The sequence below is a fragment of the Acomys minous genome, assembly GCF_964271855.1.
Source record: "Acomys minous genome assembly, chromosome: 12".
Taxonomy (NCBI): domain Eukaryota; kingdom Metazoa; phylum Chordata; class Mammalia; order Rodentia; family Muridae; genus Acomys; species Acomys minous.
The window spans coordinates 39,876,863-40,000,846 of NC_140493.1; the positions used below are offsets into that span (position 1 = coordinate 39,876,863).

The 123,984-nt window shown below is 43.9% G+C and overlaps 1 protein-coding gene and 1 long non-coding RNA gene across 2 annotated transcripts; both read right to left on the bottom strand.

Moving 5' to 3' along the window:
• Nucleotides 1-35,323: 35,323 nt before the first annotated feature.
• Nucleotides 35,324-40,184, bottom strand: LOC311578561. Its single transcript, XR_014772897.1, has 3 exons — nt 40,099-40,184; nt 38,498-38,703; nt 35,324-35,439 (listed from the first exon to the last, which is right to left on the bottom strand). It is a non-coding gene; the product is annotated as an uncharacterized lncRNA (long non-coding RNA).
• A 27,978-nt stretch (nt 40,185-68,162) lies between these two features.
• Nucleotides 68,163-110,270, bottom strand: TMEM65 (transmembrane protein 65). The gene is made up of 7 exons (XM_084750706.1): nt 109,526-110,270; nt 83,194-83,238; nt 80,232-80,299; nt 75,940-75,994; nt 75,150-75,192; nt 73,068-73,173; nt 68,163-70,993 (listed from the first exon to the last, which is right to left on the bottom strand). Exons 1-7 carry the CDS (start codon nt 109,809-109,811, stop codon nt 70,892-70,894), a joined length of 705 nt encoding a protein of 234 aa, XP_084606832.1. The 5' UTR covers nt 109,812-110,270; the 3' UTR covers nt 68,163-70,891.
• Nucleotides 110,271-123,984: the final 13,714 nt, after the last annotated feature.

Genomic DNA, 123,984 nt, shown 5'->3' on the forward strand with positions numbered 1-123,984 from the left:
TGTTGTGAATCGTGTGACCACACAAACAGGAGATTGTTCCAGATCATCTCAGTGCATCCAGGGTTAGCAACAGTGTCCTTACATGTGGACGAGGGAGATGGAGCTGTGATGAAATCATCAAATAGATGCAGTGATGCCGCCTTTGATGGGGGTGGAGGTCAGGTCCCACTAAAGGAAACTCCATTTCCCCAAATTCTGTCCGTTAGGCAAAAGCCAGCATTCCAAGGAATATGTAAAGCTGGTTCCTCTCTACCAAAGGAACCACTTCCCTTGTCACTGTCAGGAGGGACACATGGCTATCTGTGGCGTCTATTAGCATACCCAAGTGCACGCTGGCCTCCAGGCTCCCTTGCTGTCACAGGTACTTACTTCATACCTCAGAGTCTATGCTGGAGTCCTTGCTCTTCTCACCTCCCCCCCCCCCTGAATTTCCTCTAGCTCAGGAACTTCCCTCCTGCCAGCTCTTTATTTCTTCTTAAAACTCTGCTTTTTCAGCTATTCTATCTCTTTATCTTCTCTTGGTCCTCTCTCTGTCTTCCTCTCTTCCCTCCCCTTACTCCTGCCTCTCCCTTGGCCAGGCCCAGTCAGCTGCTCATGTTCAGTCTACTACTTTCTGTCTGTCTGTGTTCTGGACTCTTCCAGACACCCCTGGCTGTTCTTCCTCATATCTATTGAAATATATAAAAATATAGAGGGAGTGAAGAAAGTGAGTGGGGGAAGAGGGGCTTCCCCAGACACTGGAAAAGGAAGAGAAATCTAGGCAGAGAGAGAGAGAGATTGAGAGAGAGAGAGAGAGAGAGAGAGAGAGAGAGAGAGAGAGAGAGAGAGCGCACAGTGACAAGTCAGTCCATTATGTCTTGTACGCATCTGAAGAGCACACACCTGGTGGCAGCAGGTGAACATCAGGTTGCTAGGCAACCTAGGAGAGGGCTAGCAGGATTGCCTATATGCTAACAACATCTACAATGAAAACCTTCTCCTTAAGCATACCATGGAGCGGTCAAGTCAGTTTCTCCAGAAGCTGGTGATGCCGAGAAGCTCCCCTGGAAACTCCACAAGAAACACTGTCTGGCCAACACTTGGATTTTATCCCAGTGATATCAATGATGTTCTGTTAAACTATAGAACTGTGCAAAAAATTAATTTGTATCATCTTAAGCCAAGTTTGTTAACAGCCTGCTATGGCGGCAACAGGGAACTAATATGGTGGGCTATTCTGATTCTGAACTTGACTTTTGAGCTGTGAATGTGGGCTCCAATGCACCAAATTGGTTTGACTTTGCTAGGCATACTGAAGGCAAAAATAACACTGGTGGTGAGCATGGCTTTGGATTACTTTGTTTGAGCTTCCCAAAATTATTTCTCTGGTCATCTAAACATCCACCAAGATGAGGTGATACTTAAAAAGAAAAGATGCCCCCTAGATGGTTCAGCATAGCTTAAGCAGCTCTGTCAACTCTCCCAGCCACTTGCCACACATTCCTGTGCATTAAGATGATGTTGGGAGGCTCTTGGAAGTTACATGAAGCCTCATGGGACAACCATGCCATGGACACACAGACCTCAGTGTCTTAGGCAAACAATAGCCCTTGGCTTGTTCCTGGTCCATAGGAGAAGCTTAGAATTGGGTCATGAAAGTTCTTGCTAAGATATCATTTGGGGAGGAAGATCCCACTGACACTCAAGAACATGCCTTAGGTGTCAGGACTCTCTGATGCTTCTTAACAGGGTTTAAGTGCATAGGTTCTACCATTCAGCATGTCATAAATGTGATAAACTAAATTAAAATCCCTTCAGATGGTGAGATGGGGTGGCCAAGTCTCCTATGTGCTAAGTCACGGCCAAGGAACATAACCTTGCAATAAAGCAGTGAGCATGACTATCTCTTGTGTCTTGTAGGTCAAGGCAAACTGCTTCATGATCAGTCTTTTTTAAAATGGGGATAGATTAGCATGCATTTTTTCACTCAGTAGCTACCCCCAAGGGACCATAGTCTGTGCTGATCTGTTACCATACGTAAGTCGCACCTTGAATCCATGCACTAGAGACTGCTCCCCTATTAAGCTTGTGATAGTCTGCGCCAAAATGGTGATAGAAGTCGAGCCATCCTTGTGTATTTCACAGGCTCTGATGATGCCACAGACCCCTGCAGTCCATATTCCATTATATACTGCAGTACTGAGGAAATAACAGAGCCTAAGTTCAAGCCCCAGTGAGTCAACCTTCAGTAAACACTGAATTGATTGGCCCACTGTACTATTTTATGTTCCTGGGGATTGCCAATAACCTCAAAGCCAATGTCAAAGCCCTGAAACCTGGGGAGAATTTTTTTCCTCTCAGATTAAGATGACCCTTGTAAGCAATTTGCTGCAGGGCCCTTTCAGAAAGGGAAAGTAAAGGCTTTCTTAAATATTTACAATAGTGTTCACAGGCTCTTCTTCGGGGGCACCTAACCTCCTAATTATCCAAAGAGCTGTAGGTTCTCAAGCTCTGAGAGCTGTTTGTTCCCTTGTGTGGTATATGCTGTCTCCTTGGAAAGGGAGCTTTTATTTCAGTTTCACAAATCAAATAGTTTCCTAATAGTGTGTGGTGGCACATGCCTTTTATCCTAGCACTTGCAAGGTACAGGCAGGCAGATCTTTGAGTTTGAAGCTGACCTGTTCTACACCGCCAGTTCTGGGACAGCCAGCGTACACAGAGACCTTCTCTGTGTGTAAAAAAAAAAAAAAGTCAATCAAAGTAGTCTCTTAGTCACTTGTCTGTCTGTTGGACCCAGGGGCCTCTATGATCAGAGTCATCACCAAAGACAAGCTCCTTGGGGCCACCACTGTGACAAAGGCGCATACTCTGTTTACCACAGTCATTTCCTCCAGTGGTTAAGTGGAGCTCGAGATCCAGACTACTCAAGTCCTCAAAGACTTCAAGAGGAGCAATCCATTTCAGGACTTCCTATCTCTGCCCCTACTCTTTACAGATGTCACTCAAGTGACCCTGGTTTTCAATTCTTTCTTTGCCATGTTATTCAAGACTTAATGGACAGGGTCCTCTTTGGTTCACCTGGAGAATGGTTAGGGCACAGTTCCCTTTCAAACACTAACTGTACTCCGAGCATCTGTATGTCTATAAGTTCAATTTTCCTCTCAGTTGTGCCATGAGATTTCTACCGTCTGCACTTTGTTTTCCGTGACCGTCTTTGAGATGGGTTTCAGCCAGCCACCTAACTGCCCAGCTAGTATCAGCTCACAGCACACTGGCCATACTTAGGTCCTCCTTCGGTTCCTAGCAAGTGGGCTGTGTTTGCTACGCAGTCTACTTTAAAGAATACAATCAATGCTTTCCGACATTTAAGCAAAATATTCAAGCTCAGAAACTTAACTGTCTGGCTTCCTAAGCTAAGTGTTTCTGGCCGGTTTGCTGTCACTGCTGTCACTGCTGCCACTGCTGTCCCAGGAAGCATGCCACTGGGAATGCTTCTGCTCTGCTTCTGTGGGTCAAGGGGAAACCCTGGGATAGTCATTCAACATGCAAGAGCTTCAGCAGTCTCACTTGTGCTAAGCAGAAGCCAAAATAACTGCTTTCTAAAGATCTTTCCAATTGTTACAATACAGACATGCACCCTGATTTACCTGCATGCAGCCAGATTCTCCTGCATACAGCCAGATTCTCCTGCAGGCAACCTGATTCTCCTGCACACAGCCTGATTCCCCTGCATGCAGCCAGATTCTCCTGCATACAGCCAGATTCTCCTGTATACAGCCAGATTCTCCTGCATGCAGCCAGATTCTCCTGCATGCAGCCCGATTCCCCTGCATGCATCCAGATTCTCCTGCATGCAGCCAGCTTCTCCTGCATGCCACATCCTAATAAGCTGTTTTCCTTCAGCCTGTTACTTTGTTGGGATCTTAATATTCAGTATCTTAGCTAGTGAGCCATTTCCAACATTACACACACTATATTTGTCAATATTTAAGCACAGACATACCAGAACTTCCTGCTTCCTAGGAAGTTAGTCCAGAGAACAGTTTTTGTTTGTTTGTTTGTTTTATTTTCTTTTTTTTCCTTTTTCTTTCTTTTTGGCTTGTTTTTTGTTTGCTTGTTTGTTTTGTTGTTGTTGCTTTTTGTTTTTTGACACTACTCCATGTAGTCTTGGCTGTCCTGGACTCACTCACTTTGTAGACCACGCTGGCCTCGAACTCATATAGAGCCATCTGCTTCTTCCTCCCTGAGTGCTAGGATTAATGGCGCTACCATGCCCAGCTGAGAACAATACTTTTATCAAAAGGTGGAAACTATAGAAAGCAATTATAAACACTAAGGTCCTATATTAATATTTTCCAGTACTTTGAGTATCCATTATATATTTATGTTACTGGTTACTAAACACTTCATCTATTTTACACTATAAGGTTCTGACGATAACATATCTCTGTATCACCGATGGGGAAACTGAGGCACAGAGCAGTTATGCTGCCTTCCCAAAGATTAACACTGGAGTGGATGTTTCAGCCAGTCCACTTGACTCCAAACCTGAAATCACCATACCCTGTGATACAGGAAGTTTGACCATCTTTTGTTTGCACTAATTACTCAGGGTTCCACTATCTTCTACTGCCCGTACTGCATCGGTTTCTTCTTGACCAGCCTCAACTAACGACTTGTCAACCGCATAACTGACCTTTTCCCAGGCACTTACCATATCTCACTTATCTCCGTCCCCTTCTCTTCCAGACCTCGATACGAGCAGGTGTGCGATATACGCGAGGTGCTCAGCATTTAACAAGCGTCCTCTGTGGGGAATGTGTTGCTAAGGCGCTCTGATGAGGGGAGCGCTTATAAGCATCATCTCCAAAGACAAACCAGCACCTGTCACGCTGTGCATCCTGACATCACCAGCAGAACCGTCTCCTTCGCCCCCCCTGCCCCCCCCCCCCCCGTCTCTGTTCCAACTTAAACAGTAAAGCTTGAGCTTCCAGAGTGGCTGACAGGTTTGAAGCTGCTGCTACTGTGGGGGCTGTGGGTGTAGGAAGCCTAGGAGGGCGGAGTGAGAGTGGCCCTTAGCTTTCCCAGCTATGGGCCTGCATCTCAGTGGATGAATCCAGCACAGGTGCGTGGATTGTGGGCCCTGAAAGTTCATTATGTCGGCTCTGGAGCCCTTCTCATTCCAATCCAGGCTTCCCCAGATTCTAAGAAGTTCTGGACCGCTGAGAGGAACACAGGAGAGGAGAAGTGGGTCCTTGGCTTCACGACTACACCCTTTCTATGCAGAGACTGGCTGCTTTGTCCTCTGCGGGGCTCTGTTTGGTCCAAGTAGCATAGAACAGCAAAGTGCAATTGGGCTTTGTGTTGGCTCTGCAGACAGCACAGTATAAGGATATAATGTATTCATTTTTCCTCCAGAGAAATGAATAAATATTTACTCACACCAGCCAAGGCACTAATGACAGACAAAAGCGGCGATTCTACCAGATTTCATTTTGGAGAACTGACGCATTTACTTAGGTCACTTAGTATGGGTAAAGGTTCCTTTCAGGGATGTGGGTGACTCAAGGCAGTTGCATTACTGAAAAACCCACCCCAGCATGGGTAATGACTCAAGAAAGCTGTAACCCTGAAGCTCTGTGTATGACTGGCAGGTGGACAGGCTGATTAAAGGGTCTTTCCCCACAGGTCCTTAATGCTTACATAACCTTGGGGGGACGGGGTCTTGTGGATCTTTAAGCCTCTGGTGCTTCCTGGAGCATATAAGGCTGCTTATTTCCCGAGTTTTAACCTCCCTCCCAGATGGGATGTTTCTATTGAGAGGAAATTCTACACAGCCAGGCGGAATCTGGGACAGGGCATGGGGGGTCTGTCTTGCATTTAGAAGCAGAGCCTGCTTCCACCAAGAATTCCAGCACTGGCTTTCCCTGGCCTACGGGCTGTGCTGAATCATGGTTTGCCTGGAGATGCAGTCTCCAAGGCCTCCACGTCTGCTGGCCCAGAATCAGACTGTGCTTCTTCTTACTTCAGAGTCCCCACTGAAGAGGATGTTTTCTATCTGGACAATTTCATATGCCTCGGGTTGAGAGCTGAGAAGAACCTCAACATCCCAACGTTGTATAGTATCATGTGCTATACATGTTATTGCATGTTATAGGATCAATATGATTTTCAAGTTGTCACCCGTTCCTGTGAAAGTTCTAGAACCTCTCACATGGTACTTCAGTTTTGCTCTGTCCTACTGACCAAATTGGCTTTTGGAGGGTATAAGCTGGGCTGTATCCCTCCTTTGCTTACTGTGTTTAAAGTTAAACCCCATGTTGCAATATCCTATGAAATCCCAGCCTGCCTCAGGTCTCCCTCTCTGGCTTCATCTCCTATCTCTCATCCTGTTTACACGGCTCCCCATTAATCAGCCTTCCTATCACCTCTGAAACACACTTAGGCACTCCGACCTGAGCTTTTGCTTTCTTGCCCTTCCTCTGCCTAGAACACGGTTGCCCCCATTTTTTTTTTTACAACGTCTGGCGTCTCATCTTTCAAGCACATGTCGCTGTCTCCATGGCTTCCTTGATCCCTTCACTTAACCAGCTCTCTGTCATCCATTGCAGGCTTCACCCCGAATCTCAGATCGCTTTCCTTCCTAGTGTTCACCACCACCTGAAATGACTGTGTAGCAGGTTTCTTTGTTGGTTGGTCAGTTTACAATGTAGGCTCATTTGTCTTCTGGGAGGCCAAGGCCCTTTCTCCAGTGCCCAGCACAGGAGCTAGTCTTAACCTTGATCTGTAGCTAAAGATGATCAAACACAGAGCTTCACGCACACTAGGCTAGACAAGCATCTACCAGCTGAACAACGCATCCAGCCTTAGCAAGTGTCCAGTAATTTCATGTTACAAATGCATTGTATATGGCCAATGTGTAATAGGAAAAATGTGTAACCAGAAAAAAATAAATGCCACGAGGAAGTAAGTAACAAGCTCTGTTTATGGCGTGGACAGGCAGCATGGGGAAGCCTTGAAGCCAGTCTGAGTCTTAAAGTGTGATGCTCTCAAGCCAGGTAAATGGGATGGGGATGGATACATGGTGCTGCCACCAAAGCCATGTGTGTAAAGTGCTGTGAGAACAGAGTAAGGGCCCTAGGAAGCCTCCAACAGGAAATGGCACTTGAGTTGAGGCTTCAGGGCTGACAAAGAGTGCACTGGGCAAAGACAAGAGGCACTTCGGCATCACAAACATTCCAGGCCAACAGCTGTAGGAGAGAGAAATGGGAAGAGGAGGCTGTAGGGAGGGAGCTGGCAGGACTAGATCGTCCAGAACCTGACTTGACTGCAAAGGATAGTTTATTTCCTAAGAAAAACATGTAGAAAATAAACATAAACACAACACTGAAAATTTTTCTGGTACACGGAGAGCCTGAAGAGATCTAAATGGAACACACATCACATATCCATGGGCATAGCATATACGTGTGCAGAGCATATACGTGTGCATCCAGAGCACTGGTTTAAAGGGTTTAGGCTTCATGGATGACCAGATTGCTCAGGTGAGAAAGTTCATTCTAAGGCTAACATGTGACCTCGAACTGTCTCTTGTGGACCCCTTAATTTCCAGTCTGCTGTAACTGATATTCCATAGCATGTAATGAAAACTGCCAGTCATTGCATCTTGCTGTGGATGTTAGTAAACACTTATTCTTGGTTTCCATCTCCACTTCTTTCCAGACTAGAGAGAAACATCTGGTGGATATGCCTCAAACTATAAACCACACGGTGAACCTGGCTGCACTAAAAGCCATGAGATGGGCGAGGTTGTGCAAAAGAGCACCTGTGAGCATCCTGAGAGCCACGTTGCTGTTCCTCATTATCCTCCACCAATGCTTTCATGTCCACTGTGGGCCTCTACTTCCCATGGCCTTCCCACCACACGAGTGTGGAGTTATCTTCATACTCACCAAATGCTCACACTCACTCTAAAGAAATGTTTTCTCTATGGCCACTGCCAGTTGACCCTCCAATGGACAGAGGACTGCTACTTTGATAGTATTTAGGCTTAGAGCTCCTTTACCTACATAAAATAACACAGGAAAGTATTTCTTAGATTTTTCACACCCAATTGTACAAATTGTATCTCATCCAGATATTTATAACACATCCTTTTTATATACATGAGGGTCATATTGGGCTTTTTAAAAAATTATGGTGTTAGTTTATTGTGAATAGTTTAGGAAAAGCGCTGACCATGGAATCTCAGTTCTGCCATTTATCAGTCCCGTTTGGTGGGTAAAATGACTGAGTGACTTCCATGCCCTCTATAGAAAAGACAGAGAAGTTAAGTTTTCATTCCAAGGTTATTTTGAAGTCTGGGTTAAATAACTTGTGTGAAATAGCCAGAATGCGAAAATACTCAGCAAATAGTAGCACTACACTTCTGGCATTTTGTCCCTTGTCAGTACCCTTAGCCATGGCCTAAAGCTATGACCTTTCAATACTCAGAATAAGAATTAAAGGTTGTCTGTCAACCTGTTTCTTCCACATCTAATACAAGTTCCTCATCCTTAGAAAATAATTGCAAACATGTAGGCTCCCCTGGAGCCCAGGCCTGATGCTGCTGGACTCATGGAAGCAAAGCTCTGAAATCTCACGAGGTGTCCGATTGTCCCCAAGGGCATAAACCGAGCTTGGTGTGAAAGCAACTGCTACTTGGCCCTTCCTGTGACCTCGGGTTAGCTACCAGAATTTAGTTTACAGACCTTAGCCGATGCATACGATTAAGGTAAACGGAGCCTCCAGAAACGAAATGCAAACTGCATCTGAGCCCAGCACCTTCTCACGGAAGCTACCAAGATGCCCTGCAAAATGTTGGGCTCTCTCTGCCAGCTGCTGCTCTGGCCCACTTTTCTCTGCCTATTCCTCCCAGGGAAATCGGGTGCCCTTTGGAGCTAGGTTAGAGATTATTGACGGCTCACAAAAGGAAGGCTCAGAAATACCCTCAGTTCCTCCCATAGCTGCATAGCCCAGGCTGGAAGTCTCAGCTGCCCCTCCTACAGCGATGCCTGTCCAATGAAACTTCCGTGCATTGATTACGCATTAGCATGCCCAGTGTGGCGCTTGGCAAAGGGGCGTGTTCAATAAGCACTAGCTTTTATTAACGCACTTATTATGTCACTATTAACAAGTGGCTGCTCTGCCCATCTCAGCCCGTCAAAGGCAAGTGTACTTCCTGAGCGCACTGCGACATTGCTACCGACTGGATGGCTTCCCACTGTGACGGTCCCCCCTGCCCCACCCCCCTTGGACAGTCTCAGAGGCCAGGAGACTAAAGTCATATATCAACATTGGCCTCTCTTCCTCCAAAAGCTCCCCGAGGAATCACCCTCATTGCCTGGTAACTGTTGATGCTCCTTGGCGTCCTTTGGGATGTAGCATCAGTACTCGACCCCACGCCTCTGACTCACTTCTACCCCTTCCATATCTATCTGCCCTTTCTTCTACCTTAAATCCCTGTCTCCCAAGATCCTTAGTGCAATCACATCTGTCGCCATATATTTGCTCCATTGCCATTAGGGTAATATTCTCTGGGTCCAAGGATGTGGGCATGGTCCATGAATTTGGATCCCACCATTCTCCTTTGAGAAGTTTAGTATGGAAAACAGAAATGTGATAACTAATCCTGCCTGTCACCTTGATGAGGTCTGAAATCAAGTATGAGACACACCTCTGCTCAGATCGGTGAAGGCGTTTACTGAAGGGGAAAGGCCCGACCTTGGGGTCAGAGTGATGGTACTATCCAATGGGTGGCCCCGACATGAAGAGGTCCAGGAAAGGGAGCAGTTTACCTGTTTTCCTGCAACCACTTCTCTAGGGGGTACTCTGTAGCTGCCGCCGCCATCTTCCATGGCATCAGGGTCCAGCTTCTTTGGCATTCTAGCACGAACTGAACACCAGCAGCTCTCCAAGAATGTTCCGCTCCTTCAGTGCCAGACTGATAATGGCTGAAGCATCCAGCTTCATGGACTGAGCAGATACTTGGTGCTCAGCCTCCTCAGCTTGCAGGCAGCTACTGTTGGACCACCCAGCCCCTGTTGTATAGGGTGAAAGTCCATACCTCAACCTGGAGTATCTACTTTATATGTATATGTATGTGTATATGTATATGTATGTGTATGTGTATATGTATATGTATGTGAATATGTGTGTGTTTGTGTATCTACTTTCTACGTATATGTGTGGTGTGGTGTATGTGTATGTGTGTGTGTACACATTGTGTCAGTTGCACTCTTTTAGACAACCCTGCCTAACATAGGGATTTTTGTTTATTCTTACTCATGGATCTTAAGTCCTGACAGCAAACCTGTCTTTGATCTTTCTTCCAAGCGCCGTTTGTGGTTCATCCCGCCAGAGCTCAGCAGACAGAGTCCCCAGGGTCACCATATTTTTGGTACCATGTTACATTCTCAGCCTGAGAGTGAGCTTGAGAGTTGGGCTGATGGAATTGAATAGGTCATAATGGCAAGAAAGATGCACTTAGAGGAAAGTAACTCTCAGGAGAGGAGAGTTTCAAATGCTGGCTCATCTGGAGCCATTATATGTAGTTGTGGGAGTGCAACAGAGAGGCCTACCCTTGGGCCATTTGGTCAAATGTTACGGACTCTTTGTGAACTAAACCAATATTAACATTGCCTTTAAGGACTTCGATACCTCCATAAACTATAGAAATAAAACTATTATTATCCATTCCTGGTCACTAGGAAGCCAAGAAGCCATATCACATAATTTGCAAGTAGTGTGTGGAATGCCAGGTCAACAATGTGTTGGGTACAGAGAACATCACACTTGTGTACAGTGGCAGCTTTGGGGAAATTTACACAGGAAGTTAGAAGAAAAGACTCGTCCAGGTCAGAGGCCTCTGCAGTTCGAAACCATGAGCTGGTGGGAGTAGAGAGGAGAGAGCCTGTGTTTCCTCACATTTGATCAACCCTGATACCTGCTCTTTAAGTATCTTTTCTTTTTATGGAGAGATAAGATGAGAGTTAGCTTAAGAACTCACCCAAAGCCATCTGCGCCTTAAACCCTGGAGCCTGAGGCGGTACAAGGACTTCACAGATGCGAGAGGATCTAGGGCCTGAAATGACCACCTGGCTGTGCGGAACTATCCACGTGGCTGGAGGAGGGGGAGGGGCAGGGGAAGCGGGAGGAAGGACGGGGAGGAAAAGGAGGGATGGGGGAGGAGGAGAGAGAGCTTGGCCAGAAGAGGAGTCAGTGTCACGGCTGAAACAGGGACTGGAAGGCATGGCCATAAGCTGAGGAAGGCTAGCAGCTAGGAGAAGCGTGGAGTGTGAAGGAACAGACAAGAAACAGACCCCGCCCCCCACTGCCCCTTGGAGCCACGGGAAGGATCCAGTCCTAACACATATTGATGCTAACAGTGAGCACATTTCAAGCCTCCAAAACTGTAAAAGAAAAAAAAAAAAAAAAAAAAAAAAAAAAAAAGAAAGAGTAAAAAAGGAAGGAAAGAAAGAAGAAAAAGAAAGAAAGAAAATTCTAATGTTCTGGGGCTCCCCTCTTTGTGGATCCGTGTCCCAGCAGCATTAGGAAGCTAATGTAAGGGTTAGGCTTGTGTATGCAGTGATGACAATTTTATTAATGGCCCCTGCCATTCTGAAATGGGCATTGTATCCGCTCACTCTTTAATTCTGAGTCTAACCTTGAGAGGTAAATACTACAGTTGGGGGAATGAGAGCTGCAGCGGTTAATTAGCTTTCCTGTAATTTAACAGCGAGTGTAGGGCTGAGAGTTACTCCCCAGCCCAGTTTCCCCAAGATCCAGGAGGGTGCAGGCTCAATATGAACAGGGGTACTGTGTTCTGGTTTTCTTTATTATTTCTTTTTTACTTCGTCCTCTCTTCCTTCAAGAGATGGGGTCTCTTCAAGCTTCTCCATGGGCCTCAAACAATCCTTCTGCCTTAGCACCCTGAGTTCCTAGTCCTAGAGGCAAACCTATCCTAACACTTACATTTCTCAGTCAACTGGGTTTAAGTCACTTTCGGTTCATGAAGGCACAACTTTAGAAATACACAACTCATTCAGGAAACAACCAACACCCATCCATGATATTTAATAAAAGCAAAAGCATTTCCAGGTGTGGTGGCACACGCCTTTAAGCCCAGCACTCAGGAAGTGGCAAGAGGCAGGCAGAGCTCTGTGAGTTCAAGGCCAGCCTGATCTATGTAACAAGTTCCAGGACAGCCAGGACTACAGAGAGAGACTGTCTCAAAAAGCCAAAACAACAACAACAACAACTTAAAAAAATAATAAAATAAAATCTTTAAAAATGTACCAAAAAGTTATAAATATATCCAAGGACAGTACCATATTCCCTTCAAAGACTTACTACAGTATTGCTTTAGCAGACCCACTCAGGGATGATTCAATTTTCTTGACCAACAGTTCACAAAATTTTGGTCTTGGGATTTCCTTATACCATTAAAATTTTGTGGAGGTCTTATAGTGTTTTTGTATATATATATATATATATATATATATATATATCTGACATACCATATCAGAAGCAAAACAACGTTCAAAATATTAATTTAATTTATCTAAAGCAACAATGGAAATTACTGTAACCTATTAGTGTTAGTAATATGTTCTGAAATTACATATGTACTTCCCAGTACATGACATCTAGGCGAGAAGTGTAACATTACTTTATGCTTTTTGCAAATTTCTAAAATGTTGGGTTCAACAGAAGACAGCTGGCTTTTGAGGGGGTGTTTGTTGTTTTTTTTGTTTTTTCAAGACAGGGTTTCTCTGTGTGGCCCTGGCTTTCCAATCCTCACTTTGTAGACTAGGCTAGCCTTGAACTCACAGAGATCCACCTGCCTCTGCCTGACTGAGTTCTAGGATCACAGGTGTGCCACCTCGCCCATCTGACAACTAGCTTTTTGTATTTGCTTCTGACCTCACCCAGTATGGTATTCACATTTGGGTACAGTGTGTGAGGAAAAAATCTTTCCTCCTTCAGATATAGTTTGGAAGGGGTGGTTATTAACAGCTTTTCCAGAGAAGGATTGATTTTCTTTGATACTGCATCTAACTGGGCAAGTACTAGTTCCTTCATATCAGCATGAAATCTAAACTTGTTTACACTCAGAGAATGAACTTTTTGATCTCTGTTACACTGTGGTCCTTTGATCCATCTCACACTTCAGATGAACTTTTGCTCACAGATAGATTTTTATGCCATCATCTTAGTGATCATTCAGAAAATAGTCATTCATTTAGTTCTGCAGGTCCTTCCTACTTTAGCAGCAGTCCCCTCACACAACAAAGACAGTCAAATCTTTTTAAACCTTCTGTAAGACCCAATCATAGATACCACTTCCAGGGTACCTACCCCAAATAATCAAAGTCAGCTTAATATAGAGATACCTCCATGCATACATGCCAAGTTACATATCCAGACCAGGCTCTCATCAATAGCTAAATGGTTAAAGAAAATATGATGTGTGTATGTGTGGGGTCTGTGTGGGTACCTGTGTGGTGTGTGTGTGTGACTGTGTGTGTGTCTGTGTGTGTGTCTGTGTGTGTGTGTCCATAGACCAATAGACCAACAGAAAAAGAGGGAGCTTAGTTTTACTCGTCTGTAAAAAAATACAAAATGATTTTTTTCTTTGCAGGAAAATGGCTGGAACTGGAGGCCATTGTGCTAAGTGAAATAAGCCACCCTCACAAAGATAAGCAACCTTATGCTTTCCTCCTAGTATGAGGGAGATGAGATGGGGAGGTTGGCTGTGAAATAAAAAAAGGGGGCTACTAGGGATGTGGAAAGGTCAGAGAAAGGAGGCAATGAGGTAAGAAAGCTTGTAGAGGGGTCGGTGTCAATTGTTATAGGCATAAGTAGGAATGGCACCGTGGCACTCTTTTATGTGACTAATATATATTAGCTTGAAATATTTACCATTTAATATAGCAATTAAGTTTAATTATTGAAAGATAAAGAAAATTCTTTTAGAAGACAGAAAAATGTCCCATTTGTAAACACACCCATTAGTCTCAGAAATGTGTTCCTATCAAGAGGCTGTCTAGACTCAGTGACAGATAAAAGAGTTTCCAGGTTGTAATTTTCCCTCGAAATTGCAGGTTTTGTCATTACAACAAACGCTGTCGGTAAGTTTCCTTGAAGTAACAGCATCACTTCACCTCTGAGAGGCTGTCTGCCAAATACTGGAGCCTGAGTAACCACAATGTGTCAGTCATTCTCTTAAAGTAAAAATACTGTTCCCTGAGACCGCCAGCCAGTGCAGCCATGACTCACTCAGGCCACACCACAGCTAGCCAGCGCAGCCATGACATGGGACACACACACACACAGCTAACCAGTGCAGCCATGACATGGGACACACACACACAGCTAGCCAGTGCAGCCATGGCATGGGCCACACACACACAGCTAACCAGTGCAGCCATGACATGGGACACACACACACAGCTAGCCAGTGCAGCCATGACATGGGACATGGACATACACACACACACACACACACACACACACACACACACACACACACCTAGCCAGTGCAGCCATGGCATGGGCCACATACACACAGCTAGCCAGTGCAGCCATGACATGGGACATGGACATACACACACACACACACACACACACACACACACACACACCCCTAGCCAGCGCAGCCATGACATGGGACACACACACACACACACACAGTTGACCAGTGCAGCCATGACATGGGACACACACACACACATACACACACACACACACACACATACACACACACACAGCTAGCCAGTGCAGCCGTGACTCACTCACTCAGGCCAGTGTAGTCATGACTCAAGCCACACACGCAGTGGCTGCACTCCACAACTGTTGTGCTTGCTGTACAGCAAAAGGAAGTATTTTGTGACCTGATGTTCTTCATTTCATCATATTTTGAAACGTCACAAAGAGGTCAAAGGTCAAATTTTAATAAAATTCATACTTTTTTTTTCCTTTAAAGGCAAACACTATTTTTGAAGAGCTTCTTACTACATAGTTTAGAGAGATACATAAGAAAGTAAAAATATTCTCCTCCCCTCATGCTAGGAGAAATTCATATTCTTTTGTCTGTTTGTTGAGAGTGTTGTGTTTTGGTTGGTGGGTGGGTCTGTTGTTCTTTGAGTGTTTTTCTGTTCTGTTTTGACTTGAGTTTGATTTGGCTTGGTTTTTTGAGACAAAGTCTCTCTGGGTAGCTCTGGCTGTCCTGGATCTTGCTTTGTAGACTAGGCTGGCCTGGAACTCACAGAGATCCACCTGCCTCTGCTTCCCAAGTCCTGGGATTAAAGGTGAGTGCCACCATGCCTGGCGACTAAGGACTTTCTTAAGTGAAAGGGGCGTTAACTTTGTGGTGAGGGCACGAGCCACCAGGCAGGCTGGCACCACTGACTTGCTTTGTGCTGAGATGACAATGGTTTCACTTGTGCTACTTTCCCCTTTGCAGTGTTAACCTGGAAAAATAAGAAAATTAAATTCTGTTGCTGTGAGGACAAAATTAAATTAAAATCCAGGTGACTTTAAACCAACAGCCAATAACTACGCTCTCTCTCTCTCTCTCTCTCTCTCTCTCTCTCTCTCTCTCTCTCTCTCTCTCTCTCTTTCTTAAAGAGATTTATTTATTTGTACAGTATTCTACCTGCATGCCAGAGAGCACCAGATCGCATTATAGATGGTTATGAGCCACCACGTGGTTGCTGGGAATTGAACTCAGGACCTTTGGAAAAACAGCCAGTGCTCTTAACCTCTGAGCCATCTCTCTAGTCCCCATAACTGGTCTCTTAAAAAAAAAATAAGGTTAACCTCAACTTCCAGTTACCATGTACCCACTAAGATTGCAGTGAGGAACTATTGTGGGTTGGGGATCCACTTGGGAAATCGTGAGCATCCACCAGACACTGGCCACACATCCCATGTTACCTTAACTGGGAAAACAGAGGGGAAGAGCCACCCCACCCAGGTTGCCACAGCACCCTCATGCATCACAAAACTTTTCTAGGCAGAGGCTTTTTTTAAAAAAGCTTCCTTTCTGTGGGGTTGTTTCTCTCTCCTCCCAATTAATTCTTCCTGCCATTTCTTCCTGCCATCTACCACTAGGCACATGAGCAGTGATAGTTGGGGAGGGGGGGGGCCTAGGGGGGCAGCCATTTGGTGACTATTTATAACCCTTCCAGAACTCATTACTTTTTCATTTCAAGATGACTGGTTTCCCTGTAAAAGCTAATTATGGAAGTTCATAGAAACAACATTTCAAAAGGTAGCTTGGGAACAGAGTGACTTGATAAATAATTGTTTTCTCTTGCTCTGAGCTCTTCAGGCATGTAGAAGCCTTTACCCCACAATCCTCATCACTGATTAGTGGCTCTTAAGAATGAGACAACCGGGGAGGAAGGGATGAGAGAGATTTGCATCGGGACGGAAGATTCTTGGCATGTTAATCTAAAGTCCCAGTGAGGCTGGCAGCATGGTGGCAGAGCCCACGGGGATGTGTTGGAAAGATCTAAAGAGAGTCCGAAATGAATCCACGGAAGAGACTGTTCCAGCTTTGGTATAAAGTTGAAATTGATACAATTTCACCACAGTGAAAATAGGTAAACACAGTCAGCCTCCCCAGCGGCCTGAGCATCAAAAGCCACCAAGATGGCCTCCTTTGGGACCTTGAAATGGGAATCAAATCTATATAAATGGGACAGAAAGTTCCCCCCAAAGAAAGCCATGTAGCCAGTCTCGGCACAAATTATATCCCCGTTCATCCCTTGACAAGTTTTCTTGTTTTAACTTTAAGCTGAGCTTTTTAAAAATATAGAATTGAGAATAAAACGGCAATTATTGGTGTCTAAGATTTTCCAGTTTTTTTTTTTTTGAGGGAGACGAAAATCACATAAGGATTATGAAGTCAATAAGAACATGGCACTTTCACTCTCTGTGTGACATTAGAAAAGTTGTTTCAAGTTTCTAAGCCTCGATTTCCCCCTAGGAAACTAGGGATGGCCCTAGTACCTCTCCCACACACATGCCAGTCTGACAGAGGACACCATCCATTCCCAGACATCAGCATCTTCAGTCTCTGTCCCTTTACGTACCTTGGCCTACTGTGGTGGTTGCAATGAAAATGGCCATAGAATCAGGCATTGGCATTACTAGATGTGTGGCCTTGCCTGAGTAGGTGTGACTTTGTTGGAAGAAGTGTGTCATGGGGGGTGGAGGGTGGCATTCAGATGCTCAAGCCACACCTAGTATCTCACTCTCTTCCTGATGCCTGCCAGTCCAGATGTAGAACTCTCAGTTTCCTCTCCAGAACCACGTCCACCTGCATGACACCATGTTTCCCTTCATGATGACAACGGAGTGAACTGTAAGCCAGCCCCAGTTGAATGTTTTCCTTTATAAGAGGTGCCATGGTCATGGTGTCTCTTCACAGCATAGAAACTCTAGCTAAGATGCCTCTCCTCAGGGACAATAGCAAAATACACACAAGGAAGCGCACATGCAACAGGTGTGTCATTGATGCTTATGTTGCCATGACCAAAATACCTGAGAGAAACAATCTATGGTTTGTTTCCCGATCAAAGTTCCATACGGTATAGTCCGTCGTGGTAGGGAAGGCGGGATGGCAGGAAGGGTTGCATCTGTGGTATTGGCAGCATCAGGCTTAGCTGCTCTCCTGGAGTCCACCAGGAAGCAGTAAGCGCAGGACCAGGACCAGGAGGAGGCTTACAACCCACAGCTTCCCATTCCAGGCCTCCATCTCCAAGGTCTGGTTTTGATTGGCAGCTGCCTGCTGCAAGGATCTCAGCGATGATGACGACTGGGCTTTTCAGAGCCTCACCTGATTGGAATAAAAAGTCAACTGAGAAGGAAGGCCAGGGCACTCGGGGACAGATGGCGTCGTTGGCATGCCCCACAGACAAGGTCTGGAGCACCTTCTGGCCTTTCTATCTATTGATTAAATGTGCCTTCTTTAGTGGCTCCTCTTTGGTTGTTCAGACAAATTAACACCACACACACACACACACACACACACACACACACAGAGAGAGAGAGAGAGAGTGAGAGAGAGAGAGAGAGAGAGAGAGAGAGAAGCATGTGCAGTGAGAAAATTAAAGTGGAGACAATGAATTAAGGTAATAAGTTTCTAAGTCAAAAGTGCATACCTTCAATGATGTGAAGACTTCTTGCTAAGCCCCCGGCCTCAGTATGTCTGAGTCCTGGGACAAATGTACGCACAGCCCTCTAGCAATGCTTTCTACTGACATGACTAAAGTGGGAGGCAATGAGAGAAAAAGGAAAGCTCCAATTTGCCCACGTGGTTCTAATGCATCTTTGTGGGTTCCAAGTCATCCTCACTCTCCTCCGTGTCATCTTCTCCTCTCAGCATCTAGCCAGGCTTCCCTAGGGCAACTTCAGGCCCAGGGCCAGCGTAGGCGCACCGGGCTCGCATAGGCATCTTCACCACCTCCTGCCATTGCACAGGAACTCGGCCTCCGTGTTGCATGACTTATGCATGTCCCTCACGCATCCTCAATAGCGCTCCATAGAGAATGGGTTGCGTGATCAAGCAAGAAGCAGAAGGTTCTGGGTTCTTTTAAAAGATTGGATTTTTTTAAGCCATCAGCATTTTAACAGCTTCTAATGCTACTTTCCAAATGTCACTTCCCCGTCACTGTGGGGTGGAGTTCTGTTTCATGACAATATTTTCATCTTAGCTCATATCGATTGCCAAAGCATCTTCCTCAACCAGTCTCCTCCGGCAGCCATTTGACAACCCTCCTAATGCCCATGGCTTTCCCGTTGTTATAGGCACAGCACTTGGTAGGGGGAAAAAAAGGTAAAGGTTTGAAGTGATTGTATCTGTGTGGTTAGCACACTCATAGGATGAAATCTTGGCTTTAGAGTCCTAACTGAGAAAAGATCCTGGCCCCCTGCTTGCTTTTTAACTCTGGCTTTAATCGCATTATTAGCTCTCCCAGGTCTGTTTTCTCTTCTACGGAAATAAGAGGATAACCCCTATGCTCCTTTGTTTCTGTAAAAAAAAAAAATGTATAGAAAGCATTTTCTCTAGTAGTTTTTAAGCACTTAATAATGTTCCAAATATATGTATATGCGCATACACACACACACCTAAATACACATATTGAGTAGCTGTGTATATGTGTAGGTTTCCCATTAGGTACCATTATTTGGGAATACTGTGTCTTATCCTCAGAAACTAGGAATATATATACATACATACACACATACACAATGAAAAACTAGATGGGTGGATGGATGAATGCACGGACAGATAGATGCCAGAAGAGAAGGGCCAGTGGAGGGGGAAAATGGACATGGAAACCATGACTCTGAAGCAGGTGTGTCAAGGGCATGCCCGCAGAGAGATCACTCAAAACTTCTGCAGCCTTCGGTTCTGCCAGGTTTTTGTCCTTGGTTCCTTGGGGTTTGATCTTCAGCTTTAGCAGAACTGTGTTCTTCCAGTCCTTCCCGAGAATATAGCACAATAACAGCTTTGCGAGGCAAACATCCTGGCGATTAGTGCCCCCCACCCTCACAGACAGGGAGGCACAGCTGGCTGTCCATCATGTAGCCCAACATCACTGAAGAGCTCATCAGCCATGGGGAAAGCTGCTTTTCCAATCCAGCAAGACCACTGAGACTGCAGTGTGGCATTTTGAAATACCCATACTGCTTCCACAAGGGAGATAAAGATTCTGATTCTGGGGTGGGTATTTTTCTCAGCCATCTTTTGGTGCAGAGAAGAAGACATACATTGACTTTACAACCAGACATCTGAGCTTGAAGCAGAGCTCTACCTCTGACTATGCCTGCAGGCAAGTTACTTTATCTCTGATTTATAATTTTGCAATAGGGGCTGGAGAGATGGCTCAATGGTTAAGAGCACCGCCTGCTCTTCCATAGGTCCTGAGTTCAATTCCCAGAAACTACATGGTGGCTCACAACCATCTATAATATGATCTGATCGCCTCTTCTGGCCTTCAGGTGTACATGCAGGTAGAACACTGTATACATAATAATAAAAATTTTGCAATAATAATAATAAAACTTGGATAATGTCCTATTTTTGCCCTTACTTGAGATGATGCAAAACCTCACTATTTTCTCTTCGGACACTGAAAAACACTAAGCCTAAACTTAAAAGCCAAGGCTTCAGGGATGAACCGCCTGGGTTTAAGTTCCAGCTTTGCCACTTACTGGTTGCGTGATCTTGGGCAAATTGCTTAGCTTCTCCACTTGTCAGTATGCTCTCCTGTAAAATCTTGCTGCTAATGAACAAAAGTACCTTCTTCACAGTGTTATTTTATGATTAAAGAGTTAGCATGTGTAACACACTTAGGACACCTAACTGTATGTAGTGGGTGTTATCATTTTCAATAAACTTTCATTTGGGAAGCAAGGACAGAAATACTTTAGCAAGAGAAACAGTGATGGCCTCATCCAAGTGAGAGGCAAACGGAGAAGCGAACATGCCTTTGACTTTCTCTTTTTTTTTTTTAAGATTTATTTATTTACCATTGTGCCTACAGTGCTCCGCCCCACATATACACCTGCCTGCCAGAAGAGAGCGTCAGAACACATTGTAGATGGATGTGAGCCACCATATGGTTGCTGGGAATTGAACTCAGGACCTCTGGAAGAGCAGTCAGTACTCTTAACCTCTGAGCCATCTCTCCAGCCCCATATGCCTTTGACTTTCATCTCTCCCTTACTGATTAAGACTGTCCCAGCACTTGGTCACTCATGAATTAAAAACAAATCAACTAACAAGAGAAAAATAAAACCTCTAAGGAGCCCTTTGGGTCTGAGCTGTGACCAGGTGTGAGGTCCCACAGCACACAGAGGACGGACATGGCAGGTAAGGCCATTTATTCTGCTCTACTCATACAGGGCTGGGTGAAACTGGCTGAGCTGAGCTCTATGGAAAGGTGAGCAGACAGACCTGAGACTGCCAATAGACGGCAGGTGGGAGGGCTCTCAACTGCAGCCAAGAACTGTTAGATGTGTGTGCTTACACAGGAAACCCATCTCAGGGTTGTTGAGTGTTTTTATTTGATATGTTGCTTTGTTTTGTTTCTTACAGATGCCAACTGAGTGAGTGCTCTTCCAGTGAGGACAGCCCCTCTAACATGCCGCTACAAATTTTGAATGTGTCTAATAATTTCAAAATTAAAGAGCTTCTCTAAGCCTCCCCTTTTCCCCCTCCCCGCTAAGCATACTCACAAGGAGCTCGCCTGGAATTTGCTTCAGTGCACCAAGCACTCATAAACCCCGAAGGGCCAAAATGTGATGACTCAGGAACTGGTCCCAGCCTGTCTAGTTCGGTGCTCACTGGAACGCAAAGGGAGATGGTGCCAGTGAACTTGGAGCAAGACCAATGTAGCCTGAGCCAGATCAACCTATGTGTGCACGTGCGCACGCTCCGTTTGCTCATTGTCCTTGAGTTCTGTAGCCATCAAAGCAAAGTATTATGTTAGAAAATAGGAAGAGTGGAGGACAGAAACAGCAGCCTTTCCGGTCGCTCCAGACTCTGCTGCAAGGTACAGAGTCTACACAAACACATTCTCCAGAATTTTACAGGAAGAATTCTGAGTTAAGAAAACAGAGAAAAACCTGGGGGCTTAGCTGGTTTTACCGCCTGCCACTCAACCCAAAACAGCCACTGGCTGCATCGTTCTTATCCCCCCGGGCTTGATCCTCTCATAATATCCATCACAGCTTGATAATTGTTTATTCATTGCTAAAGTGTGTCCTCCCCCATAAGAAGCCAAGGACTTTATTCAAGTTCTTTCCCAGCTTGTCGGTTGCGCATGTCATTTGCATTTGGTAAATATTTGCTGAATAGATAAGTGAGCAGAGGTTCTCACAGCTCACGGCAGGCCACACCTAAGAACAACTCTGCGACCACATCTGAAGACCCTAGTGCCCACAGAGGAAAATGCTAAGGGCCTCCATTTGCCTAATGCTGGGCAGTTTCCATAGCACAAGGCTTGTATGACATGATATGCTCCTCGTAGACAGTACTATTGTTTCAGTTTTACAGGCGAGGAAAAACCAAACCCTAGAGACATCCAAGGACATCCTCAAGATCACATGACTGGTGAAAAAAAGAGGCACTAAAACTCAAGGCGCAAAGCCCAACGTTGGTATTTGGCCCATGCTTGAGAAACGCTTTGAAGGGAAATAGCGCCCTTAATATCCAAAGTCTTGCTAATTTGAGTGCCGGCCACACCTAAGAGCATCCACCAGTGTCTCGCTCTAGGGAGGACTTGGCCAGTGAGTAGTGCTTGGGTTGGAAGCCAGTCGAAGCTGCAGGAATCAGCTCTATATGACAAGCCTCAGCTCCTCCCATCAGGAACCTGTCTCTCAAGCACATGTCTGCGGCAGTGATAGGGCCACAGGGGTGTTAAGTTTAACATTCCAACAGATGCCTGGCCGCTTGGGTCCTGTCTTCCTTGTTTAGAAACCTGATTGTGAAAGACCCTTAGCTTTCCCACTCCCCTTGTTTCCAACTCATACTGGTGCCTCAGTTTTGCCAAATCTGGCCCTCCCTTCAGAACCGGATAGTGAGCATCGTTGCATAACTTGAACTCACCTATGGGAAAAGCCACTCTTTATATTCAGCCTACAGTTAAGTTGTATAGGTTCAGTTTAAACACCGTAAGGTTGGGAATAGCTAGAAAAGCTCAGAGTTGCTTGTTTGGCAGAGGATAGAGCAAGGCTGGTAGATTTGGAGGGTCCTCAGCAAAAGGGCCAGAAGGTACTAACTTATCAGCTCCATCTCCCTGTCAGATTATTTACACTGACCAGCAAAGAATGCCAGGGGACACAGCACCTCAGGTCACAACTCAGGAAAACAAGCGAATTTAATGTCGAGGATCCTACCTTATTTGTGAAGGAAATGAGCTCACTCTTGGGCTGGTGAGCTGAGGGGTGAAGCTTCAGATCTACAGACAATAGTTTCCCCTGCCTCCTGTCTCAGTGTTCTCGGCCTTTGCTTGACCATTATGGCACCTGGAAATCTTGACTATGGCGTCTTCACCATCATCTCCACCAGAAAGGAGAGAGCTTTCTCTCTTCCCAACACCAGCTCATCTCACTCCCACATCCCAAGGAGCAATGGCCTCTCGTGAGGACTTTCCCCTTCCTAGAAGTATCCAGTCAGTTCCCAGCTCGTGTAGACATAGTCAAACTAGTGTGGCACCTCACCAACTGCCAAAGCCATGAGCCGGAAGTATGGCTGTGGTTCCACCCAGCACCATGAGGGCCATGCAGTGTCATCAGGTAACTGTTGACTTAGACTGACCGCATTCAGTTAGGAGCTTTGATACTTGTTATCAAAGACACTCCGATCCATTCCATCCCCCACTTAGTATTTGCATGATAGAGCTGCATTGTGTGGGGGTTCCATTCAGAGAAGGGGCACTCTCGGAAGCTCAGCAGAAAGTTGGAAAACGTGTAAGAAACAAGATGCTCTATACCCAGGAACAGAAACGGTCGCTAGGGGGGAAGACAAGACTCTGGTGGAGGACTGGCTGTCTGCACGTTGCAGGGACTCCCGTGATGCACCTCTGGTGAGTGGTCACCCATGCTAGGGTAGGCGCTATGGAAGTGCAGCTGCTCAAGTCACCCATGCTTCTGGAAGTAGCCCCAGCAAACCCACTGGACTGGCATAAAATGGTTTCTTTTGGTCCATGTTGCACTGTCTCTCTGGGATAAACAGAAATGGTCTCTCCAGGAAAGGTCACCCAACATTGTCATGAGGGTGAAGGTGTACCTGGCTACCAGTGTGAGAGCACTAGAAAGGGTGAGACACTGCGACTGTGATTGTCAACTGTACGCCTACTGGCACTTAGGGTTTTTGAGTCAGTCCTTTGCTGACTTGCTCTCAGAGATGAAGAACTGGGTTGTTCAGCTTTGGGTGGGTCAGCCTTCGCACAGTGCTGAGCCAGACATCCTCCCAATGCTGACCGGGAGGAAGGAGTCAAGCCCTATCTCAGGGCTGTGTGGAGGAAGAATGTCTTGTACACAGTTGGGTTAAAGCAGACCCTGGCTTTAGGGCCAGCAGACGATAGAAATAGAAGGAGGCAAGTGCTCTGAGAAAGTCTTCCAGCACTCCACATAGCAGGAGAGAAGCCATTTATACCTCCCCATGCACAGAAAGTGATCAATGACTCATCTCAGAGGACACAGGCTTTCTTTACCAGGGTGCAATGCATCTGCATTAGGGAGATTAAAGATCGCTCCTTGTCAACTTAATGAGGGTGGTGTTAGAAGGCCTGGAATACCAAGGCAGAGATGGAAGCTGACACCTGCATCCCAGCCCCGGCTCTGGCACCCACCACCTCTGTGACCTTGGGAAAGCTGCTTGGTTCTCTGGCTCTGTGACCTTGTCTATCCATGGAGATAATGATTTTCACTCCACCAGTCACAGTTGAGTGTCAAGTGAGATGCTGCCATGTGCACTGCTGTGCATGTTGTGGCAGACAGACAGGAAGTAGACAGGACAATGACCAGAAATCTGTCCCTTCTCTTCTCTTCCCTTCCTTGGAGAATTAGTATATCTGGGTACCTTTTGTTGTTATTTATTTTATTAGGGGTGATAATAATTACATATTTATCCCTTCCCTTTTCTCCCTTCAACACCCCCCATATACTCCTCCTTGTTCTCTTCCAGACTTATGACCTCTTTTTAATTATTGCATGCATGTATATGTGTGTATATATGTATGCATGTTCTTAAATACATGCGTAGAATTCGTTCAGTCTGTATCATGTTACTTGTATGTGTTTATTAATCTGGCATAATCTCTGACTACATCCTAAATATTTCTCCTTACCCACAGATAACCCTCACCCATTTTTAAGGAAACTTCCCACTGCAACAGACAGACAGAGACCATTACAGAAAACTATAGCCAAGCAAGAAGCCCAGCCCCAAAGGATACATCTACAGAAGAACTCCCGTACCTAAGGCTTAGGCATCACTGAGGAAGAGTGGGAGAACAGATTGTAAGAGCCAGAGGATCAGGGAGTTTGCTGTGAGACGGTGTCTCCTAGGAATGCCAAAAGAAACACCCATAAAGCCTTACCAAGATGATCATCTAAACGTGAGCTGAGCAAAAACAACGATATCAGACATGCTAACACGGTCAGGGGGAAGGGAGCAGCTCGTGAGGCCTGAACCCTACACAAAGAACTACAGAAGACTGAAGGATTCTGAGATGGGAAGAAACAGTCTTCTCCAGGGAAGTGCTCAGCACAGAGCTTTGAACGGCTTGTCAGCTGTCCACGCCATTCCATGCCAGGTGTCCTCAAAATTCTCTGAATTGAACCATAGAGACTTCAAACATAACAAAATTTGGGGGTCCTGCTTTGTAAAGTTTACATGCATGTTGTCTGTGCCATAATTCCAGTTTTAAATATACCAATTTAACTACAACAGGATCACGCATGACTTTTAAAAATGTAAAAATAGGTGTGTTGTCACAAGGAGCAGTAGGTACTTGGTCTGGAACTATCTAATTAGTTCCCTAAATTTGGAATCTTCTTTGGATTTTTATTTTTTGCTGAAGTTGCCACATTTGTGTTTATTTTCATGTCAGTGGCCCCACCTGAAGTGGTTCCTAGAAGGGATCCTGGTCTGTGTTTTGCATTTCCTAGTTGAATATTTAACACATAGGCATGGCTAGATAAATCCTTTTGCTTCAGGGCCTGACGATCAAACCCAGGGTCTTGCTGGTATTATTCTACTGAGCTACATCCACAACCCCATCAAATCTTTTGAAAGTATGGTTGGTTGGGGGCTTGGGGGGGGGTTGTAGCTCAATTGGAAGAGTGCTTGCCTAGCACACACAAAGCCCTGGATTCAGCCCTGGATTCAATCCCCAGCACCATATAAGCCGAGCAAGGTAGTGCATGCCTGTAATTCCATGACTCCAGAGGTGGAGTCAGGAGGACCAGATGTTCAAGGTCATCCCCAGCTTCATGGAGAGTTTGAGGCCATAGGATACAAAAGACCCTGTGTCAAAAATAAAACAAAGCTAAAGTATAGTTAGAGATGAGCTGCTCTTCCTACCTAAAGCCTCTAATCAATTATAACAAATCAACTCAGCTCTACTCCAATCAATACACGAGGGACACACCGCAGTTTGCTATGACTCTAGATAAATGATGTTGCACCCTGTAAGCACCAAGAAAGTGTCTTTCCCCATCAACAGTTCATCATCAATAACATGGGCTCATGAGAGAAGTCAGGACCTAGGTAGTTCTGAAGTAGATTCTGCTGCCTTCCTTTCCTACACATCTCAAGACACCGTTCCAGGGACGCCACTGTCTAACAATAACAATAATAGCATCATGGCTGTTACTCGTGTGCTGACTGCTTCCCACAGACTGTAACAGCTGCTTTCTGTGAGGCATTTGGGTCTCTCTGACATCGAGAACGAGAGTTGGATGTGTTCTCTTGTCCACTGTGACAGCTGTCCGCAGCCAGTCGGCTAATGAGCCCAAGTTCAAATCCTCAAGGTCAGACTCCAAAGCTAAGAATCTCTGCTCCCACACTCAAGCTCTCGTAGGAAGTGGGATCCAGGATGCCACTGCCAAAGGCCTCACTGCCTACTGCAGGTTTCTGACCCAAAGCCCCTCTGCTTAGCCAGGAGGACCTTATTGTTCACTGACATAATTTCTGCTCCTCTTAGCTGCTCAGGAAATGCTTGACATCCAGATGTGTGTCACCATCTCTGCACACCTAGTATCTCCGGTCTTCCAGACTTAAAATGTCATCTTCCAGAAAATCTTTTGTGACCGCCTACAGCACCACAGTTGAACCCTCTCTACAACTAGCAGGTCTCCTGTCTTGGTGGCTGGAGTATTTTCTCCACATTCCTATTACACTTTACACTTCATCCATGGCATTGAAGTCAGGAACATAGAGGTCCCTGTGTCTCTGGGATGCCTAGAGACAGCATCTACATAGCATCCACATGTCAGGTACCAGGTCTTCCCTCCCTCAACACTCAGCCTAGGAAACTGTGGGATAGAGGCCTGTCTGCCCTGCATCCTCATGATGCAGGTGGCTTTGTCTACCATACAAGTGACGGACTCTCTTCCTGGTTCTTCTCACACCCCTGAATTTAATTGATGTAGTGGGCCTCTGTGGGGCTCACCAGTGAAGCACGAAATGTAGCCACATGCTGTTGAGAGCCACCCCATCAATCAAGAACTAAAGAACAACAAAAAATGCTTCCCAAGACCAAAATGTATAATTGCCAGATTAATCATCATCTGGGCCTAGTTGTCAGTAGATCCCACAGCAACGCTCCCCTCACCTCCTACCTGCTCACAGGGCTCAATGAACTCTCAAAGAAAAAGGCCTGAAGCTGAATCCAAGGGCCTTTGGAACTCAGGATGTACCCTGAAGGACTGAGGGGTTTATGGATGCTTCAACTCAGCTGACGCTTCTGAGGCGTCTACTACATAGCAGATGCTCTGTTAGGCACTGCAACTGCAGATGGGACAGAAGTCCTCTGTTAGAGAGTTGAGCATATGCATGGGCTCAGAAAGAGATGGACAGAAACAAGACGGACAGCTTTAGCGTGATCATATACTCTTAGGAGATGCCGCTGTCCTTGGCTGGTATTCAGCCATACCTGAGAAACAGGTATGATTACATAAGGAGGTGGCAAGATACTATTTGAATAGCGGCTGGTCAACTGATGCTTCCTCCTTAATCACTCTATGGGTAAAAATTCTCCTTCACGCCGTGCTAGTGGGATAGAAAGAATAAGAAACCCTAGCTGAGCCCAGGAAATGCCCCTCGTGTCTCAAACACTCAAAACAGACCTACCATTATCTTAGTTAAGGTTTCTATTGCTCTGATGAAACACCATAACCAAAAAGCAAGCTGGGGAGAAATGGGTTGATTTGGCTTACACTTCCACATTGCTATTCAGCACTGAAGGAAGTCTGGACAGGAACCGAAACAGGGCAGGAACCTGGAGGCAGGAGCTGGTGCAGAGGCCATGGATGGGTGCGGGTCACTGGCTTGGTCAGCCTGTTTTCTTTTCTTATAAAACCCAGGCCTACCAGCCCAGAGATGGCGCCACTCATCATGAGCTGGACCCTCCCACACTGAAGGCACTTCCTCACCTGGGGCTCCTTTGTCTCTGATGACTCTAGCTTGTGTCAATTTGACACACAAAACCAGCTGTATCACCGCTAGATCTTTAACAAGGACTCGAAATCAACACATCACAGAAGTATTTGCACATTGATGTTTACTATAGCGCTATTCACACTAGCTGCTATGGAACCAGTCTGGGTGTCCAACAGGGGAATGCAATAAAATTACTTTCTAAATATTCCTGAATGATTTCAATGTCAGTTGACACTCCAACATAGATGAAGAGCTTCAGGCAATGAACTGCTAAGGGATGGAGAATTAGACAGTTTCAGAGAGGAGCCCCCTGATTGGTTATTCAATCCCTAGTGGTCAATCCTAGAAGCATGCATGTTCAGGCAAGACTGAAGGGGCACATCAGGTTGCATTTATGTTTATTCTGTACCCATATATTCATGGGTACAGAAGAGGTCATGAATTTTAGTGTAAGGGGTGGGGGACAAGGGAGAGGTAGCAAGGAAAGGAGGGAGTGGGAAGTGATGTAATAGTATGTTAATTAAAATTAAAAATTTTAAACTAATAGTTAGATCCTCCCATCAAAACGTGGTTTATATACACAAGGCCTGTTTTTTCAGCCATAAATAAGGCTTGCAGGAAAGTGAGTGCAGTTAGAAGTGATCAATCATATTAGGCAGATTAAGCCAGTTTCAGAAAGACAAATATCCTGTTTTCTCTCACATAAACTCAGGTATGAACATATGACATGAAACTGTCCAGGAGACAAAGGGGATTGGATGAGGAGGACGGGGGAGGGGAGTGAGGCTGGCGTGCATGAAGGAGTCTGCTCAGCATGCAATGTACACTTGAGCGAAAATTCTAAAAGCAAGACTAGTAAAAGCAATGCTCCCGGTGAAATGGTTGCTTTTAGAACCGCTTCCCCTGAGCCTTCAAAAGTTTCTACAGTCTCAGTTCCCCGATTCCTGAGTGAAAAGGCTCATCTCTGCCTCCCGAGTCCTCGTGGGGAGCAGATGAGGTGACTCACAAAGTTAGTCAGTGCTCACTGGGGGCTATGATGTGCCTGCCCTGTTCCAGCCGTTGGCATCACGGCAGTAAGCAAAACAGACTGTTAAAGCCCCCCTCCTCCTGGAGGGCGGACAAAGGCGATGGATATCAAGGTAATAAAATATGTAGGAAAGCAGATGGCGTTTCATGTGAACAAAGCATTTGACACAGGATAGGACCTGAAATAAGTTCCCTGCGTTTATATTAGTGGAGAACCCAACCCCTTCAAAGCCATTCTCATTCTGCACGAAAGGAAGAAAGGAGTCTCTGTTCCCATAATGCTCTACCAGAAGAAAATCGGGAGACCACGCATGCGTTCTCAACCAACACCATGGCAAAGTAAACAGCGCTTAGGAGAGCAATGGTGGGAATGACTTTCCCTTACAACTCCATCTCTGATGTACTTTCTCATTGAACTCAACGGTCCAAACAGCTCCAAGACTTCCTTGCCTGGGGGGGTGAAATTATGTTGACATATAACATAGATAACTTAGGTGCGGGTCCTTGACCTTGGGACCGGGACAGTCATGACCACTGGAACGAAAGCTGGAACACAGACCTTGGAACCACACCACCAGATTCTAAGCCCGCAACTGAAAAAACAAAGAGCTGCCCAGACTTGTCCCATATATTTTTCTGTGAAAATCCTCACCCCATGGAAAGAAGGCTGTGTGACCATGAACATACAGCAAGGAGGGAGGTGGCACTCCAAAGCTATGGCCAGCAGCATCCCAAGAGCCATGGGAGAAGGATGTGGCAGGGATCCATTGGCAAATTTGCTGCAGTGAGAGAGCTTCCTATGGTAGAGACAGTTTCTGATACCCTTAGGCCCAAGAACCAACATCAGTGTGGGCGTAATGCACATGTCCTGATAACGTCCTCCTGTCCCGCACATCACTCCACCCTGCTCCAGGCCCTTCCAGGCTGCCCTCTGTTGTCCACTCCTGGTACCCCTTGTCCTCCAGCTTCTGGAGGGCAACACCAACAGTGATGCGTGGTGGAATTATGGAGTTCCCATGGAGACAGCTCAAGGGCCTCTTTTGGCACTGTTCTTTTCTGTGGCTTGTCAGGCCTAGAAACAGTGACAGGTGCTGGCTGGCACAGCGCTCTGAGTGGTGTCAGTAGCCTTTGGCTGATCAAAAAAAAAATTCCCTATCTTACACTTCAAAACAACTAATTTATTAAACATTCATCAAAATAATAAGAAACTCCGGGGCTGTGACTGACAGAGACAGTGACTAACAATGGTGGCAGAATGAACTCAAATGGACTCATATGTCCAAATGTATTTTCCTGTTCACACATCATATCATTATAATCCAAATGAAAGATCCAAAATCTGATTATTAAAATAACCTGGAGGACACTTTAAACAAACATGTGTAGGTTCATCCCGGAGACATCTAGAGACAGCTGAGGCTCCAGGTAAATGCTGGACCAGATGACACTAACTTCTAACTGAGGTGCCTCCTTTGGACTCCCTGGCTTTCTCAGAAACTAAGACTTTTGTTGCCCCTGTTGACTCATGGGTAGTTCCCAAAAGAACTGAGCCTGGGGAGAGGGAACCTCACCTCTAATGGCATTCCTCTCTTTCCTTGGGAGAAGGGTAGAGAGAAGAGATCAAGAACTTTATCTCATCATTGAGTGGCCACTGCCGACGAAATGAGGCCATAGGACCTTTCTGTTGCTTTAAGTAAAGCACTCTAACCCAAAGTAACACGGAGATGGGAGGGGTTGTTTGGCTTATACTTCGGCTCACAATCTATCATAGGGGGAAACTGGGACAGGAACTCAAAGCAGGAACCATGGAGTGACGCTGCTTGCTGATCCACTCACAGGCTCATGCTTAACCAGCTTTCTTATATAACTCAGGACCACTTGCCTAGGGATGGTGCTGCCCATGGTGGGCTGGGTCCTACCGAGTTAATTAATAATCATGGTAACTACTCATAGACAAGCCCACAAGGCAATGTGATCTAGGCAAGGGCTTGATGGAGGTTTGCCTCTCAGATAATTCTAGGCTGTGCCAAGTTGCCAATTAAAGGAAACACAGCCGTTCATCACTTACAAAGCATTTTTGGTGGACTAAGCACTTCTCTAAGTACTTCACACATACACAGTAGTTTAATTACCACAGTGACCCATGAGAACAATGCTATAAAAATGGATTTTACTAACAATAAAGACAGGATACAAAAAGGATAGGTAGATGGCCTAATGTGCCAGAGTGCCATTTTTTTTTTTTAAAGTCAGCACAGAAGGTCTTGGGAGTACCTCACAATTGCCTAGCACGGGGACCATGGCCATCAGCAAAGTCTTGAGGGACACTGAGGAAGTTTGCCTCTGTTGTGAGAGCAATGGCAACTCAGGGGAGAATTTAAGGAATAGCGGTGGAGGTGGGAAGATGGGCAGAGGGCTTGCGTGCCAGGGCGCCTGGCGGATTCCTTCATTCGGCTGCAGATGGAGAGTGGTGGGACAAGGCAGTGATGACGCCGATGTCTTTCTCTGCTCTCCACTGATAACGCAGCCCGCCAAGGGTCTCATTCTTAGACGACCAAGGTAAGCCAGCTAACCACAGCCAGCCTCGCTCTCCACACCTGTAAATAAATAATCACGTACGCTGCCTTTTCCACTGCCATGATTCACTGTGGCAGATGCGACAGCCACAGATCTACGGACTGCGAGGTAGACGCTGTGACCTGTGGCCGCGGTGACTACTTTTTGATCCTACTGCGTAATTCCTTGAACTAACTTGTCTCCCTCTCTGCCCCTTACGCCTCCGCTTTCCTCAAGTCCATCCCTCTGGGAAAGGGTTGACTAGTACAATGTAGACAAATTAACAGCTCCCCTAACGTTTGTCTCCACCTCCTTATCTGCAAATCCGCCATCCTTATTCTAACGCAAATTTATCTTCTTGCCTTGGCCCTCACTTTGCTTAAGCTTCATTAGCATATATTGCTCACCGGAGCCAGGGGTTTCCAGGCTTCTGGCCTTTGCTCATATGACCCCTCCGCCTGGAATTACTTCCTCACTTCCGCCTCTCTCTCCCTCTCTCCCTCTCTTTCACTTTCTCCACCACCCCCGCACCTTCTTCTTCCCCCCCTCTCTTTCTGCCCTTCTCCCTCCCCCTCCCTCCTCTCTCTCTCTCTCTCTCTCTCTCTCTCTCTCTTTCTCTCTCCCCCTCTCCTTCCCTCCTTCCCTCCCCCCTCTCTCTTTCTCCCTCCTTCCCTTCCTCACCCCTCCTCAGTCTAAGGGCATTTTCATGTAAGCATAAAAAAACAATGTAATTTCTTTTACTAGAATAGAAACACCTCCAACCTCAAGGGCCCAATACTGAGTCAGCTTTCCCCATTCTTACAAGTCAAATGCTTCCGTTCATCCCTCTAGGGGGCTCGTGACACTTGATTCCTACCACTTGGCATTTAATACATTTCCCATGCACCGCTTTTCCCCTGGATATGAATTTCCCCTTCCGCCTTCGCTGCCAACATGAAAAGGTCAGAACACCGTGTAGCTAGTGCTAGCACAGTTTCTCAGTAACGTTTATACGATTATGGTCTGGGTTGTCAACATGGGGCTATCCTGGATTCTGAGTATCAAGTAGAAGTATAAACGGGGTGCTTTCTAAAGGTTCCTTAAGAGGGCTGGAGAGATGGCTCGGTGACTGCTCTTCCCAGAGGACCCGGGTTCAATTCCCAGCACCCACATGGTGGCTCACAACTGTCTGTAACTCCAAGCTCTGACACCCTCACACAGACATACAAGGTAGGCAAAACAGAAATGCATATGAATTAAAAATAAATAATTTTTTTACAGTTCCTTAAGATTCATCTATTTATCTTATTAGACATGAGGCATAAGACAAGTGGTCCAGAAACATTATGGTAAAATTTAAATGTCTCCTCTTAAAGTTTAAGAATTTAACTAAATTAATTTGAACCAAAAGTACCCCAGGAACCATCTGTATTAGTACCCCTGTTGAAAACAAGACCATAGTTTTGGGGGCTGGAAAGCTGGCTCGGTGGTGCTGTTCTGCCATAGGATATGAGTCCTATTCTCACACCCACATCTGGCAGCTCACAACTGCCTGTAACTCCAGCTCCCCAGGGATCAGGTGTTTATGACCTCTGCAGGCACCTACCCTCATGTGCACATACCCACATATAGATACACATGTAGATATAATTAAGTATAAAACAAATCTTTTTGTAAAGACTGTAGCTTCAACTCAGTGCTGTATGATACAGATCTTGTGACAGTCCCTAGCCCCTTCCTCCTACGGTGGCCATGATAAGCCTTGGCAGTAGGATTCAGAAGACATCCCAGGGCATGCCAGCCTGCACAGATTTCTGTCAAATCCTGCATTCGGGTGGCAGCCCCTCTGCCCACTTTACTTCTCCCGGGGAAGAGTGAGAACTTTCAACTCTTGTAAACTTGGAATCTTTTTTCCTCTTTGTCCAAATGAGTCATTTAAAAAAATAAAAGAGGAAGGAAAGCCATGTGTCACTTTTGGGATTAGTCACACATTTGAGCAGCACAAAAGGAGAGTTAGTGAGTGTCCACCCCAACGCCTCTCAGAATATGCAATATAGTGAGTGAGGGGCTCCTCAAGCAGTGTGTGTCACCTTGAAGGGTTAACATCAGCGCCAGGTGCTCTGGGTAGAGCTTGTCCTGGAGAGATGTGAGGAGATCAGGATTGTCACTGCATGAATATGGCCGAAATTACAGAAAAATGCCCCACTCAGCTCCCAACTCTGAACCCCAGCAAAGATTTTTTTCAGCGTGGTGTAAGATTCTTACCGGGAGATTCTATTCTGGGAAACAACCAAGTTAGAGGCAGAGGCCAGTTCGATGCAGATGGGAGAGGAAGTTTATCTGTCCACCTGCACCCAAGGGAGAGGCTACCCAAGTAACAAGAGCACTGAGTTCTTACACTTTTCTTCAAGACAGAATTGTAACAATCCTATTGGCTATCTAACATGACCTTTAATTCTATTGGGTAGTTTTCAAACTATGTCTCAGCCCAGAGGTGTTCAGGGTCAGAGGGGAACTTGCTGTTTTAACTGTCTCGGGGTTGGGGTGAGTGGGGTAAGTTCCTGTTTGTGCAGGCTAGGACTGTCAGTTCTGCAGGGTGGAATTTTTCAGGGCCTGTCTACCCTTTTTGACCCTGCTTTAAAACGGAGTTGGGTTGGATCTCTCAGTGGCACTGCCGCTGTGGGGAGAGCGGCTAAAGTTTTACTCTGGTCCTTTGTAGAATGAGACCCAGGATGCTAAGTGAGGTGGCCCTGACTGGCATCATGCTTGCTTAGCCTCCATTGCCTTCCTGAAGCCTCACATCTCAGGCTAACAAGAGTGAGCGTGACTAGGGTTGGAGATTTAGCTCATTGGTAGAGCACTTGCCTAGTAAGCCCAAAGCCCAGGGATTGATCCTAGCTGGGAGCAGGTGTGTGTGTGTGTGTGTGTGTGTGTATGTGTGTGTGGGGTGTGTGTGTGTGTGTGTGTGTGTGTGTGTGTGGTGTGGTGTGTGTGTGTGTGATGTGTGTGTGTGGTATGTGTGTGTGTGTGTGTGTGATGTGTGTGTGTGGTATGTGTGTGTGTGGTGTGTGTGTGTGTGTATGTGTGGTGTGTGTGTGTGTGTGTGGTGTGTGTGTGTGTGATGTGTGTGTGTGGTATGTGTGTGTATGATGTGTGTGTGTGGTATGTGTGTGTGTGTGTGTGTGTGTGGTGTGGTGTGTGTGTGGTGTGTGTGTGTGTGTGTGTGGTGGTAGTGGTGGTGTGTGTGTGTGTGTGTATGTGTGTGTGTGGTGTGTGGTGGTGGTGGTGGTTGTGTGTGTGAGAGAGAGAGAGAGAGAGAGAGAGAGAGAGAGAGAGAGAGAGAGAGACAGTGAAGTGTCACAGCTGTAAGTAGTTAGTTTAAGATGGGCCACTGGCAGAGCAAGGCCTCAAACCCAAGCCTACCGATTCTTTCTTTCAGAAACCTTCTGACTGGAGTGACATCTAGGTCCTTTATCTTTCCAGAAGGGGAGACCAAAGTAGGACCCAGGTTCCACTTCCCGCTTCTTCCACAAGGTCAAGGAATGTGGTCTCGGGGGTGCATACAAGAGGGACAGTTTTGCAAGAGCCACGCCACCTTCAAGTTATGGTGCTGGATCTAGAACACTGAAGAGCTGGCTCTCCACTCTCTTCCAACTGAGCTCAGGGGTTGCCTGTGAGAGAACAGAAAGAACTCTCTCTCAAAGGCAGCAGAAAGGCTGCCCGCCCCACACTGTAAAGCCACCGAGGCTTTCTCCTGACTGGACAAAAATGGCTTTTCTCTGGCTCCCTTTCTCCTGCGGCTCCTTGATAGCCAGGGTCATGTTCCTCCTTAAAACCTGTCCCGACCTGCCCAGCTCTCCAGTCCTGAAAGACTGCAGGACATTTTAGCACAGGACAGATCTGAGCAGTGACCAGATGACCCGAAACCACAGACAGCATCATGCCAGCCTCCCTGTCAAAGGTATTCCTAGGGTCACCAACCAGGCTCCTGGCTACCCAGAACTTGCCTCCTCTTTTGTCCTCAATAGCCGGCTAGCATCTGTGCCCAGTTTATGCCTCCTGAGAAGTGAGCTTGCAAAATCTTGCCAACCTCAAGGGGAGGGGGGGGGGAATCTTTGTTTAAACTGAGGCCCAGGCATCCTAGGGGACTTAATGGAGACACTTTCAACTGAGATAAAGTGGGAGGTGTTTCTTTCCTTCTGCCCATTTGCTTGTTTGTTTTCTCCTCTATCCATGGCTTCTGGGCATGAGTCATCAGGCTGGTGAGAGGAAACATCTGCCAGGTTGTCAACAGAAAAGACAGGCTTGTAACAAGTTTAAAGGAGAAGCCTGCAAAACCGCTTATGCTCTGACTCCAGGGTGTGCTGCCCTCCAGCAAAGGTGGATACTTTAGTGTATGTCAGATCCCTTAAGAAGAGACTGAGGTCTACATGCTGGGTTTACAGGCAGCACCACCCACCCCCACCCCCACCCCCACCCCCACCGTTCCCCTAGTTTGGAACCCTAAGGAGAGTGGCAGGGAATGGCCTGTCTGAGTTTGCTCCCTAGAGGGCTTTTGTCCCTCTACAGGTCTAACCCTGCAGCAGCCACCTCACCTGCCTGCCTCTACCAACAACAGTGCAAGTGTGGGGGTGCTCTCGACCTTGATCTCCTCGCACTTGGATCTAGAAGGTGCTCACAGCTGCGCTAGTGCTCAAGGAGCATTAGGGTGGCTCGTGGGTATCAGTTCTGGAGCCATCCTGAGAAGTAGGATTGCCAGCCTCTCCACAGATGCAGCACAGAAGCACGGGCTAAGTAAGAACCCTCAGTCACTGAGTGACAGGTGGAACTGCCCCTCCATCTTACACCGCCCCCCCCCCCCCCCCCGCTTAGCTCGCAATGCCCCCAGAGTCATCCTACTGACCGTCCAGCCTCCCTCCATCTTACCCCCGCTTAGCTCGCAATGCCCCCAGAGTCATCCTACTGACCGTCCAGCCTCCCTCCATCTTACCCCCGCTTAGCTCGCAATGCCCCCAGAGTCATCCTACTGACCGTCTCTTCTCTCCTCTTCTCCTCCATCCTTCTCCTCCTCTTCCTCCTCCTTCTCAGGACTCTAGTAAGCCCAAGGACAGCTCTGTTGTCCGTCCGTGCCTTTCTCCCTCATTCTCTTTGCCTTACTTAAAAACCCTTTCTCCACCGTTGAGTGGTGAGTGATGTCTAACTTTCATACAAACTCTGGGGCCCCATTTCTGACCACGTCCCCTTGATAGGGAGGCCTGGTGGCACTCAGAGGAAGGATAACAGGTCACCAAGAAGAGACCTGATACCCTAAGAGCATATATAGGGGGAGGAGGTCCCCCTCAGTCACAGCCATAGGAGAGGGGAGTAGGAGAGAAGCAGGACGGAGGGAGGAATAGGAGGATACAAGGGATGGGCTAACAATTGAGATGTAATATGAGTAAATTAATAAAAAAAATTTTTTTAACCCTTAGATCACATTCCTAAAGCTAGCCCCCAAGGTCTAGTCCTTTATTTGGCCACTTGCTCCCCCTGAGGCTGACTACCAAGGTCCAGCTATCTATCAAAGGATTCAAGTCCAGCAATCATGAGCCCCCTGTGGCTGCCCTAATTAACATGCCTAATCAAAATTAAGCACCTCATGCTAACATGGGGTTTCTTCTTTCCCCTTTATAAACTGCCGCTGCCACATAGGTCTCCTGTCCATCCAGAGGCAGTGTTTTGTCCTTCCAGGACAAATACCCCTTCCCCTCTCTTTGCTCCCTTCCCCTCCTCCCTTATTTCCTATGGCCTGTGTTTGTCTCTTGTTCCCTGCCTTTTGCCCCCCTGAGGCGAATACATCTCCTTTGTTCTGAGAACTTAGTCTAGGGGGTACTGAACTGATCTTGATCCTTACCCTCCACTCCCCCTCCCCACCCCCTACCTACCCCACCCCCCACCCCCCACCACCCCTGTCCTACCTGAGACAGTCTCCTGTATCCTATCCTCACCTCCAACTTGCTTTGTACCTGATGACAGCTTTGAATTTCTGATCCTCCTGTCTCCATCTCCCAAGCACCGGATTACAGGCAGGCGCCACTACGCTCAGTCTATGTCATGCTGGGAATCAAACGCAGGGCTTCATGCACACTACACAAGCACTCTACCAACGGACTCCCATCCCATCTCTCTTTAAACTGGCCTTTAAATGTGTTCCCAAGGGCAAACGGCAGTGCCTCTGGGTGGCATAGGAGGAGCCCCCTTGGATCCTGGAAGGTACTGCACTCCTGATGTGGCTTTTCTGCTACTGACGGGCCCTTTGGAAGTATTTGTGGGGGAGGGGTCATTCTATTATCCTTCTCTTACATGTGCAAAGTCGCCATGGGCACAGTTCAGTTGGTCCCCTGAGCAATAGGAAAGATGGTAACGGGCACCCTGGCCCCAGCTTCCTCTTTTCTGAGAAGATGCTGAATCACAATAAAAGCACAGTGATTCAGATGTCATGCCGAGACGGGGAAGGTCGCAGAAAAGCAGTCATCTTACGATTCCTTAGGGGCACTTCTCCTTGAGCACCTGTCTTAGCTGTGACACCCTGCTAACAAATCATGGGCCACAGAACTGGGGGTTTCACTAGCAAAGGCCTATCAGGTCAGCCTCCCTGGCATAGGCTGGGCTCTGGGCGTACATTGGCTTATCACACAAAACTGAAGCCCAAAGACCCATGAGGAGCAGAAAGCCATTTGATTCACAAACCTGGACTTGAGAGGCCAGAATTTCCCTTTGGGTCTCAAATTAACATTCACACCAGAAAGCCCTGGGGTCTTGTTGGAACAGCTTGCCAGGCTCCCCATCCTGATGTTGACATCTGTATGTTTGAGGTATTATGATGCTGCCCAGTGATGAACTTGCTGCTGGTCCAAGACAGAGTCTGAAAACACCTTCAAAGCACAGCTTCAGTGCTTTGGTAGAAAGAGAAAGTGCTTAGAGACAACATCTAAGGGTGTTGTTAGGTATCCCCACCCACTAATATCTCCAGCACGTAGTCAGACAGACAGACAGACACAGAGGCGGGGAGTTGCTAGCACACCACTCACTGAGCAGTAGAGTGGTGTGGGGACTTAAGATCTGCTCTTTGGAGATGACTCGAGGCCTCTGCTCTGCTGAAAGCCAGTCCCACCTGGGCAAACACTAAAGCAGTGGTTCTCAAGCTGTGGGTCACCAGGCGATGCATTTCAGATATTTTATATTACGATTCATAACAGTAGCAAAATTACAGTTATGAGGTAGCGACAAAATAATTTTCTGGTTGGGACGGGGTCACCACAACATGAGGCACTGTATTAAAGGGCTGCAGCATTAGGAAGGTTGAGGACCACAGCACTAAAGCATGTTTTCAATTTAACACAAATGAGGCCTCCTGTGACCTCAGAAAGCCGGTCCTCTGCTGTTTGGTTTCCTAGCAACCTAAACATTAAGGGACATGGGTGCACACAAATGGTTCCAGGAGGTCAACCCCTGATGGCTGTCCCTCACCAGGTGTTGAAAGGGCTCTTTATGTCTTAGAAAAGTGTTAGCCACTGCACCAGAAAGGTTTGTGACCCCATCCACAGCCATCTACAAAACCACAGGCAAATGACGGCTTTGTCCCCAGCGCAGTGAGAACTGCAAGAGCCCACAGTTAGCTGTGTAACTAAGCCACTGGCAGAAACACCAGCTCAGCATGTATAATCAGAAATAAAGCCAGTGTTTTAGACTTTACGGTTTGGAAAATAATGCCATTTTTATAGGCCTATAGCGTCAAGTGATTGCCACCTGTCTGGTCATGAAAGATGGATCAAACGGCAACAACTGTGACCCAGTGTGGATCTCCAGTGATGGTGACATTTGATGTTTGGAGAAGAAATGAAAATGCAAGGTTTACAGTCAGGCAGGAGTTCAAGGCCCAAGCTGGCTGTTTACCAGTGACCTTGGGCATATCTTCCCACGTCCAATCCGTCACCAGGGCTGATGAGTTAGCACCGAGAGAGGCATTTGCCCAGACCTGACAACCTGGGTTCAATTCCTGGGTCCCAGGAATTGGGGGGTGGGGGCGGGGAAGAACCAACTCCTGAGAATTGCCCTCTGACCTCCAGCTTTGTGCCATGACACACATACTCAGGCATTCACGTATCCTATCAGTGCTGTTCCTGCAGAGAGCCTTGACTTATTATACGACCCACCTGCCCGCTTCATACATTTCATCCCCATCCATCCTCGGGGACTCGCTGGCCACTGGCCTCAATAACTGCCACTCCTCCCTCAGGGACAACAGGCTGCCTTCCATCTTAAGACGTTTTACTTAGTGTTCCCGTTACCTGAAACACAGCCCCATGTCTCTGCATGGCCAGAAGCTTCCTTGCCATTCACCACATCCGAGCTGCCAACGGTAGATTACAGTAACAACTTCATCACTGCATACCTGCTTCTAACACTACCACCCAAAACTCCGTTCTCCTAACTGTCACTCTCAAACAAGACAATGACAGTGTTTTGATGCCTAAGATGTCGGGGTGCACACTTATAAGTTTGCATTATTTTTAGAAGACAATGTTTGGGTTGGTTTTTTTTTTTGATCGTCCTATATCACCATCTGTGTTTATTATATTTTTATTCTGTATGATGAAATATAAATTTATCATCAAAGTTTGAAAGGGTGTGCTAAAAATAATTAACAGGGGCTAATGACCCAGAGACTCACAGGAGCCCTCATCATCCGTCTCCTAGACTGGGATGTGAGTCCTCTGCGTGCAAGGGACTTGTGTCCCTGTATCTGTAGCAGCCGTTTCTGGCACACAGGAGGTGCTCAGTAAACTTTCAGGTCCCAATCACTTTTGCTATGGAAATGAGTGTGATAACCATGACTCAGAGTAAATGAGAAACTGATCACAAATGTGTCATCAAAGCCTCATTAAAATGGTAATTTCGTTTCTGCTGTTTCCATGGAGACCATAGGTGAGACCATAATCCCTAAAACTCAACTTCAGACCTGGGATGATGAATGGTCTAGTACTTTTTCTTTAAAATAACAATTTTTTAAAATTTCATGTGTGTGTGCGTGCCTATGTGTGGGCATGTGTCACAGTGTATGTGTGGAGATCATGGAGCAATTTGGTAGGAGCCGGTTCCTTCCTTCCATCCTGGGGATCACAGGAATGAAGCTCAGGTCTTCAGCCTTAGTGGCTGCACTTCACACTCTCAGCCATTCTGCTGGCCCCTACTGCAGTGTTTCTGGAGCCCAGCTGAACCTGAGAATCACCTGAGTATGAGTGAAATCTCCTGGGGTTGGCCTCAGGCCAGTCCACAGCATTTAAAGTTTCCTGTGGAGTCCTGATGCACACAAAGGGTTAATGTCCCTGGATTAAATGAACCTACACTATCATTTTTCTTATCACTGTGGCCAAACACCTGACAAAAGGAATGTAAGGAAGGACATTATTTGGTTCATAATTTAAGAGGTAAATAGAGCTGAAGAGATCAGCAGTTAAGAGGATAAACTGAGCCAGGCGTGGTGGCGCACGCCTTTAATCCCAGCACTCAGGAGGCAAAGGCTGGTGAATTGCTATGAGTTTGAGGCCAGCCTGGTCTACAAAGCAAGTCCAGGACAGCCAAGGCTACACAGAGAAACCCTGTCTCGAAAAACCAAACCAAACCAAACCAAAACAAAACAAAACAAAACAAAAGAACACAAACTGTAGAGGACCTGGGTTTGCTTCCCAGCTCCCACGTCGGGCGGCTCACAACCAACTGCAACGCTCACTCCAGAGGGTCTGAGGCTATCTGTCTTCTGGCCTCCACAGGTGCCTTCACTCACATCTACTCCTGTGCGACAAAACTTCCTGGGGAGACACTGCACACACATCTACTCACCCTGGAAGAAAACACACGACAGACTAATGTCCAACTTGGTGAATCAATGAGTATTTTTTTAATGGGGTTATTTAAAGGAATATGGGGGAGGGGGTCACTTACAGAAGCAGAAGTGACTCAAAGACAGCTGCCTCACCAGGGCATGGGTGACAGCTCACAGAGGGTAGGAAACAAAGAGTACTGCCCAGCCTGCAGACAGCTCAGCAGGTTGGAGCGTATCCTTTCCAAGCGACTCTATTCCTAAACCTCTTCCAGGCAGCTCAACTGGTTTCTGCTTCTTCCAGGCAGCTGGTCTGGTCTCAGACTCTTCTTTGCAGCTTGGCTCTTTTAGTCTATTAGGAACCTTCAGCTTTTATTGCCTACTCTGGCAAGGAGAGGCCTAGTGAATCTGGTCAGTTGCAGGGACTTCCTGGTGCTATTTTGAATTGTTTGCCTCCCTGCCCAAGGAGCCTCCCTGAATGTTTTAGTGCAGAAGAAACTTATACAACATGTATATACACATACGCATGCACATAAACACACACACACACACACACACACACACACACACACACAATTTAATTATTTTTAAAGGTATATGGTCCATTATAGTGAAGAAGGAGACACAGGACTGAGAGACAGCTGGTCATATTCAATCTTCAGTCAGAAGCAGAGAGCAGACAGGGCTGGTTAGAAAACCTCAAGCCCTCCCCCCGTGACATATTTCCTCTAGTGAGTCTCCACCTCCTGATGATTCTACAGCCTTCCAAAACAGTTTTCTTACAGGAGCTGCTGCCCTCCGGAACACTGAGCCCGAAGAACAAGAGCGGCTGCTTGGTGATCGTTCTTGAGTTTGTTTAGAAACGAGCAAAACATCTTTTGGAAACAGACAGAAATCCTGAGCTCCTCGGCCATCCATCAGCCCCAGGCAGGTGGAAGGAAATCATTTACTTCGCACTGAAAAAGCTGCACATCCGAATGAAAGCCACCTCCTGAACCTCTTACCCAACGTCCTCTGTCTCAGTCTTTTGAGTGATGCAATTGTACCAGTGAAACTGAATAGAACCAGGCAAGAGGCTCCAATTACTCCTGGCTTCCATCAGCACCCCCAATGGAGCCTGAGGCTTCACTTAAGTACAGCCTTCCTTCTCCTCCAGAGTCCATCCCCAAAGAGAACACTCAGATTTGGCTAGCTTGGCTGCTGGGATTCCAACCATTAGACAACATTCCCCAGGGACAACAGCTCTGGAGGTGGCCCCCGAGTGGGTTAGAATCTCCTCATAAGTCTTAAGGGGGGAAAAAGTTGGGCTAGGTGTGCAACCCCATAGTGCCCCTACATGCAATTAAGCAGTGCAGTAACTGGGCATTTCTACCATCACTTCACACAGGTGAGAAGGACCAGAAAGAAAAGGCATTGAACACAGCAAACTCTTTCAATGTGTATCACTGATGACATATTTTTGCTTAGAAGGTAGCCTTTAAAGAGACGACTGAGTAAGCATGGAAGGCAGAGGCAGAGGTAGGCAGATCTTTATGTGTTGGAGGCCAGCCTGGTTTACCAAGAAAGTCCAGAACAGCCAAGGCTACACAGAGAAGCCCTGTTTTGGAAGAGAGAGAGAGAGAGAGAGAGAGAGAGAGAGAGGGGAAAGAGAAGAGAAGAGAAGAGAAGAGAAAGAGAAGAGGAGAGGAGAGGAGAGAAGAGAGAAGAGGAGAGAGAAGAGAGAAGAGAGAGGAGCGGGGAAGGAGGTGTGGGACTGAGTCAAAACAAGTTCCTTAGAGTTGGGGGGTGGATGTGGGGTGGTGGAATCAGCATCAAGCTAATTGTTTCTCCATCTTACTTTGAGGCAGAGTCTCTCACTGAATGCTAATCTCACCAGTTGGCTAGAGCAAACCCCCAAGGATTCTCCTATCTCTGCTTCCCCTGCACTTGGATTAGAGCCAACTTTATTTTTAAGCATGGGTGCTTGAGCATCTAGTGCTTTACCCGCTGTAGCCACTGAGCCATCTCCCCAGTGCCGGACCAACCCTGGTGTTTTTATGAGAAGAACAAGGTTTTGCTATTTAAGCTTCCTCCGATCTATAGTGCAGCCCAATGACTAGTCCTGTCCAGTCTGATCTAGATGGTCACTCTCCACTTCAGACAAACCACGGGACACATTTATGGGGAAGTTTGGGGGGAATTATCTGCCTTTGAGGTGACACTGAACATAGCAGGGAAGGAAGACCACAGCAGTGAGGAGAGTTCATATCTTCCCACGCCTCACTCTGCCAGAAACACTGCCGGTCCCTGAGACAGAAAAAGAGCATCCTTCATCCCAGCTCCCTTCCATCCCGCACATCTGCATCCAGACCCCTCCCTGGGTCTCTCCGCTCATGAATGTGTACTGGAAAACCCACAAAAGAGATTTGGCTCTAGGCTTAGGAGCTGCTATGTTTTTCACCTGAGGCACTGCGGACCTTCGTATCTAGACAACGCTGTTAGCTTTGTCTGTGCTAAAGGCCCCTATGCATCCCATGCTGCACAAACACCCTGGTGAGAGGGAGACAACTGGATAGACCACAACAAGAACAGCCCCACCCCAGGGTTGTACGGCGCACACACTGCCCAGCTGGACAAAGCAGTTCCTGCAGAAACCATGTCATGTACAAATCACCTCCTTCCCTTGGCTTCATGCCAAGCCACTAAAATGCCTTTTAGATGTACGACTGATTCCTTGACATTTCCAGATGAAGTTTTGTTCTGCCCAGCTGGGGGGAAAAATTTAAATATGGAGAGAAAAAGATGTTACTAGATATTATATAATTACTGCAGGTCCTCAGCTGATGCTATACCCACTCTGGGTGCTTGGAATGGCAAAGCTGAATAAAAATGACCGGCCTTACACCTTGGTCTCTGAAATGGAATCTTGCCACAAGATTTTATCATCCTTGCTTCAGTCCAGTGTCTGAGCGTTACCTTGTAATTATCTTTTATTTAAATTTTTTAGATAGTATATTCTGATTATATTCTTTCACCTCCCCCAACTTATACTAAGAGGAATGAACACAAAGCCTCACCTCCAACCAGGATGCTCTCTGCAAATGATACCTGCAGCTCTCTTTCGGGCTACATGGGGCACTGAGTGGAAGCAATGGTTCTGGAGAGCAAGCCCAGAACCGCTGTTAACTGTTTTAAGCCTCTTCAAAACGCAATCCCCCCAAACCCATGTCAAACCCAGGCATGGTGGCGTGTGCTTGTAATCCCACACTGGGCAGCACATAGGAGGATTCCCCAGGGCTCACTAGCCAGTCAACCCAGAGAAATCAGTGAGCTCCAGGCAAAACCAAAAACAAAACAAAGCCAAGACAGATGTCTAAAGAGTATCACTCAAGGTTGACCTCTGGCCTACACACACACACACACACACACACACACACACACACACACACACACACACACACACTTCTGGCTTTCTATTTAAGCCTCTACCAAGACCAAACTCATAAGAACAGCTGACTTGTGGGATCTGGGATCCTAAGTTCCATATTTTAGAAGCTATGAGATGCCTTGAAGGGCTTCTGGCAACATTAAAGGAAAGAAAATACTTTCAAGTATGGTGCATACAGCAAGTGCTCACTGTAAAATTTATAGAATTGAATCCTGGGCACACTGATGCTTGTTCCTGGATGCCACAGCTGTCCTGCCCTGAAAGTCAGCAGTCTCTGATGATGGCGTCGTCTTATTCATCTTCTGTGCTGGGTTAGCGGACACCTACCTGCTCCAGGAAGTCGCTCTTGATTTCCAAGCCAAATGAGACCATACACATGGAAACACAGCCACGATGTGGTCTTATGCAAAAGCATTGTTTGATTCTCTGTTGCCTAGGGAACAAAATCTAATCTCAGGGAGAACAGCGAGGTCATTCATGTTGGATCTTTGCCTCCAACCCTATCCCAAACGCACCTCTCTTTTGTGTTTCAGCCTCATGCATCTACTGTGGTTTCCACCGTAAGGCAAGCTCCCTCGTGTACTTCCTGCTCCTGGGAAGAGTAGCACCAAAATGAAGGTGGCTAAAGTAACTTGCACTTGGGACTCTGGGACATGAATCATTTCATATCCAAGGACTATATGTGCTTCTACTGAGCAGCAGCCTGGAGTTAGTGAAAAAGGCACCCAGCCCGAGGTCAGTGTGAAACTCCAGGACTCTGCAGTCACTCTGTGCGGGATACAAGGTGACCGTGTGGTGCTAAGACACAGTCAGAACTGACCCATTCCTGGCTTGTCACTCATCACTGGTCTCCCTCAGTCATGTCTGGGTTCCTTCATCTAGGGGCGAAGAATGGTAATAACACACCCAGGATATCGTGACGAGGGTTCCAGCCTTAGTGGGTGCTCAGTGAATGCCTACTATTAGACTCTGGGAGCAATGGTCACTTTGAAACACCACTAGATCCAGCAAACTTTCAGGGTGAGTTTTCTGCATTGCCTGGGAGACTAGTCTTGGATGCCTCTCTGGCTCAACATTGCAGGGTCAAAGTTCTGTCCTCCGCTCTCACCTTTCCCCTCTGAGCTTTAGTGGAAATTGTTGAGTTGATTGGCACTTCCTTGGAGGTCATATTTTGCTCTTGGGAAATGCGTTTAAGAATTCCTCTGCTGCCGCCTCGATCTTTGGGTGCTTGTTGTATTCTGTGTGGATCTTGGATGAGAAGATCAAGAGTCCAGAAGCAAGGGGACCTGGTGTGTAAGCATGGGCCTAGTACGAGTGTGTGGTTGGTGTTGGCTCAGGGGATCCCCTGAACCTCACTGTTCCTCAGACTCCTCATCTGCAGGATGGGGCCAGCTACCTCAAAAAAAAAAAATGGGCCAGTGGGAAGCAAAGCGGTTTAGGAACCTATGAAGCATGATTCAGGTCGAAGGTGCTTGATTGTGCCTCTTTTTCCTCTTGGCCTACTTTTTTAAAAATAATTATTTGAACAACTCATATTTTTATATTTTTTAAAGATTTATTTATTTATTATTATATATACATTGCTCTGCCCACATATACCTGCACACCAGAAGAAGGCATCAGATCACATTATAGATGGTTGCGAGCCACCATGTGGTTGCTGGGGAATTGAACTCAGGACCTCTGGAAGAGCAGACAGTGCTCTTAACGTCTGAGCCATTTCTCCAGCCCCTCTCTTGGCCTACTTTACTACAAGTTAAAAATGTCTGTTTCTGCATTCCAAAATGTACAAACAACTGGAAAGCACTTTTTTTTTTTTGTAACTCATTTGGTTGCGAAACCTGACCTGAACTCCCAAGAGTCTATTAACAGGACTGCCAACGGTTATATTCATATTCACGTTTTGATGAAGAAAAAATATGTGCCTGAGTGGCCGTCTGTCTCATCTACCCTGTGGATGTAGGTGATGTGCGACATCGTCTGTCCTGGGACACCTCTAGCCCACCAGTTCTGCTTCAGGCTTCACGGGCTTACCCTCTCTGAGTGTATCCCAAGCTGTTCACATCCGGCCCCACGGGTACAATCTTTACCATCATCCTGTTCCCTAGGTGTTACTGTATGGCCCATACATTTTTCACTGAGTCAGTTTTTAGATTTTGCTCAAATGAATTGTTTGGTTAAAGTATAATATGATAAGTACCTAATTATATGTAGAATATTGGTGTATGTGAAAACCCAGCCGCCCTATGTGCCACTGTCGAACGTACCCCCATGAGTTTAGTAACGGGGTGTGACACCACTGAGATCTGGATGCATCCCTGGCGATCTCCGTGACCATAAACAGTAGCACAGTTCCACTAACAGAAAACTGTATGCAACCATATCAGATGCAAGCTTCTGTTTAAAAGCCACAGAGAGCTCCGCATAGATGGAAGGTGCATCCCTGCTTTGGACCAGCCCACTAGTCCTATAGACTTGTGTTTGAGCATTTGGTCCCTAGGTAGTGTCACTGTTCTGGACGGCTATGGAAGCCTTGGGAGGTTGAGCCTAGCTGGAGGAACCTGGACACTGGAGGCGAGCCTTAAGGTTTATAGTCCAGCTCCACTTCCCATTCTGTGGAGATGAGGAATCCCAGCACCAGGCTCCCGGGGCCGTGACTTCCCCTCTGTGATGGACTTTATCCCCTCAGAACCTTTCTCCCTCAACTTGCCTTGCCAGGTATACAGTCATAATGACAAGAAAAGTAACTAATCCATGGTACATTCCTTCACAGCCATTTGCATCAGTTCCCGACTTCACAGACAGCGTGAGTATTCCTAGTGTAATTTTAATATAGGATTTCAGTGCTGTGCAGGTCGAGTGTTTGCCCTACAGTCCGATAAATCACAGGCAGATGCAAGAGTGAATCCAGCCCCTGCCGTGCCCAGGGCTCTCTGCCACAGCAAGCTGCCGTCGTAAGTGCTCAGGCCCCTGCTTCGTTGCTTCTGCCACTGTCCATCTGTGGCTTTTAATTCCAGAGTTACAGCTGGGAACCTGGATATTTCACAAAAATCAGCATGCTTTCAAAAATAAAACACCATCTTGTTTCCCAGCTGTTGTCATTGCCAGTTTTCCGGGACACCAAAGGCTCTTTGGTGACAGCGTGGTGGCGTGGTAGCGGGGGTCTCTCAAGGGTTTCCTGAGGTTCTGCAAATCTTTAAAGTAGACTGAGAAGAGTCTTCAATTGTCTTAAGCATTTTCCCCAAGTTAGGAGAATGGGAATTAATCTGTTCTAAGCCCACCCATAGCACCACAATTCAGCCCTTTATGGGCACTAAGGATGACGACAACACTACAATTGCAGGAGAAACGGAGACTTGTCTGAATCAGTAAAGGAAACGGTGGTGGTCAGTTTTGACGGTCAGCGTGACAGCATTTGGAATCTATGACTTAGAGGGGAAGGGTCTGGGAGGGCATTTCCAGCAGAGATCAACTGGGGGATGAAGACTCTGGCTAGCATGGGTGGCACCTTCCTATACAGAGGGTCTATGGGAAAGCAGTGCTGCCTGCTGCCTGCCTTCACTGCCTGCTGGGAGAGCGGCTGGTGGAGGTGTCTCAGAAAGACATCTGAGAGGCTGATGAGGTGGCTCAGCAGGGTGGCTCAGCTGATTCCCAGAATCAACAAAAGAGTGGAAGCAAAGAACTGACTCCACAAAGTTGTCTTCTGATCTCCATATGCCTGCTTTGCCTGATGCAGCTATACATGCACACACATACACACACACACACACACACACAGAGAGAGAGAGAGAGAGAGAGAGAGAGAGAGAGAGAGAGAGAGAGAGAGAGAAAGAGAGAGAGAGACATAGACATGTATGCACACACACATTCACATGCACATGCTCGGGCGTGCGCATACACACACACACACACACACACACACACACACCACATGCACATACACATATTAATAAGTTTTTAAAAATTTTTAAAGAGGTCCAAGGAAAAAGCTTTGTTGCTTGCCTGCCTGCCTTCACTTCTTGTTGATGGGTGCATCTATCGCCGTTGCTGCTGCTGCTGCCACCATCAGACTCTAGTTTCTCTAAGCCTTCTAACTGATACAGAAACCAAGACTCTCCAGGAACCTTCGAGGCCTTCAGCGTCTGATTGGGACTGCTGAGAAATCCAGCTTCACGCACTGAGCAGTTATTCGGTGTTCAACCTCTCCAGCTTACACACATGCTCTGTGGGCCCACCCAGCACACATCCTATCAGGCAGTCTGGTACATCCCCCACCACACACGTGTTCTGTGGTTCTCTCTTTTAGAGAACACTGCCTAATACAGAAAGAGACAGCTCACTTTTATTTTCTCCACTCTTTTCTTTTCTTTTTAAATCAGAGTTGATCATTTTTGTTCTTATACTGTGGCCCTGGCACTATTATAAAGAAGTCTAAAGGCCTTGTAAGATGGTAGATTCCCAGAACCCACATAAGGGTTGTCTTACTTAGGGGTTCTATTACTGTGGTGAAACACCAAGACCAAAAACAACTAGAGAAGAAAAGAGTGGTTTTGGCTTACATTTCCACACCATAGTCCATCATTGGAGAAAGCCAAAACAGGAACTCAAACAGGACAGGACCCGGGAGACAGAAGCTGGTGCAGAGGCCATGGAGGGGTGCTTCTCACTGGCTTGCTCCCCATGACTTGCTCAGTCTGCTTTCTTATAGAACCCAGAACCACCGGTCCAAGGGATGGCAAAGAGGCTAGGCCCTCTCCCCATCAAACACTACACTAAGAGAATGCCCTACAGGCCTGCTCACCGCTGGAGTATAAGAAGGCACCTTTCCAACTGGTACTCCCTACTCACCAGTGACTCTAGTCCGGGTCGACTTGTCAGCCTTCAGGAGCCGGTCCTCTCTTCGTGTGGGTCCTCATCTGCTCCCCAGGAATGAAAACTTATCTCTGAGGTTTCCTTGCTCCCTGCTCACTCTAGTCTCTCCCTCTGATCACTAAACCTAGTTTTTCAGACATTCAAATGTCTCTTGGGTATGGATAATAAATATTACAAAGTGTCACATGCCATTTTACTTTATTAAAAAGACTGATTCTGGCCAGGTGGTGGTGGTGCATGCCTTTAATCCCAGCACTTGGAAGGCAGAGGTAGGTGGATCGCTGTGAGTTCGAGGCCAGCCTGGTTTACAAAGTCCAGGACAGCAAAGGCTACACAGTCAGAAAGGTCTTCCACAAGGAGAAGTTGTGCCTGTGTGTTTTACACCTGAACATGTAGGTGAGTGATGCTCAAAGGTTAGTGATGGATTGGCGAAACGGGGAACACAAGCAGAAAGACAATACGAAAAAAATCATCAATAAGAGAATTAGGTCAATCAGAATTTCACCTCAGATGGGAAGGCCAATCTGTCCCTACCCCTCCCTGAGGAACTAGTGACAGTTAACAGCGGCATGGAGAAAAGGTGGAACACCTGTTTTATTATTATTTTATTTGTATGTATTGTGTATGTGCAATAGCATGCACACACACAAGTGCCATAACACACACACAGAGCTCACAGGATAAGATGCGAGAGTCAGTTCTTCCCTGCTGTCTTGTTGTCTGTGGCATTAAACTCAGGCTGTCAGACTTGGCAGCAAAGGCCTTTACCAACTCAGTCATCTTACCAGCCCCTAAGGTTGGCACTTTCTTCAGTGATGTAGTCACTGAAGTTGCCCGGGCTCCAGTAAGTAACCTCTTACCTATGCCCCTGCAGCAACCTTAACCTAAACTCATGGGATGAACACACACACACACACACACACACACACACACACACACACACACACACACACACACACATGCACTCACAAGCACACACACGAACACATACACACCAAAGTAGCAGGAAGGCTTGGTGGAAAAGAACAGTTTCTTCAGGAATCGGGATGAGAGAGTAATGGAAGGTAAATATGACTAAAATTCATTGCATGGGTTATAAAACTGGCAATGAATTAAAAAAAAAACAGTGTGAGAGTTGGCTGATCTGAGGAGCTGTGGCAGTTCTCTGGGTGACTGGAAGGTGGGGAACAGGAGGGAGCTGGGGTGACAGAAGGGGCATGTCTCAGCTGTGCAAACTTACTCTCCTTCCTTCAGGAAGATTCGTGAACAAATTTCTCAATTCCACTATGCCTTGATGTGGGTTTTTTTTTTAATCTCTCTCTCTCTCTCTTCCTGATCCCACTGCAAATCCCAAACAGATACTAAAAATAGCCGGCTTAATGAGCCTGCTCCATTTCCGCTGGGGAATCTGCCTCTCGGGCTGTGATATATGTCCAGGCTGTGATTGAGTTTAGTCAGTTAATCTCAACCAAACCAGACAGGTGTTTTACATACACACACACACACACACACACACACACACACACGTCTTATTCTCCAGAAGTGGTGTTGTAACTGTGTTTGTGATCTACTCCACTGTTGAGTCGATGTATTATTCACTTAGCTGTCATTATATAAGGAACCATCCCCAGACCCGATGGTTGAGTGCATCCATTTGCATTCTCTCTCTCTGTGAGAATCAACCTTAACTGCACCAGGCTTCTGTCAGGCCAGTGGCTGGTGGGCTATGCTGTTTCCCTCAACTTATCATTAGCGGATTCCTCATGAGCTGGCTTGGAACAGGACTCCTGTCCCGATGCTGGGAGGTAGGGCTTTTTACAGACCTCGTCACAAGATTCTTCCAGCAACACACTTACTTTTATGGCTTAGTATCATAGTTATTGTTGAGTGAGAGAGAGACTTAACTTTGGGCCTCACACCTGCTAGGGAGGCACCTACCTATAAACTATATTCTCAACCTTTCTTTTCATTTTCTGTCTTCAGACAGGGTCTTGCTAAGTTCCTGTGTAGGCACGATCTTCCTGCCTCAGCCTTCTGAGAAGCTGGCCTGGCAGTTGTTACCTTTCGAGCAGCAGCTAAGAATTCTCAAAACACCAGAGTAGAAGCCCCCAGTGCCTCTTAAGACCTTAACTGACATGGTGCTCCTTCTGATGCATTCCCCCCAGGAACTGTGAACCTAGATGACTGATTGCCCCAGTGGGGTGGGGGGGGGAATACTTCAAGGTCCATGTGTTAGGCCATCAATAAACCAAGCTGTAGTAGTTGGCTTCCGGGCATCTAATGACCCCCAGCTCTCCACATATGAAATGTCCTTAGCCTCCAAAGGCCTGGGAGAGCTGCATCCTTTTCTGCAAGAGTCTCGGGCTCAGGGTTCAGACCTTGTCATTTAACAAGTCCCGGTATAGATAGGATGTCTAAAGCAGCAAACTGTTCCACCCTGTGCAGCAGTGGGGCAGCACAAGACGAGCGTGGACACTCCCGTCCAGAAGGATGACTGGGGTGGGGCCACTAGTCAGTCAGGGAAGTTCTTGCCTTGCAAGCAGACTAGCCCTGAGTTATATTCTGAAGATACACATAAAAATGCCAGGTGTGATGGTACATGCTTTTATTTCCAGAGCTGGAAAGGTAAAGACAGGCAGGTCTCTGGGGCTCCTGGTCATCCATCATAACACCTGCTTGGCAAATTCCATGCCAATAAGAGACCCTGTCTAAAAAAAAAAAAAAAAAAAAAAGGAACAGCTTGTGAAGAATGACATCCTAGATCATCCTTAGTATGCACATGCACACACACACACACACACACACACACACACACACACACACACACAGCATGTAGTGCTTGCTGAAAGACAGCCATTTTGAAATCTAGCCTAGTGCCCCATGCCATCAGCTCTAGAAACAGCTGTGGTCCCCGAGGGTGGTTCTCCACTGTTCCTGGCACCGGCTTCCAACCATTCCTTCTTATAGGAAAACAAACGAACTACTTCTATAACTAAATAGCTTTCCCACCCTCGTTCCTGCCTTTTGAGCCTCGAGACATCTTTACATTTTTTTTTAATTGTCTTCCCCTTTTAGTCCAACTCTGGTTCTCTGTTGTTACTGCTGTTTGTGGGACTAGGCATTAAACCAGGGCTTCATGTGTGCCAGGCATACGCTCTGCCATGGAGCTATGTCCTCAACACTCTTTACTTTTTATTTTTCAGACAAGGTCTTGCTAAGTTTTGCCTGCTGGCTTCATCTTTCTCTGCAGCCCAGACAGACCTTGAGCACGTGATCTCCCTCCAGCCTCCCAAGAAGCTGGGGGTTACAGGCGTGTGCCACGAGGCCCTGTTCTGATTTGCTGATGTGGTTTTTGCTCTGCAGAAGCATGTGGGACCATTACACTTGTTGAGGATCCATTCTACTAGGGATAAAGCCAGCAGACTTCATTCGCAATAAGCTTCTCCATGTGCAGAGCTCTGCGTTCGCTCTGCGGGAAGGCGCTCTTGTATTCTTGGAAGCGCATGCGCCTAGAGGCACTACCAAGGTCCACTGGGAAGCATCTCACAGTCCTGACTTGATGTTAATTCAGAAGCAATCTCATTTTCTGTGGCTTTGGATTAGAGACACACACACACACACACACACACACACACACACACACACACACTTGGGAACTCTGTAGATTGGAATGATAGGCCGTTTTATTCACTAAATCAGCAAGACCCAAGTTGGAAAGCTTTTCTGCTCTGACGCTTTCATTTTCCATCTTTCTCTCCGTGTCTTATTTTATGTAGCTAAACGCAGTCTGTTGGCACTTGCAACATTCTGTCTGGAAACAGTTTCTTAGGTCCCGAAATTCGTTGGACATCTTTTCTGTCTTCCACAGTCAACATTTGCCAAACTTCCAACCACTACAGCCATAGGTTGTCGCTCCCCTAGACTCTAATATCACTTCCCCATAGCAGTTTGAGCCTTCACTGGGGGTCCCCTGGGGCCCCTCCAGGTCCACCCACTAGCCAATTCCAGAGCCAAGAGCATGGGTTTTATGTGTTTGCTATGGCAGTAGCCTATATCCAACTCCTGACTTGTGTCTTGGTTAGCTATTGTGTTGTAACAAATTCAGTGGTATAAAATGGTGTGTGTATGTGTGTGTGTGTGTGTGTGTGTGTGTGTGTTTTACCCTGGTTGACCACGGAGGGGAATCAGGCTCAGACTGAGAGAATCAACAACAGTTGCAGTGAATGACCCACGAAAACACAAGCTCCAAGACATTTCCTCTCAACCTCTCTGAATAATCTAGTTTCACACAAGAAAGATGTGGCTGAAAGATTTTTCATGAGTGAAGGTTCCTTTTCACCCCTGCGGGTGTTTAGTGCTGTTGTGAATTTACTATGGTTATCCCAGTGAAAAGCCCATTGCTCTGCAACGTCTCACAAAAAATAAATGTGAGAGGCTATAATCGTTTGCAGTCAAGTGAAATGGCTCAGCGGGGACCAAACGGCCAGTCAACAGAAGACCCAGGACTTTGCTCTGAGCATCCTTCCAAAGACAGCAAGTACAGTCGTTCCAAGGACTTTATCAGCTTTTCTGAAGACACCAGGAAATACTGGGGACACGCAAATCACCACACTTCTAGTGGAGCTGTGTAAGGATCACAATGGCACCAATAACTTTAAACTGTGTTTGATCTGGGCCCCTTTGGGTGGCACTTAACTTTCCCCAAAGACCTGTTGGATAAACTGAGATTTCAATACTTAAAACAATTGAATCATACAATAAGGCCCTAAAGAGACTAAAAAAAAAAACCAGAAAATAAAATGGAATGCTCTTTCTTCTTACCTTAAAACTACTCACCATGTCCTATGTTTTTTTTTTTCAAACATTTATTACAAATTTGAAAGAAAAAGAAGACTAGGAGTTACTACCACTGTGAATTGGGTATCTAGTGTGCCTGTTTTGTACCTGTGTGAGAGGTGTGTCACTGCAGTTTTATACCAGATGGTTTCCTAGAACTCAGAAAGCTTGGTCTCATATATAGGTTTTACACCCACAGACCAGCCTAGAACCACAGCTCCGCAAAAGACAAGTGTTATTGACGTGGTTTCAGAAAGTGTCCTATGTAACAGCCCGGTGCTGGGTTACTTAGCAACAATAACTCCCATCCCAGATGGAGAGGAGGGGCTTCTGAGGACCACTGAAGAGGGATCAACAGCACACCATCCATTTCTAACGGGTCTATACTTCTCTAGGCAAGTGTGGAGGTTTGAATGAGAATGGCCCTTTAGGCTCATAGGTTTGCATGCCTACTCTCCCGTTGATGAACTGTTTGGGAGTGTCTGTCTGTCTGTCTGTCTGTCTGTCTGTCTGTCTGTCTCTATCTATCTATCTATCTCTTTCTCGCTTCAGATCAGGATGCAAAGCTCTCATCTACTGCTCCAGTGTCATGCCAGCCGCCATGCTTCCTGCCACAGACTGACTCTCTGAAACTCTAAGCAATTCCCCCAATTAAATGCCTTCCTTTATAATTTGCCTTGAACGTGGTATTTTTTTTTTTTCTCACAGCAATAGAACAGTAATTAAGAGGCCAGGCCTTCCAAACTTTGAATTTTATGCTGACACTAACTTTTTAAACCACGAATTTTTCTTTGCAGAGGCAAAGTGTTTTCTATGGAGATTATTAAATAACCATTTTCTCTGCGGATGGACAGATTCCAGAGCTCCCAGCAAGCGCCCAACTCCTTCTCAACTAGAGGGATGATCTATCATGTGACAGCACCATAAATACCAAGGACAGAAGTGAACTAGCTAAGAATACGTTTGCACTCGGGAACACAGGGCTAGCACGAACCACACAGAAGTGTGCTAGTGTCCCACAGGACCAGGGGGACTAACAGTCATTAAAACTGATGTCTTGAGCTGGGTAGTGATGGTGTACACCTTTAAACCCAGCACTTGGGAGGCGGAGACAGGCAGATCTCTGAGGTCGGAGGCCAGCCTGGTCTACAAAGTGACTTCTTGCCCTTGGAAATTGCTCTCTCTATCTCGATTTCACTAAATTGGAATAATTCAAGAGTTGTATTTAATAGATTATTTGACATTAAGTCTTGGCGCAAAGAGTACAGATTAATACAAATCAAATCAGATGACTTCCTTGCCTGGTATGTTAAGTTATGCGAGAGAGAATGTAATTTATCCTAAGATCTTGATTGCAGCATTGGGGACTGTATGCGGCACACAGAATATACAACTGTAGGGCTTGCAGAGGATTGAAAGGCTGCCCAGGCTCTGAGATCACATGCTCCTGGAGACAGTTCTGTTGAAAACACACACACACACACACACACACACACACACACACACACGCACACGCACACGCACACTCCACTCCTTGTTGGACACTGAACCCATATAGGTAAGAGTGAGTGCAGAAATTATCTGTTGTGAACAGCACTGGGAGTTCTTTCATTCTGCAGAGACAAAGACAGGCTAAGCCTCAGTTACACTACTTATTCGTATTTGAGTGGGAAGGACATTGCAGGCAGGTGTCATCATGGAGCGTGAAGGTAGCCAGCATCCAGCCCAGAGCCTGTTGACACAACATGCCGAGGCTCAGGCTGCACGTGAGCGGGCGGTGTGCTAACGGCAGAGGCGCGCACTGAGACAGGAGGGCTAAACCATCCAGGAGAGTCTGGCCCATCTCCTCTATAACAGCCTTCTCAAGATCCAAGCTCAGAGAGGGAGAGGGACTTGGGGAAAATGAGTTAAGATGATTTTACCCTTGAGCATCAACTGTCCTCCTAAAGCGGCTCATTTTTTTACACAGAGAAATACAACTCACACAAGCATGGCACTGCTGACCTCTAGAATATTCACCTGTGAACTAAAAAGCCCCAGGTTACCCACCATGCTCATGCTAGTACCCTGAAAAAAAAAAAAGAGGAGGAGGGAGGGGAGGGAAGGAGAGAGGGAGAGGGAGGTGAAGAAGACAGGAAGAGGAGGAGGAAGAAGGGGAAAAGGACAAAAGGGAGCCTCCTGTATGAGTCGGGAGAGTTGTACATAAGTAGCTTTGTAGCCACTTAAACTGCAACTCCACAATTCTCTTATCAGGGTTTGTGCTGCCCTCGCCTATTGGCTGAGAGATATCACTAAGTTCTGAAGGCTCACTGATGACTGCTCTTTCTTTTGGCTGTCATGGTGATGTTTAATGCTTTGAAAGGTTTCTTCTCTTCCCTGTCACTCAGAGGCACTTTCAGCTTGAGGTCCTTTCCCCTCACCTTTGCTTCTCTTGTCAGGCAGGAGGAAAATCACCACTTACCTCATGTCGTGGAGTTCTGTCGTTGCACAGGGTGAAAAGGAAAGCTAGTGCCGACTCCTACCTACAAGCACTCACATGGTTTCATCTTGGTACTGCTGGTTGCGGAAGACACATGGTGTTTTGCAGTGGAGGGCTGTGCTCTCACAAATGTTCAGTAGCAGCCGTAGCCTCAACCCACTAGACAGCAGTAGTACCTCCATCCCAAGATACGACAACCAAAACTGTGCAGACATTGTCGAACGGCCCCCTCAGAGGGAGCAAAACTATCCCTGCTTCCTGGAGATCAGTGTGTCATCAGGGATCAACTCAAAGAGACACATTGAATAAAACAAAACTTTGGCTGGGCGGTGGTGTCGGCGCACGCCTTTAATCCCAGCACGCAGGAGGCAGAGGCAGGCGGATTGCTGTGAGTTCAAGGCCAGCCTGAAGTACCAAGCAAGTTCAGAAGAGCCAAGGCTACACAGAGAAACTCTGTCTTGAAAAACAAACAAACAAAACAAAACAAAATCTCTTCACAAAGAACCCTCTAGAGTTGGCAGGTCTTTTGGGGGGACTTCTCTGAACATTTAAGGTAGAAGTATCAGAGACAACAGGGGAGATGGGAAAGGGGGAGGGGGACAGAGACTGACTCAGGTGTCTCTGTGTCCAACAGATAATATGGCCCACGGCTTGACTTCGGCATCAAGTAAAGACCTACAAACTGGTTGGCTAATTTTCCTAAAGAACCTCCTTTTGTGACTGGAATCCTCAAGGCCTTTATGAGTTGCAATGGGTTGAGATTTAGAGAGAGAGGCAGGTGCACTAATACAGATAAACTCACGGGCACAAATACTCTGTCTCTCAGGAAGGATGTTCTGTTGGTTTCAACATCCCTGTGGAGTTGCTGTTAGAGCAGTCTAGGCTGGAACAATTCTGTTGAAATTTCTAGACTTCAGTGACCAGGACAGCCAAGCAGTTGCCAGGTTGAGGAATTTTGTTTCTCCTGCAGCCTTAATTTCACTTGTCTTTGGAGCCTGCTCAGAGTGAACTAAAACTGAAGATTAGACGTCAGGAGTAAAGGGAGCAATTACAGGTCTGAAGAGCGTTCTAGGCCAGGTGTGGTGACATGTGCCTATAATCACAGCAATTATAAGGTGGAGGCAGGAGGGTTGGGAATTCAAGGCCAGTCTCAGTCACGAAGTGAGTTCACTCAAGGCCACCCTGGGATGCATGGACCTCTGTCTTAAAAGAACAACAAGAGAGAGAGAGAGAGAGAGAGAGAGAGAGAGAGAGAGAGAGAGAGAGAGAGAGAGAGAACTATCTTGGCCCCAGCATGGTGGTACATGGCTATAATAGCAGCATTTGGAAGGCAGAGGTAGAGGGGAACCAAAAACAAGTTAAAGGACACTGTAGGCAAACCCTGACTCAAAAAAGAAATAAAGTTTTTTAAAAAATGTCAGTTGAAGTCAGTGGCAAAAAAGCAGTTTATAAAATCCAGCACACATTTATGATTAAAAACAAACTTCCTTACCAGATAGAAATTCTGTTACGCTAAAAAGAAGTATCTATTTAAAAAAAAAAGCAAACAAACAAAACTATGGCAATACATTGCAGTGAAATACTGAATTTTTCTACTCTGAGATCCTCCTGCTCGGCACAGCTCGCATTGTGTTGATGAGCTCAACCAAAATGCTAAGCCAAGGAAAGTGGCTCCACATGGGAGCAATAAAATGTGTTCGCAATTCATCATCTATTTTGAATAACTATGTAAATATAAGTAACTTGAGCAAAGTCCTTGCCTACAAGGCTGATAAAAAACAAAAATTCAGAAGCTATAAACAAAAATTAAATGCTATTTATATATGACAAGAACAATATCTAGACAGAAAATACCTAGACAAAACAATAGATGCCTAGTTTTCTACACATACACAGAAACTATGAACTACTATTGGACTCAAGATGGAGGGTGAACTGTGCACACAGAGTAGAAGACTTGATGTTGGAAATGCATCGTATCTCCCCAAACTGAGTTGGGAAACGACGCAACTGAGAAAAAGTATCAGTATGCTTTTCTTGATTTGTTGGGTTTCACTTATCACCAGGCAAGCTGGTATCTGCAAGTTGCCTTTACTGTATACAGAAACACAAGGGGGCAACTGGGGCACCAACAATGTCAAAAGAATTATTTGGCAAAATATAGCTAAGCCAACTAGGGGGAAGAACAGAAAATCCCGGGGTCCGGATGTGTATTATATCCATTTTCTACTTCTCCCATAACTATTACACATCACAAGTGCATTAAGTCATGGGTTGCAGGTCAGAAGTCTTGTGGGCCTGGCTAGTCTCTTGGCATCGGGTCTCACAAGGACAAAACCAATATGAAAGAGGAATTGTCACTTTCTGGACTTCCAGAGGGGAGCCCATTTCCTTGCTCATGTAGGTAGCTGGGGGATATAGGATGGTGTTCCCTGTTCCCTTGCTCACTCTCAGACTCTGGAGGTGAACCAAATTCTTTGGATCACGATCTCTTTTGTCCATCCTCAAGGCCAGAGATGGTCCTGGAGTCTTCTGTGCTGCAGGTCACTCCTCTTTTTCAAGAGCATCTCTTTCACTTCAATACTGGGCAATCTATCATTTGCTCCACATTCTTAAATCCTCGTGCAAAACCATGCTATATGCACGGTTCCAAGTACCAGGGATCAGACACGGCATCTTCTGCGTGTGTGTAGAAAGGTTTGGTTTTCCTCTCATTCTATTTTCTGATAATTACCTTCAGAACCCTCCTTCTGATGGCTTCTCCATCCTAGCCTGTGAAACTTTCTGCTTTGCTTTCCTTTTCATCTTAAACAGCCTCCCTTTCCCAGCATTCCCAATGGGAAACCACTGATGTCTCTATCGTAAATCCTCTTGGATTCTGTCCTCTTGCAGCAGGCTTTTAAAACTACAAAGCCCAAATTACCAAGTGGACTTGAAAGCCTCTAGGCTCAAGGTAGCTATAGAAGCTAGCTTACCTCATAGACGCCCACTCATCTTAAGAGTCTTCCCTCTGCCATTTTCCTCAGATAGCAGAGCCCTAGCCTTCACACAGCTTCTCTGCTACACAGTTGGGATGGATTTTTGCTGGGTGGTGATCATTGCTAGAGCTGGTGACCACTGCATTCCTACTCTTCCTCTGCCTGAATGGAAACTGTTGGTGCACGCTGGGTGTGTTAGACTAGGTGGTTTTCACGTATAGGTTGTCTCGTACCAAGGGGCCACTTAAAGACAGGACAGGATGCTGCTGTTCCTGATAAACACAGTCACTACTCAGAAACTTGAGCCTTCTCCCTGATGAGTCTTCACACTTAGGGGACAGGTGAGGCATGAGTATGTGGTAGCCATAGTAACAGACTGTGACAGACAGCCATCTCCTCAGAGGTCTTTCTTATTTCTTGCTAAGTACTTGGCCATCCAGAAAGGAGGCATTTGCAAGCTTCTAGATGGAAATTTGAGAGATGTGTCATGTGGTGATTTAAGTCACTTTAAGCTGCTTACCTTTTTTTTTTTTTTTTAAATTCCTTCCTCCTGCACAGAGTCTGGACATAACTGCTGGGGCGCAACCAGCTGTTTTAGATGATGCATTGACTTTAAGGATAAAAGGTATACTGGAAACAACAGGAATCTAGGTCTCTGACCACTTCCCAAGCGTAACCCCTTTACCAGCTCTGCACAACATGCGGTGGTGATGTTATACAGGACATAGGTTTCTGTCTCGTTTCTGCCATTGTTTTCCTGGGGATTCCTAACGCAATCGGGACAGTTCAATCCACAGACCTCAAAGTGGAGGTGTGACCTAAAGCGTTCCCGTGGTTGTTCTTGTGATTTTTAAAGCACTTCGTGAGCTCAAAGCTTTTATCCTAATATATCAAAGCTTTATTACTTTTTTCACTATGGCACATTCACCGACAGCAAATGTAAAAGTGTGACTACAGCTACAGAGGGGGAGGGAGGATGCCCTGAGGCCAGGAATTTGAGCTCAACCTAGGAAACACTAGCTAGGAGGGGAAGAAGGAAGGAGGAGGAGAAAGGGAGAGAAAAGAAGAGGGCAGAAGAGAGGGAGGAGTGGGAGTGAGGAAAGGGAAGGGGGGAGGAGTGGGGGGGGATGAGTGTGGATCACAGCAGCCCAGAGCCAAGCAGGGCTGAAGCAAACACTCTGTTCTTCACTGCCATGTGTTTGTGATTTGGGCTCAAAAATACAAACAAAAGGCCACTAATATATATTCTTGCCTTTCTTTCTTCTTTCTACAACCAGGTAGCTATGTGGGGTTTTATTTCCTCCAAGCCAAATACCCAACAGATCAAAGCAGAGGAGGATGCAGCTGTCTCCAGCAACCCAGATGTTAAAGGCATTTGGAAAAGCTGTAAAACTGTTCTCCCCACTAGCTTTTGAAAAATAAGTTCCATAAAATATGTATCACTTATGTAATCAAGAAGTTGGTTTGTAGTTATGCTAAATTAATAAATTAATTTTATATTAGTTGCATCCCTAACACAGTATTTACATAAGCTTCATACAGAAAAGCCATTTGGGGAACCTCAAGTGTTTGGCAAATACAGGCATCTCAAAGACAAGGTGCTTAAAAGCTTTGGTTTGAGATACTGAATTTAAGAGAGAATCACAAAGCTGCTCTCTTATGAAAACACACACGGCTGAAAACATCCTTGAAGTGGGAAATTAACACAATGCTGAGGAAAGCAGTCGAGAATGAGAATGGAAAGAGTTTCAAAACTGTAAATTGGTATGAAGCATCAGTGAAAAACGAGATTAAATGCAAATAAAGTGGCATCCATTAGCTCCAACATTCACATGCTGAGAATAAGCTAAGAAGTGTTTCTTTCCTTGAAAAGAGGGTCTCACTATGTGGCTCTGGCTGGTTTAAAACTAGGTATGCAGACCATGCTGGCCTTTGACCTCTCAGTACTCACCTCATAGCCCCTCAAGCGGTGCGATTAAAAGCATGCACCACCATGCCCAGCCCTTAAAATGGATTTTAAAATAGGGAATGAATGTACATAGTGCCTTTCTCACTAAGCATTTCACTACTTGTGTTAAAAACAGGGGCCCAGAGAACTGCCTGTCGAGTAACCAGCCTTCCAGAAACAAAACGTAAAAAAGTCAGAAGTGGCAGAGAATGTGTCACAGGAAATGAGACCATCTGTTTGGATGGATGTAGAATGTTCTGAAGAGCCAGTCAGCAAGCACTTCAGTACTGAAGGAGAAAATCAGAGTGGCTTGGGTGACTGGTCGCTCACCAGGCAAATGGCCCCTGAGCACCTAGTTAAAGCCAGGTTCCACTCAGAGCCCTGGAGACAGTGAGCTGAGGAAAGACATCTCTTCCTCAGACCTGACATTTAAAACCCAGCTAATCTTTTTCTTTTGAAACATGGGCTCTTTCTCTGAGTCAATGTAGAAGAAAGAACAGTCCAAAATGTTAGTGAAATAAACTTACATTAATTTTTATTTATTCTCCTTCCAAGTAGGAAGGGAGAAGAAAAGAGAGAATCCTTGATTGGCATGCTTTTAAAGTCCCAGCCCAGAAAATAAAACGCACCCTAAAAACTCCTCTCTCTCTGCCTGAGGTTGAGGAAAAGAAAACAAAAAAGAGGAGACAAGCACCGGAGACCAACAAAAATGGGATTTGACAAACTGACGCGAGAGAGAAGAGTGGTGCTGCCAGATCTTCTGGGCCAGTGTGCAAGAAAGAAAAAGTCCTTGTTTCTGACTAAGGTATCTCCCAGCTTGCTTTTGTTGTTGCATTAGTGTCCTTTTAAAGCCCATTTGGTATTCTTTTAAAGCCCATTTCTGTGTAGTATCTACACAAGCACTGTGTGTGTGTGTGTGTGTATGAAATGAATGTACAGCTTGCATACTATTAGTTAGCAACTGCCAGGTCAACTGAATTTCACGATTTCCCATATTCACTTTATTCAACTACTGTGGAGGGTCCACTCCACACCTTCTTCCTCACATTTTATTCACTTAAACAAGACATTCTTGTAATTACGGGAAAATGGCCTCACTCGTCTTCATGCCTAAGCGTATGGAACAAGCCAATGGTTTCCAAACTCAGGGCAATGAGCTTCCACACAAACACTAGTGTGACACATGAGTCTATACCATCAGGAGACCCCCAAAGACCTCACACCTCAAAAGGACACACTATATGTACCTATCCTAATTACTACCCACTGCTGAAACTAAAACAACAACAAAACATCAAGAAGCCAAGTCCCCCAACCAACCAACCTAATTCTAATGTCAGTCTTAATTCATACATCAGCAACTATATTGCTTTGTTGAAAATAAGTGACAGCTATGTGGTCATGATCACATGACAAACACTAGTTCTTACAGATAAATTATCTGCAGACCGTTTGAATTCCAAGATCGTTTCTCCATGCTTCTGGGCCACTTTCTTCTGCCACTCTCAGTTTAATATCCACTCAGGTGATAATGTTTAGGATTAACCCAGGCATTAGCAGTGTGAAACAAGGAGAAAGCATTCACAGTGCATCCCAAAGTGACATATTATTTCACCTGTCTGAGATTAGTGCGACATCACTTTCCTAGAATTGGAGCACATTTGTCTGCACAGACATCTGTACTGTGTATGCTAACCTTCCTCCGGTCTTCCCTGGCAACCCCATTTTCTATTCGCCTGCTTTTGTTCCATTTGTGAACTGTAAGATTAAAAAAAAAAAAATTAACCCTCAACTGAAGAATGGATAAAGAAACTATAGTACATTTACACAGTGGAATACTATTCAGCCATTAAAAACAGGGAAATCTTGAAATTCGCAGGCAAATGGAACTAGAAAAGATCATCCTGAGTGAGGTTATTAGCTACATAACATAGGATGACTACACTACAACACAGAGACTGAAACATCAACAAATGACCAGGTATGCTGTGTCCTAGACCCTCTGCTCAGGTGTAGTAGCACAGTCTCCTTGTGGATCCCATGAGTGGAGAGGAGGGACTACTTCAGACACGCACTCTGGCCACCGAACTTAGATCACTTCCCCATGGCAGGATGGCCTTGCCAGGCTACAGAGGAAGAGGTTACAGGTTGTACAGATGAGACTTGATAGGCTGAGGTCAGATGTTGAAGGAGGAGGGCTGCCCTTTCTGAAGACTAAGGGAGGGAGGGAGAGGGGAGGAGGGAGGGAGGGGGATGATGAGAGAATGAGGAAGGGAATAAAATCAGGACAGGATGTAAATAATTTAAACTGCAGAACAAGCAGGTAACTTATATGGGAATAACTCTGAGACTGGCTGAGACATGAATGTCTAGGCATAGACAGTGCTTCTTGCTGGCTACAGAACCCCTATGAATTACTATTAGATGCCATTCTTCATATGGCATGAATAAAGATTCACAGATGTCTTTCTTTCTGCTCATACAAAGAGCAGAAAACCAGCCTTAATTGTTCTGTGCATCACGCATACCTTATACACTTATAATTTTAGGACTGCATATGCTTGTGAGAAATTATATGCTTTCAGAACAAAAGAACCGGACACAGATACTGGATCAGACCTGACAGGACGCATTCCTCTCAGCATGCTGGACACTGACATCCTGCATCTTTCATGTTCCAGCACCAAGTGCTTCTATTGCTGTTCCTCATCAGAACAAGACAGCTCCCAGGACACTTTGAAAAAAAGCTTCCAATCCCAATTGGTCCAGCATTTCAGACTGTCCCACACAGGATGCTAATTAAGCCTGGAATTTCTCAACATTTAGAAACTGGATCACAAATGCTATTACTAGGTTGTTTAACCATTTCCCCAATTTTATTTGGGCCCCTAGAAAGGTATTTGTCCCAAATCAGGCAGAAGAAACCTTAAGAGAACAACGTCCCCTTTCCTTTAAGGGGAGTTGGGTAGGTTTTTGGTTGCTTTCTTGGGCTATAGAGGGTAATAATCAATGAGAGTTGGTTAAAAATTATTATTGGTCTTATCTAGAGACAAAACAAGTTTAGACTCAGCGATGTCTCTCTTTTCCTTTACCTTACATTCTTAGGTTTGAAGATAGGGGTTGAAAAGAAAGAAGGGGGAATACAGAAATATATAGGGAAGATAGGACAAAAAGTAGATTAGTGAATCTACTCAACTTAATGCCTCAGTTGTCACTCACAAGGTTATTTTTAATTCACTGGTATAGAATTCTGTATACAGATGCAAAATAAGTTTAATTCTAGATACAGTGGTACAGAATTCAAATGTAAGATTATTCTTCACACACACTATATACAGGCTATTTAGGATAAAAAGTTATACAAGTTAATTTTAGTTGATCAAATCATGGTCATGTCAATCACTAGTCTACTTTTATCACAAGAATATACATCTTAGGTGTGGCAGATAGATATGATTCTATAGAAAGATAAGGTAGGATAGTTAGATAAAGTCCTCAAAAACCTCAGAGACAGGCAGAATATGGCATGTAAAATGATTTTATTATTTTAAAGATTCACTGACAATGAGACAGGCTAACCCCTGGCAACACCCAGCCTACCTCAAAGAGGATGATGAGCATCAAAGAACCTCCTTATGGATATGGCTTCAAATGTGGCAGACAAGCCACTGGGCAAAATGTCCTCATTTCTACCATAGACAGAATTCTGCCTAACAAAAGGGTGAGCTTAGATGCAGGCAGAGTCAACGGCCAAACTCTGACAAGACAGGGTAAGCAAATCCTCAATAGTTCCTGCCTCACAAATATGTCTGTCAGATATATTGGGCCAGAAGGCTGAAGAAGATGCTCCAACATTATAGAGAGTTTTGGGTGAGTATTCAGGTAGCAAACTGTCTGTTATCTTCTCATCTGGAAAGCTACTAACCTGTACTCCCGGCATACTCAGATAATCAAGTTTATTCCTTCTCAAGTCTCCAATGGAGTTGAAGACCAGGTAGCTTAGTTTTACAATGAAGGTTAGCTGTTTAGGGGCTAAGACGTTTTTAGGTCTAGATAAGCATTCTAAGTCGATAATGACAAGATGTGATGGAGACTGATTTACATTCAGAATTTTAGACGCACCAAGATAGGAAAGATGTTTTCTTCAAGGCTGTCAAATACAAATAGCCAAAAGAATGTAACATTTATATAATTCCTAATTGTGTCATGGCTCTTCTTGCTATAGTTAGTTTATTATATATATGTGTGTAATAATATAAATGTATTTGTAAAAAAAATAAAAATATATGAAAAAAATCCAAATGGATAGAAAATAAAATTTAAAAAATATTTAAGTGTGCATTTATTTCTGTGTTCTCATCCCCCACCTTTGTTCCCCATAGAATAAGCTTCATGAAGACAGTTAAACTAAGCCTGGTGGTACATGTCTGAAATCCCAGCACTCAAAAAGCAGACATGGGAGGAATGCCCTAAGGTTGATACCAGTATAACGAGACCTTCTGCCAAGAAAAGAAAAGGGAAAACCCAAAAACACCTCACAAAGAAGCAATAGGTATTGGCGCCTTGGACAGTCCCCTAGCACACTGTATGCAACCAAACTCACAGAATTTACTAAGTGGATATTGAGATTTCAGAAAAGAATTCCTAGGTTATACATAAGAAAATGATTTGGGTTTTTTCCCCCAAGAAAATTTTTCCTTATAAAAAGAATGAATTTGTTTCTTTGTTAAAATAACAGCTATGCCTTTAATCCTAGCACTCAGGAGGCAGAGGCAAATGGATCAACTGTTAGTTCGAGGCCAGCCTGGTCTACAAAGTGAGTATAGAACAGCCAAGGCTACACAGAGAAACCCTGTCTTGAAAAATCAAAAATAAATAAATAAAAATAAAGCCGAAAATAAAATAAAATAACAGCTAACACAAAGTCCATGCAAATGATGCCCCTAGGCCATAAGGGCATATGCTGTATCCATGGACATAACTAATTCAAATCCACTCATAAATAGTACTATACCTTCACTGTGCCTCAGTTTACCCAGTATAAAATAGGGAAATGCGCCAACAGTGCTGTTGTGATTATCCGGGATAAGTGTGAAACATTGCAAAGGAGGTAGCAATGCTGTTACTACCACCATCACATTGGAAACCAAAAGACATCTCTTTTCTAGATAATTCAAGGTAAGAATGGGAATCCAGTTTCTAAGTCCATACAAGAGAGAGAGAGAGAGAGAGAGAGAGAGAGAGAGAGAGAGAGAGAGAGAGAGAGATCAGAGTACCTTAAAGAGGGTGGGGATGAAAAGCTAAAATTCTGTTCCCCAGGCACTTCAATCCAGTACAATTACAGTATATTAAAAATGTCCATAAAGAAGACAGGGTTCTACAAGTAGGCAGATTTGCTTCAAAACAGTTTAAACTTTGGGTGTAAAATAGAAACTTCCATTGTCCTCATTAGTTGCTGGGAAGGGAAGAGTCAACTTTCTCTAAGAGTGTAGCTAGCCCCTGATAAGCCAGCCATACTCCAGGGAAAGGCCACACAGCCAAGAATATTTGGCAGCACAAGTTGGCCTTGGCAGGATGGGGGGGGGGGTAGGGGATAAGGTTGGGGCTCAAAGTTGGGTGGGAAAAGAACCTGGGAAGGGTTTGGGTAGGGAGTGTGACTATCATCAAAATGCATTGTATAAAATTTACAAAGAACTAATAAATAAAATGTTAAAACCTACTGTTGCTTTCACAATGTCCTGCCTGGAGAAAAAGGCTGAAGTGAACTGAGCAGTCTGTGCATGGCCTGGGCTGTAAGCGCCTGGCCCTGTGCTTCAGCCATCACTCCCAGCTGTTTTATGGGATGATTCTCTCTCACACAGCATAGGGTTCAATGTTAGAGGGGAAAACCCCTCCCACTACCGTCTCCTCAGTATAAACCGCATTTATTAATACTATTTCCTTCCATGACATAATAACCCGGGCCCTCTGAGATGAATAAGAAAACCAAGTCTTAAAAGCAAAACCACATTCCAAATGTCTTAAAAGATATTTTTGTTGTTGTTCAATTCTTTCGTAAAAACATTGGTCACTATTTAACATAGAGAGGCAACAAAATGCACCCAGTTTACATGCATCAACAAGTCAATAAACCATAATATGCGAACAGCATGGATTCTGAACAAACAGTACTACAGCAGCTCATGATACAGTTCACCGTAGCTCTAATGTTGATACAGAACAGCTGCTATGAGAAACGGGGCGGTCCAGTTTCGGCTGATGTCAGAGTCTCCGTGGTGAAAAACACTAAACTAGGGTCTTACAGAGTCATTAATTTAAAGGGCGCCATCTTCAGAAATCACATTGTGCAAAGCATCACATTACATCAGAGCAAGAGCGCGAGAAAACAGTACACTTGGGTGAGGACACAGAGCCTTTGATTTTGTTTGTCTGCTTTTGAAAACTAAGCCTCTTAATGATTCAAAAACATTTTATTAGTTCAACATGATTCAAAATTTCGACTGAAAGTTAGAATGTCTTTCAATGTGAAAGTTACATCGCTCATGTTTTGATAACTCAGACAACTGAAGACTTTCAACAAAGCTGGCATAATTCTGTTGACACGAATTCTGGTAAGGACAGGGCTATTTTTCAAGAGAAAGAAAAAGGAAATCAAAAAGTCCTTTCTAAACTCCAAGAAAGTTTCTGGAGATTGGATTTAATAAGAAGAAAAGTTAAGCACCACAATACAACACTTAAAAACAGAAACAGGAAAGCCACCAATACGCAAGGTGAGAACAAAAGCATTTACACAGAAACGAAAGGAGCACTCGACTCTGGCAACCTGGAATCCTCTGCTTGGTATCCGCATGTGTGACGTGTGGATGAAGACACAAAAGACAAATCTGTCTGTGATCTCAATCCTGTAACACTAATATGATCAAAAGAGAACATTACTTGTGTATATGAATTTGATGGGTTTTTACTTTTATGCTGTCTAGTTTTCCTTAAAATATATGATAAATGGACATCACTAAATCATCCCAAATGACAAAGGGACAACATGTGGACATGCTTTCTTACGGAAAATAAATCTTCCTTTAAAAGAGCTCAAAGTAATTATGTGCAAAATAACTCCAAAATAAGATTTAAAAAGCATAGTCATGTGAGGTTTCTCTTTTCCATCTAGTTACCGGATATGAATACTTTTAATTCCCCAAAGAATAAATTCTAACTTCTGTTTCTCACTTCCGTATGTTCAATTATTCTGCTACATATAACTTCTTAGCATGTGTAGTAGACCACATGGGAAAAAACTTGACAGTTTCAAAAATTAAAACTTGGTAGATCTCTGTGAGTTCGAAGACAGCCTGGTCTATAAAGCAAGTCCAGGACAGCCAGGACTATAAGAGAAACCCTGTCTCGAAAAACCAAAACACAAAACAAAACAAAAACAAAAAACAAGAAAACTTGGCTTCTCCATGATTGTGTTTAGGCTAGACCAACAAGCATACACACAAGCAGCTTTAACCAGCCATATGCTATAATCACCACAAAAGAAAAAAAAACGTCCCAAAATGGGAGAAAGGATCTCTCCTCGTGTTACTTTTGACTAGACTATATAGCAAAGAACAAAATATAAAATAGATGTTATTTCTAAAAAAAAATTCATCAAGGAAAAAATAATTCACAAAGCAAGCTCTAATGAGATTAGGATTCTGAGCGTGGACTATTCAGACTCATTCTATTCCATGAGACAGTAACACTTTGGGGGAAATCCTTCAGAAGCAGCAGAACCAAAACTTCATGAACCTTCCAAGTACCGCGTGAACCTGTCACTCACCCCACAGACCTCCTTCAAAGTATCTATCTTTTTACCTTAAAAAAAAAAATTTTTTTTTAAGCCTTACATCATCTCAAATTCCTCAGCTCACCCCACTCTCTTAATCCCATTTTAAAAGACGGTAAAGCATCGAAGCATACCTTTGCCTCCACAAACTGGAACTCCCTGTGTCGTTGTTCAAAGTTGGGAAATTAAAGGCATAAAGCCAACAAGAAATAAGTACACTTGTCAGCATGTATGGTTTGTGTAAAAGGGAGGGCAGATAATTGATCTTTCTTATTACCCTCTGCCTCCTAAGACAGCGTGGTTCAAAATGAAAATGAATCGGGTGTACTTAAAACACTGCTTCATTTCATATCAATGTGAACGTTTTTAAAAAATGAGCGAATTTGCATGATTGTAAATGTTTACTGTAAAATAGCACAGAAGTGATACCAGACAGGGAGTTAAAAATAGTTAACTGATTTTAAACATCTTCAATGATTTGGAGAAACCCTAGCATTGACTTATAACCATCAGGGAAAAAAATAACAACATAAATAGGTATTCCCATGCGTGTACATGTTACATAACAAACAGGCAAACCCCGAGTCAGTACAGTCCAGTATCGATGACTGAAAGTTAAATAATATGTCGATCCACAGAGAGAAAGATGATAACATGATGACTTCCATTGATGAAAAGCATCTCAACAATTTACATAAAATGATACTAAATAGTTTTAAAAAAGATGTCTTAAGAAGACCAAGCCACAATAAGTTAGTGTTTCCATAATACATGCTGAATTATTTGATCCCATATCTATACACTGTTACTGTCTTCACTGCTAAATGTTGTGACAGTATATTTAACGACTGAGGTACATTAGTTTACATCTTTTTATAGGTGTCCTAAGATGATTAATTCGTCGTTTCCAGTTTTTCATCTTCTTCACCTCCTCCAAAGAAAATCAAAGGGAACATTCCTAGAATGCAGCCAATAGTCACCCCAACAGCCTTGCCCTGAGGAAACAGAAGAGAGTATCCCTTAAATGAGGTGTCCTTGCATAAACATTGACGATGATGGCCACATACGATGAAATTCCCGCCACAACTATATTCCTGGTGATTACAGAAACCTAAGTAGTAAAGTAAGCTACCAAACACTCAAGAACATGCCGTTTTAAAGTTCAAAGGAACAAGAGAAGAAAAGCTGTCATGAACATGACATCGAAGAAATATTCTAGTAGAAAAAAGATTTTTTTAATCATATGGGCTTTTTAACGTTGGAAGACTGGGACACGGGAGGGGGAACGTACCAGCTATCCTCAGTGTATCTGCATTTGATACCTTTGTAACCAGCCCTTCAGTACTGGACCCCAGATATGCTAAGTTTATATGCAGACACAGGATTGCTCTCTGCCTCTCTACCCTGTACAATGTGCTATGTAATACGTTAGTCTCCAAGCTGCTGCATACATTCTGTATAAAGACTTTCAAGTTGCACTGAATGATAGATCTGTGACCTCCTGAAAGCATCCCTAACCATACAGCACCCCCACGATGGCACCCCCACATCTGTGACACAGCACTGAAGGTTTTCTAAGCACAGTTCTTCTGACAACTCAAAAACTGAACGTTAATGTTTGTGCCTCTTCATGGGCTATGATCATACTGTCCACACACAGAAAACGCATACATGCCAATTTTAATCATGTATGGTGCATGTATACATATATCACACCAAGATTTCTGCAATCTACATTGTGAAACCTACCTTGTGAAAAGGTTAAATTTTTACTTTTATAATAAATGAGTCCAAATTTTGCATTCCTGATGACGATCAAATTTAAGTTTTCTTTTTTTAAAAAAAAAAAACCTATTTTATTACTTTTAGTTATTTGTGTGCATGCATGTGTCTTTGTGTTTGGATATGCACATGAGTGCAGGTGCCAACAGAGGCCAAAAGAGGACACTGGACATCCCGGAACTGGAATTGTGAGTAGTTGTGAGCTGGGAACTGAACTTGAGTCATCCACAAGAGCAGTGTATGCTCCTAATGTCTGAGCAGTCTCTCTGACCCCTCAATTAAGTTTTCTTTTTTCATACAAACATTTACTGAGCTTCTGCTGTGTATTAAACTCTATGCTGGGTAGTCCCAAGGCAGGGACTAATCGCATCTGCAACGACTTTTGAAGTAGACGTCAACGTTTTGACAATAGTGTATACAACCTTTTCTCAATCTGTTACCATGGTATTTTGTTGTTACCTGTGGTGGTGGTAGTGGTATGCTTGTGTTTTTTTATTAATAATTAAATCTGTCAATCTCATTATGAAAACATCTTTAAAGGCACTATAGTTTCATAGATATAACAAGAAGAAATTTGCTCTGTCCAGATACTAATAAAGTTAGACCTAAATTCCTACTTCGATCAATATTTTGTTCATCTATATTTCAACAGCAAGAGCATTCTATTTGGTTCCTAGCTGCCCTGGGACATGTCCATCGTTAAGAGACCACACACACACTTAACATTCTGTTAAAATGCCTTTCACTATCATCCACGGTGATCAAGGGTCCCCATGCTCCCTAAAGAAATGTCAGAGCGGGGTGATTTTTGCCTCCATGAACATTTCAAGCCATTACTATTTGATCTTTCCATCCCTATTAGTCCACAGAAATGCTCAGAAATGACCACCAATGAACAACTCCAGAATAAATAGTTATCAGTTACAGAAGGACAGCAAAGTCTTCAAGTATTCAAGCGCTTAACATTGACCAAGCTATATGACGTTTAAAAAACAAATGAACAACCCAGTGTCAGGGATAACAAACTTTTGTTTTGAGACAGTGTTTCTCTGTGTAGCCTTGGCTGTCCTGGACTCACTTTGTAGACCAGGCTGGCCTTGAACTCACAGCTATCTGCCTGCCTCTGCCTCCCCAGTACTAGGATTAAAAGCATGCACCACCATCACCTGGCAACAAACTATTTTTTGGAGAATGTCCAAGGCCTGGGTCATTTTTCCTAGCAACTCCACTCAAGTCAATTATAGACTCGAAACTGCCACGCTGACCACCAGAAGCCATATAACTTACCAAATGTGTGCTAACACGCGTTTGCCACATGTCAACTTGCTTTGGTGTAAGATCGGGAATTGAGAGGCCTAACCTGGAAGCCAAGGCCTCAACATAACCTGCAAGGCTTTAAAACAAAAACAAAAACAAAAACAAAAACAAAAAACAAGAGAACAAGAGAGTTTAAAGAGACATGCAAATTCTTTATATAGTAAAAACCAATCACCACAAAGAGAGAGTTTTGTCCCTGTACTCACCACTCTAGACAAGGCAAAAAAATGTTACAACTTCCATTATGTATAGATAACTCTGGTTTGAAAATACTTTAAAGTTCACATTAATACACAGTGACTCGGAGCATTAATTCTTTATCTTTGTTCTGTTTTTTTGTTTCTGAGACAGGGTTTTTCTTTGTCGTGTTGGCTGTCCTGGACTCACTTTGTAGAGCCGCCTGCCTCTGCCTCCCAGAGTGCTAGGATCACAGGCACGCACCACCACACCCAGCTCTTTACTATTATTTTTAAGAGAACAGGCAAGTTATATATTTTTTATATAATTAAAATTTCTTCACTTACTTCAAACTCAGAGCGAAGTACTAATAAATATGATTTCATTTGGTAACTATGATCAGAAAGTAACAGTTTTAAAGCTCGTCAGACTAATGTACTTAAGAATGTCAGCCCAGAACTGTTAGCCTAACTGGGGATGTCATCAGTTCTAAGTTACTATCACCACTGGATATAATCTTTTTCTAAGCACTGTCAGAGAGCAAAGAGCTTGCCAGTTACACACGCTGACAATCATAATAAACATTCTGCCTTCAGATGTGAAGTGTTTTGAAAGTATGCAACTAAGAACACATATAATGTGATATTTGTGAGAGACAGTGAACATGGAAGGGAGGAGACAGTTCTCAAACATAAGAGCTCTCTATAAAATCTTCAATCTAAAACTAAGTGGCTTTAAAAATCTATCAGTTGGTTCTACTAATACATCAGAAAATTATATAAAGCTATAGTGCTATCAATACTAAGCTTAAAGTTTGGAAATCATAAATGAAATGTCAAAGAAGCCATACCAAGATAATATTTATGTCAAAAATTCTAGGAATATAAAATCCCCATTACGGCTCTAAAGCAAACAAATAAACAAAAACTTAAAATTAGCTCTGGCCCCAAACTCAAGTGCAGATGTCTAATATTGAGGGGCAGATCACTTATAAAACTGCCTCTGCCTGTATTGTGAGCGGACAATAGGATCCAAAGCTCAAGTAGACCACTCGAGTAGCCAAGAAAGGAAGATAGTGTCAATGACAAAACAAGAAGGTGAGACGTTTGTCCTAATATCTGGTGCCAACCTCTCAGCTTTCCCAAGCCCAGGAAGCAGCCCAGGCCATCTGCCACCTGGAAGAAAGTGAGAACGCTGCCGTTTTGAAGCAGCTATCCTCCATTCGTGTTACCATTCCTGCTGTATGAAAGAAAAAAAAATGGCCAAGTAGACATATGCCTTGGAGACTGGGGGATGGCTCAGAGGCAGGGTACTTCCTTAGCATGCATAAGACCCCACATTCAATCTCAACATCAGAGGGAGGGAAGGAGGGAGGGAAGGAAGGGAGGGGGGAGGGGAGAAGGAGGGAGAGAGAGGAGAGACGTGGACATCCTTTCCTTTGCAGGTCAGTATCCTTAAATTCAGGCCACATCTCTTTATGTTAGAGCTTTTTGCAAGTAAAAGGAAGTAGAAAACGACAGAGGGTTGCTTTTAATTCTCTGTTCCCATCATAGACGTCTACAAAATATATCTTCAGTAACACTTTCTACTTTGCTTATATTATGATTATTTTAGAATATATCAGTGCATATGACACAATCATATGGTTCCTCTCATCCTTTGAGCCACTGTTCAGTTTTGTTGACCCTTTGCCCCAACGACTGTATTTAATGTCCATCAAGTATTTAGTGCTAGTTAGAAATGTTAAGCTTAAATTTTAGTTTTGGAACCCAAAGGAAAAGAACTGTCCTTTTAAAAGGCCTGTTAATTAGAGAAGAGTAAAGACAAGAACATGTAAGTACATTAACTGCAGAAATGAATCATGAGTGAACCTACCCAAGTCCAGCTAAATCTGAGACAAGATTTCCCAAAGCAGCAGCTGGAAATTTGAAAAACACACAATGAATTATCAAAACAAAGGCAGCCAAGGTGGCAGCATTACATCACCTGAGAGGACTGAGCTCCGTGCCGGAGTCAACCTATTCACAGCAGTAACAACTGTGTTCAGAGAGCCTCAGGGACAGCGCTAGGTGCAAAGAGTTTAAAATGGAGAACTTTCCTTAAAATTGTAACATTCTGCCTCAATTAATAGAGTGTTTAACAACAACAACAAAAAGAAAAGCAGGAAATTTTTAATCTTACTTTGATACTAAAATTTCACAGTTGTATCCGTGGTATGATATTTGCTTCAAAGAATTTGGATTATTGGACACTCAAGAGCAAAGCTGCATACGCAACCACAAATCAAGAAAGTAAAGAAAGTGCTCCATTCAAACTTTTCCTACTCAACTTCAAAATAAATAACTTAATAGTTACAAAGGACAAAAAAAACTTCATGTTAATACTGAACCATGAGAAAAACCTGCCAAAACATATACAATTTAATTGAGTACTGTTACCTGCTAACTAACAAAAATTACCTAGAATTTCTCCGGGCGGGGGGGGGGGGGGGCGGCGGAAACTGTTATATACAGGAAACTAGGAACCAGAAGATTAAAGATATCTAAACAAATAAACATTTCTGTAAACAAGTTCATTTAAAATAAATTATCATCTTGCAAACCTTACTGACATTTTTAAACAATGTGCAGACAATGGAAGTTTAACATTTGCTATTGTTAAATACCTGCCATTGTTGAAATTCCCAAAATAATTCCAATAGACAATTCGATCTGGGTTCCCTGAAAAGTGAATGGGAAAAAAATAAAATAAAGCTGACATGGCTATAAAAGACTATCAATGTACTAATAAAAACAGACTATGCAGTCAAATCAACACGCTGCTGCAACACACACACACACACACACACACACACAAATGCATAAATGTGCTCAATACATGAGGTGATTCATTTAATTCATATATATATATGTATGTATGAAGAAACAACCAATCATATTTCATCCATTAAAATTGAGCTTTCCTAAAAATAAATAGCAACACATGTTGTAATCAATTCATCATTAAGAATCTAATTTCTAGATTCTTAATTCCACTCCTCTATCTCCCAGAAATATACTTTAAAGCTCTTTAAACACAAAGATGGATGCAGAGATGCTAAATTCTGAGCAACATATTGTACTATTGCTTACTCTATCAAAATATTTGAAAGAGTAAATGTTCTTCTAGGAAACTGTCGTTAGAAAGATTCTCCTCAACACCTTTAGTTCCTTAACCACTCAGCGCTGCAGCTGGGATTCATGTGTTTAAGTGGGAGCAACATTAGCTGTAAAGCACACTGACAGGCCTGCAGTAAGAGTGAGGACTTGCTGTATCACCACTGGATTTAGTCACTGGGAATCAAAGGCTCCCACATCTATATCCCCCCCCCCTTGGGGAAAGAAGAGGAGCTCATGATGTTTCCCACCTACTTTATGGAGGTGGCACTGAGGGAACAGGATGGGGTGACTAGCCCTAGGCTGTCAAACAGAGGAGGTCCTAGGTCTGTCTTGATAATTCAATTCCAATCCTTGGTGAAGGGAAACTTAGCTTTCAAGAACTCCCTAGAAGGCTGCCATTGGACATTTTACACAATTTAAATGTTACTATTAAGGGAAAAAAGAACTAATGTGCTACATAAAATCGGTGCTCATCATCAGTAAGTGTAGAAAGTAGGTGACATTCTCCTCAATTCTCTTGTCCCTCTGCTTTCAGTTCTACCCTTTGAAGACGTAATTCTTGTTGACTGTGACTCAACAGCCTGATACACCACCCTCCCAGACACATCAATGTTAAACTTCTAAAGGAAGCTAAAGTAGCTGCTTTCTGAGGAACATCAAAAGAAAGCACAGAGAGAAAAATAACAAAGATATGTATTTTTTTCTTCTATAAATGCAAAGATAGCAGAGCTGTGCACAGGTAAGTAGATGTGACGGCACCCTTAACAGCGATGAATCGTTGCCAATGACCCAAGAAGAACCTTCTAGCAAAATGTGCATTTTAAAGCTATTTGCGTGAGCTGAAAATCTAACTCTGTGGGAAGAGTGCCTGCTAGCGCGCATGAGGTTCCCGGCTTGAGCCCTATCCTCCCACACACAAAGCAACAGCAAGAAACAAGAAGCAGTTACGGGCTTTATCACTTGGTGACATGTGGGGTGCTTGAAGGTCCTACTAACAGCATTAAAAAGCTTCATATAAATTCAAAGGTGTTTGGGACAGTTCCCTAAGTCTTTATTTTGTTCTGTATTAATAGATGAGATGGGGATTACAAATAAGTGTACATCAGTTGTCAAAATTAAACTTTATCACCTTAATGACATTCCAATTAATCTATTGTAATTGAATTGTAAAACAATCAGTTCTCAAAACAACTAAAATGACTGGATTGTAAAAAGCAATTCAGGAATATAAAGCTACAATAAGCTACATGGCCAAAAGCTGAGTATTACTAGCAGCCAATAATAAAGGTCTACTTCACCCTATTATAACCAACTATACAGAATTTTGTTCTCATGACTACAAAGCCACAAAGGTCTATCTGACAGGAAGGAGGAGATAGGCTTACAACATGACTGGGCAGAGGACGCCTTAACTCTGTCCTGTCTGAGAAACTCACATCTGCTCCACAATGTGAAAAGATTGTCTGTGCTTTAAAACATGATTAAGGGATAAAAAATAAAACAGAACAAACAGGAAAAAAAAATCCCACATTGCTAGGGCAGCAATGATTATACTCATTTTCCTTTCAGAGATTCTACCACTATATTACTTATCTATTTTAATCTCTAGAGTCAAATTGAGTACATCATTGGAAAGTGGCCCCCTCTCTCTGAAACAGCCTTCAACTACAGAGACAGTATGTTTGTCAGAACCATGACTCTTCATTGGGTGTTAAAGTCAGTGATTTAAAATACTTACTTCAATAAAAACCGGGGATGTGCCCTTGATTCTACTGTAAACATGGTATTGGTAACCCGGAGTTACGAGTCTCAGGGCTGGAAAAACACTCTACTCTGATATACCAGAAAACAACAAACTATACTGACGTGACTGGAGTCTCTGATATGTTTTGCTGGGTTTGGTCTAGAACCCTGAATAGCCTCATCTACTCTTTAGCTTTCTATAAGATGCTGCACAGGGTCTGGTTAGAGATCTAACAAGCTATTAGCTTCTATACTCCTCCCTCTCCTCAAACTACCCCTACACACACCCCTTTATCATCTCCAAAATGTATCATCTCCACAGATGCCCATAGCAGAAGACAGCATTTCACCCTAAGTCTTTAAGGCTTGCCTTATTAAGGAAATGTATTAAAGTGGTGGCTGGAGCACTGAAATGTCGGGAAACTGAAGTATTTAGCCCAGAGATGCTCTCCATCAGACAACCTGATCACGGGTGCAAGATCAACTACGGCTTACAAACTCAACAGAAAGGAGCTCTTATTGCAAGTCGATATGATTTGCATTAATAACAGTAATTTTGACAATTCAGTGTTAGTAGCCTGAGAACAGCAGCATGGTTCTAAATATTTAAGTACTCACCGGAAATTCGTATATACGCTGATCAATTTTATTCTTATACTGGGAAACTAATCCTAGAAATAATGACTATTTTAGAATAACTGTTAGGCACACCCAATGTGTGTCAGCCTTTGGAAGTCCAGTCTTACCACAGCATGCTACCAAAAATCCCTGCAGATGTGCTTATGACACCAAGCTGTGCACAGGCCAGAGTCACTGTGGCCGCTGACTGCAGCCAGCAGACACCATGCTGTGTGACCTCTGCACCTCTCTTAAACCAGGGGACAGCCGGACCCTCTGGAGTCTGGGGCCTCATTAGTTTGGATACAAGGCTAGACCCTGTAGCAACCACATCACCTCGGATGAACTGATTTTAGATGCCCTAAGCAATACCTGTAGTCTATAAACCAATTATGCAAATACGTTTTAAAATCTCTATTTTATAACTAAATCTATTTATGTTCATAGCGCAGGTGAGGTCTAAAACACCAAAAATAAACTCTCCCATCTCCCCTGTCTTCCCACCCTTCCCCTTGTCCTCTCTCCAGCCACCTTTCTAAGTCATTTCCCCAATAACAATTAATAGAAAATTCTCAAAGTTAAATGCTGTGAGGTTGATAATAAAGTCCCAGTGTTCTAACTCAGAACATATCTCTTTCAAAGGAGTCTAAGTGAAAATCTCTCCTGAGGACTTCAAACTGGTACCCAGAAAGAAATAAGTAAATTATACCTTTTCCTCTTCCAAGTATTTAGGTAACCTTCAATCTATTTGCTGTTAATATCCAAAAGAGCTGAGTGAATAAAGCATTTTAGAAGCACATCTAAAAGTTGGTAATTGCCTAGCTGAACTATGGGCAAATTATTATCTCTACACAAAATAAAAGTAAATAAACATTGGAAAAATCTTAAAATATTTGTATTTTAATCATTAATTTGTTAGGAAAGAGTATTAAATATTGGTGTCCACTAAAAGAGATGTCATTAATATAAGAAAGGCCAACCAGGCATTCCTGAGATTGCAATGGTCACAGCAAAGGGGAACTTTTTATGATACTACACAACACGACAAAGGCAAAACATGGTGAGGACATCGTTGGATTAAATGCTGAGACTAAAGCCTTGACTGTGCCCCCCAAAACACCTACTAAGATAATCTAGAGTAAGAAAATTCAACAAGGAACTAACCAAATACCCTCTATATGTGATGACAGGTACCAACTTAAAAAAAACATATTTTACATACATTTGCTCAGTATAAATATTAGAAGAGAATTATATAAATCATAAATATTTGTCTACATGCTTTGCCAAAAGTTTTATTATTAGTATTCATGATGCTTTAAAGTTGAACTTGCATATTGTTAATTAACTTGGTAAATATAATACATAAATTACTAGGAAAATGTAAAGCACACTAATTTCTTTACTAACTCGAAAAGGAAGTGATGAAAGGACTTACTGCAACAATCATAATTGCATTATCCAAAAAGCCAAACCCTACGAAAGGTATCGCATTGTGGAAGAATACTGAAAAACATCAAAACACAGAAAAGTATACTTTAAAATTCTGATAACTTTAGAATGAACAAAACAGGCTGTGTAAATTGAAGCTTCCACACAGACTTAAGAATGATCATAGATCCTGCTCCTGCTGTAAGTTTATTTGACAGAAGTTATACTGGAAACAAAACACAAATATGTAACACACACAAACAATTTTTAGGCCTTTCTGTTTTCTTACCGGGAGTGTGCACGCACACAGTTCGTGGGAGAGCAGGTTGGTAAACATGTGATGACTCCCCTTATGCTGACTCACGTCCGTCTATTCTCTCCTGTGCCTGACGACCATCACAGCACTCTGTGCTTGTGATAATAATTTTTAATACGCCTACAGCTGAATTCCAGAAAAATTATTTGACTGTTTTACTTCCTCATCAACTCCTTAAAGACTTTTTAGGACTAGGCAATTGCTCATCTTCATCGGCCATCTGTGTGCAGTCGTTAACATCTCGGGACCTATCAGGGTTCCTAAATGCTCCTGAAAACTGTAAGAAGAAGCATTTGCTCTATATCAAAATGTAGCTTGAAAGCCTCTTCTACCACAGGCACTTCTTAGCTCATCTATGTGTTCATAACCTAAAACCTGAGATATTAAAAGTCAAAGTAGCAAAAAACATGGGTTTTTATAATTCATCTTCATTTTTTCAAATTTGCATCTTTTGTACATTGTACAATGCTGAGTACACAGCAGATGCTCAAAAAAAAAAATAATTAAGCTGAGGACTACTAACCTGGAAAAGAAGCTAATTCCACATTTACACAGCTGGAGGCAGGCTGAGAGACAGATTAAAAGCTGGGAGCAGGAAAGCACTATTCTAATTGATCTGTATAACTGATGGCCAATGTCAGCTCAGCTGACAACTTTTTTCAGTAAGTGTCAAGAATCTGAGTTTTACACTATGTTTAAAAACAGTCCTCCCTTCAGCCAATTGGTTATAGTTGTTAGCGACTTCAGATTCTTTTCTATTTTAATGTAGTTAAATATACAGTGTAATTAAGATATAATCCAGAAGTTATGAATATGTGATACCGCTCTGGTGAGCTCTGCCATCAGGGAAGGCTAGTAGGCAGGAATTAAAAAAAAAAAAATAAGCACTTTTACCTATAACTACTATAATACAGGCCATCATGTATGGATTATCACAATTACATTGACAGTATACAATAGATACAACCAGTCATTTCAGTGTTACTTGACACAGTAACAATGTTCATGACAAAAATCAGAACATTCCATATGACTCTTACTGCAAAAGCTATCAATATGGCAAACGTCAAGCATCACGTTCACGAAATGGGATTCAGCTCAGGAGCCCAGTCTTGCTTCTCTGGCTTTTCACCTCAGTCCTCTGGACACCTACTGAACATACTGACTTTTTATAGTAAGCAGCTTCCAAAACACGCACACACACAACCCTAACTTCCAACTACAGTATAAACTTAATGGGCAAAAGGGTGCACTGGAAATTTCTAAGTCACCCAATGAACCCCATACAGTGAAGGAAAACCTGCTTAGGTCCATCTAGACACAGCTTCTCTGTGGTCTCTGGAACTCAAACACGGCAGAATAACGAAGATATCAGCTGAGATTACGTCATACTCAAATAAAGTGATGCCTTCTCAATAAGCTGTTAGTGGCATTAAATTAAGGTTGCACTGATTGCTTATCCTGGGAGGAGCTTGATCAGTAAAACTGAGGCATGCTGTCATACTAATCAACTTGCATTATGAAGTAGATCTTCATATTTCTATTTAAATAAATCTGTCATATAAATAAAAAAAATCACTTTTAATTCAAAGGAGAAAAATAAAGTTTCTCAGAGAAAGAGTATGAGCTGGGCACCCCACCCCACCGGGAATTTGAGATACAAAGACATACAAAGCTTGGCTTCCACATCTCAAAGGACTTAGACATAGAAACCTACCCATATAAACAGTTAATTCTGCATCACCTACATAGTGCTGTACGCACCATCAGTGCAGACTTAGGAATCTGGGCTGTGAGAATCAGGAAAGATTACCTGGGAAGAGAGATCTTAAAGAATTCTTAAATTGCTTTGGTGTTTGAGGAAAGTTACTAATTTCTAACATAAATTATATTTCTACCTATGAGAAAGAGAAAAAAGAACTATCATTAGTTTTTTTCCTAGTCGTTTGAATTTGCCTTCCAATGAATAATGATTTCCTACTAATTCTCTATTCCTTCAATTCCCTTTGGCAAACACTATTCTGTAGCTAAGCAGTTATTAGCAAATCGCAGTTAATATTTAATTGCCTACTTAATTACCACCTACTCAAATTCACCGACACACTTTTAGATGTTTCTCTTCCACTGTGCTTTAATAAGACCCTAGACTGTTTCACATCACTCTTACGTTAACCTGAAATAGTCATCCTTATCATGACAGAAAAGAAAGCACAGCAGAGCTCAGTGACAAGGCTCCTCTTCTAATGAGCCTCACTCACTTTCCTAGCACTACAGACGCTACCCGGAAGCAATTTCTGCAGCAGAGAACAGCTAGCATGAACCTAAAATTAAGTTCTGCAGTTACTCAACTTAAACCCAACACATCCTTTTGCCTAGGAAGTAATATAATACATATTTTCCTGCAAATTAAGAAAACTTCTAACATAAATTTACTTTTATTATTGGGTGATAGGAACATTTTTAAAATATTAGTTATCTCATAATATTGTGATATATCTTCAAGCAGGTTTAGAAAGGACAACGACATGAAAAAATAGAATAACCCATTCTATCAGGAAGGGTTAATTTACTGACGATTGTGCTACTATGAAACACAGTTCCTTCAGGTCCAAAAGAGAGATGCATATCAATTTAACAATTATAGAACCATTACCATATCTCAGCTGTCCTGGAGTGGGTGGTAGAGCTTCCAATTTTTCTAAAGGGAAGAAAGGGCACAGAGCAAGAATTAATTACTACTGTATAGCAACAGACTTACAAAATGGAAAGACACATTTAGGTTAGTAGATCAAACTTATCCATTTTAAAGAACATTGGTTTAGAGTAAATCACAAGATTAGGAACTAAACAGCTTCAGCCATATGCTGTGGGTCACATACATGGCGGCTCTCTTTTATTTAGGTCATGGTAGCACTATGCAAGGAACCCATTTGTATCACTTACAGTAGAACCACGTTGGAGAAATATAGCTTGTTTTTAAGATGAGAACTCTGGATGGCTTAACAAATACATGAAAATCAATACTGACAGCAGAAAAAAAATACCACTCAAATATGTTTGTTTGTTTGTTTGTTTGTTTAGAGACAGGGTCTTGTTATGTAGACCAGATTGGCCTTGAATCCACAATCTTCCCATGTCCACATTCCAAATGCTAAAATTCCAGGCCCATGCCACCACAACCATAGTAAATTATGTCATTACAACAATGGCTTTGCTGGCTGGTATAATGTCTCCAAATAACTCCATTTTACAATGCACTGAATTTTTTAATTTTCAAGGCTATACTACTAGAATAAGTAGTCTACACACCAAAACAAGCAAAAAAAAGGTTAGTGTTATAATTTAAAATAACGAGTAGTAACATACTATTTATAATGAATGGCAGACACTTGGTCTTTAGTCAAAAAGCCAAGAGGCAATACGTAATATACAACATAAAGTTTTTCCAAGTATTAAAAAAAGTATGTCTCATTACATGTAAAAATTTAGAATTACTACAAAATGCAAATAGCTAGTCCCCCAATCAGAACATCTCACCATCTGTGAAAGATGGAAAAGTTAATAATTCCATCTTCTCTTTCCCCATCCAGCCAAGCAGAATGAGTTGGTAACTCACAGAGGAGAACCTGTATAGATTTGTTCCCCCAGAGGGCACCTATGTTGAAAGCTTGGTTCCCAGTGAGAAGGTGTTCAGAGGTGTAACCTTAGGGAAGTGACTGCATCACTGGGGACCTGACTACATCAATGGATTCATCTGTTATGGAGCTGTAGAACTGTGGCATGACTGAAAGTGGTGGAAAGTAGGATGTGGGTCTTAATTGGAAGACGTGTTTGGAAAAAATACACCTTCTTTGTGTGCAGCCCCGCCCAGTCCCTGCTTCCCGGCCATGATAGGGTGATGAGCTTTGCTGCAAGCCCTCCTGCCATGATGGTCTATCTCGTTATCACTCAGAAACAATGATACCAACCGAACACAGAGTAAGCCATCTGAAACTGTGAGCCAAGAGGAATCCTTCCCTTAAAGATTGTTTTTTTTTCCCCCTTGTATTTTGTCAAAGCAACAAATAGCTGAACAACATGGTGGAGAAATATTTTCCAACTCCTTTTAGGAACAGTATAATACTAAAATCAAAACCTAAGAAATAAAACTGCGTGGAAAGTTATAGGGCTAGAGATCTAGTGTAGAGATAGAATGCTGTGGGTTCAAACCTTGGAAGGTTCAATTCTTAAAATCAAAAGAAGGGAGGAACATTGAAAATGATAAGTCAACTTCCTTCATAGACACAGTTAATTTGTAGTAATGCAAATACTAAAGTAATTTAGTATTAGGAAACTAATTTCTGTAGGGCGTGATGGCACATCACTCTGGGAGGCAGAGGCAGGCAGATTGCCATGAGTTAGAGGCCAGCCTGGTCTACAAAGTGAATCTAAGCCAAGGCTACACAGAGAAACACTGTCTCAAAAAAAGAAGGAAAAAAGGAAACTAATTTCTTAAAATGTAATAAAGGGGGCTAGAGAGATGTCTCAGCAGTTAGCACTGGCTGCTCTTCCACACAGGTTCAGTTCTCAGCACCCACGTAGTGGCCCACAGCACCTGTAACTCCAGTTCCCTGGGTTCTGACAGCCTCTTCTGACCTCAGCAGGAACTGCGTAGACATAGCTCATAGACATACGTGACATAGACATAGGCAAAACACCCATAAACATAAAATAATAAATCTAACAAAAGTTTATTCTAAAATGTAACAAAAGATGAAGAATCCCAGTTTTCTCAGTGACCAAACCAACCAGAGAATCAGATTAGCTTTTAAAAGACTGTAACTACCTAAGGAATAGTTGGTTTTTATTCCTCGATGACTGAGATGCTGTCTCATTGGAATCTCCACTATGAAGCTGAATTACTGTTTATCTAGGAAATGTAAAACCGAAGGGAGTCACTATATAAACCACAAGGGAGCTGGGTATGGTGGGGCACACCTGTAATCCCAGCATTCAGGGAGGCAGCGGCAGGTGGATCTCTGTGAGTTCGAGGCCAGCCTGGTCTACAGAGGGAGTCCAGGGCAGCCAAGGATACATAGAGAAATCCTGTCTCAAAAATAAAAAATAAAAAGTAATTTAAAAAATAAACCACAAGTGAATCAGAAAAGAACCTTTCTTCCTCCCATTTCAAAAATCGTGTAAAGAAAATGACAAGTTAGATAAAAAGAGGGGACAAAGAGAATGAAAAACAAAACAAGGATAAGAAAAATGCAGAAGTTTATTTGGGGGAGCAATTAGAGATTTGATGAGAAATAGATTTTTTTTAAGCTTGAGAAGGAACCCAGGCCACACAAGAAGCTCAATCCAGGGGTTCCGTGGCTGGAGCAGAGGTTTGGGGCCCCTCTGTCCCATCTGCTTTGTAGCTCAGGCATTCGGGTCTCTGGGCTTTGGGTGGACCACTGACAGAGTACAGCACAGTGACCATCACCCCAAGAAGGCAGAGAATCATCCAAGCTGCACTCACCCTTTGCTGCTACTAAGGTTCCAGGACCCCTTGGTTATGATGTGAAAAGTTGACTCTGAATTCTCAGCCAATTGTTTAGGTTTTTTTTTTTTCTTTCTGTATCTAATGAGGCATCTGGTGAGAGAGGAAATGACTAACTAACTGTAAGGTAGGTTCTAATATACTGAACTCCAGCTAATGAGGCTTTTTATTTTGCTATACTGTAAAATAACCAGGAAGTTTTTTCATTGGTAGGGGCTCTTCCTTCAGCCTATCGGCACCCCCTTTAATCTCTGCACTGCACAGTGAGAACAGTCAGGTGGACCTGAGTTCAAGGCCAGCCAGGGCTACATAGTAAGACCCTGTCCCAACAAACAAACAAACAAATAAAAAACAGGCACTCGGGAGGCAGAGGCAGGCAATCTGTGTGAGATCAAGGCCACCTAGGGCTATGTAGAGAGACCCTGGCTCAAAAAACAAACATAAAATGAAATCCCAAGACACATACCATAGTGAGGACAGTAACGCTAAATCTGAGCCTGCACTGTGGTAGAAACCCTACAACCCAACCACAGTCAAGGAGGCATCGCCACTGGAGAGCTCACATTTGCTTCCATCCCAGGATACCCCTACCAGATCTGACCCATAACTCACAGCTGAAATGTGATGTACATTAAAGTATTTTACCACTGGCACTGAAATGCACTCAGGTTCTAGAAGAAAATTAGGTGAAACTGTACTCTGCAGGAGCGGAGCTGCCGCGCCTGTGTGGGTTCAGGTCAGAGGCTCTGTGAAGCCTGGGATGACAGGCATACACAGAGCAGCCCTACTGCAGCAGAGGATAAAAGGCCTGCTCACCGCTCTCTCTCTCTCTCTCTCTCTCTCTCTCTCTCTCTCTCTCTCTCTCTCTCTCTCTCTCTCTCTCTCGGTGGAGAACTACCTCCCCGCGCCAATCATTCCTACCTTGTGAGAAGAAAACTCTAACAGCTTTTAGAACAACAAACAATAGAGCTGAGAGTTTAAGCCTCAGCAGTGGATGACAGGATGACATCCTTTTGATAAAGCAAAGAAAGAACTAAGCGTCCTCTAAGAGACTACCTGTGAAGACAGGCCCCCAGGGCTTAGCGCTTAACTTCTGACAAGGGAGAGGGGTTATCACAGAGGAAAATGACAGGTGTGGAGGCACTGTTTTCTCTCAAGGAAGCAAAGCCAATCCGCCCCACACACATATGCGCATGTGCGCGTGCACACACACACACACACACACACTCACACACACATACGCATATGCATACACACACATACACATATGCAAACACATGCATACACACACTCACACACATACACACATACACATATGCATACACACACACATACACACGCGCACGCACACACACACGCACACACACATCACGGGCTGGGGGGTAATCAATCATGGCATGTAGACATCAGTGCCTTTGACCTATGTGGAATGTGTTCTCTTATTGGTAAGGCAATATTTCCCTTCCTCACTTTTATATAATAACACTTGGCTATTTTACAGAATTACAGTATGTACATGTGACTTCTGTTATCTATAATGAGACATACCTCATTTCTAACATTGCTTTTGCCTTTGAAATCTTTATTAGTTGCTGAAATCTGTGATGTGTCACAATCAACAAGAAAAGGGTTCGAGCCCAATAAAGAAGCCTGGCTGAATAAAGCCCAGGTTTCTTGATTCTTATTTTCACTGTGTCTTTCATGCGATCACATTTTTCCTTAGTAAAGAAAAATCAATTTTATTTATGAAGCCATCAAACCCTTACCCTACTTGAGGAAACAGCTTTCTAACAGCAAATTACCAAACCAATTTATTCCAGTGGCAAAAGACCACGTGCTTACTACTGTTTTCAAAGACTAAAAAAACGTCATATAAATTTGTATTCACAGCAAAGTTATTAATAAAATTAATTATGCAAAAACAAACATAGTGAATATATAGTTAACCTGATAATCCGATCTGGAGAAAAGAAAACAGTGTTTGCTTATATTCCATTTGCCTTTGCCAAACCTTTTTTTTTTTTTAACTACAAAAGTCACTGTTTTTTGAATGTGAGTTTTTCTGTCTATTAACTTAGACAAATGTACAGCACATTAATTCTCTATTGTTTAATTGGTTGTTTTATTTTCATTCTTAGGGTTCCATACATAAATCTCTTGTGTTCTTCAGAAAAGCCATTAAGTGATGTTTCATTGTCATGTTACTGAACTCAAAATAAAAGCAAGATACATAATTAAAGACTGCTCTAAAGTCATAGAATGTCTCCCAGGAAATGCTTGCCTAACGAACCCCACCATTTTCTTGGGGTAGAGGTCTCACTTTGCTGCCCAGGCTAGACCAGAACCAGCCTCAACCACTTAAGGGCTGCAGCAACCAGGGGCACCGCTGCGCACAGCTTGTGTTTCAGGTCAAACTCTATGAAGCCATTTCCATGTTTTGAGATGTAGATGAAATATAAGTAAGAAAGAAATTTAAAATTCTCCAAGTTCCAGTTGTTAATTTCCTTTAAATGACAAGACTCTAATCAAAAAACAAAGAAAAATGAAACAGATAAACCTGAGTTTACTATAAGATTCAGCCTATAGATCTCTTCTTTATTATATTTTATATGATATGATATCATCACATCATATCTTCTTTTCCTTTAAAGATAATTTTATCAATATTTACAAAAATTTATATATGATTCTGAGAATAAGCTATGCTTGCTGGTTTATTTCCTTTTTAACTCTTCTACAAGATAGACTTTAAGTTGAATCAAAAGACTGTAACAGGAGAACTGTAAGTGAGATAGCTATAATTTCCATAGTTTAGTTTCCATTGTTGGATTATAAAAATTGTTTACAACTGGCTCTAGAAAACAGACATGAAGTCCATGGCATACAATAACCATTGTATATTATTTAATAGAAACTATGGTTTGTTATTTTAACGCTGAACTCATTACATTTAATTAAATATATTTTATACAATAAAATTCAAAGTTTGAAATGGTAGACATTTTGAAAAAGCAACTTTCTCATGTCCAACTCTATTTGCTTATTGTGCTCTTATCACATGATCTATTCTAAATGTAGAGGTTTGTTTCAGCCTATTGCCATAAATGTAAAACAAAAAAAAACCAAGAGAAACATTTTAAAAATCATTTTAATAAGTATAAGTAGCAAAACAACTTCTCTCTGAGACAACAGATAACAGTCTAGAGTTCGTGTCTGACACCTGCCTAATGCAGATCCACCTGAGCATCTGCCTGGGGAGTAGAGCCAGCAGCACAACTCAGTCTCGCCTACTAAGAAACTCATGAGGGAGAACAAAGACAAAACTGGTGTTTTTAAACAATAATCAGAGAACTGCAATCCCAGCATAATGACTGTTTACTTTTTAGTAGGAATGAAAACATCAAATGATTATGAAGAAATTCATAGTAATGTCTTAAAGAATACAAAACGTGCTGGACGTGGTGGCTCACGCCTTTAATCCCCGAACTTGGGAGGCAGAGGCAGACGGATCTCTGTGAGTTCAAGGCCAGGCTGGTCTACAAAGCAAGTCCAGGACAGCCAAGGCTACACAGAAAAACCCTGTCTTGAAAAACAAAAAACAACAAACAAAAAGAATGCAAACCATGCTGCATGAAAAATAACTTAGCTAGTTATATTAGATAGCAAAAAGCCATGCACCAAAAACACTACATAATCATGGCTTGGTAACATTCATGCAAGTAACAAAAAATAAATTCTTTAGAAACAGCAAAGAACTTAATTGATTTAGTAGAGTTTAGTTGATAGGTCCTTTTAACTAATTTATTTATTTATTTTGGTTTTTTTCAAGACAGAGTTTCTCTGTGTAGCCTTGGTTGTCCTGGACTTCTTTTGTAGACCAGGCTGGCCTCAAACTCACAGAGATCCACCTGCCTCTGCCTCCCCAAATGCTGGGATTATAGGTATTTGCCACTGCACCCAGTGTGTGTGTATATGTGTGTGTGTGTGTGTGTGTGTGTGTGTGTGTGTGTGTGTGTGTATAATATTCCTACTTAGAGCTTTAGCAGAGCTGTATCACCCTCTTGACCTTCTGGAGAAGCAGATGGGCACCAGAAAGCTGCACCCAGCCCAATACCTACAGACGCCACTGAGCCAGTGACACCACAGCTAAAAACAGGAGCTGGCCAGTGGTGTTAACAAGAAAGATACAGTGCTCAATTAAATATGAATTTACTAATCTGTTAAATTCTGGATTAGGTCATAATTACTATACAAAGGTACAATAATTTTATTTTCCTCCTCTCTCTCACTTCAGAGTATCTTTCTGTCTTTTAAGATAACCAGACATACCACTGGTGTGTGGTTGCTTTGACATATGTAGCTGTATACACGCAACGATTGCAAATGCTTCTTAACACAGCCTTCCCTGCCTTTATGCCTCAGAATAGTAGGAAATTATTATTATATATAACATGTCTTTTTTTAAAGGCTAATACAGTAAACAAGAGTGTAACCTCAAGAAAAGTCTTGCTACTTTCACTTATTGTGGGGATTAGCTTTTTCTCTGAAAAGAATCATATAACCATATATAATATTACAGATGAAAATTTAAAATGAGCTAGAAAAACATTCTATCATAGAATGTCGTAAATAGTACATCTATCTGTGAGAATGGTTGCATAACCCTCCCAAAGATATTCATTTTAAAATAAAACTGCTTAACGTCAAGCAAAGACCAGAGATTTTTTTCCCTAGTTGATTGCTATCCTTCTTTCTATTATTCCTCAAATATGAATCCTTTCACAAAAGATTAGCAGTGAAAAGATTCTTGGAGCTGGGCGGTGGTGGCGCACGTCTTTAATCCCAGCACTCGGGAGGCAGAGGCAGGTGGATCGCTGTGAGTTTGAGGCCAGCCTGGTCTACTGAGTGAGTCCAGGACAGCCAAGGCTACACAGAGAGACCCTGTCTCGGAAAACCAAAAAAAAAAAAAAAAGATTCTTGGACATGTTCTCAGTGGAATGCTGCCTCCCCTAGAAGCAAATGCAGGCAGCTTTGCATAGAGTAAAAAAAAAAAAAAGTGGAGGGGGGTGCAGGGGGGGAGCTGATCTTCTTAGCTGTATCCCAGTGTCCATCACAACCAAGAGCCACACAGTGTAAATGCCCCCAAGAATGGCCACCAGGAAGAGCCTCTGCTTTGAAGATGTGAAGACGTAGCCTCATAGACGGCGACTCCGTCGTGATGTGCAGCTGGTCCACAACCTAGATTCTAGGTTCAAATTCTCTTTGATTTAATAAGCCTCCAACAGAAAATAAGGAGCAATCAAAAATAGCAGCATGCACATATATAGCACTATCAAGACGTTGGTCATGCGTTAGTATCTCTAACAGGAAGAAAACTGCAATTAAATAAAATACCAATATCCTCTTCAAGTTGTTTTCCTCTCTCTCCTAAGATATAATCTCTCTCAGACATAATTTTGAAACATCGGTCATTTAAAAGAAAGTAAGAAATCTGATATACCTCAGCACCCCTCATCATGAAAAAGAAAATAAAAACCCCATATGGCTCATCATGATCACCAGATAAAACCCTACGTGAATAGCGGGGGGGGGGGGGGGGGGGGGGAAGGTGCACACATCAGATCTCTGCTGGTTTCAGAACTATGTGGCTTCCTGTCTAGGGCCAATCTCCACCTCTAACCCTGAACAAATCTGTTGTCCTGAAATCACACTGAACTAAAAATCCGCAGGGCCCGATGCAACCGCCTGCTCTGACAGTTGCCAAATCCCGAATGCATTTTCATGGTGCACAAGGGAGAGACTTAAACCTCTGCCTTCCTGAAGATTTGGTTGCGTTCTCCATCTAGTGTATCCTGGTAGCTTTTAGAGGGACACTACCTAAATATTCGCAAAAAAAGGCGTAATAACTAGGGGCATAGCCAAAGACTGACTGTCAAAAGCTGACACCAAACCTTGGCAGCACAGTTAGTGCTGGAGATGGGCACTATCAGCCATGGTAGAAAGAGTATTTCTTCTATGCCTGCATTGGTAACAATCTCCAGAATAGTTCAAAACCGAAACTAATCTCCAAAAGATACTAGCATTAAATGTGTATGCTTATCTGCTTATTTTTTTTTTAACACTGACATTAGAATTAGCAAAGTATAATATAGTGGAGGATTTTACAGACAAGGAACTACTATGTTAATGTTAATGTACAAAGATGTACACACACATGTGCCTCTTACAGCTCTCTGAAGTTCTGACAACTCGGTTTTTGTCCTTGACCCCGTAAATACTATCTAAGTGGTATTTAATTCTCATCCTCAGAAAATTTCATTAACCCATAAAACCATAAAATATCTCTTTTCACACAGTACGCTGCATTCTTGGGCGATGCTAAATGTTAACTAGTTACTATTAAATGCTAAATAGACTGTGAATTGAAATTAGGATAAAGAATATACAATTTTTTTTTCTGTGTAAACTTCACACAATTCCACCACTACTAGTCTATGCAGCTGTACAGCTACCAAATCTAAAACCACAGCAAAACAGCCTTTCACTTCTGGCGTTAACATGAACTTAGAACTTACATAACCTTTTAGACTACTCAAGAGTACATGCTTATTTGTGGGGTAGGGATACAGGATCTCCCTACATAGCCCAGGGTGGCTCTGAGCTAGGAAAACTCTTGTCTCAGCCTCCTTATGGAGTAGCAAGGCATGAGCTGTTACCTGGCTGTCATTTTTTCATGGTCACAAATTTAATCCTTTAGTTAGTGAAGCATGCAGTGATCACTCAATCACATCCAGGGTTAGATAATGGAAACCTTTTGCTAACAATCTAAAATATTAATGCAAAAAATGTTCTTAAGTGCTCTATTTCAAACAAGCAAGGAGTCCTATCAAACAGACGCTTTGCTATTTGCTACAAACATCTGCCAAGCAACACTGTAAGACAGTACTGTACCAAAGCTATCAGGGCTCTCTGCTGCTGACACCTCCTTCGCACGCTTCACAATGACCATCTCGGGTTTGGGGAATCTGCATGCTAAAAATATTCTAAAATCAGAACTCAGTCAAGCAGTGAAGTCATTACAGTGTGTGCAGATATAAAATATGTAAGAATTTTTAAAGTGCTACATGCTAGCATATAGGAAGACATTCCTAAGCACAGTACAGTAAAACTGACAATGCAGTAGTAAATGGCAGTCATAATAGCCGGTGAGGGCTAGGTGTAGCTCTGAGGTACAGCACTTGCCTAGTGGGTAAGGACTGGCTTGTCTTAGCTCCCCATCACTGAATAATAATGATGATGATGATGATGATGATGATGATGATGATGATGATAGCAGCAACGAGTAGGAGATTTTTAAATTATTCTGTGACCTTAAAGATTTGTCTCCCATCCCCCATGGCCCAGGGTAGTGTTCATGGCTGTAACCCTAGCACCAAGGAGGCAGAGAGAGAAAGATCAAGGGTTAGACCAACCTAGACCACAGTGTAGGTTCCAGGGTAGCCTGAGCTTAGTGAAACCCTTTCTTAAAAAAGGAAAAGGAAAAGTGGGGGGGGGGGGTGTAGGTGCACCTGTGAGTAGAGGACAACTCCTATTATATGACACTATATGTCAAAAGGCCATCACCCTGCCTATGATAACACATCACTCTGGCTATGCTAATACAAAGCAAACAGATGCAATCACATTTCCTCCTCTTCCTGTTCTTTAAGATAGGCCTCACCATATAGTTGGCCTGGGATAGATTAGAGGTGTGCACTCTCACACTTGGTTCACACTTTCATTTCTTTGATGCACCATTTTCATTTTTTCCATCAATTCCTTGTTCATTTGTTGTTTGCTTGTCTGTTGACACAGGGTTGCAGTGTGTTGCCCAGAGGGGATTAGGAGTTTCCTAAGTTAAAATAGCCCTCTTGCTTCATTCTCCCAACTAGTTACAACTACAGCCATGTGCAACCATGCTTGATCTCCAATTCCCTCTTGATTATCCACTCTGTAAAATGTTCCAAGGGTTTATCACCAGGAGACAAGAAGCAAACACAACTGCATGTTTTTCTGTCTGACAATGAGCTGAGTATGGATACAGTGACCAGATATGAACACACTGGGATGAGATCATCACACACATCCGTGCTTACAGAATGATTGTAAAGTGAGGCTCAACAAAATTTGTAGAAAAGTTTGTACTTTATACAATTATTCAAAGTTAATAAAACAAAACTGGAGTCACGTTGGTAGGGACTGATGTTACTTAACTAAAGCATCGTCGTTTAAATGCATAGGAGGAAACAGGGGTCAATCTGAACAAGGCATTGAAATCCACTTTGGATGAGAAAGGCTTCCTCAACCATGTGGTAGAGTGGAAGGGATTGTGGCCCTGGGTGTCAGTGCCCTAACTAAAGTGAAACAACATTTGCATGTGAAGGCATCGATAGTGCTGGTAGTGGTACACTGGTGACAAACAGAATCAGTGACTAGAAAACAAGTGCACTAATAATAATAGGAGTCGGGTATCTGATAGTTACAAATGCAGAAAGTAAGCAAACTAAAATGTACCATGTGGAACTAGGTTAATTACAAATTCTTTATAACTAACACACACACACACACACACACACACACACACACCTCTTTGTTCACTAACTAATCACTTTGAGAATAATCCCCACTAAATGTCAAGGCTATGCAACTCAGGGAGATCTGAGGAGCTACTGCAGATGTAACAGTTAAACACAGTGAGTTATTTGTCTGGATTGTTTTGCTCTATGGAAGCATTAGATAATTGCTGAAACCTTAAAAGTATCTTTGAAAAGTAGTAATGTACTCAAGCTATGATACAGCCATACAGGACAATGTTATTTACCTTTAAAATGTCTTTACAATTTTCATTCATGTACACAATGGATCTTACTCACAACCATCCTCCACGCCTTCTCTCCAGTTCCCTCAGTCCTCTAACAAATCTCCTTCCCCACTTCATGCCTTCTTCTTTTTTTTTTTTTTAAACAACCCACCGAGTTCAATTAGTGCTGTCCAGATCCATCCACAAAGGCATGAGCAAAAACCCCAGTACCCAGGCCCAACACTGACTCTCCCTTCCTTGGCAGTCATAAACTACCAATAAACCCTCACTAGAGATGAGTCTTTCCTCCTTCCATGTTGGAAGTTTTAGCTGGCTTGATCTTGTGCAGGAAACTCCAGCTTCTGTGAGTTCATCTGGGCAACTGTTGTGATGTCATGTCCAGAGGACAGCACTGCTCCCCATCCCTGAACCTTGGGAACACGGAGCTATAGTATCTACTGCTGACCACTCAGTCACTTGTTCTCAGCACTTTGAACAGTTATGTGTACCTGCCTTAGCCACTACCTGACACAGTAAGAAGTTCCTCTGACCAAGCCTGGAAGCAGCACATAAACATAAGCATGTAGGGAGAAGTTGGACAACATGACCGCTTAACACAAGAATATCAACAGGCTCTCCCCTTGGGCCTATGACTTCTCCAGTCTTGGGTTTTCAGTACCAGGACTGACTTCGGTCCTCTGGAGCAGGCCTCAAAGCCAACCAAGAGAGTGGTTGGTTGCCCCATAAATTGTCTTGCCTTTATTGTACCATCTTGCCTGGCAGATCAGTATTGCAACATGCAGGATCCAGTACTGGGTAAGACCATTAATGTCTTTTCTCCCCCAGCAGCCTGCACCTCTAGCACTGGGAAAGCTAGGCAGCAGGAAGAGTCTCTTGGTCAGTTCCAAACTGACTCCATCAAGTCCTACAACCAATGTGGTATCTTCAGTAACAGTAACAACAATTTAGTTGTGGTGGGCCACATAACAGCAACAGTAGCAATAGCCTAGATTGTATGGATGACTCTGGGATCTCCCTGAGTCTCTCAGTACATAGCACTGAGATTTTTATTAATAAACTGTCTCCTGGGAACAGAACTGTTCCTCTTTTTTTTTCCCCCTGACAGGGCTTCTCTGTGTAGCCTTGGCTGTTCTAGACGCACTTTGTACACCAGGCTGGCCTCAGACTCGCAGAGATCCTCTTGCCTCTGCCTCCTAAAGTGCTGGGATGACATTTTTTTCTTTCAATTTTATTCTTAATTAGCTTAGAAATTAGTAGGGTGTCATAAGGTTTCTTCATACATCCTTAGTTTTTCTTAGCCTTTCTCTAATTCCTCCAGAAAAATGTTCCTGTTTCTAGGAAATGCACACCAAAGTACTCTGATTGTAAGTCCTACTGACAGACGGCTCTCAGCATCCACTCGTCTTGTGGGGTCAGTGGTAACTGCAGCTCATGAATACGGCTTTACCTAAGACTGTATACTCTGCCCAGAGCAGTCTACAGTCAACAGCTCCTCTTCACAGTAGAGGCCAAGAACTGTCGTCCACCTCAGGACAATAAAGGTGGGCCTTCCCACCTCCAGAAGTCCCTGCAGGTCAGCTTTGTCTCCCCTGCAGAAATTACCAGAGCTTTGTTTCTCCAGCTGCTGAGCCTGGCCTGGACCCTCCTTTCTGCCCTAAGGTAAGGACAGCAGTACCCAGCGTACTTTGTCTCGCCGGCTGCTTCCCATGGAACTGTAACCTATGACTGAGATCGATCATAGGGCTTCATCCCAGGGACTCATTTTCTAATGATTCAAGGAAAGAAAAAAATGTTTCCTGAGCAATACTAAGAAATCTGTAAATATGAGACTGTACCGAAAAATTCTAAGTGATCAAAACTAAGTGCAGAAAGCACAGGAGGAGAACAGCATTTTAAAGAGCAAATGAAAATGATCTGCGCTCGGAGGCATCTTCGCTGAGGAAATACTTCATCGGAGAGTATGTTCTCGGCAGTAATGGGAAGGAAGAGAACGTAAGTAAAAAGTAATTTAGCCATGCACCACTTAATAGGGACACATCTGAGAAAAGTGCCGTCAGGAAATCTCGGTTGTGCAAACATCAGAGTTTAAACAGCGATGTCATCACCACCATGGTCGTATTTCAGGACCACCATGGTGTATGTGAGTCATCACTGCGATGGTCTGAGTGTAGACTTCTAAAGGCGTACCAGTCCCCAGGGTAGATGGAACCTTTATACCCACTGTCTTGAGTGGTTCTGTGGGTCACAGGGGAATATGCCTTAAAAGGGGATTATGGGAACCCATGCGATCCAGGGCCTGTCTATCTCTCATGCACATCCTCGCTCCCCTGCTCCAGATTTCTTGTTTGGAGACTGTACCTCTTCCTGTCTGCTAATGGCTTTCACATGACTCCCATGCTGCTGTCTGCACCGCTGAAGGAATGTAGCCAAGAGGCAGCGGCAGGGCTTGAAAAGTTAGGCTGTTTAGACACTGCCTCCAAAACTCCAAGCTAAGCTTATCCTTTAGTAGCATTAGCTGTCTCAGATAGCCACTACATTTGTTACACAGCATTCATTTCTCAAAGGTGACTGCTGTATATCTACAAAAAACATGTTAGTTAGTTAGTAGGGCACCTTTTTTCTAAGCAAGCCCCTATGAATCAGAGAAAAAAAAAGTCTCGGATAAGTTTTTTAATATAAGACCATTTGCACATGCAAAATAAAAATTCTACCATTTTCACAAAATGTTCCACATCTTATATCATCACGATCACATTTGTTTATGCTTCTCAACTCAAATGTACCTATGTTTACTATCTGCGTAGTTTCAATTCTCTGCTACCCTAAAACAAATGAATAAAAAGCTCTAGCCTTTGTTATTTAAAATATAGTCCTGAAGCTGTAACATGGACATACCTGGGCAGTGTGAAACCTTTAAACCTACTGAGATAGAATCTTCATTTATACCATAGTTTCAGGTAACGCATGCATAGTAAACACTGTTAAACCAAGTCTATTTTCTATTGAAATACAGACAGCTACAAGGAACATTACCCACCTTTATAATAAAAATAATCCAAAGTCAATTCAAGTTCACAGCCTCTTTCAGACCCCTAAGAGAACTGCCAAGCACCTAGAACCTTGTGAAGGGCCTACAAGGGCAGGGCAGGCATTAGCAGTTCACCTGGGGTAGATGCAACCTTACACCATGAGGAGGGTCCAGCCAGAACAGCTGAAGAGCAGGAAAAGGCAGTGTGAAGGCTGAGAGTACAAAGACGCCGGGGCACGCTTAAGACTAGGGGTTCCTGTCTGTACCTTCTTGAAGATATCTACTCAAAATTATACACAATGAACACAAAGTGTCTCTGGCAGTGCTCGCCCGGAAGTGTAGTGTAACTCCACTGCACCTTGGTTCTGACTGCCACTCAAGCCAACAAACACAGCCTGAAAGACCTTGGCTCAAATGCACAACTATTTATGAACTGCAGTGTTTCAACTGCACACGGAAAGTGTTCTGCTCTTTTTTTTTCTTTTTTTATTAATTTATTCATATTACATCTCAATTGTTAGCCCATCCCTTGTATCCTCCCATTTCTCCCTCCCTCCTGCTTCCTCCCTACTCCCCTCCACTATGTCTGTGACTGAGGGGGACCTCCTCCCCCTGTATATGATCTTAGGGTATCAAGTCTCTCCTTGGTGACCTGTTATCCTTCCTCTGAGTGCCACCAGGCCTCCCTATCAAGGGGACGTGGTCAGAAATGGGGCCCCAGAGTTTGTATGAAAGTCAGACCTCACTCACTACTCAACGGTGGAAAATGTCCTGCTTTTAAGAGTCAAAATGGTTTAACTACAGAAAAACAAAGACAGTATTTTGCTCCTGTCACTCTCAGCATTTTTTAATCAAATCAGTATGTCTCTAGATTACATTGTTAGAGTGCTTAATTTTTAAAAACTGCCATTTCAAGTTGCTGCCTTGATTTTCATTACCAAAACAGAATTTCCAGCGATTTATGAAACGGCCCCAAACACACTTCTGCCATTTTGTACTGTGTGAAGCACTAATCATGGTTATAAAATCAACTCTGAAAACTAGAAGATGCTTTATGTTCTGCAGTTAAAAAAAATATTCAGCCAGGATTTAGGTCTTTACATAAAATAAGGAGCATATCTATTCACTAGTGTGAATATTGCTCTGTATACCTATGCCATACACTTAGATCCTCAAGAACCTAGAAAGACTGCTCAGGCCAAAGGCAGATCACGTAAGGAAAACATTTAAGAACCTCTACGTTTTAAGACTAAGCAGGCTTTTTTTTTTTACTCAGAAGCTGCAACTAATATGTCCAGTATGTAAACATGGGATATAATTTTATCACAAATATGTTTATAACAAATAGTGTAGAAATGATTGTGATGGGGGTTGGAGGGTAGGAAGGAAGAGAGATCTCAAAAGGGAAGAGAGAAGTTCCCCTGGCCCTTAGTTAGGGTTTTTTCTCTCTCTTTTTAAATGTATATGTTTGTGTGTTTTGCATGTATGAATATCTGTGCACCATGTACACGCACTGCCAGCAGAGGCCAGAAGAGAGTGTTGGATCTCCTGAGACTGTCACTACAGTCTACTGTGACCTGCTATGTGAGTGCTGAGCATTGAACACAGGTCCTCTGGAAAAGCAGCCAGTGTCCAGCGCACTCAACTCCTTAACTTGTCTGTGGCCCCTCTTAAGTATTTTATTAAGTATTAAAAAGGTTTTACATTGCCTGCTTAATTTTTCTACACTTTGTAATGAAACTGTAGAAAAGTAAAATAAAATGGACGGTTGCATGAAAACAGGAAAATCACAATGAAAGCCAACACTGGACAAGCTGGCAGGCTGTGACAGAAACCAGCTGCCCCTGAAGTGCTCACTTTGGCCACTGCTATCTTTAGTCCACAAGCACCTGGACCTAACTACTAAGCAATGTGGAAGCACAGTGTCGGTGGCTGATGGTACAAAACCAAGACGTTGATGGAACCTGGCCCTAGGAACTCTTCATTCTTGTATTCTCCACAGCAGCAAGCCCACAGCCCAATTCAGCATGTGCGTTCCCACCTTCCCTGTCTTCCCATGAGCAGACACAGAGCTACCTGAACCCATGTCTCCCAGCCTTGAGACCACCTGACTGCCCCCCAAATTTAGTTTTAGTTTCCGAGTTTGAACTGATCACAGCTGCTAATTCATCTAAATACAAGCTAGACTTTGCTCACTTTATCTACATATGGTGCAAATGTAAGTGCTGGCAAATTCCACTCTGCCTATAATCGTCTCATGAAGAACAGATCCTACCTGCTAAATGCCCTGCACATTTTCTACAGAATGCTGCCAAAAAGAGTGTGATTTGTTTACGTGTGAAATATAAGTTTTTCATAATGAAAATTATGAAATTATTTGTCAATTTCCTTCAAACCTGTTAGAAAGCACAGAGTGGGTTTCTGAGATTACAGCCATGCAAGATGACCCTCTAGACATATGTCTACAAGGTCACTTTTGTTGCTGGTTACAGAAAAAAAAATAATGTTAAAATATGATCCTTCTGTGAAGCCATGTTTCAAAGTATAGCAAAGGAAGAACGTTGTTTTCCAATTTGCAAATAAACTGAGGGTCAGAATGAGGTAGAGACACAGAAAGACGAGGCATCTGAATTCACACAGCTTGGAAATCACGACTGTGATGAGCTAGAATTCTACTCAGGAACCACCTGTGGAAATTAGCATATTAATTAACAAATTAGCGGTCCTTAAAGTTCAGACTCGACCCTATGAGTAAGGAGAAGATCAGGTAAAATCTAGCCCCACAGCTCCCCTCAGTTCCCTTTACAGAGTTAAACCCTTCCTTATCTACATTTCCTTTTCAGCCAGCTAAATCTGGCTACTACCCACATGGCCATCATAAACTGCTTCTGATAGACACAGCTTCCTTTGGTTCTGAAAGCCAAAGGACAGACATCCCACCCAGGTGGTGCCCCTCTCAACTTCTTAACTACCAGATCACCTCTCTTTTGAAATGTTCTCTTCATTACTTGGCTTCCAGAACATACTACTACTACTTTCCACATCTCTCTAGACATACATCACCACCTAACTCTGGCTTTTCTTCCTTTCTCTGCCCAGCAAGCACTGGTGTTCTCAGAAGTATCTCCTAGGACAGTGGTTCCCGCAATCCCTTTGCAGGGGGAGTGAGATGTCACATGTCAGATATCCTGCATATCAGACATTACAATTCATAACATAGCAAAACTACAGTTATGAAGTAGGGACAGAATAATTTTATGGTTGGGGACTCCACAACATTCGGAACTGTATTAAAGGCCAAAGCATAGGAAGGAAGGTTGAGCACCACTTCCTCTTTCACTCTACTCACTCTGTATGTGACTAGGATGCCCAAGCGTGACTTTTTCCCTGGAACTCCAATGTCCACACACTAACTATTGAATAATTCTCCATAATTATCTCACAGGCACCCATCATTCAGAAAAATTGTGAATGAATTCAAATACTGGTTTCCCAACTTTTCTAAACTTTTACACACTCTTATTAACTATGCTGCACGCTGAGATCCCTTATTGACAAAGTAATGACTCCATGTTTACTTTTATATTGAATACATATTTATGAAAATATACAGAAGACAAACTAGGATATGTTACCAGTGAGCTAGATATGGTACTGCAGCCTTACAGTGTTACCTGATAAATATGGTACTGCAGGACTACCTACAATGTTACCAGCTGGATATGGTACTGCAGGACTACCTACAATGTTACCAGCTGGATATGGTACTGCAGGACTACCTACAATGTTACCAGCTGGATATGGCACTGCAGGACTACAATGTTACCAGCTGGATATGCTGCTAGCACTTAAGAGGCAGGAGGATAGTGAGCTTGAGGCAACCCTACCTCAAAAACACACAACATAGAGAAAAGATGATAGTGGCACATTTGTTTTTATTTTGTTTGTTTCTTATTTGACATTTGGATATTCATCTCAGTACAAATACTCAAAAAGGAAGAGTAAGAGTTGAGGTTGGTTTTTTTTGTTTTGGTTTGGTTTGAATTGGATTGGTTTTTTGAGACAGGGTTTCTTTGTGTAACAGTCCTGGCAGTCCTGGAACTCGCTTTGTAGACCAGGATGGCCTCAAACTCACCTGCCTCCTGTGTGCTGGAATTAAAGGTGTGTGCTACCACCACTGCACTACCACCACCTGACAAGAATTGAGGTTTTGAAGCCAGACAAAGCTGAGTTATTACTCAAACATGAAACCCAGCTTGAAAGATCTTGGGCAAAATACTCTTCGCCTCTGTTTCTTAACCTATAAAATAAAGATAACATCTCCCAAGAATGGGAAAAAAGATAAGTATAAGGAAAATCAGTCCAGTAGGTCCAGTATCCAGCAAACACTAACAACCTACAGAGCAGCAGTGATGACGTGCTTACTACAGCAATGCTAACAGCAATAACACAACAAAAACTCAGAAGTTACATTACAAACTCTCAGACCGACTTTTAAATTATAGATTTTTTTTCAAACACACTAAGTAGTCTATCCTCAAATTTAGGAGGAAGACAGGAGATCTGGAGTAAGCCAAGAACATAATTCTAACTTAAATTTCTCCGCAGCTTAAAGACTCATAAAAAGTAATTCCCCAGACAACTACTTTTAGGGTATTTAGAGCAATGACAACCCAGCCATAGCCCTGGAGGGAGGCAGAGAGCAGGCTAAGCCCAACACACTTCACTCTCACTGTGACAGTCTAAAGACACCACCTAGAACAGCTGTGCTCTGCAGGCATTTGGTGTAATGACTAGTATGTCTACAAATAGAAGTAGCCCCGGAGAAAATCACTGTACCAAAATACAGTATAGAAGGATTCTGGCAGAAAAGGAAATGCTCAAAAATACCACATCAAAAGCCAGCAGAATAAATGTCTCACAGTTTCCCAGCAAAAACTTTTTACAAGCGCCTCGCATTAATCAGATTAAGGTGATTTTATCGTGTCACTACTTGTTACGTGACTGTGTGCCTTAACTTAAGGAAGACATAAAGCAGTAAGCCAACGACAAGGCTGGAGTCCTGTAAAGCTGCATTCTAATTAATTCAACTGACTGGAGCAAGATGCTAATAGAATCTGCACTTGGGGACTTGGTCTTCATTTGTTCCAGTGATTTTATAAGCAGGCACGCCACAGGAAAGCAGACAAGAATGCGATTATGCAAACATGACTATTTTTAGAAAAACTAAATCTCTACTAATAATGATTTAGCATCAGGCCATACCCAACAGTCAAGATCACCCAGTTTCTTTCAGGCCCATGCAACCCTCTTCATGATCCTATAAATCACTGACTTTATCTTGTTCCAGCTTTCCCACCCACAAAGTTTGTAAATTTGCTTGCCATAACTTGTCTCTGTGTGTGTGTGTGTGTGTGTGTGTGTGTGTGTGTGTGTGTGTATGTGTGTGTGTGTATATGTGTCTACCTGACATAGAAAATGGCAAGTGGTAAATTAAATTCGGGTGATGTTTGATTTATTTGAAAGTCGTATTTTCTAACTTTCAAATGTTCAGAATTTAAATAAATGATACAATCGAGGAAAACAGTTATTGGTAAAGTTCATTGATCAGACAGAGGAGAGATTGACTAAATAGGTCAGGAATTACCCTCTGTCCTTATCAGGGCACAATACATGGGAAATGAAACAGTGAGGTGGGGCAAAGGCATGTGGCTAATAGCAAGCACTGTGGACGATGAGAGGAGAGGCACGTCTGAGCGGCTAAAGAAACAATTTCAACATTTTATATAAATATGAATGATGTCTCTCAGCCAGGAGGTTTTCATAAGCCTCTGTCTGCGAGGCTCCACATTCTCTACTATGCAAGAAATATGTATCTACAGTGAGAGACATGTTTTTGGCCAACACAACTAGAAGAGAATGGAAGGGTATCAGCAGCAAACGGTAGATCTAGGACAGGAATGCTGTGAAATAGCCTATGAGGGGACAGCCCCACAGCAAAAAACTACCTAGCCCCAAACGCCAACACCTAGAAAAGTAAGAAATCCTGATAAAGTCAGAGGAATGCTGTACACCTCAGTGTCTAAAGAATAACTGTCCTTGCAGCACCCGGTACGGAAACAAATCCTCCAAAAGGAGCCTTATACCCTTATAAAAACTAATATAATGATCTGCTAAACCTTCAACAGAAAATTCATTTAATATACAGATAGATATAAAGGAACTGCAATTATTAGGCATGATCACTCACATAAAATGCTGTCTCATAATTTCTCTCCCCTTGATTCAGGAATGGCCCTAGTGACTTGCTTTCTTCCTCAATAGCATGCAGCAAAGATGGCAATGTGGGCTTACAAGACTAGGTCATAACAGGTTTGTAGGAAGCTGGATCTAGGCCCTCAAAGACGTCCACAGCCTTATCCTCCACCCTTCGAATATGCTACCTTATAGCAAAGGGACTTTACAAATGTAATTTAAGATTTTGAGAGAGATTATCCTGAAATCTCACTAGGCCACAAATGTTGTCATGAGCAATGAAGTTTATCCAGGACACAATTATTGCTAATTGAAAACTAAATGTAGTCACAAGAGTCCTTGAGGAAGGGATGGGGAGGGGGACAGGAGGCACAAAAATGTCAAGGGGGAACAAAGATAATGCAACAACTCAAGAAGAGATTCAAGTATTGGGGCCAAGGGCCAAGGAATGCTAAAAGCAGATTCTCCCTGGAGACTCTAGAAGGACACTGCCTTGCTGACAAGTAACTATAAGACTCATTTTGGACAATGAATCGCCAAAACTCTACTAGAGAAACAGTGTGTTGTTTTAGGCACTGAATGGGTGCTACTTTGTTGCAGCACCGATAGGAAACCGATACAAAGTTTTACAGCTTCTCTTTCCCATCTTGGAACATTTTCTCTAGGAACTCTGACCTATTACCTAAATGTTTGAGCCTTTCTGAAATGTCACAGTCACATTACTGAAGAAATCTGAGTCATCAGTTCTAGCTGGGCCCCGCTCACTGTAAGTAAACCCTTCTTGGACCCTCCAGCAAATCCGTGCTGGCTCTTGCTGAGCCCAGTTTTGGCCAGCCATCCCTTATTCCTCTTTTATTATCTCAACTAAAGCACTGAAATGTCTTTATTCATATGTCTTAATTGGCATAGGAAATGCTTTTCTCTTTGAGCAAAAGCTGAGATTATTGCATTCCTTCCCAGAGGCTAAGAGGTGGGCATAACTGCTTCTTCCTCACATAATCCTGAGGAGCAGGCTGAGCAGAACAGGAAGAGGGTTTTTAAAGGTATAGGATCCATAGTAGAGCGATCTCCATGACAAAAGCACTCTAGATGTCCAGCCCAAGAGCTGCCAGCTGGTCCACGTTGTCAAAGGCCCTTTAGGCTATTTGCCAAGTACTCCAGAGTGCCTTATCCTACCTTAAATAAGCAATCACAAACAGGGACAGTTTAGAATTATATAAGCAATATGGAGTACATAAGTAGTAAAAGCAACTCTAAAAGTACACAGCTACTGTTTACACAGAGGAGTAAAAATGAAAGCTAATGAATCTGCTGCTGACAGAAAAAGTGCACTGTTCGCCTGGAAATTCTTTTTCTCTTTTCTTTTTCTTTTCAAGTAAAGCACAAACACAGTTCCTCACTACACAAACCATACAGTCGTTTGCCCCACTTAAGGAGATCACAGGGGTCAGCACACCCTGAGTACCATGGATGACCCTCACTCTAGGAAAACCACCTATTTCATTCATGGTATCACCTCTGCCAGATAAGAATCACCTTGATATATCTTATTTTCCATGTGTAAAAATTTTTTTAAGTTTCAAATATATTTAACAATAATATCCCCTAAGAAGCTTTTTTCATATCTTATCTTCTATGGTATCTCTCCCAAAAGCAGCTCTCATCTTACATAACTACAGTAACTGCTCACTAAACCTTAGGAAGTATGGCAATCAGCCTCCAACAGGACCTCAATGGCTCTCAATCTCTGATGCAATCAATACTCACATCCTGCACAGACCCTCCAACAGGGTCCCACAACAAACAAGAGATGTTACTTCTAAGACTGCATGATAAAAGACTGGCTTCCAGAACTCCTTTCTTCCCCCTGAGCATTGCCCTCCCTCCTCTATCTCCCCCTCTCTCCAGGAATTCTGTCTTGAAAGCTCCCAGCCCTCTAGAAAGGTCTGCATAACAAACAAAAACAACAACAGCAAATCTGACACTGCAGCCAACAGCCATGTGAGTGAGTGAGTCCTGCTGGGAATGAATCCTCCAGTCCCAGCCAAGACCTCAGGAAGCCAAAAGCCTGATTTCAGTATCATGAGAGACTATGAATAAGAAATACCCAACTAAGTGGCTCCGGGATTCAGGAACATTAGACACTGTGAGGGTCTTTCTCAATGTTTCTGTGCATTTGATATAATTTGCTTTAATAGTAACAGATATCAACCACAATAACCACTGCCTTGTTTCAAAAGCAGAATGTACTTTTAAAGGTCTTAAAAATAATTATAACTAGAAATGTTAGTTGCAAAAATAAGGAAGACGGTATTGCTTTAAAAATCTTGACTAATGCTAAAAGGCAACTGTAATGACACCAGCTTGTCAGCTCTACTTATAACAGCCTTCCTCCTGTGGATGGAAAAACAAGACGAGCAGGTAAGAGTGCAACACAAAGCTTTGCTTCAAAGTGGAAAGGAAATCAGTTTGTAATTTTAAAATTGAAACAACGCAAAACAGTAAGCTAAGCTATCCCACAAAGTCTGCCTCATCTGTAACAAACTGATCCTGAGGTGCTATCTTGTCACAAATTATACCACATGCCTACTAATAGACACCAGCAAAAGATAAGTGCCAAATTCCAGCAGATCTCACGACCCATCTCAAAGCAGAGATGTGTTTTGCTTGTTTTGTTTCTGTAATGTTTCATCAAAGTCAGAATGCTTCCCAGCATGATCTAAGCATCTCCCCAAGAGCAAACGGCCTTCCTATAGTAAGAAATGGCCTATAGTAAGAAACAGCCCTCACAATGACTGCATCTCATCAGAAAGTGAAGTTACTACTCGGGCATCTAGTCCATTAGTCGGCAGTTTAAAGCATTATGAAGACACAGGTGAAATGGCTCACTGGTAAGGCACTTGCCACCCAGCCTCAGGGCCTGCGTTTCACCTCCTGGACCAGTACGTTGGAAGGAAAGACTGGACAACTCCCACACACTGGCCTCTGGCCTCCACAAGCATGAAGCGGCACCCTCACAGATCAGAAGAAGAAGAAGAAGAAGAAGAAGAAGAAGAAGAAGAAGAAGAAGAAGAAGAAGAAGAAGAAGAAGAAATTAACAAGAAAAACTGGGGAAAAAAAGTAACCAAAGAAAAACACGAGAAGTTTTCACTTAAAAAAAAAAAAAACAAGGAAACTCCACTGATTTCAGCAATAGTATGTATGAGGGGCAGGCATCCCCAGTACAGTAAGACCCTTTCACCTCATGTGACTGATGCACGAACACAGTAACTGACTAAGCAAGTCTAGCTACCCCCTTAACTACTTGTGCTAGTGATGGAGCTGTTAAGTGAGCACCAAGGCATGCTAAGACTTAATGTGGCAGCACCTCTCCATGTCCCTTAGCTCAGAAGGCAATGATTCAGTTAGCAGCATCAACAAAAATAGATGGCCAAGCTTATAAACAGGAGGTGTTAAACAAACAGATTGTTTCCCATATAGTTTATCCCTTTCTCCTGAACAAATACATTTCAATTACCAATGGCTTCCTTAAATAACTTAGATCAGATGCTAACGGCCTCGATGGACTTGAGCTTTAGGTCATTCAGAGGATATCTAAAACCATTTTAGATTTAAAAATACTATGTTCATCAGGAAATGTAGCACTCCTACCTGATGATACACTGCTAGCATGTTAAAAATAGTCACGCATGAGAGAAATACAGCAAGTCAGGTATCGTGGGACACGCTTTTCAATAACTGCTATACAATTATATCCACGGGACCCTCCAATCTTGCAACATGTTGACAATGTAGACCTTCCAAGACCTTGCTTTAGAGAAGGGAAAATGGGTGTTTACATAGTCTTGCCTGAGTGACAAAAACTGACCTACGATTTCACTGTCTAAATCATTTTCAAAGAGCACATTTTCAGAATTGAGTCTTTTTAAGCCACACATAGAACACACACATAGACTAAAAATATGCTAGTGTTCAGTTATGGTGTCCTGTGATGTTGCGATTTACTAACTGAATTGATTGGGATGTTGCTTTTCCTGTAAAAAAAAAAAACATTGTGTCTACACAATGCCTGAAATTATCCATTACTTTATATTGTTTCACAATCCCCTAAACTGAAAAAAAAAAAAAAGGAATTTAAGTAGTTAGAGGGTGCATACAATTAATAAAAGTTTACGTAGTAAAGATACGCCATGCTGATATCAGGTAGAACTCATTTTCCTCTCACGCACAGGCCAAAGGCAAACTTTGAAGATATTTGAAAGCCACATCCCGAATTCATGTACCCCATACTTCAGAGCCTATGGAATGTTTATATAATACTACATAGTACCAACTTCAACTATTTAAAAACTTTCCAACACATCTGAATGTCACATAAAATAGTACCTGTGTTTTTGTGTATACAACAGAATTTATGTAACACACACACACACACACATATATAGAAGACTGAATCCATTTTGGTCTTTGCATCTTTTCAAGTCTTCTTCTGAACTTTTAGCCTTTTCACCTACACTCAAATTCCAACCTACCACATTCCACACTTGTTTTAAAAATATCCTATCTTAACATGTCTGTTTAAAAATAGCTTTCCTTTCATCCTTTCCCAATTATTTTTAAGTAGAAGTGTGCTTTTCATTTTCAAGCCACGGATCCCCTAACCTCAACCACCCAAAAACACACTTCCTTCACTCTTCCCAACTCCAAGGAAACAAACACGGGAGTTCAATTCGAACCTCCAGGCTTCCAGTACTGTTGCTGGCTCGATACATTCCTTCCACTTCCCAGGAAAAGATTTCCTTGGACAACCAGACGTGAGTAGCAAGATACAACCTACAGCATCCCTGCCTCGGGAAGCTACACCCTTTTTGGGGGTACGGGGACGGATGGGGACACACACACACACACACACACACACACACACACACCTTCAAGAAAGTTTCTTCCTGCCTGCCTAGTTCCTGGTACTTTCCTAGAGCAGGCAGGACTTGCCACCTGCATGGGTGCACACTCTCAGGAGGACACCAAAGGCTTAGGGAATGGAGGGATGGAAGAGAGGGAGGCACAGGGCAAAGCAAAACACAACCCTGAGAGTCAGCTGGCATTTCAGGCTGAAGCTCCAGAATTCCATGGCTAGGGCGGCACCATCCGGGCTTGGCCCTAGCTTCCTGGCACGATCCCCGCGTGTCCTACCTGCCTTGAGGACACTTGGGAGGTGGAAAGTTTCCCCTTTCGGCCGTCCCAGACCGCGGGGGGCGGGGGAGGGAGGCGACAGGGGTCCAAGATCTAGGTCTTCCAGGGCGGCCCCACCCGCTTACCTTGGGCGATGGCAATGGACTCGAAGCGGTGCAGCTCTTTGAGCAAGCAGCTCCTCTCGGTGGAGTGCAGGCTGTAGATGAAGTCGCGCGCGCCCTGCGCCGTGTTCAGCGCCTCCATAGGCTCCTTCTTGGGATGTGTGCCCAGAAGCCGGGGACCGCCGGGGACCCCGAGTGCCAGCAGCCCCCGGCCACAGCTGCACCAGGACGGAGGGCGGGACGCGGCGGCTGGGCCCGGCCTCAGGCTGCGCGCCGTCCGGCTCCCCAGCAGCGGCAGCAGCCGGGACATGGCGCTGGAGCGCGACCCCCGCGGCAGTCCCAAGGGAAGACGACTTCGGGCGCAGCTGGACAGAGGCTCAGGAGCTGGGCTCAGCCCGACCCCGCCCCGGGTCGTCCTGACGCGCGGCCCGGACGCCCGGCACCATGCACTCGGTGGGCACGCGCGGCGACCGCCTCCCTGCCGTGCCCCCTCCGCTTCCCGCAGGCCGTGAGCCCGGGAAAACTTTCTGTGCAGCGGCCGGGCCGGGAGCTCGGAGCGGGCTGGCGGTGCGGGCGGGCGGGCGGGAGCCTCCCGGTTGAGGAGTGGCGGCGCGGGCGAGCTGGAAGAGCGTGTCTGATCTTCCAGAGGGATGAGTCACCGCGCGCCGCCCTCCTCCGGCGCCGCCCTCCGCCGCCGCCGGTCGCTTTCCCACCCTCTGGCCTCCCGCTGTCCCCACTCGGTAGGGCTGCGGCGCCCTCAAAGCAACCGCGCCGTCAGTCAGGCTATAGCCGCAGCCCTCACCCCTAGCGGCGGAGCCCGGGATGGCAGGGCGGGGCGACAGGGAGGAGGCGGGGCTTGGGCGGAGCTACGCAGGCGCACAGCCGCTCGGGAGGGAGCTCATCCTGGAGTCTTCACCCACTCCCTTCCGTGGTGTGGGAAGGAAGGGGTGCTCACTTAGAAGGTGGCACCCGCCAGTGCTAAGTGCACTACAGAGAACGGCAAGAAAAGAGTTTGGGGCCCGCGGCTGGCGGGAATGGTGCAGCTGCCGCGCTGCTCTCCGCAGGACTGTCCTACATCTGGAGCTTGGACAGCCCTGGAGGAGCAGCCGGGAGGCTAAGAGCCCCGTCACCGCACCCTGCACAGGCCTGTGGGAAATGAAGCACAAAGAACCGCGCCCTGCGCCGAACATGTGCCCACCGTGGCCAGACAGTGAGGCGTTGAAACGCCCTCTCTGGCAGCTTCCTAGGGAAGGCAGGGCCGGTTCTACCAGTCCCCCGAGAAGAGAAGGGTTTGAGACTTGTGCTTTAAGGTTTGGGGCGGAGAACATTCCAAACCTTAAAGGCCTGATGACTGCTGCTTACTTGCAGATTGCTGAAACTCTGGAGCCAGAAGCAAGAACGTCGTAAACCTTTTTCAAGTGGTCTCTAGTGATTTACGCCTCTCCTTGTGTCACGCAGAGGAGAGAATTCTGTGGATCTCGCATCCCTCTTGTCCAATTACTAGTTATCCTCAAAGCCCGGGCCAGGTGTCCCCTACCCCATGAAACTTTCCCTTCTTTGTAAGGGGGAAGATCACAGCTTTATCTAAACCTATCTGAAGACACTTAGGCACCCTATCTTAGAAAATAAATCTGCTTAGACGATAAATCTACTCAAGTGTAATCAAGATCCAAATCCCATCTTTATCGTAACCACTGACTGTGGCAGCCAGCTCAGAACCTTGTGCATAGTAAATATGCTATAAGCACTTCAGACAGTACAGTCAGCCCTCCCTATCTGTGGCTTTGAATCTGCAAAGGCAGGGAACCTCTGACCAAAAGTACTTGGAAACAATGTACATCTGCCTGGAGCATCTGTAGACTTTTTTTTTTTCTTCTTGTCATTCCCTTAATAGGACAGTGTAACAACCATTTTCATGCACTTACACTGTATTAGTTATTCTAAGTAATTGAACAATGATTAAAAGTATGTCAGAGGGCACAATCGGCTGTATTTTCATATTGATGCCCCCAAGAGTTAACTGAAGGGAAAAGACCCTCCTATAGCGTGGGTGGTGTCTTCTGCCAAGTGGCCCAGAGAGGAAGAGGATCCCGGGAAAGTCAACGCTGCTTGTTCGCGGTTCCCTCAATGCTTCCTGGTGAACGCGTCCATCTTTGTTACTATTGCTGTCCTCCACTGACATCACTGTTCGGCTTCTTTAGTCTTCCAATCTGGAATGAAGACCAAATACCCCCCAGGAATCCTCCAAGACCCAAGCATCAGATTTGTACTGCGTGGGGGTCCCTGCAAGCTCTACAACTCACAGGAGAAAGAACTGCCAGAGGCAAGAAAGAAACTCAGTCCAGTTAGGTCATGCTGGTCTGACACCAGGCCAGTTTATTTTAGATTTAAGTACAGTACAATTTTTTTGAGGGTGGGTGAGTTTCTTGGTAACAATTATCCCAACCCCATGAGCACAAGCTTAAGGCATGACTGTACTGAAACTCTTTTGTGAAGGACATGTGACCTCTACCCCAACGATGGGTCTATAGATTAAGGGCCTAGAATCTGGTGTGCTCTCTGACTGAGACAGTATAGATGTCAGCAGGCTAGACAGCACTGGAAACACCTCCCCTAAGGATGGGTTCTATTGACTGAGAAACAAAGCTAAAGGTTGGGGTCTAGGGAGGGAGAGTCTGGGATTAACTTTCTGGGGAATCTAGGTGAGGCCTGGCCCTACAGAAAGCAAAGTCATCAGGTTACTAACAGTGACCACCCCGGGCTTCTGGGGGAGACAAAGTATCCATTTCCTCCGTTGAGGAAACAACCCTGAATAATTTACATTCCTGGTTTCTTCAATGCTTATCTGTGAACGCTCATGCCCTCTATAGAACAGGCGCTTCTGGGTTCTCAGCCTCTCTAGAGTGCAGATGGTCATTGTTGGAGTAAACACATGCATGTGTACACGTGCACACACACATACACACATACACACACACACACACACACACACACACACACACACTATGGTTTCTGTTTCTCTGAAGAACCCTGCCTAATACACCGATCAGCCATCACCTGCAGGACACTGTCAAGCAGGGCATGATGGCGCACACCTGTATTCCCACATTGTGGAAGGCAGAGGCAGGAGTATCAAGGAGTTTTAGGCCAGCCTTAGCCACATAGCAAGTTCAAGGCCAACCTGAGCTACATGAGACCCTTTCTCTCTTTCTTTAAAATAAAAGATTGTCAATAGTTACTCCTAATGAACTGAACTTCTGTTGCCCACTGGCTTGTGTAGTTATGCTTGTTAACTGTGGGCTTACCATGTGATTCGCCTTAGCTGATAAAAAGAGACACTGCAAACCTGATCTGATAAGCACGTGCTCATTTTGGGGACTTACCATATTGCCTTTGGAGCATAAGATAGTAGGAAAAAAATAAAATGTATAAACAAGGCACTTATGAGATAGGTTGCACCTAGAATAAATGGGTAAGTATTAAACTGCATTAAAAAGATGATCTGATGTGAAGTAGTGGGAAAATGAGTAAACTTTAAACACTAAGAAGTTCAAAAGAAGTACACCTATTTCATCCCCTTGGGTGGTACAGTGCTTCCCTAGAGCATGCAAAGCCCTGGGCTCAGTCCTAAGCAATGCAGAGATAAAAGTGAAAACAAAGGCAAAGCTCATGCTGCCCATTGTAGTCAATTATAGTCTCGTGTAATTTCTTCTTGCTCAGATAAAGGAGATAAATGCCGGGGACACTCAGTCAACTAGTGACCAGCTGGTTATGAGCAGACATGCTTGCCCTTGGTTATCCCATTTAATCCCTGTATTCGCTCTCTGCCAAGCAGCACAGCACAGGAGCATGGACCACATAAACACTGCAGGGGCATTAGTTGGTCAGTTGTTCTGGTTACTCATTGCTCTTTGAATGAACAAAACTCTGGTGGCTTGGTTTATTTTACCCAAGATTTTGCAGCTCACAATTTAGAGTGGGCTTCCTCCGGCAATTCTTTCTTGCAGTCTCTAAATTAGTTGCAGTCAGATGTCAACTACAGCTGCTGCTGTTTGAAGGTTCAGCTGGGCCAGACATCCAAAATGGCTCACTCATGTAGCTGAGGGGTGTCATTGCTGTAGGCTATCTAGAGATTCAGCCCTTCCAACATGGCAAACTTTTTGCCTGGCCACTGGTTTCCCTCCAGCATGACTGTCTGAAAGGAACCAGGCTCATGGCCTACGCTGCCCTATCCTGGGAAGTCAGGTAGCGTTCCTCACTTCATAATCTGTGTTCTACTATCTGGGAAGCAAGCCGCTAAAGCTGACCCAGCTTCAAAGGAAAGGTGCTCAGTTCTTCTATTGCTAAGGCCAACATGCCAGGAAGAAACAATGGAGTCTGTGTTGTTGTGGGCTCACAGTTTCAGAGTACCCAGTGTACAGTTGTTTGGCTCTGTGTGCTTGGAGAGAGCATCGTGACAGCAGGAGCAGGGAGCACAGGCCAACCTTCACTTCCTAGGATACAGGAAGATAGGGGAATACCAAGGAGCCAGGGCAAAACGTAGCCCCAAGGACATGCCCCAGTGACTTCCTCCTGCTAGAGTTCTCTTCCTGTCTTTTACTACCTCCCAGTAACGAATCCATTATGTGATTATGAATCCATAAAGTGACTAAGCTATTGATTAAGTCAGAGCCCTCATGATTTAACTGTCTCTGAAAATGCCATTACAAGCACCTTGAGATATGTTTCACTAATCCCCTAGGCCTTTAGTAATCCAATCAAGTTGACAATCAAGATTAAGTATCACCAGTGTACAGACCCTATTTTTTCAATGGGAACAAAAAAATTTGAAGGCATGTTTTCAAATCTCTATATAGGCAATGCAACTCAAGGGTCCTGATTTGGTCTGTCTGTCTGTCTGTCTGTCTGTCTGTCTGTCTGTGCGTTCTGTGACCTATGGGGCAACTCAGTCTGGTGACATATTTGGAGGCTGCTGTTGCATCAACACAATTCTCTGGATGACATTTGTAATTCTTCAAATGTATCTGCCAAACAAATCTGAAGTACCCTTTGAAAAGACCACTTGGAGGAGGAGGCCTGGCCTCCGGCTGCAGACAATTGTCTGGCCTGTGCACAAGGTCATCTCGAACTGCCCAGCCACACCCAAGCTTCAGATGACAATGGTTGAAAGAATTATACTGGAGCTGCCATGCTTGGATTTCAGTCTTTACTATGGATTAGCTGTACTAGCCCATGCATAATAAGTCAGCCTTTCTATTGCCCATCTATCTGTCCAGAGAAGAAGACGTAATGTTCAGTTGGCTAGTCTATTAAATGGAGTTACAGGCATCTGCTTTATAGGGCTCTGATGAACCCAGTGAGTTCAATACACATCAATTATTTCAAACAGCATCTGACATATAGTAAATGTTCAGCACTACCAGCCATCAATACCCAAGTCTCAATAGACCTCCCAGCGTGCTATGTGACTGGACCCTAATTTGAGAACTACCTGATGGGTGTGAGCTAACTGGACCTTCTAACCACTTCCTTTCTCTGAAAACCTGAATAGCCTGGAGATGAACAGGGGAGAGGGGGCATATAGGAGGCTTTGTGGTTGCATATGCATAGTCTGTGGAGAAGCGCAGAGTAAAGCAGGCTTGCGTGTGGGTGGCAAGAAAAGGGCACTGAGTCAGCGTTGGCATGAAGTGTGAAAGAGGTGATGCTAACAGAGTCAGAATGTGGAAGAGAGGGCTCCAGAGAGGAAGTTTTGCCTAGGCCCAGCCCAGCCAGCTCTTCTATTCTAAAGGTAACACATCCCATACTCTGTCAATGGTCCCATCCTCCTCCTGCAGTGGTTTGAATAAGAACGGTCCCCACAGGCTCATATATTTGCATGCTTGTTTCCCAGCTGGTAGCTCATTGGGAAGGCTAAGGAGATGCGGCCTTGTTGGAGGAGGTGTGTCACTGGAGGTGGAGACTTTGAGGTCTCCAAAGCCCAGGCCAGGCCTAGTCTGTCTCCCTTCACCTACTTCCCTTGGATCCGGATGTAAGCTCTAAGCCCCATGCCTGCCTACCGCCATGCTTCTGGTCATGATGACCATGGATGAACCCCCTGGACCATACACCAGTCTCCAATTAATTGCTTTCTTTTGTAAGAGTCACCTTGGCCTGGTGTCTCTTCACAGCAGTAGAGTACTGACTAAAACAGCCCCTCATGAAAACTTCCTGCTGAATCACTGGTCCACAGAGGTCTGCATCATAGAAATACTCCCCAGGGGACAGGAACTCCACAAGGGGACCAACGGAACCAACAAATCTGGGCCCAGGATGGGGTGGGGGTGGGGGGCTGCAGAGACTGATGCACCAACCAAGGGCCATGCATGGGAAAGACCTAGACCCTCTGCTTAGATGTAGTAGATAGGCAGCACAGTCTCTCTGTGGGTCCCACAATATGGGAAGTAGAGACTACTTCTGACATAGACTCTGGTGCCCACTGGTTGTCCCCTGGTGGGGGGTGGGGCGGGCTTGCCAGGCGGCAGAGGAAAAGGATACAAACAGCCCAGATGAGACTTGATAGGCTGAGGTCAGCTGACAGGAAAGGAGGGCTCCCTCTTTCTGAGGATTAGAGGAGTGGAAGGAGGAGGGGGACCAGGAGGAGACAAGAGAGGAGGCTGCAATTGAGATGTAAAGTAAATAATTTTTTTAAATTTTTTAAACAAAAAAAGAAAGAAAGGGAAGGAGAGAGAGAGAGAGAGAGAGAGAGAGAGAGAGAGAGAGAGAGAGAGAGAGCCTGAGACCCTCCAGAGTCGCTGCCATCCTTGATGGTAGCTGGGCACAGGCTACTTGCTGTCCACAATGCAGGAGAAGTTACTTCCCAGCTATTTCTGTCTTCTTTGAAATTCCATTACTTAGGTTGAACCTTCTTGTCCTTCTGCCCACAGTCTGTAATTTCTTTAATGCATCTGTCATTTGTTGATGCTCACCCTAGTATTCTGACCCAGGACTCTGCCCCATTAGGACTGTGGGGAATAATTTGCTGCCTCACATAAAAACAGTGACAGCAGGGGCTGGAGAGATGGCTCAGCAGTTAAGAGCACTGACTGCTCTTCCAGAGGACCTGGGTTCAATTCCCAGCAACCTCATGGCAGCTCACAACTGTCTGTAACTCTGGTTCTGGGGGATCTGACAACCTCGTGAACACATACAAGAAGAAAGAATACCAATAAATAAATCATTAAAAAACAAAACCAAAAATTATTAGATAGAGTTAAGACAACTAAAATAAACAGAGGGAAATAGTTTGGAAAGTCAGTAGTATGTCAGTTCTCCCCACAACCTTTAGTTAGGATTCTTCAGAGAAACAGAACCAGTAAGATACACAGACACATAGAAAGACTTATTCAGAGGCACTGACTGGTGTTGCTCTCGTTACCTGCTATTTGCATGCCGAAAGTCCTCAAAAGGCACAGTTCTCGTCCCAGCTAAAAGTTCATAAGAACCAAAGAGTGTAAGACCCAGTCCCAGTTCAAAGGCCCAAGAACCTTGAGTGCCAGTGTCCAAGAGGAGAGAGGCATCAAACTCAAGCAGCACAAGTCTCTTCCTCTGCCTTTTATTCTATCCTGACCCTCAATAAATTGGATGGTGCCCATTATTTATGTGGTATTTACAGGGGTGTTAACATTGCCTGATCTGATTCAAATGCTTATCCTCAGAAACAGCCTCAGAGGCACATTTACAAATAACACTTACTAGCTCTCTGGTTATCCCTTAGCTGAGTCAAGGCGACACACAAAAGTTATTCACCATAATCAGGTTACCATGGTAGCACATAGAAGGCTAAAACAAGACAATCACAAGTTTGAAGTCAGTCTGGGCTGCACGGTAAAACTTCTACAAAATGAACGAACGAATGAACCATCATACCAAACAAATCTATAGTGTCGAAAAAATTCCAGTCAAAATCTCAGCTGCATTTGTACGTGTGTGTGTGTGTGTGTGTGTGTGTGTGTGTGTGTGTGTGTATAAAACACATGAGTTCAAATTCTGAATTTGAGCAAGGTGCTTATCACTCTAAGCTTTGGTTTGGGAGGTTTTGCTTTCTTTTGGTTTTTTTCATAAAATCTATCTCATGTGAGGATTGAATAAAACTAGGTATATAAAGCACACAACACAATATCCAACACGTGGTAAATAGTCCACAAATAGTAGGTAGCATTAATATTCATAAATTCTTAAATTAGTGATTAAAAAATAGAACACCTAGAACTGTTGGAGATTTATATAACTTTAAAGGTAAAAGAAAATAAATCAACAGGGATCCAACTACCTGAGAGCAAGTCATCAAGTAACAAAGTCACCATGGCATTGTGGCATCACTTACAGCCTCAGTCAAGTTACCACTGTGGGAAATACTGAGATGGTGGGAAGGTCTGGATCCAATGCTCAGGCTCTTAGACTCAAGAGGCCTTTAAGAGGCAGAAGAGCACAAGGCACGGAGAGAACCCGAGTTGGTGGTGTTTTCTTTTTTTTTTTTTCCTTTATTAATTTATTCTTGTTACATCTCAATGGTTATCCCATCCCTTGTATCCTCCCATTCTTCCCTCCCTCTCTTTTCCCCTTATTCCCCTCCCCTATGACTGTTCCTGAGGGGGATTACCTCCCCCTGTATTTCTATCCGATCTGCTCATACCGTCCTGAGAGATGCCTGAAATGATGCTCTCTTGGTGGGCAGGCTCTGTGTGCTAGATGGTTTTTCAAGTAACTTTCTCCTTTTGTTTTTCTCTTTGACTTGAATTGTCCATGATAAGTATATATATGCTCAAATAAAACCAAAGCTTTTACTATATAAAAAAGGAAGTTTAGGCTACCTTTGGTGTTAAAAAAAAACTGGGGAAATTTAAGTGCATCCTGAAAACTTTGTCTTCTCTCTGGGAATCTTCGGAGCTAGAGAATGGCTCTGGTTTGCTCAGTGAATTAGAGCACTTGGTACACAGTCATGAGCATCCTTGAAACAAGCAGGTCATTGTACGCATGCTTGTATCTTCAGGTCATTGCATGCATGCTTGTATCCCCAGGCCATTGCACACATGCTTGTATCCCCAGGAGTGAGGGGACTGTGGCTTGCTAGCTTCGAGCCTAGCTGAAACAACACAATCCCCGGGTTCAAGAAGAGACCCTACCTCAGAGGAAGAGAAAGAGAATGACATAGGAGGACACCTGATCCTTCTTCTGGACTCCACGTGTGAACATAGATGCATGCAACTGCACACACACATGTCCAACACACACACACACACAGAGAGAGAGAGAGAGAGAGAGAGAGAGAGAGAGAGAGAGAAGTAAATCTTTTTTTAAAAATTATTGAAGCATTTGCACTCTTCTAAACCAACCACTCCAAACTGCCTCTTAACACTATTGTGGAACTTTTGTTTTTTTTTTGAGACTTAACCCACATGGTAGAAAGTGCTAACCACAGAGCAAGAAATAGGACCCATGGAAGCAGCACAGAAAACATAAGAAAGGGCTATCAACTGGATTCAAAATTGCCATGTTCAATTGCCCAGTGAGGCTCCTCTTTACTTACCCATAAACACGCAACAAGAATGCAACTGCATCCATGTCTAACATAACAAGCACACATGTATGTAAACACACACATACATATACACACACCCATGCAAGCACATGTGCGTGCACGCGCGCGCACACACACACACACACACACACACACACACACACACACACACAGCTCTACCTTCTCCAGGAAAATATTCTGCAACTTGTCCTCCTTCCAGCATGCCCTTTATGTTTGAGATTGGAGAAATATTTTGATAAAGATAAAAATAAATGACTGAAAAATCATTCCATCTTAGAGGCCGACAGAAAGGTCAGTTGGAGGATTTTGAATGTTCCTGTTCTTTTGGAAGAAAAATGACGTATTGATTAAGACTTTTCTGAACACCTTCTCAAAAAGATGTATCACCATTCCCTGACGCATTTGAACTCTGCTCTGTACACTCCATACCAATCACCCAGGAATGAAAATCTATTTATTTCATGGTTTCTATGTAATAAAAGACACTGAGATAAGTAAAAATTGATTTTTTTAAAAGGCAAAGCCTCATGGTCAACGGGAGAATAAATAGGAGCAACAAAATGATGGAAACAGTTAAAGGAATGGTGAACAATCTGGTGGACCACAGGTTGGTGAAAAACAAGGCTGAGGGGCTGGAGAGATGGCTCAGAGGTTAAGAGCACTAACTGTTTTTCCAGAGGTCCCGAGTTCAATTCCCAGCAACCACATGGTGGCTCACAACCATCTATAATGTGATCTGGTGCAGGAGTACATGCAGGCAGAGCACTGTATACATAATAAATAAATAAATCTTTTTTTAAAAAACAAAGCTAAGATGGAACAGAAAGTTAATTCAAACAAAGCCTCAGAGAAACGGATGTGGGGGATGCTTCTGAAAATAGAAATATACTTGTGCTATAAAACAAGTTAAAAATATTTAAAAAGAGAACTTATAAACCCATGCAACTGAGAGATTTAAGCGTGGCCTAGCACTACAGCTAACAAAGGTCACCAGGTTATTAACAAGATCCACCCCCAGCCTTCTGGGTGGAAAATGTATGCATTTCCTCCACTGAGGAGACGACCCTGAGGGATTAATATTCCTGGTTTCTCTAGTGCTTATCTGTCAGCACCCATTTCCTCTACATTACATCATCTACTTTTTTTTTTAACTGCAATGTTATCTTTTAGGCCATGCATTGCATTTTGCATTGATTGGCATTTTTTTTTAATTTTAACATTTATTTTTATTATTTTCATTTTGAGAATTTTATACATGAGTTCTTGTAGGCTTAGATTTTCTACCCCTGCTTTATTTAAGATCCTTAAACACTTCAACCTCACTTCTAACCCACCGACCAGAGGATGGGGAGAAAGAATGTTAATAGGAAAAAAAGGGTTGCGGACCTGTTTAGATGTAGTTCCTTGGGCCAATTCCACTCTGTATTGTCAGTCCAGTCCAATAGCCAAAACCAGTCACATGAAACCATAGCGGTGGCACAACCCAGTAGAAACCGCAAAATTCCCTCAAATCAGCACGTGTCAATGGAAGCAGCCAGAAGCTCTCTGGAACGTTCCAGAGAACGAGAAGTTCTCTGGAAAACGTTTCTATCTGCGAAGTGAGCATCAGTGAAGACCAGCAAAGCGTTGCATGGCAGGGTAGCAATGCAAAAGCCGTCTCCCACTGTCCGTGGGATTCTATGTATACCCTTCCAAACATCACACACACCCTCTCACGTGTCTGCTCTCAGAAAAACACCACATGTCTTCTTACAGGTTCTCTTCCAGAAAAACATCATGTGGCACAACTGAGTCTTCAAAGAAACCAGAAACTTCCACTTCAAGTACTGTAGTTACATTATTTCTTCCCCCACTCTTCCCTTCCAACTCCTCCCACATTCTTCCCTCACTCTCTCACCCTCTTCTTCTTTAATTATTGTTATGCGAGGCCTGTGTCACCGCACTTCTGTAAAGGAAACATAAGGCATGAACTCCAGTTTCAGAAAAGCCCCCAGGAATGTGCTTTGATCAACTCGCCTCAGATAATGTTTGACCATCACCCCTAGCAATGGACAGCCAACAGGGCCAGCTAGGACTCCTGGCCTAAGAAAGACAGGGTTGCTTAGCTACCGGTTTGAAGAGCCCCTAACTCCTGACCAGAGTCACCTATCCTGAGGAACACCTACCATTTTGGGCTGATTTGAACCAATTCAGAGAGCCCCTAGTCTAGGACCAGAGCCCTAACCAATCCCACATGAACTCCTGCCCTTGCCCCTTATTTGTGCTAACAGACGTAAGGATTACCTAGCCCACCTTGGAACTCCCCTTTCTGGCCTTTAAAAGAGGCATGCACATTCTCCTCAGGGTCCTGACCATTTTGTGAGGTTGACCCCAGCATGCTGGAATAAAAGCTCTTTGCTTTTACATACAACTTTGGATTCCTGGTGGGTTTTGGGATCCTCCAGATCTGGGCATAACAGTTACACACACACAAACACACACACACACACACACACACACACACACACACACACACACACACACACACACACCGGATATATAAATATGACCTGATGAGTCCATTTAGTGTTGTTCTATCAATGTGTGTTCAGGGGTGATTACTTAGATTGGCTAAACTACCAGGAGGCTCTTTTTTCATTTTTAAGAGATTTTCTTTTGTGTTTTAGATGTTTCTACTTTTATATATTCCTATTTTTGGAGATGTCATATTTCTTCTTAGTTTTCAAATCTCTCAGACTATTATGTTTGTTCTAGACTCTCCCTCCCTACACCTCTAGCCTTAGCTTTGTTTCTAAGTCAATAGAATCTATCCTTAGAGGAGATGTCATATGTAACTTACAGCCTGCTTGACCTCTACGCTATCTCAGAGGCCACACCAGCTCCTAGGCCCTTAAGCTGCAGACCCCGCCCTCATGGCCACTTGCACTTTATTCATGTCATCATGTTTTATTGTGCACATGGGATTGGAATAATTGTTACCAGGAAACTTTTTCCCAAAATTCTACTGAACTTAAGTAAATATAAAATAAACTAGCCAGGTGTCAGACTTTAGAAGTTTGAACCAGTACCTGCTAGCTAAGTTGTGCTAAACCCAGTGTCCTTCAGGGACACCCATACACACACACACACACACACACACACACACACACACACACACACACAATGTAAGAAATACAAACAAATGACAAAAGTGAAAAAGTCCAAGTTAGTTAATGGAAATTGAAAGTATAATGTCATGATAACGCAACTGCTTGGCTTGCATGAGGCCCTAGATACGATTTTTTAAAAACAGTTTTGCTTATGTAAAGCAGAAAATAGTCAAAGAAAGATATGACAACAAACTTCTCAGAATTGAAGGTTACATATTCCCATATTGAGAGGGTCTCCTGAGGTCTCAGAACATTTGATGGAAAAAAATGCCCTTTAAAATATATCACAACATTCCAATCATTGTGGATAAAGAAAATATCTTACTGTTTCCATAGATGCAGAGACCCACAGCCAAACGGTAGGCTGAAATTAGGGAGTTTTGTGGAAAAGTAAGAGGAAGGATTGAGGGAGCCAGAGGGGTCAAAGAAACCACAAGAAGACCTACAGAGGAAACTAACCTGGGCCAATGGGGGCTCACAGAGACTGAACCACCAACCAAAGATCATGCATGGGCTGGACCTAGACCCCCTACACATATGTAGCCAATGTGCAGCTTGGCTATCACGTGGGGCCCTTAACAATGGCACTAGGAACTATCTCTGATTCTGTTGCCTGCCTCTGGATCATTTTCCCCTAGCTGGGCTGCCTTGTCTGGCCTCAGTGAAAGGAGATGAGCTTAGTCCGTCTGTGACTTGAGGCGCCAGAGTGGGTTGGTACCCATGGGGAGGGCATCCTTCTCTAAGACTAAGGAGTGGAGAATGGGGGAAGAGGGTGTGAGGATGTGACTGGAAGGAGAGAAAGGAGGGGGTTAAGATCAGGATGTAAAGTGATGAAGGAAAGAAGGAAAGATGTCTCAGATGCAAAGTTTATGGTGATCATTGGTGGGGGAAGTCCAAGTAAAAAAGATTTTATTTGAAACTGGTGTCTGATGTCTGAACAGTGATCCTTGGAATCCAGAAGAGCATGGACCAAATAAAGAAATTATTTCCAGCCAGGCAGTGGTGGCACACGCCTTTAAGCCCAGCACTCAGGAGGCAGAGGCAGGTGGTTCACTGTGAGTTCGAGGCTAGCCTGGTCTACAAAGTGAGTCTAGGGCAGCCAAGGCTACATCTGTCTCGGAAAAACAAAACAAAACAAAAAACAAAAAGAAAGAAAGAAGGAAAGAAAGAGAGAGAGAAAGAAAGAAAGAAAGAAAGAAAGAAAGAAAGAAAGAAAGAAAGAAATTTTTTCCAATCTAGAATTCTATCTCCAGAAGTCTATGGTGAGGGTAGATTATACCCTTACTAGGCACTGAAGTCTGAAACTGTTAGTATCTTGCTGTGTATATCAGGTATGCTTTGTCAAATCGACAGAGCAAGCCAAATGATCCAGGCAGTGGGATCCAGTGCAAGAGAGAGGCCCATAAATCAGCAACTCTAGAAGGCTGATCTACACGGAAATGAGGCAATGAAAAGTTATGTAATGAAGTCTCTGTGAGCAGCCAAAGGAGCAGGGTTTATAGAGCTTCAAGATGGCTAGCCTCGCTGTGTCCGTAAAAGAAACGGAAACGGAAAAGAATGCGAAGCTCCGCTCCCCTCTCCAGGGCATCTCTTCATTTATAGTCTTTGTAATATCCCTGATGATGAGCTGGCAAACATATCTCCCTGAGGACTGAGAACTGATCGAGCAAATTAGTCAAGCCAAAGAAGTGGCTTATGGGAAGCCTGGTTAGAACAGTTGGTGCCGTAAAACAGTGTGGGGCTTGTGAATGGCACCT

Bases quoted from the DNA above. Each gene is read 5' to 3' on its own strand.
- TMEM65 (XM_084750706.1), bottom strand. From the start codon at position 109,811: ATGTCCCGGCTGCTGCCGCTGCTGGGGAGCCGGACGGCGCGCAGCCTG. The intron at 80,300-83,193 runs GTAATGGTTCTA...GATGTTTTTCAG, and splicing joins TCCAGGACAGCTGAGATATG to TATTCTTCCACAATGCGATA. The intron at 75,193-75,939 runs GTATTTAACAAT...TCAAATTTCCAG, and splicing joins GGGAATTTCAACAATGGCAG to CTGCTGCTTTGGGAAATCTT.